Below are 144,179 nucleotides of genomic sequence, written 5' to 3'. Positions count from 1 at the left end.
ATGTTGAGCACTTTCTTAAGTGTCTCTCTTGGCCATTTTAGTCTCCTCTGTAGAGAATTCTCTATTTAGTTCTATACCCCACCTTTGAATTGGATCCTTTGGTGTTTTGGAGACTTGCTTCTTGAGTTCTTTGTAAATTTTGGAGATTAGCCCTCTGTCAGATGTGGGATTAGTGAATATCTTTTTCCATTCTGTGGACTAGCTTTTTGTCTTGTTGATTGTGTCCTTTGCCATACAGAAGCTTCTCAGCTTCAGGAGGTCCCATTTGTTAGTTGAAGATCTCAGTGTCTGTACCACTGGTGTTATATTCAGGAAGTGGTCTCCTGTACCAACTCGTTGAAGAGTATCTCCCACTTTCTCTTTAAATGGGAATCAATCTACCACAAGACCCAGAAATTCCACTCTTAGGCATATATCCAAAAGATGCAAATTCATACAAGGACATCTGCTCCACTATGTTCATAGCAGCATTATTTGTAATAGTCAGAACCTGGAAGCAACCTAGATGCCCCTCAACCGAAGAGTGGATAGAGAAAATGTGGTACATTTACACAATGGAGTATTACTCAGCAGAAAAAACAATGGAATCTTGAAATTCGCAGGTAAATGGATGGCACTAGAAATAACCATCCTGAGTGAGGTAACCCAGACACAAAAAGACAAACATGGTATGTACTTACTCATATATGGATTTTAGACATGGCTCAGGATAGTGCCAGTCTGGACTTCCACTGACAGAGTGTCTGGGAACAGGAAAGATCCTAAGAGAGATATGCATGGTACCCCCAGAGAAGAGGAATGAGACAAGATCTTCTGAACAGATTGGGAACACGGTGAGGGGTGGTGGAGGGAGTGGGAGCTGGGAAGAAGAGAGGGGGAGAAAAGGAAGTAAGAGTATGCCATGGGGGAGCAGGAAGATTGAGTGGGGGATAGAATAGGGGAAACACAGAATCATAGGTTAGAAGACAGATCTGGCACCAGTGAGACCTCTAGTGATCTAAAGGGATTACACCAACTGGCAAGCCTAGCAATATTGGAGAGACCACCTTGAATGCCCATTAATGATAATGAACTTGATGTCTTTAACCATCCTGGAGCCTTCATCGAGTAACTGATGGAAGCAGAGGCAAACACCCACAGTTAAACATTGAACTGAACCCATGGAACCCAGTGACAGGGAGAGAGGAGCGATGAGCAAATTGGCAAAGAATGGGCTGGTAAAACCAGCAGAGACAGCTGAGTGAACAGGGAAGAGCTCTTGGATTCCAGACCTACACCTGTGAGGCCAGCATGGGAGTGATCCAGAACACCTGAGTGTGAGAGTCAGTGAGGAGGCCTGGGCAACCTATGGGGCCAGGAACAGTTGATCAGTGTTTAATCCCTGGCATACAAATGGACTTCATGTGTCTATAACTCAAAAAGGGATGCTCTCTCAGCCTGGACTCTTAGCGGAGTGCCTGGAACCCACCCTGAGTGCAATGACAGCCTCTACATATCCCCTATGTGGAAGGAAGTGGTGATAGGGTGGGAGGATGGGGGAGAAGGTGGGGAGTGCGGGAGGAGGGGCGGGAGAGGGAACTGGGATTGACATGTGAAGCAAGCTATTTAAAATTAAAATAATAAAATAAAATAAAGAAACATTACTAAAATTCAAATCACATATAAAAGCTCACAAACTTATAGTGGGACACTTCAACACACCACTCTCACCGCTAGACAGAAATAGCAGACAGAAACTAAACTAAGAAACAAAGGAACTTTTCCATATAAAGTTGATTAATGTTCTTTCCAGGTCCTTGAAGAATTGTGATGGAATTTTGATAGGGATTGCATTGAATCTGTAGACTGCTATTGGCAAGATTGCCATTTTTATTATGTTGATCCTACCAATCCAAGAGAAGGGGAGATCTTTCAATTTTCTGGTATCTTCTTTGATTTCTTTCTTTAAAGACAAAAAGTTCTTGATATACAGGTCTTTAATTTCCTTGGTTAACATTATCCCCAGATATTTGATGCTGATTTTGGGTATTGTAAAGGGTGATGTTTCTCTGATTTCTTTCTCAGTCACTTCATCATCTGTATATAATAGGGCCACTGATTTTTTTGAGTTTACCTTGTATCCTGCCACATTGCTGAAGGTGTTTATCAGCTCTAGAAGTAACCTTGCGGAGTTTTTTGGGTCACTTACGTAAACTATCATATCATCTGCAAATAGTGAAAGTTTGACTTCTTTTCCTATTTGTATCCCCTTTATCTCCTTTTGTTATCTTATTGCTGTAGCTAGAACTTCAAGTACAATATTGAAGAGATATGGAGAGAGTGGAACTTCAGGAGGCATCACCATACCTGACTTCAAGCTCTATTATAGAGCTATAGTCCTGAAAACAGCTTGGTATTGGCACAAAAATAGGCAGGTAGACCAATGGAACTGAATTGAAAGCTCTAATTTTAACCCACACACCTATGAACACTTGATTTTTGACAAAGAAGCTACAACTGTACAATGGAAAAAAGAAAGCATCTTCAACAAATGGTGCTGGCATAACTGGGTACTGGTATGCAGAAGACTGCAGATAGATCCATGTTTATTGCCTTGTACAAAACTTAAGTCCAAATGGATCAAAGATCTCAACATAAATCCAGCCACACTGAAACTTTTAGGAGAGAAAGTGGGAGATACTCTTCAACGAGTTGGTACAGGAGACCACTTCCTAAACATAACACCAGTGGCACAGGCACTGAGATCGACAATTAACAAATGGGACCTTCTGAAACTAAAAAGCTTCTGTAAGGCAAAGGACACAGTCAAAAAGACAAAAAGGCAGGCCACAGAATGGGAAAAGATATTCACTAACCCTACATCTGACAGAGGGCTAATCTCCAAAATTTACAAAGAACTCAAGAAGCAAGTCTCCAAAACACCAAAGGATCCAATTAAAAGGTGGGGTACAGAGCTAAATAGAGAATTCTCAGTAGAGGAGACTAAAATGGCCAAGAGACACTTAAGAAAGTGCTCAACATCCTTAGCCATCAGGGAAATGCAAATCAAAACAACTCTGAGATACCATCTTACTCCTGTCAGAATGGCTAAAATAAAAAACACCGAAGACAATTTATGCTGGAGAGGATGTGGAGAGAGAGGAACACTCCTCCACTGCTGGTGGGAGTGCCAACTCATAAAGCCTCTTTGGAAATCAGTATGGAGATTCCTCAGGAAAATGGGAATTAATCTACCACTAGACCCAGCAATTCCACTCTTAGGCATATATCCAAATGAGGCAAGTTCATACAACAAGGGCATCTGCTCCACTATGTTCATAGCAGCATTATTTGTAATAGCCAGAACCTGGAAGCAACCTAGATGCCCCTCAACTGAAGAGTGGATAGAGAAAATGTGGTACATTTACACAATGGAGTATTACTCAGCAGAAAAAAACAATGGAATCTTGAAATTCACAGGGAAATGGATAGCACTGGAAGAATCCATCCTGAGTCAGGTAACCCAGTCGCAAAAAGACAAACTCACTCATCTATGGATTTTAGACATGGCTCAGGATAGTGCCAGTCTGCACTTCCACTGATAGAGAGTCTGGGAAACAGGAAAGAACCTAAAAGATATGCATATATGCATAGTACCCAAGAGAAGAGGATGTAGACAAGATCCCCTGATTGGATGGGGAACACGGCGAGGGGTGGGGGGAGTGGGACCTGGGAAGAAGAGAGGGGGTGAAGGTTGGTCATGGGGGAACAGGAAGTTGAGGGGGTGGGGGTAGAATAGGGGTAAGAGGGAATCATAGGATCGAATACAGATCAGGCACCAGAGTGACCTCGAGTGATCTAAAGGGATAACACCAATTGGCAAGCTAAGCAATAGTGGAGAGACCACCTCGAATGCCCATTCCTGATAATGAACTTGATGTCTATAACTATCCGGGAGCCTTCATCCTGTGACTGATGGAAGCAGAGACAAACACACAATTAATCACTGAACTGAACCCAAGGAACCCAGTGACAGAGAGAGAGGAGTGATGAGCAAATTGGCAAAGAATGGGCTGGCAAAACCAGCAGAGACAGCTGATCTGAACAGGGGAGAGCTCTTAGACCCCAGACTGACAGTGGAGAGGACAGCATGGGACTGATCTGGACCCCCCAAATGTGAGTGTCAGAGAGAAGGCCTGGGCAACCTATGGGGCCCTGAGCTGTGGATCAGTGTCTATCCCTGGTATACAAACTGTCTTTGTGTGCCTATAGCACAAAGAGGGATGCTCTCTCAGCCTGGACTCTTAGCGGAGTGCCTGGACCCTACTCAGAGTAAAATGACAGACTCTAGATATCCCCTATGTGGAAGGATTTGGCAATAGGGTGGGAAGGTGGGGGGGAAGGGGAGTGCGGGAGGAGGGGAGGGAGAGGGAACTGGGATTGACATGTAAAACAAGCTATTTAAAATTAAAATAAAAAATGATAAAAAAATCAAAGGAACTAACAGAAGTTGACCAAATTGGGTTTAACCGGCATCTATAGAACATTCTGTCCAAACAAAAGAATATACATTCTTCTCAGCACAACATGGAACCATCTCTAAACTCATCTAAATACTCAGCAACATAACAAAACTCAACCGATACAAAAACATTGGAATAGCATCTTGTATCTTATCAGAATTCAACAACAAAAATTGCAGAAACCTTACAAACTCATGGGAATTGCACAATGCACAATGGCAACATACATGAGTCAAGGAAGAAATAAAAGAAATTAAAAATTTGCTACAATTCAATGAGAATGATTATACAACATACTGAAATTTATGGGACACTTGGAAGCAGTGCTAAAAAGAAAGTTCATAGCACTAAGTGCTCACATGAAGAAAATAGGGAAGAGTCATGCTAGATTATTAACAGCACAAATTAAAGCTCTAGAACCAAAACAGGCAAAATCACCATGGTGGAGTAGATGCCAGGAAATAATCACATTGAGGGCTGAAATCAACAAAGTAGAAATAAGAAAACATCCCAAAAAAATCAATGTAACAAGATTAGGTTCTTCAAGAAAATCAACAAGATTGACAAACCTTAACCAAGCTAACCAAAAGGCTGAGAGAATGCATGCTAATTAACAAAATCAGAAGTGAAAAGGGGGACTTAACAAAGGACACTGAGGAAATCTAGAGAATCTTCAGGTAGTACTCCACAAAATTTGAAAATTTAAAGAAAATGGTCAATTCTGGATAAATATCATTTATCAAAATTAAATAAAGAACAGATTAGAAATGTAAGCAGACCTACAAGCCCTAATTAAATAGAAGCAGTCATCAAAAGTCTCCCAACCAAAAAAAGTCCAGGACCAGATGGTTTCACTGCAGAATTCTGACATAAATTCAAAGAACAGCTGATACCAATACTCCTCTAAGTGTTCCACACGATCGAAGCATAAGGGTCATTGTCAAACTCTTTTTATGAGGCTTCAATAACCTTGGTACCCAAGCCACACAAACACACAAATAAGAAAGGAAACTACAAAACAATATCCCTCATGAGCATTAATGCAAATATACTCAATAAAATACTCACAAAGTGAACCCAAGAACACATCAGAAAAATCATCCAGGGATAAGGGATGGATACAATTATCCATCAATGTAATCTACTGTATAAACAAACTGAAAAAGAAAAAGCACATAATCATTTCGATAGATGCTGAAAAAGTCTGTGACAAAATGCAACAACCCTTCATGATAAAGGTCTTGGAGAGATCAGGGGTAACAGGAACATAACTAAACATAATATAAACAATATACAACAAACAAACAGCCAATGTCAAACTAAATGTAGATAAACTCAACCTGATTTCCCTGAAATAAGGAGCATAACATGGTTGCCCACTGTCTCCATTTCTCTTCAATCTTGTACATGAAGTTCTAGCTAAAGCAATAAAACAACAGAAGGAAATCAACAGGATACAATTTAGAAAAGTAGTAAAAATTTCACTATTTGCAGATGATATAATAGTTTACATAAGTGACCTGAAAAATTCTACTAGGGAACTTATGCAGTCGATAAACACCTTCAGCAAAGTGGCAGGAAACAAGATTAACTTAAAAATTTCTTGCACTAATATGGTCAGGAGAAAAACTAACTGAGAAATAAACCCGAGATATATCACTGTTTTACAATAGCTATGAACAACATTAAATATCTTGGAGTAATGTTAACCAAACAAGTAAAAGACATATATAGAAAGAACTTTGAGTCTTTAAAGAAAGAAATTAAAGAGGATACCAGAAAATCAAAAGATCTCTTATATTCTTGGATAGGTAGGATTAACATAGCCAAAATGGCAATCTTGCCAAAAGCAATCTACAGATTCAATGAAATCACCATCAAAAAACAACATAATTATTCACAGACATTAAAAGAAAACACTGAACTTTATATGGAAAAACAGAAGACCCAGGATAACAAAAAAATTCTGATTTCAAGTTCCACTATACAGCTATAGTAATGAAAGCAGCTTTGTACTGGCATAAAAACAGAAAGTTAGACCAAAGGAACACAATTGAAAACCCTGATGTTAATGTTCACACCTGTGAGCACCTAATTTTTGATAAGGAAGCTAAAAGTATACAAAGGAAAAAAGAAAGCATCTTCAACAAATGGTGCTGTTATAACTGGATGCTAGCATGTAGAAGACTGCAGATAGATCCATATCTATTATCATGCGCAAAACTTAAGACCAAATGGACCTAAGACCTCAACTTAAATCTAGCCACACTGAACCTCTTAGAAGAGAAAGTGGGTGGTACCCTTGAACGAATTGGTACACGAGACATCTTCCTGAACATAACACCAGTAGCACAGACATTGAGATCAACAATTAATAAATGAGACCTCCTGAAACTGAGAAGCTTCTGTAAGGCAAAGGGCACAGTCAGCAAGACAAAAAGGCAGCCCACAGAATGGGAAATGATATTCACTAACCCCATATCTGACAGAGGGCTGATCTCCAAAATTTACAAAACTCAAGAAGCACGTCTCCAAAACACCAAAGGCTCCAGTTAAAAAGTGAGCTACATAACTAAATAGAGAATTCTCATTAGAGTAGTCTAAAATGGCTGAGCAGCACTTGAGAAAGTGCTCACATCCTTAGCCATCCGGGAAGTGCAAATCAAAACAACTCTGAGATACCATCTCACTCCTGTCAGAATGGCTAAAATCAAAAACACCAATGACAATTTATGCTGGAGAGGTTGTGGAGAAAGGGGAACACTCCTCCACTGCTGGTTGCAGTGTCAACTTGTACAGCCACTTTGGAAATCAGTGTGGAGATTCTTCAGAAAAATGGGAATAAACCTACCACAAGACCCATCAACTCCACTCTTAGACATATATCCAAAAGATGTCCATTCATACAAAAAGTATGTCTGTTCCACTATATTCATAGCAGCATTATTTTAATAACAAGAACTTGGAAGCAACCTAGATGCCCTTCATCTGAGGAGTGGATAGAGAAAATATGTTACATTTACACAATGGAGTACTATTTAGCAGATAAAAACAATGGAATTCTGAAATTTGCAGGCAAATGGATGACACTAGAAGAAACCATCCTGAGCAAGGTAATCCAGTCACAAAAAGAGAAACATGGCATGTACTCTCTCATATATGGATTTTAGACATAGATCTGGGGAGAGCCAGCCTACAATCTCATGGCCAGAGAGTCTGGGAAACAGAACCTTCATTCTGTGGCTAATGGAAGCAAAGGCAGACTCCCATGGCTAAGCACTGACTTGAACTCAAGTAATCCAGTGACAGAGAGGGACGACTGATGACCAAAGGGGATAAGACTGAGCTGGTTTAACCCCCAGAAAGAGCTGACCTGACTGATGCCTGGGAATCTATCATGGGACTTATCAAGACCCCCTGAGTGCAGGTGTCAGTGAGAAGGCCTAGGCCATCTATTGAGCCTTGGGTATTAGATCAGTATTTATCCTGGGTATACAAATGGACTTTCGACTCCCATCCAACAATGAGAGATGCACTCTCACCCTGAACTCTTGGGGGAGGGTCTAGGCCATGCCCTGGATGAAATGACAGACTATGGACACCCCCATGGAGGGTCTTACCCTCCATGGGGAAATGAGGAGATATTGGAGGGTTTGGTGGGATAGTGTGGGAGGAGGGGAGGGAAAGGGAGAGGGACCTGGAATTGACATGTGAAGCAACCGTGTTTCTAATTTAAATTTAAAAATAAAAAAATGAAATATAAAATAAAAAACATCAAAACAGCAACAACAACAACAAAAAAATGAGCCTGACACCATCATTGGTAGTTGATGGTTTCATGGTGTTATGTGACACTGGAGACTACCATACATGGGTAATGTGAAGATGCACATGTTAGCACAGACTTACCCCAAATGGATTTATTTTGGCCTAGTCCCTGTTCATCTTTCTGCTTCTTAGATTCTATGACATTAGTAGCTATCCTATCCCATGTTTTCCTGTGTCGATATTGCCATGTGCCGTAGGTGTAAAAGCAATGGTTCCAGACAATTATGAAATGAGTGAAATCTCTAAAATCATGGGCAAAAACAACCCTTCTCTTCAGTTGCTTATCTCGGGTATTTTGTCACAGTACGAAAAAATGATTAACATAAATTCTTCCCCCAGTATCCTCAGATTATTAAACTCCTTCTCTAGGAATTATGGGTCATTTTTGGAGAGTATTAAGGTTTGATACTTAATCTCTAGGATCCTATAGCAGAATATTTTTCTATCATGGAAGCCTGCTAAGTGGTATGATGGCTTCAATGTCTGTTTTAAGTTATTATTATAAAAGGAATTACCTTTTCTCTTTTTATAAAAAGAGAAAAATTATGATGATAAATTTGTTATAATATATGATTAGAAAAGATGAACTTGCCGGGCAGTGGTGGCACACGCCTTTAATCCCAGCACTCGGGAGGCAGAGGCAGGTGGATCTCTGTGAGTTCGAGGCTAGGCTGGACCAACAACCTCCAAAACAATACAGAGAAACCCTGTCTCATAAAAACCAAAAAAAAAAAAAAGAAAAGGAAAACTTATTTATATTAAATTATTATGGAAAAAGTTTGAAATTTTAATGAATTCGATCCACTGTATTTGTCATCCTGGATAAATGAAGGACAGTGATGGATTCTGTGGTCTGAAGGGGTACCCATTGGAATTCTAGCCAACATTGCAGTCTTTGTTGTATTCTCACAGTATGAATTCCAATTTCAGAAATAAATTATGCCTTTTAGGAAAAATATAAAACTATAAATGATAAACTAAGTCTAACTAAACAATGATTTTACAAGAAATCAAAGAGTTTAGTAGTTTAAAAATACAGAGAAAGACACAGACAACACCAGCACTGATTGGAAGAAGAGGCAAGTGACTGGTCTCTCAGCTAGACAGTCCAGTCTCTAGGACCTAGGCCACAATAACACATCCCATGCCCCTAACACCTATCAAAACCCCACTGGCTGGTCTGCAGGCAAGATTCTTGAGAGCAGGCCACTCACTCGCCATCCCCAATGAACTCTGTAATCTACAGCCCCACGCTGCCCCACAAACACAACCATCCACCAAGGCATCAAACATCCCCAGAGGCGCAGGTGCCACCTACGCCAACTGCATGAAGAGTACCCCATACAAAAGGCACAGACACCAACTGAACCAATTAGAGGAAGTGATGAGGAAAGAAACATCTTGGTGTTGGCATAAAATCAGACACAAGGACAAATGAAATTTAATTGAAAACTCTGACATCAATACACATACCTATGAACTTATGAAGAAGCCAAAACTGTAAAATGTGAAAATGAAAGCATCTTCAACTAATGGTGCTGGCATAACTGTATATTGACATGTAGAAGAATGAAAATAGAGTAACTGTTACCATGCACAAAACTCAAGACCAAGTGAATTAAAGACCTTGGCATAAATTCAAGTACACTGAAACTGATAGAAGAGTATGTGGGGAGTAGCACAGATATTGAGAGCAAAAACCAATTAACAGTACCTCCTGAAACTTAAAAGCTCCTGTAAGGCAAAGGATATGGTTAAAAAGACAAAAGAGCAACCCACCCAATGGAAAAATATCGTCACTAACCCCACATCTGACAGAGGGCGATCCCTAAAATATATAAAGAACTCAAGAAATTAGACATCAAAAAACCAAGTAATCAAGCTAAAACTGGGATGCAGATATAAACACAAAACTCTCAAAAAAAGAATCTCAAATGTCCAAAGGACACTTAAAGAATTACTCAACATCCTTAGCATCAGGGGAATGCAAATCAAAGAATTCTGAGAAACCAAGACTTCTCAGAATGGCTAAGATCAAAAACACTAATGACAGTATAAGCTGAAGAGGATGTGGAGTAAGGAGAACGCTCCTCCACTTCTCATGGTGAGCAATCTTGTAAAACCACTTTGGATGTCAGTATGGTGGTTCTCAGAAAATTGGGAATCAGTCTATCTCAAGACACAGCAATTTCACTCTTGGGCATATACCCAAAAGATGCTCAATCATACTATAAGGACACTTGTTCAATGATGTTCACAGCAGCATTATTCTTAATAGCCAGAACCTGGAAACAACCTACATGCTCTACAACCAAAAAATCGATAAAGGGAACGTGTTATATTAACACAATGTAGTATTACTCAGTTGTAAAAAAACAAAAATCAAGAACACCATGAAATTTACAGGCAAATGGATGAAACTATAAAAATCATACTGAGTAAGGCTAACCCAGACTCAGAAAGACAAACATGGTATGTACTCACTCATAAGTGGTTACTAGATAACCAGACCACAATCCACAGCTCCAGAGAACCTAGGTAATAAGGAAAACCCTAAGAGGGATACAGGGATCATCCTGGGAAGGGGAAATACATACAATCTCCTGGGTAAACTGTGGGGGGAGGGAATAAGGGATGAGAACATGAGAGAATAGGATTGTCCAGTTGAAGGAAGGGCAGAAAGAGAGAGGGATGAAAGAGACATTTTGATAGAGGGAGACATTATGAGTTGAGGGAGAAACCTGGTGCTAGGGAAATTCCCAATAATCCACTAGGATGACCCAGATAATACTCCTAGCAAGAGTGGAGTGTAGCTGCCAGCTCCTGTAATCAGATTGGTGACTGCACTAACTGTCATTATAGAGCCTTCATCCAGTAAATGATGGAAGCAGATACAGAGGTCTACAACCAAACACCAGGGAAAGCTCTGGGTTCCCAGTCCAAGAAAGGGTGGAGGGATTACTTGAGGAATGGTTGGTCAAGATCATGATGGAAAAACCCAAAGAGACAGTTGACCAAAACTTACAGAAGATCACTGACTCTAGACCTACAGCTGAGGAGCCTTAATGAGACCTAATTAGGCCCTCTGCATGTGGGAAACAGTAGTATATCCTGATCAATTTATGGGACACCCTAGCAGTAGGACTAGGATCTACCCCTTGTGCATGAGCTGGCTTTTCAGAGCCCATTCCATATGGTGGGATGCCTTGCTCAGCCTTGATGCAATGGAGAGGGTCTTGGTCCTACCTCAACTAAATGTGCCAGGCCTTGTTGACTCCCCATGGAAGGCCTTCCCCTTTCTGAGGAGTGAATAGAGGGTGGGTTGGGGGGAGGAGGGGAGAGAGGGAGAAAAGGAGGTAGGGAAATGCAAACAAAAGTAAAGAAAAAAACTCGTTAAAGATTTCTGCAGTGCCCAAGTTTACATGCTTTTTAATTAATGGTCTTTCCTAAGAATTGGTGTCATAATGGAACCTATAAAGATAGAGCTGTATTGTGACTTACATTCCATTGTTTAAGCCTTTCTTATTAGGTGTGTAATTTTAAATATTGGACTCAAAACAAAGTGAGCTACAGCCTAATGATTTATTTTTGACTAAAAATGTGCCACATATCATTTTTTCAGGAATTGTTTCATCCTGGAGTTTTGAAAGACTATTTTAGTCCTCTATCAAAGTGAAGTCTTCTCATTCAGTTCATAGACCTATGCCCTTGCACATGTGTACCTGTCTGTTATCTCTCTGTGCCTCTGGATCTCTGTCTATGTCTCTCTTACACATACATATCAATCACTTGGTTCATGGTTGGGCTTCGAAGTAAGGAGTCAAAGACATTTATCTGATTATGATTGCCTTTTCCCTACTGTGTAGTCACTTTATAGTCACATCTATTCTTGCATATTTTGAGAGGTTCCATGTGTGCATTCATGTGTGTGTGTGTGTGTGCCTGTGAATGCTTGTGCAAGTATTATTCTGTGTGTGTGTCATCTACAGTGTGATCTCACCTAACACATGAGTGCCTGTGTACAGTCTAAAAACAAAATATTTACTTGATTTTTTCTTAATTTCCTAGCAATATATACACATGTGTATTTTAATTTTCTTTTAATTTTTAATAATTTCATACACAAATAATAGACAAATTTTTTCTATCCCTCCCTTTCCCCACTCCATGTCCTTCTACATCACATCCACTCCCTCTAGCATTCATGGCATCTTCTTTAGTTATTATAGTCACATACATATTTATTGAAAGACCTCGGCATCAAAGCGCCGGGCACTGAACCGAACCCTCTGCCCAAGAACTGGGGCCAGACCACTGGCTGCAAATGCAAGAGGTGATTTATTGAGTACACAGGCGACTGCGGATGCTACTGCAACTCGGGTGCAGAGCATACCGGGCTTTCAGGGAGTACAATATTTATAGAGTTTTAATGGTTACATAAGTAACAGGCATTTCATTGGCTCATCTTGGGGACAAGGGTAGTTCCCACGGACTAAGTTTCCTGGTATTACTTTATGAAAGACCCCGGCACGCTTCAGTAATTATTATCCGGGTCCCATGACTACTATGGTGATCATAGACACAACTGGGGGCAGGGGTAGTTGCCAAGGACTAGGTGTTCTGGTATTGCCACATAAAAGACCCTGGCACGCTTCAGCAATTATTATCCGGGTCCCACGACTGCTCTGGTGACCACAGATCCTGTATGACATCCTGCCAGCTGGGTGAGGCACCTGGTCTGGGTTTCTTTCATTAGGCAACGGCCTGGCCTTGCTTTTCTTTTTCTAGGGGTCCTGGGTAGGGGTCTTTCATTATATACATGTGTATGTACATATGTATAACCCTACTGAGTCTGCTTAGTCTTGCTCACAAGTACTTGTGTTCAGCAGTGAGCACTTTGAAATGAATAAGCTATCAGAAGGCGCATACCTGACAGAAACTAAAGCTGACTAGATAGGGTCTCCTCCAAGCCGCTCACAACCAAAGATCCTGAACAATATACAGCAAAGCTCTGCAGTTGGAAGTGCAAGAAGGGAAGGAGACCTCTCTGTAGAATACACTCACAGGATGATAAGCACTTTACAGAAGGAAACAAACACTGCAAAGTTCTCAGCATTTATCTCCTATCCACCCACGTCCTTGCTATAGTAATTTGGAACCAGCTCAACTCTAGATCAGGATGATTTTTAAATTCTCCTTAAACATCTGCTAAGAGTAACTTTTATTTGGGTGTGCAGTAATTAATGTAACTGTGGATTCATGGGCTTGATTTCACATTTAAATGAGCACCTCTGTAATCATATTACTGTCTTAGATACCAACTGAGTTTATGATATTTTTTATTCCTGTTACTGCTTGTGTCTGTTACTTTCCTCATTGCCCTGACAAAATAAATATTTAAAAAGTCAGTCTAAGAGAGGAAAAGATTATTAGTTCAAGAGGTGCAGTCCTGAGATACTGAAGACATTGTAGCAGGAGCATGAGACAGCTGGACACATTGGTTCTGTCATCAGGATGCAATGATAGTTGTGATATCTCACTATCTTTCTCTTTTTCATTCAATCAAGGACTGCAGCTAATTTTCAGGGTGCGTCTTCCCATCTCAGCTCAAACCCACAAGCATGCTCTGGGGTTTGTCTCCTAGGATAGTCTAGATCCCAACAAGGTGACAATGTGAATTATCACTTCCATTAAGGACTTGTTCAGTTGGTAGTACCATAGTCAGGTCTCTTCCAATTCTTTCCCATTCCCAAATTTTATAAAAGTATCAGTTTATAAAAGTCACACTGATAGTAAGATTTTATGAAAATAGCAGTTCAAATACTGTAAAAGGCCATCTGAGAAGCTCATTCTTTCATTTCTCTGAACTTCTTATTAATATTCTCACAGCACCATTACTAACCCCCAAATATACTATATAATACAAGATTCATGTAAATACATCAATCTGACTAAAAAAATTTCTTAGATGGCTCTTTGGAGTTTGTGTTTGTGTGTGTGTGAATGTGTGAGTGTATATGTATTATTTTTGGCTAATCTTGACTAATAGAAGGTATAGCATCACAATGTAGAACAGGTTCTTTTCATGACTTGTATTTTTTTATCACTCTTGAAATGGAGGCTAAGTGATAAGTGTCATCTAGATGATTTAGTAAGATGTCCCAAGTGTCCTAAAGGTCTACCCCAGAATAGGAGATCATCACCAGGTCAGGAGTTAATATATATTATACTTCTACCCCTGGCTTAAAACAACATGGAGAAACTTCCTCACAGAGGAGCTTTGCAGCTGCTTAATGAGTCTTGATGCCATCTATTAGAAGTCAGGCTTTCTGTTTCAGCTTGTTATCTCTGAAAGGTTTTAGGGATTAACATTGTGATGAGGACTATCTCCTAACAGTATGTATTAATTTTTATTATTATTTAAACAAATAATACTTAATGCTACTTTCAACCTGAATCACAGATTTTAAGTAAATTTCTAATATATATTGTATGTATTATATACACATTACACAAATACTATGTATTTTGTGAATATATAGTAAATGATGTGTTACAAGAGCTAATATACACCAAATGATATAGTAAATAATAACATATATGTGATACATACATATGTATAAAGTATTGATACTTTTCTTACTTTCCATATGTATTTGAGCTTCCAGAGATACTATTTCCAAGGCCTATTCCAGAAATAAAATAATAATGACTAACATAATTAACTCTACCATTGTGATACATATGAGAATACATCTCTATAACATGAAAATTTTTAAATGTGATAAAATTTTAATTTTTTCAAATCACCAATGACAGTTATTTGCTTTCTATATTCTGTTTTTAAACTAAAATGCTAACATATATATACAAATAGGCAATGCATATGAATTAACATGTACACAAGTATTGTTTTGGGGTTTTGTTTTGTTTTTTGTCTTTCGAGACAGGGGCTCTCTGTGTATCTCTAGATGTACTTAAACTTTGTATGTAGACCAGACTGGCCTTGAACTCAAGAGATTGGCCTGCTTTTGCCTCTGGGGTGCTGGGATTAAAGGGGTGCGCCACCACCACCCAGATATCCAAGCATGTCTTTAATTTAAATGATAGAAGTGAAATTATGTATCAAAAGATATATCAATCTGCTTTTCTTAAATAACGTCAGAATTACATCCATTGGGACTTTTCCCCTTTAAACTCTTGCCATATGCAGAGTCACTATGCCTGTGAGTCTCCCCAACAAAAGATTAATTAAAGTTTAAGTACTTTTTCTGATCTGATCTGGGTTGTGTAATTCTATTTCCAATTTATATTTTAGGTGAAATTGAGCTTATTGTCATACACCTTGGGGTGTCATTTGAAAGTTCAGATATCTTACATAGTGATTGTGTTATAGGCTATGTGGACATAATTCCAAATCTATACACTAATAACACATGCTTCATTTAGAAGTTCACTTATCACCAGGTGTTGGTGGCACACTCCTTTGATCCCAGCACTCGGGAGGCAGGGGCAGGCGGATCTCTGTGAGTTCAAGGCCAGCCTGGTCTACAGAGCAAGTTCCAGGACAGGCTCCAAAACAATACAGAGAAAACCTGTCTCGGAAAAAAAAGAAGTCCACTTTAAAACAAATCCTATTATAATATTAAGAAGTCCAAATCTAATGAAAAGAATTAAATTCACTTCTCTCATAATTCTGCAACATTAGGATGCATGTTTGTAAATAATTTTAGGCTTTCCTTAAACGAATCCATAACAGTCAGTGTAGAGTGGTTGTTAGGTTTACCTGCTGCAGCGGCATTGGTTTGCCTTAAAGAAGGGGATGGCTGGCTTGATCTTAGTCATTGAATAGCCTAAGCTTCATTCAACAACATCAGAAATATGAAGAACCTATGTGAGGGTGAGGTTGGCTTCAGTTCAGAAGCCTGAGGTCTCTGGGAATACATGTATTTTTTGTGCTATTTCTTTTTTTGTTTGTATCCTTGTCTATCTTTTATTTGCTGTGTGTTTGTTTGTTTGCTTAGAGAGAGGAAGAGAGAGAGAGAGAGAGAGAGAGAGAGAGAGAGAGAGAGAGAGAGAGAGAGAGAGAGAGAGAGGAGGAATGTAACTGAAAGCATAGTGAGGTGTAGAGGATCTGGGAGGAGCTAAAGAAAGGAACACAATGAAAAGTGGAGATATCTTGATGCACCAAATCAAGGAGACTTGATAAGCCTAAGAAGTAAATGTACCTGCTTTTCCCTTCGCCAGAAGGAAATGGGGAAGCCCCCACTACTCTTCATTTTAACAAGGACTCCCATATTAAAAGGTGTACCGTGCTTCACAGTTAACTAAGGTGACCGAATATTAACTTGGGGGAATAAATGTCAAATCAGATTCTGGAATTTCAGGGAGAATGGAGAGAGGATGAAGTGCTGACCTCTGGTACAGCATCAACGTAACACATTTTCCCTCTCAGTTTTAAAATCAGTTCAAATCATTACAGGGAAAAAACACAAAAGTATGGTTACCATAGCAACTAAGATACCACATGACATTAATATTTTTCTCTTGAGAAAAAAAGAAATCTCATTTTTAAAAACAACTGTCACAAGCCAAAATGTATCTTATTATGAACTTACTCAAGTTTTAAACTGTGTCCTTAGGAAGAAAATAGTAGATTTTAAACACATACACATGATTTTAAATGATGAGGCACCAAAACCAAATTGCAGATATTTTGTGTTATAACATCTAAAATCATCACAGAGTGTCTAAGTGTCAGAGCCCTCATTATTGGCCACTAATGGCATGCAATAATTTCCTGTATGCTATTAAAATTTGTGTCTGAGAAAGGTAGGAAAATGATGGTCTCATAATAAAGCAGTAAGATCCTGGTCCATATAAGTCATCAGACACCTGAGAGATTTGCTTAAAAATCTTTAAATTCCATGACATTTAATCATGCGTTGAATTCTTACTTACATTCTGGATGTCTCCCTGCCAGCAAACTATTGGGTGTCTCATTATTATTAAACAAGTGTCTCATCTATCAAAAATTAAATCAAGAAAATATAGCCACTTTTCACATTTAAGCACTTGAGAAGATTAGTCATCTGAAATTGTGGGCATCTCATCTCACCCCAGCAAAGCCACACATGTACTTTCATGTTGACTTCCATTGCTCTGAGAATCTTCATCAAAACAGCATAGGATCATGCGGAAATACCAAGAGAAATGATTAGTAACAAGAAGAAGTATGGACTGGAGTCCTTCAATATGGAAAATGTCAAAGAGAGCATCTAGCAGCAGAGGAGAAAAAGAAAGGATAACCAGTGATAATATAGAAAAACAAAGGCAAAATTAGTGTTCAAGAATTTAAGTAAGTATAGTTTATAAAAAAAAGTGATCAAGCGTTCTCAACACAGGACTAAGTACCACCTATTGACTTTGACATGAATGTATCATCTCTCCGGAGAAGTCAAGATGACAAAAGTCCCACCATGGTAGTTCGAGAGAAAGAAAGAAAATGAAATAGTCAGAGTTTATACAGACAGTTTCAAGCTTTTCAGAAAATGGGATAAAAACGATGTGTCAGAGCTGATGGATTCAAGAGAGGGACTTTTCTTTTTCAGATGGGACACATAAAAGTATGTATTTATGTTATGGGGAATATTGGAGGGCTGGATTCTAGCTACAGATAGAGTGATTGGCTTCAGAGGTGTGATGGAAAACCCATTTACAATCAAATACTAAAAGGCAGAGGAAATGAGTGCTAGGAGCAGTTGTATATGGTGATGGAAATCTGTGGTGATTTTTCTTCATTTGTTGTGACTCCTTTTTCTCCTTGAAACAGAAAATTTTATTATCATCTAATGAGACCATTGAAAGAAAGGATTTGCAGTTTTGAATAGAAGAGGAGGGTAATAGGTTAGGGAAATGTAACATGATTTCTAGGCAGCCGCAAAAATGCAGCTGAGGAAACAGTAAAAAGAAAAAGAACGCAGCTGAGGTTTGAATCATTTGTCGGTAATCTAAACATGCACAACATGTATGACTGTGGGTATTCTCAGCTGTGTTTAGCTAACTGAGGGCAGACTGAACCTGAAAAGTTGTGTATAACAAAGGCCTTGAATTTTCTGTGTTGATAGAGGGAAGCCAGGGAAGGGAAAGGAAGTAAATGAGAATAGGGCAATGTTTATAACGATGAACTGTGGGGTGTAAGTTGATTGAAAATATGTGAAAAGGCACTAAGAGAGCAAAGGCCATTGAAAAGTCTGAATGTTCCTTGGAATGAAAGTCCTGGTGGATAAACTGTTTCGATTTTGGAGTTGCAAACAATCAACAGAAAAAGGAAGAAAAAAGAAGTGTGCTGATGACAAAGGGAAGATATAGGACAGTGCCATTGAAAGGTACTGTGGCAGGAAAGAGGTAAAGAAACCTACAGCACACAGGAGGCAGAACAGGGAGCCTACCATCATCAAGCCAACCTGCTTCATTCGCACAACACTATCTGAAAAGGGCTTGAGGCAAAACAAGGAAGGACAAAGCTGCTCCTCCATATTGAGGGTAGAGAGCGAGGAAAAGTATTAAGCGGAAGGAAAGACAACTGTGCATGGTGCAGAACCTATCTGCTCTCCCTCACATGGGCACAGGTGCAGGGCCTGTGCCTCTGTTGTCCCTCAAGTGGGCATGGGGACAGACGTAACTCTAGTGGGCCACCCTCGTCGATGTATCACACAGATATCCACCTGAAAACTTATAACTCACATTTCTTTCTCTGTGGAAGAGTAACCTGGAGGCTTCATCTCAGAGCACAACCCTGTCATACTCATTCTGGTTCACCAGAGTAAACTGTGCTTGTCTCCAAGCCACTTTGCCATTCTGTTGATTCTTTCCACTCTGCTGCTGCCTCAGCTAAGGGTCTTCCTTCTTTCCTTCCTTCCTTCCTTCCTTCCTTCCTCCCTTCCTTCCTTCCTTCCTTCCTTCCTTCTTTCCTTCCTTCCTTCTTGCCCTCCTTCTTTCCTATCTCCCTCCCTCCCTTCCCTTCTTTTTCTCTTTCTGTCTGCCTATCTCTCCTTTTGTTTATTATGAATTGAAAATAGATTTTTTAAAATACAATGTATTCTGACGACGGTTTACCCTTCCAAAATCCTTTTGTCCTTCCTATTCCCCCCATCCACCCAAATCCACACCCTTTCTTTCTCACTCTTATTAGAATACAAAGAGATAATAATAATGGTAATAGTAGTAGTAGTAGTAGTAATAGTAATAATAATAACAAACATATACAATAATAATTTAGGTAAAATAAAAACAAAATAGAATAGGACAAAACAATCAAACAGAGAGTAAATAAAACCACAAGAAACACATATGGGCATATATACACTCTTGCACAAACACAGAAATCATTATACATATGCAAAGGACCTATAAAGTGAAAAAAAGTCTTAAAAAAGCATAATGAGACACAGAACATTTATCTGTTTCTGGGCATGGGACCTGCTCCTGAGAGTGATTTGTATAACTAAGAAGACTCTTGGAGATAGCATCTAGGTTAAGGATGAGGGCTTGTGTCCACTTCTCTTATCAGTGTTGAGACCTCATCATGCCTTGACCTCTGCAGGCCCTTTATATCCTGCCATAATGCCTGAGTTCATATGTGTATCTGTCCTCATAAGGACACTTTCTAAATTGCCTGCATGCCACTATGTGAGTGCTGAGAAGGCAAGGTTTTCTATGCCCTATCCACACTCTATCTCTCAGCTAATAGAGCTGCTTTGAATTACTGGGCATTCCCTTCTGATCCATCTCTCCTCTCTGCTATTGGTGCAGAATTTCCCGTCTTCTCTGTGTGAGACTTGGTTCTCATTCTTCAGGTGGACTCCGAGCAAAGGAGACAAGCTTGCCTCTATTTTGCTTAATCTGTTCTTGGTGGCCTCAGTATCCTTCTTGTGTCCTCTTTTACAATATTTGTTTATTACTAAAACTAGCATCTCTCCACCGTCAACTATCACAGAGGAGAGACTTCTCAAACTGATACTGGTTTACTTTCTGCTGAGTCCACTAATTTATGTTCACTTGTCATCTGCTATGATAAGAAAGCCTATTTAATTGAATAAAAATTAGAATGATGCTATAGTAAGTAAATAGAGCAAGCACAAAGAACTTTTGTGTCATTGATATATGATTTAATTGAAGTAAAATTCATTGTTCATTATTTAATACCTTCTAGTTTCTAGTTATCTTCCTCTACATTCCCTTCCCTCCTTTCCTCTCCCCTCCCCCTCCAGTTCTCTTTCCTTAACCCTCTCCTTTGCTCCATTTTCATCTCTCTTTTCCTCTCTTCATTTTCCCTCCCCTCATTCCCGCTTACTCTTTCTTTTAATTTACCTTCATGCCCATCTAACATGTGATTCTCTATATTGGTTATTTTCATGAAAGCTACTTTGTGTTGCTTTCCTTCATGGAACCCTTATTGATGCACAATGTCTGTCTCTTTATTCCTGTGTATAACGAAGGAAAGACAAGATCTTTAAAATGACTTAAACACTGAGAAACTTGTAAATCCATAAATATAACACATAATGTGTATGAAAATACACTCTTCGCCAGGGGTGGTGGCACACGCCTTTAATCCCAGCACTTGGGAGGCAGAGGCAGGCTGATCTCTGTGAGTTCAAGACCAGTCTGGCCTACAAGAGCTAGTTCCAGGACAGTCTCCAAAGCCACAGAGAAACTCTTTCTCTAAAAGCAAACAAACAAACAAACATCACAAGGAAAGCAAGTAAGCAAGAAAGAAACAAAGGAAGAAAGAAACAAAAGAGGGAAGGAAGGAAGGAAGGCAGGAAGGAAGATAGGAAGGAAGAAGATACTCTCTTCTTATCTGCTCTTTTTTGAATATGCCATGTTTTCCCTGCCCCCACGGAGGCTCATTACTACTGAAACATTTTGGGGGTAGCATCAGGCCTTTGAAGATCATGACTGAGCTCCTGGTTACTACAGCTATCTTTTTTTCCAGGTCATCTGTGATGTACAGAGCTGGGGCGTCTTACTACCAACACCACTGCACACTCCCTGCCAAGTGGAGCAAAACTTCTGAAATTGTGTACAACTTAAGCTCTGCCCTCTTCTGTTGTTCTGTCCCATGTGTTGACAGAGGTGCAAATGTAAAGATGAAAATACCAAGAGTCTATTTTATTTGTTTCTTAAGGTGGTTTTTTGACTACAATTATTTTGCTTCTGATCCTCATTGTTGATAGTATAGGGGTTCACTGGCAATGGTGCGTGACATCCTATCAAATCACTCAGTTAGGTATCCTTACCCAGTTGCCTTCATTTTCCTGTGTTTAAAGCACTTTTACAAAAGCAAAACTTACAATAACATAAACACAGTGAAGATCTCCCCTGTTCTTCAAGGCAGTCTCACCATGGCTGTTAAATGTAATAATGTGAATTATAACTGGCACTGTTAATGTCTATAATCATAAGCAATACAATACACTGTTTTCAATATGTTCATCTTTAATTTCAGTGTCTCACTTCACAGCATTATAGTTTTATTACCACTGGAGTTTTTATTTGTGTTTTGTTTAAAGGAAATTTATGTAATTCAATTATTTCTTCAAGAGAACATTCTTCAGGCAATTATTTGCAGTCAAATCCTTGGTATTATTTTAATTCACATATAAGGAGTGAGAATTAAAACTCATGCATAAATATGAGAATGTCTAGATTTCTCATCTATAAGCCAATCAGAGAAAATAAAACATCATTCCTTTACTTTCACGAAGGTTTTTAAAAGTTGACCCTTTATGCATTATGCTCCCATTATTTTGTGGCAGAATTCATTAAAACTGTTGTGTCTAATACTCCTGAAATTGTACTGTATATTGATTACACTATTAATATGTATTAAATAATGACAGCATTGACAATGATCTCTGCATTCATTCTAAGAAGAGGGCTGGAGGGTCTCCCCTCCCCAACTGCTACCCCTCTCTACTCCCAGTGCTCTCCAGTGCTCTGCTGCTTTCCTCCACAGCACCGAGGCTGAGCACATCAATGACAGTTTCAGGAAGCAGCCTGTGTCTGGAGGTGTCAGCCTTATTAACAGTGGTTTGGAAAGGAGGACATTTATACTGAGTTTGATTCAAAATGCAGGGGATCCAAGGATTGAATTTAGCACAGTTGTTCTTTGGGACAGTCTGAGGGATGAGTTATCAGCTATGTAATGTTTCAGTTCAACAAAACATACCTTCAAAGACACCTTATAATCAAGGCCAAATGAGATTTTACAACCTAAAGGTATCATCCCAAAATTCAGTCAGAAGTAATTTTTCAACTCTTAAGTTTGGCAGGCTGGAGACACTGGGATACCACATAAATACAGAAATAAAAGACAGTGCCATTCATTTAAATCTTCAATAAGCCTGCTACAATGTATACAACCACAGAGGTTAGTTATAGAGTAAGGGACTATGGTGGTGGTGGGAGGAGCTCCTAAGGAAGGGAAAATAGGCATGATTGGAGCAGAAGGATTAAATGAGATACAAGTGGAAGAGAGGGTTAAGGGAAGTAATATGGGGAAGGACAGCTAACACTAAGCGCCATTTGTTGTGTCATATGGAAATGTACTGTGTAAGCTTCTTGAAATATTTACATATGTGAAAGAAATCTAAATGGATTCACCCAATAACGGGAGAGATAATACCCCAACTAGACATCATTTGCCATCAAGGGAAACCTCCAGAACCAGCAATGGACATTTTTTTAAGTAGTTGGCCAAAGGGGCATGGAAACCGCCAGACATTTCAGGGTATTGGCAATGTTATTTGTTGTAATTCACAAACTAATGTAAAAATCTATTGATGAAGACACAGTTACATATTTCATTGAACATGGAAAGGTTAAACGGGTATCTAACTAGAGTCTTCAAACTTACTGATTAATATTCACAGTTTTGTAAGGTAATATGCATACTACCAAAGGAGAAAGGAAACATCGACCTACACACAAACTCTGTGATATAAAATGGTGACCTGCCTACAAGATACCCTAGTGCAATAGGGGCACAAACATTGTGAAAGTAATGAAGCACTCTCTGATTGGACCTATGGCCCACTCCATGATAAGGAACTCATGCTTGAAACTGCTTGAGTTGTAAGAACCCAAGACTAGATAGGGCATAGGCCAAGATGAAAACCAAATACTTCTAAAAACAACAATAAAATGACTTCTAAGAACATTCTGTTATATCCATAGATCAATGCCTCCCTTAGCCATTTTCAGAGAAGCTTCCTATTGTCACAGATGAGCAATAACCACAGTTGGAAAATATTCAAAGAGAGGGGAAGAGGTAAGTTCTTGGAACACTCAATTTGAAATTCTATGTCTTAATCAACCCCCTTCTTTTAGTGTTCAGGAAACTATATAAGAGAGGAAGTAGAAAAATTGAAAGCCAGAGGAGATGGACACCAATAAGACGTATTCCATATACAAGAAGACTGATGCACATGTGAACTCAAGAGTGTGTGGGGGCTGTACATATTTAAGCAACACACAATCCCAGAGATTAGATGGGAATGTGGACACAGACTCCCACCCATAATTAAGAAGCTATCTGAAATTGGCACTCATATGTAAAGAAAAAAATAGTTTTCTCTAATGGAATTTCACTGAGTATACTAACAAAACTTGAGGCTAGGCCCAATGCCTAGCAGTAGAAGGCCAATGCACAAGGAACTCCTGATGGGGGAATGTCCTTCTATATATATGTTTCTCTTAATAGTTGATGAATAAAACACTGTTTGGTCAATGAGACAGGAAGATAGGTGGGACTAGGATGAGGAGAATTCTGGGAAAGGTAGGCAAAGGAAGTCTACCAGAGGAGCCACCATGTAAACTAGTCAAAGGAGAAACAGGTTCAGGCATTCTCTGGTAAGCCAAGACCATGTGGAAATACATAGATTAATAGCAATGGGTTAATAATTTAGACAAAGCTAGCCAGTAAAAAGCCCTAGCTATTGGCCAACACTTTAATAATTAATACAGTGTCAGAGTGTTTATTTGGGGCTGACAAGGGTGGCAGGATCAGGCGAGGAAAAGAAACCTCTGCAACAAACCCCGTGTTATCTTTGTAGATTTTTGTCTCATATTGCTTTGTTCAAGTATTTTTGTTTTTATCTTACTGGTCTTTGGTTTGCATATTATAGTTTCTGATTTTGTGTTTTCATGGTCTGTGTGTGTGTATGTGTGTGTCTTGTGTTTTTTCTATTATTGAATTTGATTATCTGTATTTGTTTTCTACGGAAATAAAGAAAGAAAGGATTTGGAGTTGTGGGGAAGATCTGGAGGAATTGGGGAAGGAAAAACCTTGTACAGAATATACTGTGTAAAAGTTATTTTTTTTCAAAATTAAATAAGAAAGGTAGAGAGAAATTCACCAAAAATCATACTGGTTTAAAGGAGACTAATGAAATAGTATGAAAAAGTTCACTGAAGTTATGAAAGGCTGCCTATATGAGACATACTCATAGCTTTGTAAAGGAGGTTTAATATTCAAAACTTAACAATACACAAATAAATTATTTCTGATTTCAAGGAAAAGGTCCTGAAAAAATTAGTGAAAACACATTATTTAAATATCCTATACTACAAATATTAGGAGAAGTTTAAGTGTTAATGATGTGGTTCCTTGATGGGCTTCTCAGAACTGGTATCCTTCTGAATCTGAATTCATGTGTAGATCTATCACAGAGTCATGGTGAAATCTATGTCTCAGTAGCTATACTTCCCTAGGCTGAATGTCGTGCATATATGTACTTTTGATGGATTAAGTCATCCAGAGATAGCATAAGCAATTCATAAAAGACATACATAGTCATTGCCTTATTGACAAATCAATTCTTTCAAGAAGAATTTAGATGAAGGAGTGAGCATTGATTTTTAGTATGCATTTCAAATAGTTAGGACAGCTTGAAAATATGCGCATATGTCACACAGAGCCAGTGGGGAGAGGGAAGATAGACATGATAAAGAGACAGGGATGTGCTGACCCCAAATCCCATTTGAAGTCTATGGAACATAAATAGCAAGGCTGCCCTACACGCTCTGCAATAGGGAGCTATAATGTTGAATTCATTATTCAATGTGTCTTCAGTTCTCCCAGCAACATTATCTGTAATTACAAAGAGAAAGAATGGCCCACATTATGAAAATCTAGTCTCTGGCAAATGGGCCCCTTGTATGATCCAACCTGGTCCATTCTGAGAGAGGATCTGTGCCAGAGCAGGGAGGGATTGTGTGGTTTCAATCACTGCTTTGTTCTCTTGTCTGTTATGTAATGGAGAATGCTGTGCCTAATTACAAATTCATCAATAAAACTCAAGAATTAGTACGAATGTAACATTTATGCTGGATAATATTGCTCTAGGTGTGGGCAAAAATTGATTTCAAAAAACCCTCATGGAGATTCTTGTTGCTTTAGATTTATTCATGTCTATTCTTTATTGTATCAGGAGACAAACTTTTCCCAATTCCAGCTGTTATTAACAAAGAGACAATTTGCTACTTTTTTAACAGAGAGATCTGCTTCTCAAAGTGCTTATAGAATTAAAATAGTTCAAAAGGCTATATAAGCCAGCAGAGGCACAAACCACAATCAGTTTTCTATTACCCTTTTTGAGTTTGAATTAGCACACACACACACACACACGCATCACAAAATTGAAGTTATATAACTGACCATCAGCAGAACTGTGACATTATTATGCCTACTGCTGTTTCCCACGTTAAATTTTGCTACTGATTTTCTCTCTTAGTTGATTCTCCAATGTTATATATACACCATAATTTAAATATGGGCCTGTTTACATGTTTAGTTATAGACAAATATTTGAGTCTAAAATGATTCAAAAGAAAAGACAATAACTTGTTAAAATTTGTTGCTTGTTGTATTAGATTGTACCTTGCCTTGTGTTAGATATATAGTTCACTTAATCTTCCTGTTCCAATGGGAAATGTAGGAAATAAGGGAATAGGGAGGGAATACAGCTAAAACTAATGATCATTGAGGGGTAGTATGAAAACTTAATACAGTAGAAACTACCTAAAATGCTTGCATGTATGAGGGCAATCCAAGTTAAATATCCAAATAACAGGAACGATAGAGACCCAACTGGAAATTTCTTGCTACCAAAGTGAAGCTTCTAGAACAGGCAATGGGATACATTTAATTGAGTTGTTGACCAAAGAAGTTTCATAGAACCCTCAAATAACCCAGGATGTCATCAAGACTATAGGCTGCTATCCAGAAACTGCAGGCAAGTACCCATTGTGGAAGACAATAACTATAATACAAACTAAATGTTCAGAAGTTGAATTGGTGCCTACCTAGAGTCTTCACCCCTAAATGTTAGTGTCTTTGGTATAGTAAAGTGCTCTGCATGCTACTAAAGAAGAAGACTTAACATCAAAGCAGCTACAAATCCCTTGAACTACAGTGGTGCCCTGCCTCATGATATGCTAGTATATGGGTGGGAGTAACCAACCAAAATCTGATTTTATTTAAGGCATACTTCATGAGATGGATGCTTGAATGACCAATGACAGCACATGAACCTAGGGTAAAACCAAAATTCTAAAAAGCAATGAGTCTTAATGACATTCTGCTATACCCGTAAATCAGTGCCTTACTTAGCCATCATCAGGGAAGCTTCCTCCTACAGCAGATGGGAACAAATACAGTGACCCACAGCAAGATAACAAGCAGAGTGACAGACCTTAGAACATTCGTCCCTAAATGACATTTCTCCATCAAATCTCTCCTTTCAGGGTTCAGGATACCCTTGCTAAATATGGGGGAGAAAGAGTGTAAGAAATGTAGGGAATGGACACCAAGGAAACAAGGCCCTCTAAATAGTTCACATATATGAACTATTAGAGACTAACACAGCCTGCAAGGGACTGCAAAAGTCTGCACCAGATGGACTAAAGAGATGAAGGACAAATAGACACATGCCTCATCCCTAACCCAAAAAATACCTCCAGATGTCCAATTGATAACCACTTGCAAATGAAAATTTGCATCTATCTGCAGTAGATGGATAATAGAAAGTGAATTAAAACTTATGCCTTCTTTGTCTTACAATGGCATGTCAGATCTTTTTATATTTTTTCCTTATTAACTATAGTTTTTATTTCATTTTATTTATGTGTATTTTTCTATTTTCTTTTCTACCACAAGTCCTTTATTTATATACTATGACTTTCAGATTAGTGTTTTATGATAGCCTGAACATGCAAACCAGTGGGTCTCTGTTTCTTATGTCTTCTCTTGGACTCCTTTCCTTCTTTTTGTCTGTTTTGTTCCATTCTGATGTGTAAGTTTATATTATGTTATATTATATTATGTTGTAATCCCATAGATATTTATTTGTTTTCAAATGAAAGACAGAAAGGGAGAGATTCCAGAATGGGAGGGGGACTGAAGTGGACCTGGGAGGAGTAGATGGATGGATGGGAGAACATCAGCTGAATATATTATGGGAGTGAAAAAAATCTATTTCTATTAAAAGGAATGAAGGGACATCAATTGAAAATAAAATTTAAAGAAATTATTGGTGGATTGAATGAACCAGTGGAAAAAGGATGGGATGTAATAGGGGCAATACACAGAAAATCAAGAGAGATTTTCTTGACAGTCAGTAGTTGGGCACATCTTTAATTCCAGCACTTGGGAGGCAGATGTCTGAACTCAAGGCCAGCCTGGTCTATTGGTCTATACAACAAGTTCCAGGACTACACAGAGAAACCTTGTCTCAAAAATTAGAGACAGGGAGACACACACACGCACACACACACACACACACACACACACACACACACAGACTGATTTTCTCAAGTGTGAGATGTAAATGGCTGAAAGAATGAAGAAAATAGGTATTTCTACCTACTACATTGAGATGAAAATCAGCGGATATATAACAGTAATTCATCTGGAATGAACTGTTCTGTAGTCATCCTACTCAGGAGGTGTAGCTACTGACATTCCACCCTCAATCCTTGCTTATATTCTACTTTATAAAATAGTACTCTTGTATTCACATTCTAATCTCAAATATGCTTTTGCCATCAGTCCTCTTAAATAAACCCAGTTTGCTTGTATTTGTTTTGCTACTGAAAGAAATTGCTGCCTGCATTTTGACTTTGCTCTCTCTTTGGATTTTGAATTCTCTTCTTGGCTGTGGTGTTTTCCTGAAAATTCCATGTAAAAACAGAAAATGCAATGCAAAATAAGGACTAAAAGAGATTTTGTGATATTGTCTTAGATATCAGTCTACAATCCAGAAAACTGACTAGAATGCCTTTCTTTAATATGGACTGCAACCATTTAATTGACTGAGGAGTAAGTAGATTGGAAAGAAAAGTGGAATATGGGAAAAATGCATTCTCTTTGTCTTTCCATTTTAACAAAGCGAGTTTCTTCCAGTGTAGCCCTTAATGTTGAAGTGAAGGTTTTCCAGAGTCGGAGATGTGCGCATTTATCATCTACTAAGTATCAGCATTTGACTGGAGAATGGCCTGTCTGCACCATTGATTCAGAGGTTCTGGATTCCATGACTAAACAAAGCTGTCATGCTTAGTTTGCTCTACAGCATGCACAGAAGGTATTAAGGAACTTTTTATTTATTTATTTATTAAATTTAGAAACAATCATATTTTACATAACAATCTCTTTCGATCTCTCTCCCATCCATCCACTATCCCTGTCTACCTCCCATCTCATCCCCCATCCACTCCTCAGGGAGGGTAAAGCCTTCCATGGAGGATCATCAAAGACTGTCACATCATTTGGGGGAGGGCCTAGTCCCCTCCTCCATGTTTCTGGGATGAGAGAGTATCCCTCTACAGGGAATGGGCTCCCAAAATTCATTTGTGCACTAGGGATAAATACTGGTTCCTCTGTCAGAGGTTCCATAGACTGCCCAGGCCTCCTAATTGACACCCACATTTAGAGGGCTTAGTTAGATCCAATGCTGTTTTCCCAGTAGTCAGACTGCTGTCCCTGTGCTCTCACTTGGTCAGGTCAGCCGCTTCTGTGGGTTTCTCCAGCATGGTCTTGACCCCTTTGCTGATCCCTCCTTCCTCTCTAAAACTGGATTTCAGGAATAAGGCTCGGAACTTAGCTGTGGGTGTCTGCTTCTGTTTCTATAAGCTAATCGATGAAGGCTATAGGATGACATTTAAGGTAGTCATCAATTTCATTGTAGGGGAACGAGATTTAAGGTAGCTTCTCCACTACTGCTTATATTTTTAGTTGGGGCCATCCTTTTGGATCTTTGGACATTTCCCTAGTGCCAGATTGCTCTTTGACACTACAACGGCTCTCATTTTTTTCTTCATTTTTTTATTTAACTTTTTACACATGTCACTCTCAGTTCCCTCTCCATCCCCTTCTTCCCACCTCCCAATCCTCCCAACCCCACACCCCCACTCCATCCCCCCTCACTCCCCAGGGAGGGCAAGGGCTTCCATGAGGGATTTTCAGAGTCTGTCCTATCATCCCAGGAAGGGCCTAGGTTCTTCCCCATGTGTTCAGGCTGAGACAGCATCCCTCCACGTGGTATAGGTTCCCAGAGTCCATCTATATGCCAGGAATAAATACTGCTCTACTCTCCAAGGTCCCACAGCTTGCCAAGGCCTCTTCTCTGTCACCCAGGTTCGGTGGAAGGAATGTTTGGATCAGTCCCATGCTGACCCCTCAGTTACCAGTCTGGAGTCCATGTGTTCCCCCTTGTTTAGGTCAGCTGCCTCTGTGGGTTTCACCAGCCTGATCTTTTTTTTTATCATTTTTTATTTTAATTTTAAATAGCTTGTTTTACATGTCAATCCCAGTTCCCTCTCCCTCCCCTCTTCCCGCACTCCCCTTCCCCCCTCCCTCTCCACCCTATTGCCAAATCCTTCCACATAGGGGATATCTAGAGTCTGTCATTTTACTCTTGGTAGGGTCAAGGCACTCCCCTATGAGTCCAGGCTGAGAGAGCATCTCTCTTTGTGCTATAGGCACATGAAGACAGTTTGTATACCAGGGATAGACACTGATCCACAGCTCAGGGCCCCATAGGTTGCCCAGGCCTTCTCACTGACACACACATTTGGGGGGTCCAGATCAGTCCCATGCTGGCCTCCCCACTGTCGGTCTGGGGTCCAAGAGCACTCCCCTGTTCAGATCAGCTGTCTCTGCTGGTTTTGCCAGCCCATTCTTTGCCAATTTGCTCATCACTCCTCTCTCTCTGTCACTGGGTTCCTTGGGTTCAGTTCAGTGATTAGTTGTGTGTTTGCCTCTGCTTCCATCAGTCACAGGATGAAGGCTCCCGGATGGTTATAGACATCAAGTTCATTATCAGGAATGGGCATTCGAGGTGGTCCCTCCACTATTGCTTAGCTTGCCAATTGATGTTATACCTTTAGATCACTCGAGGTCACTCTGGTGCCTGATCTGTCTTCGATCCTATGATTCCCTCTTCCCCCATTCTACCCCCACCCCCTCAACTTCCTGTTCACCCACCAACTCCCTTCCTCTTTACCCCCTCTATTCTTCCCAGGTCCCACTCCCCCCCACCCCTCGCCGTGTTCCCCATCCATTCAGAGGATCTTGTCTCCATCCTCTTCTCTTGGGTACTATGCATATATGCATATCTTTTAGGTTCTTTCCTGTTTCCCAGACTCTCTATCTGTGGAAGTGCAGACTGGCACTATCCTGATCCATATCTAAAATCCATATATGAGTGAGTACATACCATGTTAGTCTTTTTGCGACTGGGTTACCTCACTCAGGATGGTTTCTTCCAGTGCTATCCATTTCCCTGCGAATTTCAAGATTCCATTGTTTTTTTCTGCTGAGTAATACTTCATTGTGTAAATGTACCACATTTTCTCTATCCACTCTTCAGTTGAGGGGCATCTAGGTTGCCTCCAGGTTCTGGCTATTACAAACAATGCTGCTATGAACATAGTGGAGCAGATGCCCTTGTTGTATGACCCTGTCTCATTTGGATAAATGCCTAAGAGTGGAATTGCTGGGTCTAGTGGTAGATTAATTCCCATTTTCCTGAGGAATCTCCATACTGATTTCCAAAGAGGCTGTATGAGTCGGCATTCCCACCAGCAGTGGAGGAGTGTTCCTCTCTCTCCACATCCTCTCCAGCATAAATTGTCTTCGGTGTTTTTGATTCTAGCCATTCTGACAGGAGTAAGATGGTATCTCAGAGTTGTTTTGATTTGCATTTCCCTGATGGCTAAGGATGTTGAGCACTTTCTTAAGTGTCTCTTGGCCAATTTAGTCTCCTCTACTGAGAATTCTCTATTTAGCTCTATACCCCACCTTTCAAGTGGATCCTTTGGTGTTTTGGAGACTTGTTTCTTGAGTTCTTTGTAAATTTTGGAGATTAGCCCTCTGTCAGATGTAGGGTTAGTGAATATCTTTTCCTATTCTGTGGCCTGCCTTTTTGTCTTTTTGACTGTGTCCTTTGCCTTACAGAAGCTTTTTAGTTTCAGAAGGCCCCATTTGTTAATTGTCGATCTCAGTGCCTGTGCCACTGGTGTTATGTTTAGGAAGTGGTCTCCTGTACCAACTCGTTGAAGAGTCTCCCACTTTCTCTTCTAAAAGTTTCAGTGTAGCTGGATGTATGTTGAGATCTTTGATCCATTTGGACTTAAGTTTTGTACAAGGCAATAAACATGGATCTATCTGCAGTCTTCTGCATACCAGTACCCAGTTATGCCAGCACCATTTGTTGACAATGCTTTCTTTTTTCCACTGTGCAGTTTTAGATTCTTTGTCAAAAATCAGGTGTTCATAGGTGTGTGGGTTAAAATTAGGGCTTTCGATTCGGTTCCATTGGTCTACCTGCCTATTTTTGTGCCAATACCAAGCTGTTTTCAGGACTATAGCTCTATAATAGAGCTTGAAGTCAGGTATGGTGATGCCTCCTGAAGTTCCTTTATTGTATAGGGATGTTTTGGCTATCCTGGGCCTTTTGTTTTTCCATATAAAGTTGATTAATGTTCTTTCCAGGTCCTTGAAGAATTGGGATGGAATTTTGATAGGGATTGCATTGAATCTATAGACTGCTTTTGGCAAGATTGCCATTTTTATTATGTTGATCCTACCAATCCAAGAGCATGGGAGATCTTTCCATTTTCTGGTATCTTCTTTGATTTCTTTCTTCAAAGACACAAAGTTCTTGATATACAGGTCTTTCACTTCCTTGGTTAACATTATCCCCAGATATTTGATGCTGTTTTTGGCTATTGTAAAAGGTGATGTTTCTCTGATTTCTTTCTCAGTCACTTCATCATCTGTATATAATAGGGCCACTGATTTTTTTGCGTTTACCTTGTATCCTGCCACATTGCTGAAGGTGTTTATCAGCTCTAGGAGTAACTTTGCGGAGTTTTTTGGGTCACTTATGTAAACTATCATATCATCTGCAAATAGTGAAAGTTTGACTTCTTCTTTTCCTATTTGTATCCCCTTTATCTCCTTTTGTTGTCTTATTGCTGTAGCTAGAACTTCAAGTACAATATTGAAGAGATATGGAGAGAGTGGACAGCCTTGTCTTGTTCCTGATTTTAGAGGAATTGCTTTGAATTTCTCTCCATTTAGTTTGATGTTAGCTGTTGGTTTACTGTATATTGCTTTTATTATATTCAGGTACGTTCCTGTTATCCCTGATCTCTCTAGGACCTTTATCATGAAGGGGTGTTGGATTTTGTCAAAGGCTTTTTCAGCATCTAGTGAGATGATCATGTGGTTTTTCTTTCGCAGATTGTTAATATGGTGGATTACATTGATAGATTTTCTAATGTTGAACCATCCCTGCATTCCTGGAATGAAGCCTACTTGATCATGGTGGATGATTTTTCTGATGTGTTCTTGAATCCGGTTTGCAAGTATTTTATTGAGTATTTTTGCATCAATGTTCATGAGGGAAATTGGTCTATAGTTCTCTTTCTTAGTTGTGTCTTTGTGTGGCTTGGGTATTAAGGTAATTGTAGCCTCGTAGAAAGAGTTTGGCAGTGAGCCTCCTGCTTCTATTGTGTGGAATACTTTGACGAGTATTGGAATGAGCTCTTCTTTGAATTTCTGGTAGAATTCTGCACTGAAGCCATCTGGGCCTGGGCTTTTTTTGTTTGGGAGATTTTTGATGACTGCTTCTATTTCATTAGGCGTTATAGGTCTGTTTAGATTATTTATCTGTTCTTGATTTAGTTTTGGCAAGTGATATCTATCCAGGAAATTGTCCATTTCCTTTAAATTTTCAAATTTTGTGGAGTACAGATTTTCAAAGTATGCCCTGATGATTCTCTTGATTTCCTCAGAGTCCGTTGTTATGTCCCCTTTTTCATCCCTGATTTTGTTAATTAGCATGTTCTCTCTGTGTCTTTTGGTTAGTTTGGACAGAGGTTTGTCTATTTTGTTGATTTTCTCAAAGAACCAACTCTTTGTTTCATTGATTCTTCTCAGTGTTTTCCTGGTTTCTACTTGATTGATTTCAGCCCTCAATTTGATTATTTCCTGGCGTCTGCTCCTCCTGGGGAGTTTGCTTCTTTTTGTTTGAGAACATTCAGCTGTGCTATTAATTCTCTAGTATGACTGTTCTCCAGTTTTTTCATGTGGGCACTTAGTGCTATAAACTTTCCTCTCAGCACTGCTTTCAAAGTGTCCCATAAGTTTGTGTATGTTGTGTCTTCATTCTCATTGAAATCGAGGAAGTCTTTAATTTCTTTTTTTATTTGTTCCTTTACCCAGGGATGGTGCAATTGTGCATTGTTCAATCTCCATGAGTTTGTAGGGTTTCTGCGATTTGTGTTATTGTTGAATTCTAATGTTAATGCATGGTGGTCTGATAAGATGCAGGGGGTTATTCCAATTTTTTTGTATCTGTGGAGATATGCTATGTTTCCTATTATGTGGTCAATTTTAGAGAAGGTTCCATGTGGTGCCGAGAAGAAGGTATATCCTTTTGTATTTGTGTGGAGTGTTCTATAGATGTCTGTTAAACCCAGTTGGGTCATAACTTCTATTAATACTTTTGTTTCTTTGTTAAGTTTCTGTCTGGAGGTCCTGTCTAGCGGTGACAGCGGAGTGTTGAAGTCTCCTACTATTAGTGTGTGAGATTTTATGTGCATTTTGAGCTTTAGTAATGTTTCTTTCACAAATGTAGGTGCCTTTGTATTTGGGGCGTAGATGTTTAAAATCGAAACTTCGTCTTGATGTATTTTTCCTTTGATGAATATGAAGTGCCCTTCTTCATCTCTTTTGATTGATTTTAATTTGAAGTCTAATTTGTTAGATATTAGGATTGCTACACCCGCTTGTTTCTTGGGGCCGTTTGATTGGAAGATCTTTTCCCAGCCCTTTACTCTGAGATAAAGTCTGTCTTTGATGTTGAGATGTGTTTCTTGTATGCAGCAGAAGGAAGGGTTCTGTCTTCGTATCCATTCTGCTAGTCTGTGTCTTTTTATAGGCAAGTTGAGGCCGTTGACATTGAGGGATATTAATGACCATTGATTGGTGATCCTTGTTTGCGCTTGATTTATTGTTAGTGCAGTTATTTTGTGTAGTTTCTCCTCCCTTTTTCTTTTGGTGTTTTGTAAAGTATGATTATATATTGCCTGTGTCTTTGTGAATGTAGTTATCTTCCTTGGCTCTAGGTTTTCCTTCTAGCATTTTCTGTAGAGCTGGATTCATGGATACGTATTGTTTAAATCTGGCTTTCCATGGAATATTTTGTTTTCTCCATCTATGGTAATTGAGAGCTTTGCTGGATATAGTAGTCTGGACTGGCATCCTTGTTCCCTTAGCGTTTGTAGGACATCTGACCAGGATCTTCTGGCTTTCATCGTTTCCATTGAGAAGTCAGGTGTAATTCGGATAGGTCTGCCTTTGTATGTTACTTGGCCTTTTTCTTTAGCTGCTCTTAATATTTTCTCTTTACTCTGTAGGTTTGATATTTTGATTATTATATGGCGAGGTGACTTCTTTTTCTGGTCAAGCCTATTTGGTGTTCTGTAAGATTCTTGTACTTTCATAGGCATATCTTTCTTTAGGTTAGGGAAGTTTTCTTCTATGATTTTGTTGAATATGTTTTCTGTACCTTTAAGTTGAAGTTCTTCACCTTCTTCTATACCTATTATTCTCAGGTTTGGCTTCTTCACGGTGTCCCATATTTCCTGGATATTTTGTGTTAAGGATTTGTTGGTTTTGAGATTTTCTTTGGTTGACGACTCTATATCCTCTAATGAGTCTTCAACACCTGAGATTCTCTCTTCTATCTCTTGTATTCTATTGGTGATACTTGCATCTGTAGTTCCAGACCGTTTACCGAGCTTTTCTATTTCCAGCATCCCTTCATTTTGTGTTTTCTTTATCGTTTCTATTTCAGCTTTCAATCCTTCAAATGTTTGAGCTGTTTCCTTAATTTGCTTGGTTGTTTCTTCTTGGTGCTCTTTAGATTCTTTGAGAGATTTGTTTATTTCTTGAATTTTTCCCCCATTTCATGGATTTTTGTTTATTTTTTCTTCTATTTCTTTAAGGGATTTCCTCGTTTCTTCTTTGAGGGTCTCCATCATCTTCATGAAATAATTTTTAAGGTCTGTCTCCTCTTCTTCATCTATGTAGTGCCTTTCAGGTCTTGCTGGTGTTGGATCCCTGGATTCTGGTGGGGTCATGTTGGTGTTTCTATTGCTGAGTGATCTCTTATTCTGTCTTCTTCCCATCTCTTCTTCCAGTGGATGCTGGTGGGGTCTTTCCGTCTCCACTGGTCTCCTTCCTTACTGCACCTGAAGCTGGGGATGCTGAAGCTGGACTCGCTGCGGTTGGGGTCTTGGAGGGGCTGATCTCTTTCCTGAAGCTGAACTCACTGTGGTTGGGGTCTTTGAGGGGCTGATGTCTTTCCTGTGTGGGCGGCTCTTCTGGAAGCCAGGAGTGGCCCGAAGATGGAGGGGGATGGGTGATGGGCGGGCGGTCCCTGCTGGAGACCCGATCTCACCTGAAGCTGGGCTCGCTGGGTTGGGGTCTTGGAGGGGCTGATGTCTTTCCTGTGTGGGCGGCTCTTCTGGAAGCCGGGAGCAGCCCAGAAGATCGTGGGGGGATGGGTGATGGGCGGGCGGTCCCCGCTGGAGACCCAATCTCACCTGAAGCTGGACTCCCTGGGGCTGGGGTCTTGGAGGGGCTCCACCAGCCTGATCTTGATTCCTTTGATCATCACTCCTCTTTGCAACTTGTTTCCAGGAGTTCAATTCAGTTCACAGCTGTGGGTGTCTGCCTCATTATTAAGGTATCTCTTTACTTGCTCTCCTCTATTATTCTCACGACTCAGTCTTCTTGAACCCTTATATTCTGCTCCCTTTTCCTCTTGTCCCCTTCTTTTTTTCCTACCTCCTTCCCCCATCCCCTGTACTCCCCTTTCTGTAACTGGGTTACTCACTCAGTGCCATCCATTTACCAGTGAATTTCAAGATTTCATTATTTTTTATTTCCACTGAGTAATACTCCATTGTGTAAAATACCACATTTTCTCCATCCATTCTTTGGTTGAGGGACATCTAGGTTGCTTCTGGGTTCTGGTTATTACAAACAAAACTACTATAAGCATAGTTGAACAGATGTGATTGTTGACAAGAAACATAAAAATGATGATGCCAGATTCCATTGAGGAGGTAAGTTCTTAGAGAGGTTTGCTGTTCTATGTAATCTAAAACCAGAGTTTAGTGGCTTTTTGTGAAAAGAGGACAAAGGGCAATCTCATGTCTTTGTAAGGGGTGATTTTGAAAGTAATAATGCACAAAAGGCTATTGAAGAAAAATAACATGTTGCAAGTGTGATGAAATAAAGAAAAAATTAAAAATCATCCAATTAGCTAATGTGATGACATTGTACCATACTCCACTTAGCTGTATACCATAGATTCCAGGAGTATGTGGAGACCCTATTGTCAGTGTCTATGAATTATGAGCAAAATCTATTGTGAGATGTAATTCTCTGTCACATGAATGGGCCAGGAATACTTAAACATGCAAATATATTTTACTTTGTCACTAATATGTAACCCTCATAAAAATGACACAAACATTCCAAATTGTTTATACAGATATTCTAACTTCCATAATATTTAAATGAAAGTAGTATGTGGTGGAATATTCTTTTAACTATGTAAAATGTGTTATATTTATGATGTAGAATACAACTTTATTATGTAAAGATGTGGTAAGTTTGTGTATGGTGCATTAATGACATAAAAATGTCACCTGATTGGTCTAATAAAAAGCAGAATGTCCAATCGGTAGGTAGAGAAGGAATAGGTGGGGCTGTCAGGAAGAGAGAATAAGTACTAGGAGAAATCTAGGCCCAGAAAGTAAGGGAAGAAAACAAGGAAGAAAGAGAGGGAGACATCAGGGGCCACACAGCCAATCAGCAACCATGGAGTAAGATATACAAAATGAAAAGAAGGTTAAAAAAAGGCCTGAGGCATAATGTAGATAAAAAAATACAGGTTAATTTATGTTTTAAGAGATACTAGGGAAAGTATAAGATAAGCTGAGAATTCATAACTAATAATAAATCTCTATGTCTTTATTTGGGAGTTGGTTGGTGGCCAAAAGAAAGTCTACTACACTGATATCTTGTTATGTTCAAATACAACACTTAAACTTAAAGAAAATGTGTACATTTACCATTGTGTAAGAATAGAAAAGGAAGAGTAAAGTAGACACCCTACCCAGTGTGTTTTATACAACACAAGCACACACACACACGCACACACACACACACACAGAGCAAGTTAGACAATGTCAATAACTATAATTTAAAAGAAATAAAATTTTATAGCTAATATATAAACAAGGAACAAATGATTAAAGAAAAAATTAAAGTTGTAAATAACTAACATTCCAAAAAATAATCATTTAATCCTTAGTTATTAATTATTCAAAATTTTAATCATAAGTAAATTCATCTGGGTAAGTTACCCAAAATACATCTTATGACATTAAATAAATATCAATGCTTTTAAAACAAGACTCATGAGAAGAGATAAAGTATGTTAAGTTTCAAACCAAAGCTTTAAAGTAATGACAAAAATAAAAAATGAATTGCTAAATCTCGTCTTATGTGTGGAGATTCTAACACAAATGTTGGAACTGTTGACAAATATTAATCCACATAGGAATTATCTGGGAAAAATAAGTAAAAATGAATGGCATAGGCATATACTACACTTGAAATCTATGTCTATCCATTTTTAATTGGATTATTTGGTATTTTGTTGTCTAGTTTTTTGAGTTCTTTATATAGTTTGGAAATCAGCCCTAGGTCAGATGTGGGGTTGGTGGTTCCCATTCTGTTGGCTGCCACTTTGTCTTGTTGACTGTGTCTTTGCCTTGCAGAAGCTTGTCAGTTTCAGGAGGTCTCAGTGGCTAGTGTTATATTTAGGAAGTTATCTCCAGTGACAATGCATTCAAGAGTACTTTGTCCTTTCTCTTCTATGAGGTTGGATTTATGTTGAGACCTTTAATCCACTTGGACATTAGTTTTGTGCATGGCAATAGACACTGATGTATTTGCATGTCTTCTACATGTCGACCTCCAGCTTTGCCAGCACCATTTGTTGATGATGCTTTCTTTTTTCCATTATATGATTTTAGCTTCATTGTCAAAAATCAGGTGATAATAGGTATGTGTACTAAGATAAGGGTCATTGATTCTATTCCATTGTTCCATGTTGTTGAGAGAATTATCTATCCATCCCTTTCCCTTTGGCCTTCAGTCCCAAATAAATACACAGATGAAACTGTTTGGCTTATGGCTCATATTTCTTTTGTTTGTTTGTTTGTTTTTTGTTTTGTTTTTCGAGGCAGGGTTTCTCTGTATTGTTTTGGAGCCTATCCTGGAACTCACTCAGTAGACCAGGCTGGTCTTGAACTCACAGAGATTCACCTGCCTGTGCTGGGATTAAAGGCATGCACCACCAATGCCTGGTTATAGATCAGTCTTCTAGTGTAGACACCTGGTCACACTGTTTAGACCCAAATAAACACACAGATACTTATATCAATTATAAACTATTTGGGTGATAGCTTAGCTTATTACTGGCTAGTTCTCTCTTAATTATTAACCCATGAGTATTAATCTATCTATTGTCGCATGGCCTTGTCTTACAGGAGAATTTTGGCATCCTATCTTCGCAGTAGCTGCATGCCAAAGGCAACTCCTCTCTACCTTCCTCTCCCCAGAATTCTCCTAGTCTGGTATTCCCACGTGTACTTCCTGCCTGGGTACTTGCCAATCAGCATTTATTCATCAACCAATAAGATAAACATATATTCTTTGTATATAGGAAAACCCTATCAGGCTAGCACTCTCTTAATTGTTAATCCATTTCTATTGATCTATGTATCTTCACATGGTCTTGACTTACCATTGACGCCCACACCTCTTTCTTTCTTGGCAGCTACGCTATATGGATGCTCTCTGGTGACTTACTCTCTCTTCCTGGACTTCTCCTAGTCTGGTAACCCCTCCTATACTTCCTGTCTGGCTATATTCAGCCTTCCTATTGGCTGAAACACCTTTATTCATTAGCCAATCAGAGAAACATATGTTTGCAGCATAGAGAAGGAAGTCTTCTACCACCTTGTGTCCATTTTTAGCCAATACCACACTGTTTTCATTATTGTAGCTCTATAATAATTCTTGAAGTCAGGGATGGTGATGCCTCCAGAAGTACTTTTCAACAGAAGAAACCCAAATGGCTGAAAGACACTTAAAGAATTGCTTAAAATTCTTAATAATCAGGCAAATGTAAATCAAAACAACTCTGAGATACCATCTTATACATTTCAGAATAGTTAAGAATAAAAATACTGATGACAGCCTATGCGGGAAAGAATGTGGAGTAAGGAGAAAACTCCTCCATTGCTGGTGGGGGTATAAAAGGGTACACCAATTTTGGAAATCAGTATAGTGATTCCTCAGAAAATTATGAATACATCTGCCTCAAGACCCATGTATCCAAAAGATGTACACTCATACCACAAGGACAATTGCTCAGTTATGTTCACAGCAGCATTATTCTTAATAGCCAGAACCTGGAAACAACCTAGATACCTGTCACCTAAAGAGTGAATAAAGATAATGTGATAAATTTACACAATGGAGTACTACTTAATAGTAAAAAAACAATGACATATTGAAATTTGTAACTACAAATGGATGGAGCTAGAATAAACCATCCTGAGTGAAGTAACACAGACACAGAAAGACTAATATGGTATGTACTCACTAATAAATGACATAAAGCATATGTTAGCCAGACTACAGTCCACAAACTCTGAGAAACAAGGTAACAAAGAGGACCCTAAGAGAGACATACTTGGATTCACCTAGAAGGGAGAACTAAACAAAAGATCTTGAGCATATTGGGAGCATCTAAGTGAGGGTGGTGCATGGGGAGAGAAGAGAGCAGAAGCAGAGTAGGAAGCAGGTCATTAAGGGACAGGAAAGTCAAATTGGGGAAAGGACAGAAAGGGAGAGCAAGGAAAGAAAAAAATGATAGAAGAGCCATTATGGATTTGCTAGAAACCTGACACTAGGGAAATTCCCAGGAATATACAAGGATGACCCCAGATAAAATTCTAAGCAACAATGGAGAGGGTGCCTGAACTGGCATTCCCCTATAAACAAATTATCATCATGGAACATTCATCCAGTAACTGATGGAAACATATACAGAGATCAACAACTAACCACTGGACAAAGCTCCCAGAGCTAGTCAAAGAGAGGGAGGAACTATAATATTAACAAAGACCATGATGGTGAAACCCATGAAAACAGCTGACCAGAGCTAGTGGGAGCTCAATGACTCTAGAGTGACAGCAGAGGAACTTGTATAAGTCTAAACTAGGCCACCCTAAATGCAGGTGACAGTGTATGGCTTGAGCAATTTGTGGGTCCACCAGCAGTAGGACCAGGATCTATCCCTAGTACATGAACTGGCTTTTTGGGAGCCCATTTTCTATGTAGAAATACCATCCTCAGTCTAGACACAGTGGTGATGGGACAGACTTGATTGACTTCCCAGAGACTTACCCTCTCTGAGGAACAGATAGGGTGTGGGGTGGAGGAAAGAGTGGAACAGGAGGGGGGAAGGAGGGGAGACCTGGGGATGGTAATAATCAAAAAATAATAAATCTATCATTCAGCATAATATATATTATATGTATCCTAGACATAAGCATTAAGTATATCCCCCCAAATAATCAATCCCTAATAACACTAAAAATTAGCAGTCATCAAATATATTTGAAAAAGTTATGTTCAAGGCAGAATAAAGACACTCACAGATTACAAAAACATAACTATTCTTTCTCAAAGTTTCTGAGAGAAAATAACACTCCACCATTTTATTCCAGGACCTGTGCCTCTAAGTAGACAATTTTAACATTGCTGTCCCAGAAGTATAAAATGGACTCAGGCAATACAGGAGATACCATTATCTCTAAAAACTTATGTAATGATGGATAAGTGTTGGATAAAGAGCATCATGGAAATCTGTTTCATGAGATCTACACAAATTTATGGATTTACCCACAGGACTGACATGAGACTGTATGAAAAAAATGTGATTTCTTTAAAAGGGGGGAATATAACAAAAAGAAAAATGAGGGAGTTCACAATTTATTATGTAGGTCATATATCAGTATTAATTGGTTTCAAAGGGGTTTGTGCTAAAACACAAAGTCAATCCTTGATAGAAAATAGAGACTTGCTGTTTACATGTAAACTAGGTCAGTCAGTTCCTTCTAGTGTGGATGTAAATGAGGTAAGGAAGGCTACTCAAGAGAAGAGATTTCTTTAGCCAGGTGGAGAGAAAAGACAAGAAAAATTACTTATACAAAAGTAGACCATAAAGGATGAATTTGGTGAACAGAATCCACAACAATGTTTACATTTTTTTGCCTTTGAAACTTATCTCAGTGTGAGCATTTTTTGTCATTAAAATTTGGCTCCTTTGGCAGAAAACAAACCTGATTATGCTCACGTGATTTTGCCCCCACATTAACAACATCTACACAGGTAAATTCTTACTTTGGGTAGTTATTTAGTGGTCATCGATCAAGTCTCCATTAATAATATTCTGGCCTTCAAAAGTTAAAAGAAAGAAATAGAATTAGTAGAGTCTCCCTTTAACATAAATGCATTATAAAACTGTTAGAAAATAAGAAATCACAGTGAAGAAATGAATACAGTTCTTCACTGCAGACTTGCTGGCACTGATCTTCACAGTGATAATTATTCGGGCTATGCCAATTAGTCTTCTGTCCTTTCATTGTTCCTGTTACTTTTAGTTGTTGTGCCAACATTATGCATTATGGAGATTTAACTCAAATTATAATAGAAGGTTTCTAACAGCATGTTGTAACTATACAGCATAGTATATACATCAAGAGAAATGTCAGCTGTGGATTCACTGGAGCTAGAAAGTTAGTGAAGAAATTCAGTTCATCTGTAGATGTTCCCCTGCATAAGATTTCACATTATGGCAATGATTAAGTTAAGGAAGCATCCATGGTTCCATCCTAACACCTAAACTAGAGCAAAGTATTTGTACATAGAGGTCAGATTGAACCTGATAAATATAACCAATTACTGAACACATAGGAAAGAAAAACTACAAAGCTACTGAAAATGGCCCAAGTACAAACCCTTTGTTAGCCAAATAAGATGGGACTAGTATTAAGATAAAATAAACATCAGGTAAGAACTGATGCCATGTTAAGAACTTTGGAAGTCTTAAAAATACCCAAAGTTTGAGTACACTTGGAATGAAAATGAAAGTTTCAACTCAGGAGCATTAATGCTGCTTTCCACTTATGAACAGAGACCCCATAGGTTTTCACATGCAGCTGAATCTGGGTGACAAAGGCAAATAAAGGACATAGTAAATAACAATCATTTGAAACACAGTATAATTATATGAAGACTTCCCCAGCAGATTCTTGGAATCAGCATCTTTAAATTATCTGGCCAAAGATGTGATTATAGGAAATAAAATCAGTACAACTTCATTTTTGGTATGAATTTAAAGGCAGAAGAAGATACCAAGGGAGTTGACTTTTTAAACCAAATATTGTAGTCTAAAGTAAAAGTAGAGACAAAGGAAGTGAGACAGCTAAAATCTAATTTGGTATATGATAGGTGATCTCCTTCTCTATATATGTTTCCCTTATTGGTTGATGAATAAAACACAGATTGTCCAGTAGCCAGGTAGGCAGTATAAGCAGTCCTACCAAACAAGGAAAATTCTGGGAAAAAGAAGGCTGAGTGGAACTAGCAGAGGTGCCATGTAGCTGCTAAGAAGATAGGATAGCCAGACATTCTCCAGCAAGATATGGCCATATAGAAATATTTATATATTAGTAGTTATGGGTTAACAATTAAGAGAGATCTAGCCAGTAAGAAGCCTAAGCCATTGGCTAACCAGTTTACAATTATTATAAGTCTCTGTCTGTTTATTTGGGGCAAAATGGCTATGAGAACAGGTGTGACAAAACTCTATCTACAGGTATATGCTATGTTAATATGCTTCAAAATGCAAGAAAACATTCTTTGCATCATAAAAATCTAGCATTGCATTTTTTCTACTCTGATAAATAGGTCCTGCTTTAGACTGACATCTATATACTATCCTCATTGTGGAAACCTAAGCCTTTTAATTTATTTCGAACCTACTAGGAAGTTATAAGAAGAACATGGGAAGAGAAGTAACAAATTCTGATGATTCTAAAATCATCCCAGCTTATCCAGCTCCTTGTGGAATGTTGCCATCATGACCCAAATAGAATAAGCTGATGTGAAACAACTTTAGGCATAAAAAAAGGTGTTGCACATCAAGAAAAGAGAGACTCATCGAGGATCCTGAGTATTAAAATGTATATATAATATAGACTATCTATCAAAGATTGGTGTGATGTGTTAAAATTGAGTCAACTAACACAAGTCCATTCTTTCATAGGCTAAAAAATAAATAAATATACAAACTACATGTAGGTGTCCTCTAAACTTTGAACTTGAAAAACATTCCATCTGTTAGTCCTCCCAAAATTTCGTGGAGTAAGATGGTGATTCTTTGTGAACATTAAATAATGGAGAAACTGTGATAAGGCCCAGAATTTATGGTGCATCAATCTTATGCACAATCTCACATTTAAATATTCTGCTGTTCTCACTAATGTTTTGGCAAATTGATAACAAACCAGAGTACTTCGGGAAGAGACACTTTCGGTTGAGAAAATGTCCCACAGATCAGACTGTGGGAAACCTTAGGGAATTTTCTTGACAGCTGATGGATTTGGGAGGGTGCACTGCACTGTGGGCACTGCCACCACTGGGCGCTATAATAAAGCTGACTGAGCAAGTCATGAGGAGCCAACTATCGTGCAGCACTTCTTCATGCCTCTACATCAGTTTCTGCCTTCAGGTTTCTGGCTTGAGTTCCTACCCTGACTTCCCTCAGTGACGGGCTATTTAGTTAGAAGATGAAACAAACCCCTTTCTCTCCAAGTTGTTTTTGGTCATGGTGTTTTATGACAGCAATGGAAGCCTAACTGGCATTTGTTTAAATGATGAGGTAACTAGAAGCACCTACATATTTCAGTTTTCCAATAATTTTCACTTTGGATGATTCTAAAATTAGGTACCATGTTTTTCATGGGTTGGAGTATAACCTCTTACTTTCTTACCACTTCTTCTTTCATCCCTATGCACTGAATTTCTCAATAACAAATGGACTCCTCTGGTTTTTAGTCATATTATTTGTTTCCAGAATCTATGCAAAGCTACATGATGAAAGTATGATGATATTTTCATGTATTATGTACAGCATCCATGTTTATGCAAAGCACAATAATTGTCATGATATTTAATATATTATCCACCTCTCAACTTATGCCTCTGTTGGTTTAGGCACCGAAGACACATGGTAAACAAAGTGTCTAGGAAGAGAAAAAGTAAGCAGATAAATTTATAAGACTGTAACAGTAGTAATTTCACTAAGAATATAGAATGTGAAAATATGATGAAAGAAATATGGAATTGCTTTCATTTAGTGCTTTTTAAAATTGATCCAATACTTTAAAAGAATGCTTAAAATGCCAGTTACAAGAAAGGTGAAGGAAAGTTTAGTATTCATGATTTAATGCTTGAACCCATGAAGAAATCAAAGTACAAAATTATCTTAAGATATTTTTTAAACATCTCTCAAAATATATGTGCTCATAGCTTTTCTATTTATAAATGTGCATATTAATCTTTATGCACTTCTCTGAAGACTCAGTATCCCCATAAGAGTTGGCAGAAAGACCAAATGGAAGTCTGCTTGCAGGTGTCTGAATATTCAATTACTTCAGTCTTTAACAGAAATGTCAAATCTCTGATGTGAAAGGTGGGATTTTCAATTTTTCCTATATGGGTTGCAATTTTGAGATGTGCTTTTTGTATGAATTAAAAACAAGAGAAATCCAATTTCCTATGAGGGGGAGGCTATAAAGTCAGAATAAACTCCAAATCAATAGGTGGAACATTATACTACCTTCTCCTCTCTGACCATCTGTGTTTCACCCTTAAGAGTATGTAGGAGAGCCCAGCTTTGATGGCACATAGCTTTAATACCAGCACTTGGGAGGCAGAGGCAGGTGGATCTCTGTGAGTCTGAGACCAGCCTAGTCTTCAGAGCAAGTTCCAGGATAGACTCCAAAGCAATACAGAGAAACTGTGTCTCAGAATAAAAAGAGTATGTAGGAAAATGATTCCCACTTGTGGCATCCTTGATAGTTTCATTTTTAAGACTGTACATATCGGTTGGTTCATCTAAAGTGTATGTGGTATCATTATTTGTTTCCCTACTCTGCTTGCTTGTTACTTCTTCAGGATCACTCCCATTTGCTTTCCAATAAATGACTAACCTGTGTCCAAAGATTTCTTCAAGTTTCTGAGTGTTGGTTGTTTGTTTCTTGGTATGTCCAAATGTGGCAGGAGAAACTTCATTTTTCTTTCTTGCTACATGTGATAGAAGTTGATGCCTGATAAAATCATGTTTTAATTACTTTTCTTGTTGCTATGAACAAAACAACACAAGGAAGCAAGGGTTTATTTTGGGTCACAGTTTGTGGGTAAGGTACATCATAGTGGAGAGTCTGGGTCAAAGGTGTTTCAGGTAGCTAGTTATTCACAGTGCATCCACATGACCCAGAGAGAAATGATTGCTGATACTCATTAGTTTCTCCCCTTTGTGCAGTCCAGAATCAAAGTCCAGGGAATGGTACCACTCACTTTTATGATAGGACTTCCCACATCAATTAACCTAATCAAGATAATCCCCCCAGGAATGGCCAGAGGTTACACTAACCTAGGTAAGGTCTGCAAGGCATTCTGGAGTCTTAAATCTTAGGCAAAACTTCATTTTATCAAGTAGAGAATCAATATTAATCTTCACGGCTACTACCCTGAAGCTCAAATCTCAGTGTAATAGGCAATTGCCTAAATTCTCATTCAGAATTTATCTTCTCAGCAGACTTGTGTGCTACTGACCTCAACATTCTTCTTAAAAAGTTTGTTACTTTATCTTTAGAGCTGTGAATATTTTTACCTTTTCTTCTCATTTTTTCATTTTCAAAGTTTTTGGCACATATGAGTCACTTCGATGTGAGCATTTTTTTTCTTTAACATTCAGTCCTTGTGTATCCCAATAGTTGCTACTCTTAATTATTCATCCAATGCATTGACATATCCAACATCATCTCCATTCAAATGGGACCAAAACCTGCATCATTAACTTGTATAACTTCTAAAAGCAAATAAACTATGCAGTGGTTTATACTTTCTGAACATTAAATATTTTTATCATTTTTTATTTTAATTTTAAATAGCTTGTTTTACATGTCAATCCCAGTTCCCTCTCCCTCCCCTCTTCCCGCACTCCCCTTCCCCCCTCCCTTCCACCCTATTGCCAAATCCTTCCACATAGGGGATATCTAGAGTCTGTCATTTTACTCTTGGTAGGGTCAAGGCACTCCCCTAAGAGTCCAGGCTGAGAGAGCATCTCTCTTTGTGCTATAGGCACATGAAGACAGTTTGTACCCTTTCATATACAGCAAAAGTAGTATCAAATATTTTATTATCCATAAATAATTTTTAGATCAGACTTTTTTTGCCCATAGATCTGATAACTTATATGTAAGGTCTTACTATATCAATCACTCTTTCTATCTTAGTCAACTTTAACCATCAACTTGTCATAGCCTAGGGTCAACTAAGAAGTAAATCTTTTTTTGTTTGTTTGTTTGTTTTGGTTTTTTGAGACAGGTTTTCTTTGTAACTTTGAGTCTATCCTGGAACTCATTCTGTAGACCAGGCTGGCCTTGAACTCACTAAGACTGGCCTGTTTCTGCCTTCCAGTTTCTGGGATTAAAGTCCTACACTATCAATGCCTGCTTATAGTAAATCTTAAACGAGGAATTGCCTAAGCCAGATTAGACTGTGAGTTATCTGTGGAGGATTATTTTGAAACAATACTAATTAAAATAGCCAAATCAATTATTATTGTGTATTCATTTCCTTTAAATGGAAAAAAAAGGTGCGGAACTCATAAGGTTCAAGAAACTCATTCAACTTGTCAGGTTCAGGAAGCTCCTGAAACTTAGAAAACTCACAATCTCTCTTTTCAAGTTTAAATAAGGAGTAACAGTTGATGGAGCTAAGAGACACTACCACATTCTAAACTAAGTATTCAGCTTTCATGAGTTTTTAACTGTGTAGGAATGGACTTTTCAGTAATGTAGCCACATTTAAGTAACTTGAACTCCTGAAAATAAGATCTCATTAACATTTTTGGCATATTTTTTTGGTTTTATGTAAGACCAATAAGATTATTGGTTCTGTGAACTACACTTGGATTGAATCATTTACTTGGCCTGTCTTGGCATTCTAGCTGAAGGGAACAGGTATTTGTTTATGTCTTCCAAGTAGAAAACCATACAATATAATTTCTTCCCAAATAAATATCAACAAAACCAAGGACAAGTTAAAGAGGAAACAGATGTATGTGTCATATGATAAACAATGAGACATACAACTGAAACTGATTTATCTGAGTGTCTATGAGTGTAATCATAATATCATAATATGTCTACCTTTCTTATGAGGCAAGAAATGATATACCTCCTTGTTGGAGTAAGAGTTACATGTTCTCTGAGATGGATGATAAGACATATGACTAACGCTAAGATATGTGATAGTGGAGCAACAGGGTAAACTCACAGAGGACAGCTTTTTATGTATGATATGAGGTAATGTATCCATGTGAATAATAGTGTTACCCTCAAGTGCCTGTTAGACTACAGAATACATTTCAATTTCTAAGTGTGAGACAGGTATGTAAGCAGGTAGTAATGACTGTAAAGTGTTCTTTGCTATGAATAACTGAGGCTGAGCTGTTTGCCCAGAATGAACCTGCCCATGTAAATGAGCGATACAATGGGAAAAGACTGATTTAGAATGAAAAAAATGTTATGATGCCAAGGACATGTTGGTTGATAGTACCTTGAAACTGGCAAGATACAAAGGAAAGCAAATGAAAATTAGACCTGTGCTAAAATTCACTTAGTGGGTTCTAAAGACTTGGAATGCATGGAGAAAATTGCAAAGGGGGGCAGAAAGGAATGCAAGGTGATGGAGTATACCTTTCCTGTCCTACCATTAACACAGAAGAATCTCAAATGTTTGATTAACCATGAAGATAGTTGTCTTGAGAATGATCCAATTCAGAAAGATATGATATAACTAGGTACTACTCAGAAGCTGAACTTTTGTATTTGGAAAGTCTCTTAAAATGGAATATGATACTCTTTACAGCCTGGTTTATTAAGTAATTGACCATGGAGGTGGATAGGATATATATGCAATGAAATAATGAAGCTAAGTCATAAAGTTGCTAATTCTTTTAGACAAAGGCTTCAGAATTCGAGGGAATAAATGAAAATCAGGCCATGACATGCTGAATCAATTAAGCCGTTTCAGACAATTATTAGTAACTGAGGGGACCATTATCAGAGACTAGTAGACAATAGAGAGAAAATGTACACTGAGGTAAATGTAGTGTTTGGTTCTCTTTTTATTAGACCCCATGAGACTGTATTCATCAGGAGCTTCCAAAAAGATAAAAATTAGTTCAGGAGGTACTTTCATGTAATATAGGTCTTTATTGGATTTGTTGAACCCCATGGTAAAACATCATCTTTAGGATCTTAAAGAGGCTCTTTTGTATCTAAATGATATAGACTAGTATATAGTTGACTTACAAAATCCAAAATTATAAAGAGAAGATATTCACATTAATTTTCTATGAGCCATCTAGCCCCCTCATCCTGTAGTGCTAACATTGCAATAGGACTGGATTGTATCTTTGATGGCTGCTATGTAGAGCTAAATGGGGTCTCTCTTACATGTCAATATACCTAGAATTGTCCTTCTGTTGAAACAACTGATCAAGCCATGAGATCTTTCCATGTGGGTATTAATCATTTGGTTTAAGCACCTGATTAGTCATTAAGATCACCTGATGCTTACTTAGAATTGTTGCAACAGATACAAGGATTCATAAATACTCAAGAACTTGATGATGAATGAGTGTTGTGACACAGGGTTCTAAGTGGAATGCTTGGCCATAAGCAGAATGTAATAGTCAGAAATCTTTATTATCCATTCTAGGGTTGAGGAACCATACACAAAATGTGAGGCAGCAAGTAAAATAAGCAATAAATACCTATATAACCCATTCCTTTACATTGATTCTCTCCTGGAACAAGGAGAGAAACTAGTGAAAATCATAAGGTTGAGAAATCAGATTCACAAAGCCCCTTCTCAAGGTTACGTAAATAGTAGGAATTGCTACTGATAGGAGAATCTCAAATATGACAGTTATGCTACCCTTTTCTTGGCCCAGGGGACATCTGAGAATGTGGAGTGGAAGGACCGCAAGGACTGAAAGATGGATGGAATGCAATTGATATATATCTTCTCGATAGGACACAGACATTACAATGATAAGTAACAAGCAGGTGTGGAATCCTACATGGGGCCCAAGAAGACAAGGGTGAAGAGGAAAGAAGAAAGGAAAGATATGAGCAAAGCCAAGAGAGATCTATTTTAGAAGGCTAACACATCATGACTAAGATTGAATTTCTTCCAAACAAAGGGTTGGTTTAGCAGCTGACATAAATATATTTGAAATAGTAATAAACAAATGAGGAAAACTGATGGTATTATTGGAGTGGGCCTTAAGACAAACCAGACATCACTTGGTTCTTTCATTAGGTTTGTGCAACAATTTCCGTAGCATATTTTGGAAGCAAGACAGGTTGTCTATCAAAGGTTTTGTGTTTATTATGGTGTTTATGGGTCTCTTCTGAGAGCCTGCACATTACCCTTCTGTGTCATAAACACTAGAATATGGGAGTGAAGGTTCTATTCAGGCACCAACCTGATCTGTCCATTTTCACTGAGCAGTGTGGGTGCCATCCTCTGCAATGAGATTTTATTGTTCGTCTAAACTATTGTCTTGGCAATGCTTGGAGATTGCCAAGGAATCCTTTCATCAAACAACTTAATTGAATGAAACTCAGTCTCAGTACTGGAAGCTTCTTTTGGTGACAAGAGCCATCCAGGTGGGATTGTGTCTCCTTTATTATTTGGAGACTTCATTAGGACCATCTTCATATATTATACAACATTTACACTGCACTAGGTTTCCATACAGCCCCTCAAATGCCCTATAATTCTAGCTGTTTCTCCCTCATTCCCTGCCTCAATCCCATCTTCCCCCTCCCTTCCTACCTGATCCTAACATCATCATCCTCTAGTCCACCTACAAAATATATTTTCCTTTCCCTGGGAGATCCGTGTGTCCCCCTTAGTCCCTTCTATGCCTATTTTCTCTGGATCTATAGATTCTAGATTGGTTATTATTTATTTAATGTCTAATATCAGATATCTGCACAGATAGAAAGGTTTTAATTACTCTTATGTTAGGCAGAAGAATATCTGTGCTTAATTCCAGAAGTTATTTAGTTTCTTTTTCTGCAGTCCAGCTCATTTTTTCTGACCTATTTGAAATTTTAACTAGTCTACAATATAAATTACTTTTGTAATCCAGGCATGGTAATATATTCCTGTAATTCCAGAATTCTGGAGGCCCTAACAGGAGTCATATGAGTTTGATAATATGATATCAGGTGCCCATTATTTTTAACCTTAATCAGTATTCTTTTTATTGTTTATTTATAAAGAATCTAGATTTACTAAATGGATATTTTGAGTAATGTTCTGATTTAAGTAAAAATTGGACAGCACCATATAATATATTTTCAAATTTAACAACATATATTTCAGACTCGTATAGTCTTTGTGTTTGAAGCACTCTAAACAGGTATGGAACTAACATGAATCGGCCCTCAGCTGTGTGGGTCTACAGTTGTGTACCTCAGGTTAAGCATTACGTTTTAATTGCTTTTGCAGCAGTTCTTATCCAACTATGTTTTGCTTGCAAAATATTTCTGATTCATGATTATTTCAAAGAACATTCACAAATAGTTATTTCCAGTGTTGTACTTTAATACTACATTGTTCTTTAGGAGAATCAAATGTGTTATTTTTATCTCCTAATAAACTGGCTTGATTACTCAGGGATTTGGGGTCATCAACCTTATAAAAGGTTTGTGTTATCTTTACAAATATCCTCACCATCATCAAGGGAACAAACTGCTCTGTCTTAAATGAGTAAAAATTACTGAATTTGTTTAGAGTACTAAAATGATAAAATAATTATTTCTTCCTCTCTTGTGGCATTTCTTATACTTCACAATAGATATTACTAAGTCTTGGAGAACTCTAGAATCATTTGTAGGGATGATTCCCTTTCCAGTTGATAAGAGTATGGTCAAAGCAAATACATTTATTACAATGATCACATTTTCATAAGAAATTTTCTAGTCAATGTTCACATATATTCTAAGTATAGAAAAAGCACTGAACAAAACACAAAACATAAAGGATACTTTCTTTAAAAAATAATGGTAAGGTTTAGCAGTGGAGTGGATTCCCATCATTCCAGTACATGGGACACTGAGGCTAGTGGATTCTTAATGCTAGACCAGTCCTACATCATTTAGTAGGTATTTTTGACAGTAATATACTTTTCTCAAGAGATTATCTGTTTAAGTTCCTTACCTACATTTTAAAGTGAGCTCTTCTTTTCTTAGTTTTATTAATTCATGTTATATTTTGGGTACATATTATATGAGATAGGTCATTTCCAAGAATTTTCTTGTCTAGTCTGTAATTTGTTGCCTTATCTCTTGGCATTTCCTTGTTAGAGCATACATTTTTAAATGAAATAATTTTATTTCAAATATATTTGCATCTCTTGTATATAAAAATAAAGCAGTTGCTATGCACATGTCATCAAGATTTTCTCCTATGCTCTATTCTGGGATATTCATAGTTTAGAATCCTACATTTAGATCTATAATCCCTGTTGAGCTACTTTTGGAGAAATGTATAATGCTTGCTTCTGAAATAATTTTTGTATATATATGAATTTTTGTCTCAGCACACTTTGTTTTAAAGACAGCATTTAAGCAACTGTAACTTTATTATGATTAAGTTCTTGGGAGAATGGTACTTCTGTAAATGTTTTGGTGATTGCCTATCTTTTCAACTTTCTAATATTTTGTTCCCATATACCTGTCAGTAGTTTTCATAAGCCTCCATCATACTCTTCATATATATTAATAAGCATCCACCAAAATAAATAGAGTTTGGATAAATTACAAAAGACAAACTTCTTCACGATTGTTTTCATGGACAAATTAGATAAATTTTATCTCAAAGAAATTAAATGCATTAAAACCCTTTCCTATTAATCTCATTTAAATATGACTAGGTGCTGTTCTTGGGGCTCTGTTTGGAAGGCTGAGGAAATCTTGAAGTGTGGGAATAATCTGGAAAAGAGAATCACTGAAATGTGTATCTGAGACATGTAATTCAGTCCCAGGTATAGTATGTGCTCTCTACCTCTTGTTGGCCTCCTGTAACAAGCCTCACTATAAGATCCTGCAGACAGGGGCAGCCCACTGCAGAAACTATGCTGTCTCTGCGATAACAGATAATATGGCCTGAATACTCAATCGAAATCTTTTTCTCCTTCTTTAATTGTTTCAGGTATTTGGCCTTATTTGGCCATTATGGCAAAGGAAATACCTGGAAAATCTATGTGATGTAAGCCACATCAAAAAAATCATTCAGATAAGAGAAGAGTCTTGCTGTTTTGAATGATCAACTTAGTTTAGCAAATTAGCTGCATTGGTCCAAAATAGTCACCTGGAAGATACTACATGAAAACAGTTCCTGATGAAGAGGAATATCAATGTAAAACCTTATATGAAAAGGGGAGATTGGGTACTTTATTAGATATGCAGAATCTTCAAATTTGTGTTTATGCATAGATTTGATGTCTCAGACTAACAGTAGTTTTTCTCCTACACCTAAAGTTGGAATGCATCTTTTGACTAATAATATTTTTGTGCTTATCTTATTTAACAAAGAGTACTTTCAAAAATTGTAAGAAATGTTTTATAGGCCTTGTATACTCTTAAATTATTGTCTTCTGTGGTAATTGTGATTGTTAAGGGAATTCCAATGAGAAATTGCCTAGATACATACCTGAGAGCATGTTTGTTCCTTGTAGCGATTACATTAATTGAAGTGAGAAGACACTCATACTGTGAGTGCTACCAATTCCTCAGCAAGGGATTCTAGGTTGTATAAGATTGGAGAAAGTAAACTGTGTATTGGCATGCATGCATCCATCTATTGCTCTCTGCTTTTCACTGGGGGTGTTACATGACTAAACAGTTTATACTCTTGCTGCCCCTACTTTCCCTGTAACAAAACCTGCAATCACCAGGCAAATAACCTCCTTCCTTCAGTTTTTTGTTGGGGTATTTTTTTATCACAGCAATATGAAACAAAATTAAGATTTGAACGTCTTAGGAACTGTGATGTTAACAGATCTGAATGACAATCCCCGTGGCACCAACATAGTAAAATCTACATATATCCTTCACGTTTTGCTAGGATTATGCTCACCTGTGACAATGGTATTGTATGTGCATATAGTTCCTTGTAATCATATTCCAAGAAAATCAGTGTATACACATCCATAATAAAAATATAGAATTCATTGCTATAAGGTATCCTATGATAATCTTTTACAAATATACTTCTCATAAGGGTACAGACTTAGAAATGCAGCCTTGACATATCAGTACATGATTTAGAGCATCTGATATGGGTGTATTTGGAGAACTATTCATGTTGCCCATCCAGAATAACTATGACAAAACACTTGAAATGATTTTCTTGAAAAACAACAAACAACAAACAAAAACCTGGCACATTGTGTTACAGTAATAATATGATGTCCCATTGCTTTTAGGCTTCTGGGAAGTTCCTGGGAAGCAAAGACAGGAAGAACATGCTAGAAAAACATGTTCTAATCATGGACAGAAGACAACAATAAAAGTAAGAGACCTTTAGAAACACACTCCTAGTGTCCAAAGTTTCAGGTTTTTTTTTAATAAGTAGGGGGCATGAAGAAAAGTTTTGGTGCATTAACAAGACTGACATGACCAAGCTCTCTCTTTACAAGGAGCAAGGAATTCATCCCAGAATGACTCTTGCTAAGAAAGAAACAGGAAAAAGCTTCTTCCACAGAGCGAATAATAGATTCAGCAAGTGTTTCCATGCTGCAATAGGTCTTTTCTCTGTAACATCCTTACTACATAATCAGATCCTTAGTTTTCAGAGCAGGAAGGTTTTACTATCACCACTGTGTAGGTGTGTGTATGATGTGCACGTGTTTGTATGTGTGTATGTGTCTGTGTATATCTCTTCCTGTGTGTACGATGTATATGAGTGTAAGTGTTCGCACATGTAGCCATATGTGTGTGAGTGGGTGGGTATGCACATATATGTATGTGAGTGTTAAGGTCAGAGTTTGGTATTGGGGAACTTCCTCAACATCTCCGCCTGATTATGAAGACAGTTTCTTGCTAAATCTGAAGTTCACAATTTGGCTAGCCTGACCACTTACGAGCACCAAATATTCATCTATATTTGACTTCCAGCTTTTGAGGTGCTCACTGCCACACCTCACTTTTAGGTGGGTCTTGGGATTGAACTCAGGTTCTTATACTTGCATGGTAGGAACTATATGAAGTCTTTTCCCCAAACCCTACAACTTGCTTTTCTGTTAGAGATTTCAGTTTCCTATAGAAGTAACTTTCATTCTAGAGTTCAGATTCTATTCTTGCCTGGCCAAGCAACAAGAAGACTGGGTACAGCAATCTGGGTCACAAGCACTATTAGCATCCTGTTCAAATCAGCACCATAGGGCATATCTCCAGTGAATATGTGAGTTCAGGATTTGGGTAATGTCTGCAAAGGAAGTTGAGTGCACTAAGTACCTTGATGAACAATCTTCCAGTACAAAACAACAGGTACAGAAATGCTGCACAATGCATCTAGGCAAGTTGTAGTAACTCGTCAAAGACTGATTGGACATCCTGAAGCATTCTTCTACCCCCTGCTGTATTTAGACCACAGGAAGTGGATCTAGCATTTCTACAGGAGAGATCATGTGAGGAATGAAGTGTTTCTGACTTCCCCTTTCAAAGAGCCATTAAAAAGAAGTCTATGTAATGAGTCAGGCAGAGCTAAGAGCTAACGAATCCCTAACTCTTTTCAGATAACGTAATTTTCTTAACTGACATTACATGCAGTCAGGTAACCAGGACATATTAATATACGTGGGGAGGGTGGAAGGAAGTTGCAAATGGAAAGTTGAGATGGTGAATCATGATATGGTTAATTAATGCAGGTTATATTATGTAATTCTTCCTCTTTAGATGGACAGTAATTGCAGAAGAACCATCTACCACTTTGACACAATCATTTTTAAATCTAAAATGAAAAACAGTCATCCTAAGATCTTAATAATAACTGGAGTGTGTGATGGCTGAGTCTTTGGCAAGAAATGGAAGAAGATCTCTATAATATTCATGAATGTACGGGACATCTGTGCTTTCCACAGATTTAAATTATACAGCCAGACTTGGCTTCAAATTACAGCTCTAACACTGAGTATAATGTGGTCTCAGAAAGTTAGGAAACTATTCTACCTTCATGTTTCCCATCAGTAAAGTGATAATGCTAATGTGTCCCTCTCAGTGCTGTGTGAGAAAGTGTACTGATTTGCCAGCAATAGTCTGGTTGCTGATACATAGACAATCAACAACTTTCCTGTCATGACATGTTATATTCAATGTGAGAAGAGTACATAATCCTTTTATCTGCAAAATGGCTTCATCCTGAGAACACACGAGACATTTGAATATGTATTGCTTCATGAAGTGCATGAAAACTAGTACACTTTAGATACTCTATTAGACCTGGACCTTGAACCTTGACTCCTTGAATTGTCTACTAGCTTCATTGCCTCAGAGAAATCTCTATAATTTTTTTCTTTTTTCTTTTCCTTATGCATTCTCACTACCTTGACTGTTTATGTTGGAACTGCCCAGAATCTAGAAATTCTAATTTTTTGCTTTGTAAGCTAACAATAAAATAGTCCTATACATGTGTCGGGGAACCAATAATACCTGTACTGCTACTTAATGTTAAATCAGGTGAGCATTTTAAGCATGGCATTTTGATTTATTTATTTGTTGTTCTTGTTTGTCCTGTTCTGAATGTATGAGATTCATCTATGGTAGACCATGGCCACTGCGGAAAATTCTGAAAAAAAAGTACCAAGTTCCTGGATACTCTAATTACCCAAACAAAGGTAAATGGGAAAATTTGATTCACTAAGCAGAATATCATATACAATAAAAGTAATGTTGATCTAACATTATTTGTCAATATTTGTTTTTTTAAGACAGAGTTTTTCTGTATTGTTTTGGAGGCTGTCCGGGAACTCACTCTAAAGATATATATTCTGACTCTTCCTTTCAAGAAAACATGGGTGTGCTTTATTCCATCCTTTCTGACATCCTGGTTCTCTCAGTGTTTTTACTAAGGTCAGCATTAAAAAGTAACCATTCACACTGAAGTTTATCTGATGCTCAATAATTAATACCATTTAATTTTCAAGCCACTAATTCCTGCTATGAAATTCTAAAATAATTATTCTTTTATCTTTTTTAATATTTCTTTTTATACAGGGCCTTCAAACTTTAATCAAGGCCTGCTTAGAACTCATGGCCATCAAACTGTCTCAGTCTCTCCACTACTTGTGTATTTAACATTGGATATCTCCCAGTTTTATGATGAATATTGCTGTGAATACTGCTTTGTTAGATGTTCCATAACCATGCAACCTCAACTTTAACTATATCACTCATGGTAGAACATATGTTATTGCCCTAATTGTATGCAAGAACCCTGAGTGCATACAAGAAAAACAGAATGAGTAAGATACTGTGAGAGAGATAAAATAATCAAGTTTTTATGCCCATCAACTCTACACTAATTTTAATAAAATACACTAACAAGCGAATGATTCAGAGTTTCATATATATATATATATATTTGAATAACTTAAGCAATTGGACATAGAAAGATGGAATATAAGAATTATCTTATATTTAATGAAACAACTAGGAAGAAGATATTCCTTACATTAGAATTTTCACAACATTAGATTTTTGCTTCTTTTCATGATTTATAAGTTACTACTATACACTGGCTACTGATCCATTCTGTGAGTGTTACAGATATAAGGGGAAAAATAATGTGTTACTTCAGTGTCACATGTTAGTGTTTTAGAGAGACCAAGAGATTTTACTGCAAACAGTATAGCAGGGCACACACAGGTGTTTGCATTCATGTTGATTATCATTGATTGCAATATTTCTTTCCTGCCAGGTGAATTATTTGGGCTTTCATTTCTCTCTGTTTCTTTATTTTCCACTGCACTTATCTTAAGTGTGATATCTTAAAATTAAATCTTCATTGATCTACTGAAGGGAAAATATAGAGACTTTCCTTTACTAAGTCCCAATTCAGTGCATCATGTAGGACTTTCATAATGTCAGTCATAAACACTAAAAAGGACATGTGCCAACACTAACTTTTGGAAAACACATCCTGCTCAATTTCTGTTAACACACTTTCCATGTCAAAACTTGCACTATTAATTGCATTAACATCTAAGGGCAGTGTTTATGTAATGTAGCTACAAGAATTACAGTTCTCAAGAGAAAGTTATTTAATGTTATTGCAATAACAAGTGTGGTTACAGCTGTAAAAGTATATGTATTAGAGAAACTATTACCTGAAATTTATTTATTTTTAAATCTTTTGTTGTTAAAATAAAGAAGCACCTAGCATATTATATTCTGGTTGATTAGTGTGAGATTACACATTGTTTTTATGTTAATATAATCATTCAATAGACCTACAGAAAGCTCTATTATAGATAGCCATGATTCCATTTTAAAATATGACAACATATACTCTTTTAAATATCGTGTTAAAGCCTTATTTCCAGGATAATGATGAATCAAGCGTGAAAAATTATACCATCTTGTGTGATTCTGCACAAACTCACTTCAAGGACCATGCCATCCTAGATCCTGTGACTGAGGCTCCTATTCTTCTTAAAAATACACTGAAGAGTACACAGAATAACTTCATGTATCTTATCAGACCATCATGCTTTACAGTTAGAATTCAACAACACAAATTGCAGAAACTATACAAACTCATGGAAATTGAATAATGTGAAATTGAACCATTCCTGGGTCAAAGAAGAAATACAAAATGAAACTAAAGACTTCCTAGAATTCAGTGAGAATGAAGACACAACATACCCAAACTTACAGGACACTTTGAAAGCAGAACTAAGAGAAAGTTCATAGTATTAAGTGCCCACATGAAGAAACTGGAGAATAGTCACACTAGAGAATTCATAGCACAACTTAAAGCTATACAACAAAAAGAAGCAAACTCACCCAGGAGCAGAAGATGCCAGGAAATAATCAAATTGAGGGCTGAATCATAAAGTAGAAACTAGGAAAACAATACAAAGAATCAATGAAACGAAAAGTTGGTTCTTTGAGAAAATCAACTTGATAGATAAACCATTATCCAAACTTACCAAATAGCAGAGTGAACATAATAATTAACATGACCAGAAATGAAAAGGGGGACATAACAACCGACACTGAGAATCATCAAGTCATACTTTCGTACTCCACAAAGTTTGAAAATTTAAAGAAAATGGACAATTTTCTGGATAGATATCACTTTCCAAAATCAAATCAAGAAAAGATAAGCAATTCAAGTAGACCTATAACACCTAAGGAAATAGGATCAATCATCAAAAGTCTCCCAAACAAAAAAAAAGCCCAGGTCCAGATGGCCTTAGTACAGAAGTCTACCAGAAATTTAAAAAAACAGCTTATACCAATTCATCTCAAAGTATTCCACACAATAGAAGCAGAAAGGTCTTTGTAAAATTCTTTTTATGAGGCTTCAATAACCTTAATAGACTAGTCACACAAAGACACAACTAAGAAAGAGAACTTCAGACCAATATCCATCATGAACATTGATGCAAAAATACTCAATAAAATACTGGATAATCAGATCCAAGAACACATCAGAAAAATCATCTACCATGATCAAGTCAGTTAAATCTTGTGGATACAGGGATGGTTCAACATATGAAAATCCATCAATGTAATCCACCATGTAAACAAGATGAGAAACAAAAATCACATGATCCATGATCATCTCACTAGATGCTGAAAAAGCCTTTGAAAAACCAACACCCCTTCATGATATAGGTTTTGGAGAGATCCAGGATAACAGGAACATTCCTAAACATAATAATAGCTATATACAGCAAACCAACAGCAAACTTCAACCTAAATGGAGAAAAACTCAAGACAATTCCTCTCAAGTCAGGAATAAGTCAAGGCTGTCCACTCTCTCAATACCTCTTAAATATTGTACTTGAAGCTCTAGCTAGAGCATTTAGACAACAAAAGGAGATCAAGGGGATACAAATTGGAAAGAAAGAGGTCAAACATTCACTATTTGCAGATGATATGATAGTTTACATAAGTGGCACAAACACTCTAACAGGGAACTCCTACAGATGATAAATACCTTAATCGAAGTGTCAGAATACAAGATCAACTCACGAAAATCAGTAGCCCTACTAAATACTGAGAAAGACATCAGAGTGAGAAACATAAACCTTTGCAATTGCCACAAACAACAGAAAATACCTTGGGGTAATGCTAACCAAACAAGTGAAAAAACTGTATTGCAAGAACTTTGAGTCTTTAAAGTAAGAAATTAAGGAAGACACCAGAAAATGTAAAGATCTCCCATGCTCTAGGATAGGTAGGATCAACGTAATAAAAATGGCAATCTTGTCAAAAGCAATCCACAATGCAATGCAATACTCATTATCATCCCAAAACAATTCTTCACAGACCTTGAAATAACAATTTTCAACTTTATATGGAATAACAATAGATGAAGGATAGCCAAAACAAACCTGTTCAACAAGCAACGTCTGAAGGCAACACAGTCCCTGACTTCAAGCACTATTATAGAGCTATAGTCATGAAAACAACTTGGTATTGGCACAAAAATAGACATGTATACCAATGGAATCCCATTGAACATCCCAGTATTATCCCACCCAAATATGAACACCTGATCTTTGACAAAGAAGCTAAGATTATACAATGGAAAAAAGAAGGCATCTTCAACAAATGATGCTGGCATAACTGGATGCTGACCTGTAGAAGACTCCAGATAGATCCATGTCTATTGCCATCCACAAAACTTAAGTCCAAATAGATCAAAGACCTCAACATAATTCTAGTCACACTGAATCTGTTAGAAGAGAAAGTGGAAGGTACCCTTGAATGAGTTGGTGCAGGAGACCACTTTCTGTACATCAGTAGCAGAGCTACTCATATCCATAATTAATAAATAGGATCACCTGAAAGTGAGAAGCTTCTGTAAGGCAAAGGACACATCAACAAGACACAAAGGTAGCCCACAGAATGGGAAAAGATCTTCACCAACCCCACATCTAACAGAGGGTTGATCTCCAAAATTTACAAAGAACTCAAGAAGCAAGTCTCCAAAACACCAAAGGATCCAACTATAATGTGGGGTATGGAAATAAATAGAGAATTCTTAATAGAGGAGTCTAAAATGACAAAGACACTTAAGAAAGTGCTCAACATACCTAGCCATCAGAGAAATGGAAATCAAAACAACTGTGAAATACCACCTTACTCCTGTCAGAATGGCTAAAATCAAAAACACCAATGATAGTGTTTTTCTGGAGAGCATATGGCAAAAGGGGAACACCCTTCCACTGCTGGTGGGAGTGCCAACTTGAACAGCCACGTTGAAAATCCATATGGAAATCCTCAGGAAAATGGGACTCTACCACAAGACCCACCGATTCCACTCTTAGGCATATACCCAAAAGATGTACATTCATAGAATAAGGACATATATGAAACTATGTTCATAGCAGCATTATTATTTTTTATTTATTTTTCAGTTTAAATTTACTTAAGAAACAAGGTTGCTTCACAAGTCAGTTCCAGGGTTCTCTCCCTTTCCCTCCCCTCCTCCTGTGCCCTCCCTCCAACCCCCCCCATTATTCCCTCATTTCCCCAGGGAGGGTGAGGCCCTCCATGGGGGTGTCCATAGTCTGTCATTTCATATAGGGCAGGGCCTAGACCCTTCCCCAAGAGTTCAGGGTGAGAGTGCACCTCACATTGTTGGATGGGAGTCCAAAGTCCGTGTGTATACTTGGGATGGGTACTGATCTGCTGCCCAAGGCTCAATAGATTACCTAGGCCTCCTCACTGACACTCACATTCAGGGGGTCTTGATCAGTCCAATGCTGGATGCCCAGGCATCAGCCTGGGATTCAAGAGCTAACCCGTGTCAGGTCAAGCAGCATTATTTTTAATAGCTAGAACTTGGAAGCAACATAGATGTCCCTCCGCTGAAGAGTGGATAGAGAAAATGTGGTACAATTACACAATGGTGTACTACTCACCAGAAAAGTCAATGGAATCTTGAAATTTGTAGGCAGATGGACAAAACTAGAAGAAACCACCCTGATTGAGAGAACCCAGTCACAAAACGACAAAGGTGATATGTACTCACTGATATATGGATTTTAAACATGGATCAGGGGAGTGCCTGCCTACAATCCCACTGCCAGAGAGTCTGAGAAACATGAAGGACCATAAGAGAGATATGCTTTGCACTCCAGAGGAAGGGCAAGATTTCATGAGCATATTTGGAGCAATCTGGGGGAAGGCATAGGGAGGTGGAAAAGGGGAGGGGGAAAAGAGGAGGAGAGATGAGGACATGGGGGAGCAGGTAGGTTGAATTGGAGGAAGAATAGAGGAGAGCAGGATGAAAGATACCATAATAGAGGGAGTCATTATAGATTTGAGGAGAAAATTGGCACTAGTGAGATTTCCAGAGATCTATAAAGATCTCACCAACTTCCAACGTAAGTAACAGTGGAGAGACATCCTTAAGTGCTCCTCCCTGATAATGAGTTTGATGACTACCTTATATGCCATCTTAGAACCTTCATTCAGTGTCTGATGGAAGCAGAGGCAGACACCCACAGCTAAACACTTAACTGAACTCCTGGGAACCAGTGACAGAGAGGGATGAGTGATGAGCAAAGGGTTCAAGACTAGGCTGGTGAAACCCACAGAAACAACTGACCTGTACAAGGGAGACATCTTGAACCTCAGACTGCTGGCTGGAGGCCAGCAAGGGATAGATCCAGATTCCCTGAATGTGGGTGCCCATGAGGAGGCCTAGGGAATCTATGGGGTCTTAGGTAGTAGATCAGTATTTAGCCCTAGCAGACAAGTGGAATTTGGGTACCCATCACACAAAGAGGGATGCTCTCTCGTCCTGGACTCGTGGGGAATGTCCTAGGCCATTCCCTGAATGAAATGACAGACTCTGGAGATGTCTCATGGAGGGCCTCACCCTCCCTGGGGTACGGAGTGGGGATTGAGTGGGGGACTTGGGAGGCTTGTGGGGGCCAATGGATGAGGGGATGGAGAGGTATCTGGGATTGACATGTGAAGCAAGCTTGTTTCTAATTTAAATAAAAAATAAAAATTAAAGATTACTAGAAAGAAAAGCTACATACTTCTTAAAAGTTAATTATCCTGTGTTCAGTGAAACTTCAGCTTTTAGTTACTATGGAATTTGACAATCCCAGCAAGACAAAGCTGAATCTCACTCTAGTTTTAAATAAATAAAAAGTAAACATAAGATTGCAAATATTTAACCTGGTAAAAATGAGAATGTGTTCCAATCAAGAGCACACTATCTAAAAACAGGATTGTTATCTGGTCATCAGTTTCTTATTACACTTCCAAATTCTTAACTCTATAGACTAAGTGTAACATTCACATAATACTACAGTCCATGAAAAGACTATATTCTTTTATTTATTTTTTTGTTCATACATCATTTCAACTTTCAATAATAAAACTCAATAAATTTGATACCTTAATCATAAAAAAGAATACTTCCTTCCTTAGCCAGTACTGGCCAAAAGCATAGGAATTTTTTTCTTAAAAGTCAATAACTTGTACATATGAAAGTACATATTTCCCCCAGAGATTAATGTATTTGATATAAAGATCATGTATGGAATCTGTTGTCATATGGCTATGTAAAAGAAAATTTTTACAAAAGAACTAAAATTTTAAGAATTATCACATATTTCACAATCTAATACTGAGAAAAATTTAACTAAAATGGGAAGGACTGTATCAAGCAGAATTCAAAACATCCCTAGTTCTTTTTTATTAGTTTTAAACAAATCATAATAAAAGTAAGTTTTTCTTATTGTATTTTCATGCACACAAGACAAGACTTCCTATCCCTATGTGTAGGTTCTTTTTTTCCCTTAAACCCATCCAGCTATTTTGTTTTCTTATTAATTACCTTTGCTAAATTTGTTACAGTTGAATTCAGGTCACTTTTGCACTAATAATCTTTAAAATAACCATCTAAGGAACAGTAGATCTTGTGATGAACTACAGTAATATTATTCCTTCAGTATCCTCAGACCCAATACCATGAATTAGTGGTCCTCAAAAACATTACAGAAACATGCATGTGAGTTTATAAGTGTTGTAATGTTAAAACATGTCAGTAGGCATGTAGGTAAATTAACCATATTATTTGTCTGTCAGAAAAATAAGGTCGGTTCCTGGAGGTCAGAGGTTAGTAGACTGTATACTTTTAGCTTCTTTGTCGAAAATCAGCTGCTCATAGGTTTGTGGATTAATCTCTGGGTTTTCAATTAGATTCCATTGGTCTACCTGTCTATTTTTGTGCCAATACCAAGCTGTTTTCAGGACTATAGCTCTATAATAGAGCTTGAAGTCAGGGATGGTGATGCCTCCAGACATTGCTTTGTTGAGCAGTGTTGTCTAGGCTAACCCGGGTTACTTGTTTTCCTACATAAAGTTGAGAATTGTTCTTTCAAGGTCTGTGAAGAATTATGCTGGGATTTTGATGGGGATGGCATTGAGTCTGTAGAATGCTCTTGGCAGAATTGCCATTTTTACTATGTTGATCCTACCTATCCAAGAGCATGGGAAATCTTTTCATTTCCTAGTGTCTTCTATAATTTTTGTCTCTAAAGACTCAAAATTTTTGTGATACAGGTCTTTCACTTGTTTAGTTAGCATTACCCCCAGGAATTTTATGTTGTTTGTGGCAACTATAAAGAGTGATGTTTCTCTGATTTCTTTCTCAGCCCTTTTATCGTCTATATATACTAGGTCGACTGATGTTCTTGAGTTGATCTTGTATCCTGCCACATTGCTGACGGTGTTTATCAGGTGCAAGAGTTCCCTGGTAGAGTTTTTTGGGGTCATTTATGTAACCTATCATATCATCTGCAAATAGTGAAACTTTAACCTCTTTCTTTCCAATTTGTATCCCCTTGATCTCCATTTGTTGTCTTATTGCTCTAGCTAGAACTTCCTATACAATATTGAATAGATATGGGTAATGGGGACAGCCTTGCCTTGTTCCTGATTTTAGAGGACTTGCCTTGAGTTTCACTCAATTTAGGTTGAGGTTGGTTGTTGGTTTGCTGTATATAGCTTTTATGATGTTTAAGTATGTACCTGTTATCGCGGATCTCACCAAACCTTTATCGGGAAGGGGTGATGGATTTTAACAAAGGCTTTTTCAGCATCTAGTGAGATGTGATTTTTTAAATATATTTCTATTTTTAAATTTAAATTTAAATTTAAATTAGAAACATGGTTGCTTCACATGTCAATTCCATGTCCCTCTCCATTTCCCTCCCCTCCTCCCAAGACCTCCCACCAACCCACCTAATATCCCCTCATATCCCCAAGGAGGGTGAGGCTCCCCATGGGGGTGTCCATAGTCTGTCATTTCATAGAGGGCAGGGCCTAGACCCTCGCCCAAGAGTTCAGGGTGAGAGTGCATCTCTCAATGTTGGATAGGAGTCCAAAGTCCATTTGTATACCCAGGATAAATTCTGATCTACTACCCAAGGCTCAATAGATTGCCTAGGCCTCCTCACTGACACCCAAATTCAGGGGGTCAGTCCCAAGTTGGACTCCCAGGCCTCAGTCTGGGATTCAAGAGCTAACCCTTGTCAGGTCAGCTGTTTCTGGGGGTTAAACCAGCCCAGTCTTAACCCCTTTGGTCGTCAGTCCTCCCTCTCTGTCAATGGATTTCTTGTGTTCAGCTCAGTGCTTAGCCATGGGAGACTGCCTCTGCTTCCATCAGCCACCGAATGAAGGTTCTGTTTCCCAGACTCTCCGGCCATGGGATTGTAGGCTGCCACTCCCCAGATCTATGTCTAAAAACCATATATGAAAAAGTACATGCCATGTTTGTCTGTTTGAGCCTGGGTTACCACACTCAGGATGGTTTCTTCTAGTGCCATCCATTTGCCTGGAAATTTCAGGATTACAATTTTTTTTTCTGCTGAATAGTACTCCACTGTGTAAATGTACCAAATTTTCTCTATGCAGTCTTCGGTTGAGGCGCATCTAGGTTGCTTCCAAGTTCTAGCTATTACAAATAATGCTGCTATGAACATAGTGGAACAGACATTCTTGTTATATGAATGGGCATCATTTGGATATATGCCTACAAGTGGAGTTGCTGGGTCTTATGGTAGATTTATTCCCATTTTTCTGAGGAATCTCCACACTGATTTCCAAAGTGGCTGTACAAGTTGGCACTCCCACCAGCAGTGGAGGAGTGTTCCCCTTTCACAACATCCTTTCCAGCATAAATTGTCATTGGTGTCTTTGATTTTAGCCATTCTGACAGGAGTGAGATGGTATCTCAGAGTTGTTTTGATTTGCATTTTCCGGATGACTAAGGATGTTGAGCACTTTTTCAAATGTATTCTCATCCATTTTAGACTCCTCTATTGAAAATTCTCTATTTAGTTCTGTAGCCCACTTTTTAATTGGTTCCTTTGGTGTTTTGGAGACTTGCTTCTTGAGTTCTTTGTAAATTTTGGAGATCAGCCTTCTGTCAAATGTGGGTTTAGTAAATATTTCTCCCATTCTATGGGCTGCCTTTTTGTCTTGCTGACTGTGTCCGTTGCCTTACCGAAGCTTCTCAGTTTCAGGAGGTCTCATTTATTAATTGTTGATCTCACTTTCTGTGCTACTGGTGTCATGTTCAGGAAGCTGTCTCCTGTACCAATTCCTTCAAGGGTACCCACTGTCTCTTCTAAGAGGTTTAGTGTGGCGGGATTTATGTTGAGGTCTTTGATCCATTTGGACTTAGTTTTGTGCATGGTGCTAGACATTGATTCATCTGCATTCTTCTACATGCCAGCATCCAGTTACGCCAGCACCATTTGTTGAAGGTGCTTTCTTTTTTCCATTGTATATTTTTAGCTTCTTTGTCAAAGATCAGGTCTTCATATATGTGTGGGTTAATATCAGGATTTTCAATTCGATTCCATTGGTCTACCTGTCTATTTTTGTGCCAATACCAAGCTGTTTTCAGGACTATAGCTCTGTAATAGAGCTTGAGGTCAGGGATGGTGATGCCTCCGGACGTTGCCTTGTTGAACAGGGTTGTTTTGGCTATCCTGGGTCTTTTGTTTTTCCATACAAAATTTATTATTGTTCTCTTATGATCTGTGAGGAATTGTGCTGATATTTTAATGGGGATTGCTTTGAATCTGTAGATTGCTTTTGGCAGGATTGCTATTTTTACTACATTTATCCTACTTATCCAAGAGCATGGGAAATCCTTCCATTTCTGAGTCCTTCTTTAATTTCTTTCTTTAAAGACTAAACGTTCTTGTGATACAGGTCTTTCACTTATTTGTTTAGTATTACCCTAAGGTGTTTTATGTTGTTTGTGTCAATTGTAAAGGGTGATGTTTCCCTGATTTCTTTCTCAGCCCTTTTATTCTGTATATAGTAGGGATACTGATTATCTTGAGTTGATCCTGTAGCCTGCCCCTTTGCTGAAGGTTTTTATCAGGTGTAAGAGTTCCTTGGTAGAGTTCTTTGGGTCATTTATGTAAACTATCATATCATCTGCAAATAGTGAAAGTTTGACCTCTTCCTTACCAATTTGTATCTCCTTGATCTCCTTTTGTTGTAGTATGTCTCTGGCCAGAACTTCAAGTACAATATTGAAAAATTATGGAGAGTGTGGACAGCCTTGTCTTGTTAATGATTTTAGGGGAATTGTGTTGAGTTTCTGTCCATTTAGTTTAATGTTGGCTGTTGGTTTGCTGTATATAGCTTTTATTATGTTTAAGTATGTTCCTGTTATCCCAGATCTCTCCAAGTCCATTATCATGAAGGGGTATTGGATTTTGTCAAAGGCTTTTTCTGCATCTAGTGAGATGATCATGTGATTTTTTTCAGCTTGTTTACATGGTGGATTACATTGATGGATTTTCGTATTTTGAAAAATCCTGCATCGCTGGGGTGAAACCTACTTGATCGTGGTGAATGATTGTTTTGATGTGTTCTTGGATCTAATCTGCCAGAATTTTTTTTTGGTTTTTATGGGACAGGGTTTCTCCGTATTGTTTTGGATGCTGTGGGTCCAGCTCAGCCTCGAAATCACAGAGATCTGCCTGCCTCTACCTCCTGAGTGCTGGGATTAAAGGCGTGCGCCACCACCGCCCAGCCCAATTTGCCAGTATTTTATTGAGTATGTTTCATCAATGTTCATGAGGGATATTGGTCTGAAGTTCTCTTTCTTAGTTGTGTCTTTGTGTGGCTTGGAGATCAAGGTTATTGAAGCCTTGTAGGAAGAGTTTGGTAAAGACCCTTCTGCTTCTATTTCATGGAATACTTTGAGAAGACTTGGTATAAGCTGTTCTTTGAATTTCTGGTAGAATTCTGCACTGAGGCCATCTGCACCATGGCTTTTTTTGATTGGGAGACTTTTGATGACTGCTTCTATGTCCATAGGGGTTATAGGTCTATTTAAATTGCTTATCTGTTCTTGATTTAATTTTGACAAGTGATAACTATCCAGGAAGTCATCCATTTCCTTTAAAATTTTCAAATTTTGTGGAGTACAGGTTTTCAAAGTATGACCTGTTGCTTCTCTGAATTTCCTCAGAGTCTGTAGCTATGTCTCCTTCTCATTTCTGATTTTGTTAATTTGCATGTTCACACTCTGCTGTTGGTTAAGTTTGGACGAAGGTTTGTCTATCTTATTGATTTTCTCAAAGACCCAACTCTTTGTTGCATTGATTCTTTGTATTGTTTTCCTAGTTTCTACTTTATTCTTTTCAGCCCTCAATTTGATTATTTCCTGGTGTCTACTCCTCCTGGGGGAGTTTGCTTCTTTGTGTTCTAGAGCTTTCAGATGTGCTGTTAATTCTCTAGTATAACTATTTTCCAGTTTCTTCATGTGGGCACTTAGTGCTATGAACTTCCCCTGTAGCACTGCTTTCAAAGTGTCCCTTAGGTTTGGATATGTTCTGTCTTCATTCTCATTGAATTCTAGGAAGTCTTTAATTTATTTTTTATTTCTTCTTTGACCCAGGAATGATGCTGTTGTGCATCATTCAATTTCCATGAGTTTGTAGGGTTTCTGCAATTTGTGTTGCTGTTGAATTCTAATTTTAAAGCATGGTGGTCTGATAAAATGCATGGCGTTATTCCAATTTTTTTGTAGCTGCTGAGGTTTGATATGTTGCCAAGCATGTGGTCAATTTTTGAGAAGGTTCATGTGGTGGTGAGAAGAAGGTATATTCTTTTTTATGTGGATGGAATGTTCTATGGATGTCTATTATTCCCTATAGGGTCATTACTTCTATTAGACCCTTTGCTTCTTTGTTGAGTTTCTGTCTGGTATTCCTGTCTAGTGGTGAGAGTGGTGTGTTGAAGTCTCCCAATATAAGTGTGTGGTGCTTTATAAGTGATTTGAGATTTAGTAAATTTTCTTTTACGAATGTGGATGCCTTTGTATTTGGGACATAGATGTTCAGAATTGAAACTTCATCTTGGTAGATTTCACCTGTGATGAGTGTGTAATGACTTCCTTCATCTCTTTTGATTGAGTGTATTTTAAAGTCTAATTTGTTAGATATTAGTATTGCTACCCCTGCTTGTTTCTTGTGTCCTTTTGATTGGAAAATCTTTTCCCAACCTTTAACTCTCAGGTAATGCCTGTCTTTGAGGATGAGGTGTGTTTCTTTTATGCAGCAGAAGGATGGGTTCTGTCTTCGAATCCATTCTGTTAGCCTGTGTCTTTCCATGGTTGAGTTAAGGCCACTAATATTTAGGAATATCAATGACCATTGATTGCTCATTCTTCTTTGATTTGTAATGTTTGTTGTTGGTGGAATTTTGTGTGGAATTCAACACCTTTGATCTTTTGGCTGTTGGTAAAGTGGGATTATCTAATGCCTATGTTTTTTTGGTTGTAGTTAACTTCCTTGGGTTGTAGTTTTCATTCCAGATATTTTAGTAGGGCTGGGTTAGTGGATAAGTATTGCTTGAATCTCTTTTTTTTCGTGAAATATCTTGCTTTCTCCATCTATAGTGACTGAGAGCTTTGCTGGGGATAGTAGTCTGTGCTGGTATCCATGGTCTCTTAGTGTTGGTAGAATATCTATCCAGGACCTTCTGGCTTTCAGAGTTTCCATGGAAGTCAGGTGTAATTCTGATAGGTTTGCCTTTATATGTAACTTGGCCTTTTTCCTTAGCTGCTCTTAATATTCTTTCTTTATTTTGTATATTTGAGGTCTTGATTATTATGTGGCGAGGGGATTTTATTTGTGATTCACTCTATTTGGTGTTCTTTATGCTTCTTGTACCTTCTATACCTATTACTCTTAGGTTTGGTCTTTTCATGGTGTCCCATATATCCTTGATGTTTTGTGTTAAGAATTTTTTGGACTTAAGATATTCTTTGGTTGATAAATCCATTTCTCCTAGTGTATCTTCAACACTTGATATTCTCTCCTCTATCTCTTTTATTCCGTTGGTAATGTTTAATATCTGTAGTACCTGACCATTTGTCCAGCTTTTCTTCAGATTGTGTTTTTTTAATTGTCTCTATTTCAGTTTTCAACCCTTTCACTGTTTGAATTGTTTCTTGCAATTTTCAGTTTATCTTTTCATCCATTTGTTGCATTTTATGAATTTTTTGGTTTGTTCTTTCTTCTATTTCTTGCATTTTATGATTTGTATTTTCTTCCATTTCCTGCCTTTTTTGGTTTGTTTTTCTTCTATTTCCTGCCTTTTTTGGTTTGTTTTTTCATCCATTTCTTTGAGGGATTTTCCTATATTCTCTTTTAGGGCCTCTATCATTTTCAGGATATTGTTTTTAAGGTCATTCTCTTCTGCTTCATTTGCATTGGAATGTTGGAGTCTTGCTGGTGTGGAGTCTCTAGAATCTGGAGGTGTCATATTTGTTTTTCTGTTGCTGAGTGTTTTTTTGTATTGTCTCTGTCCCAACTCTTCTAGTGGGTGCAGAAATAACCCCTTATGGCTCTGGTGGTTAGAGGACTAGAGTTCCATTTTGGTGGGTGCTAGAAAGTCCAATACTCTGGTAGTTCTTCTGTTTCTCGTCCTAGTTCTAGCCCTGTGGGCGGAGATGAAGAACAGGAATCTGGAGTGCTTAGCCCCCCACCTGGACCCCTGGTCCCTTTGCTGGAAGAGAAGACTTTGGATCAGGGTGCTCCTGCCAGGATGGGAAGCTCTGTCATTGTCCCCTGTCACTGGAAGGCAAGCCCGGGATGTGGGGCCTTCTTTATCTGGATCTGCTGGTTTCCTGGTCTTGTTGGTGGAAGAGAAGACCTGGAATCTGGTGTGCTTGGCTCCTGACAGGATAGGAAGCTCTGTGCAGTTCCCAGGCAATCCCCAAGCACTGGAATGCAGGCCCTGATGCAGTGCCTGTTTTACCTGGTCCTGCTGGACCAGCTGGTCCCCTGGTCTTGTTGGTAGAAGAAAGACCTTGGATCTGGGGTGCTTCTCTTCTTCTGGGATGGGAAGCTCTGTGGAAGTTCCTAAGCAATCCCCAGGCACTGGAATGCAGGCCAGGGTGCAGGGCCTGTTTTTCCTGGTCCCGCTAGACCAGCTGGTCCCCTGGTCTCATTGGTGGAAAAGAAGACCTGGGATCTTGGGTGCTTGGCTACCACCTGGATGGGAATCTATGTCGAAGTTCTCTTTTTCATCTGTTGCATCTTGTTGGTTATGTTTGCATCTGCAGTTCTTGTTTTTTACCCAGATTTATATTTCTAGAATTCCCTTGGTTTGTGTTTACTTTATTGCATCTATTTCAATTTTCAAGTCTTGTTGTTTCATTCACCTGTTTGATTATTTATTTCTTGACTTTCTTTAACAGATTTATTGATATCTCCCAATTTTTCATTTCCTCTTTAAGGGTCTCTATCATCTTAATTGTTTTAATGTCATTTTCTTCTGCCACTTCTGCATTGTAATGTTTAAGTTTTGCTGTTATAGAATCCTAGGGTTTTCTCTCCTTACTGATCTTTATGTTGGTGAATGTATTCATTTTGGGGGGCTTTTCCAGACAGGGTTTCTCTATGGCTTTGGAAGCTGTCCTGGAACTACCTCTTGTAGACCAGGCTGGTATCCAACTCACAGAGATCAGCCTGCCTCTGCCTTCTGAGTATTCTCTTCTTACATTGCTGTCTACACATCTCTTTCTCTAATTGTTGCAGGTAGTTCCTCTGCCTCTGGAAGGCACTTCTTACCACCTTCTGTGTTTCTTCCTCCCATAGGTGCAGTTTATGTGTATGTTTCCAGGATAGGCCGACACCTTAGGGGATTGTTGGGTGGGGATGGATTCTCTGGGTTTGGGGGACAGAGTGGTACTTGTAGGTTTCATAGTACAGTGGGTAGCAGGAGTGGTGGAGAGGATTCTCTAAAGGAATCTTACCTGGTGACTTGCTGCTGGGGCTGTGATTTGAGGGTCATGGGTCTAGGATGTTCTGCAGGGCCTGGGGCTTGGTGAGCAGAGTTGTACAGGCAGGAGACCAGTCATTCACCACTTCTTCCAATGGGGATAGATTGCACCTTTGTTTCTGGGGGCTGCTGATGCTGCAGGTGATAATTGTAGTATGGGAGGGACTTGTAGGATGCAAAGTCAAATGGGTTGCAGGGGTGGTGGAGTGAGTGCTCTATCTGCAGGAGCTGCTGGGGCATTATTTGCTTTTACATATATCCTTTTCTGGAAATGAATGTAATCAAGATACATGATGTAAAAGACACACAAATAAATAAATAAATGGATAAATGTACAAATAAATAAAAAAAGGGCTCAACCAGGATCCAGATTGTATTACATTGCTATGTATCCAGAAATATTATGATTTTTCTTATACAGTCACTTCAGAATTTTTATGACGTTACAGTTTTCAGTAATAATAATCAATAACATGTTCTGACAGTTTCTGATGCTTTTTTTCATAACCATAGTGTGATTCTGAGATTAGGGGGAAGAACATAATAGTTGATGGTGATTTTTATGGTATGATGATAGATACTGTCTCTAAACACAATGTGTTTCATATTGAACTGGGCCTTAACTTTTTGACTGAGAAATTTATTATTAGTATTATTATTATGTTTTTGTTGCAACACACACACACACACACAGACATTCACACACACACACAGACTGACTTTAGATCCTAACTAAGTACAGTTCAAACTAAAAGAGTGAGTGCTTTTTTGCTGCTTCCCTAAGCAGAACACCTACATGCTTGGGGGTTCTGTTTTCTGTTTTCATTCACCTTCTTATATTTATGACGGCATGTATTTGTGAATACTCATATTGTAAATTGGGTTAATACTCATGCTACTCTTGTACTTGTTTTCTCTTTTAGTTATTCTGTATGCAGGTTGTTGGGGAGCATGCACCTGCTGTGATTTTCCTGTGGAAGTCAGAGGACAATTAATAGGAGTTGATTCTCCCTTCTATAATACAGGATTGGGCATCAAACTCACTCAGTCAGGTTGGAATCAAGTGACTTTATTAGTGAGTCATCTCATCAACTCTATGATTATATACTGCATTTGTTGTTCAAATTGTTTCAGCTTTAGCCATCTGGAATTTCTGGATTGGTCCCTATATCTTTCTTGCATAGACTCATTGATATTGGTTTCTTTTGTTTGCTGTTTTATGTACGGCTAACTATTTTCTTCATTCTACGAGGTTCTAGCCTCATCTTGTGCATTCCATGCCCAAGCTATAGGATCAAACACACATTTTCAATTTCATGAAATAATGTTTACCATTTGTGGTAAGTCTGTCTATAGATTGTGACAATCACAGAGTCACCTTTCAACAATTACTGGATTACTCAGAAGTTTCCTTTTCTAAAACGCATTTCCTGTGATTTACCAACTTACTCACCCCATCTCCGTAGAATCATAGAACTGATGAAATTTCTATTTTCAGTATAATTTTGGACATTTCAGAATTTCATATAAAAACCTTATAGTATGTAGAATTTACCATGGTCAATACTATGAGCAATTTTCATGTAGGTTTCACATATGTCTTTTATGGATTGAAAATTAATTATCCATTCATCACTAAATAATAGTCCTTTGTATGAATATGTCTATAGTCCATCTACACATGATTAATATCTATAATGATATCTTGGTGTTTTCTAGATACAGTTGTTCTGAATAAACATAATATAAATAAAATATAAAATCTTGTGCAGCTTTTTACATAACTCACTTTAGTAAATGCCTAGGTATGCATTAGGAAAATTTTATAGTAAGGACATTTTTCTTTATCAACTTTCAAAATGCATAATAGTTTTATTCCAATGAGCAGTAAGTAGCATTTTCTACTTCTCTGTAATTCTGTGTATTTGTTTTTCTTTGCAGTTTGGACCTTAGTTGTCTTAATATGTGGGTAGTGATAGCTTCTATTGATTCATAAATAACACATAATATTGAGCATCCTTTCATATAGTTATTATCCTTCTGTAGGTCTTTTATGTTGGAATATCTGTTTATAGCTCTCACTCAGTGTTCAACTAGATTGTTTGTTTTGTTGTTAAGATCTTCAAATTCTATATTAATAGCAATTATTAACAGATATGAGTTTTGCAAATATTTTCTCCCATTTGAGTCATTTGCAATTCTTTTAGCAGCATCCTTCACACATCCTTCTTTCTTGATTTTCTGGAAATTAATTAAATCCTAATTTTCAAAAGAGCACTGTCTCTAAAATCTCAGGAAATTAACATATTTTTAAATAAATAAAAATAATAATCTCATTGTCTAGTCAGTTTATAATAAATACTAGTGTTTATTCTCTTCCATATATAATTTAGAAAGTAGTGACTTATAGCCACTATATTATGGATTTAAATTAAGATATTATTAGGAAATGAACTTGTACATTAAAGACAGAGTACCTTTTTTTTCAGGGAAAAATGTTCTAAGGCTTTTAGTTAGAAAACTGTGTATGCTTCAGACATAGAAACAGTAAAAACATCATGACAAACACATTTGCCAGAAAGTCTCTATAAATAACAGATTAATTAACATTTCTGAGAGATGTTACAAGGTATCTTAATAAAATTTTCAGATACAGACATTTGAGAAATCTGTAGATGTCCTTTGAGGAGAAAATTAAGGAATCACATAAATTGGGAAAGTAATTTAAGATGACAATAATTATTAACTTAATGAACCACATCTTATTATCTTGCAGTGACAGTGAGAGAAGAATTTAGGAAAATCTTAGTTTATAGGTCATTTATGAAAAACATACTTTGAATTACAATGAACAAAACTAGTATGCACCAAAAAATATAAGTAGAGTGTGGTTCATGTGTACAGATGTGTTATAAAATATGGAAAGGAGAGCAATGGTATTTGGGTTGTCTTCCAGATGTGAAAACAATAGGTATTGAGCATAAAAGAGAATTAAATTCAAATTTTTCATCTATTTTCTTAAATAGAGAAATTTTACATGAACCAAATATCTTGTATATTTAAATACCAAGGTGACTTTTATAATCTAAATTTTTTATTATTATTTATTTGTTTCTTATTCTTTGTTCTTACCCAGTTCCCAAATAAATCACATTAGTTATAAAGACCCAGCCTTAGCTTGGCTTATTTATGTTTGTTTGTTTACTTTTTGATTTGATTTTTTATTTTATTATTTTAATTTTAAATAGCTTGCTTCGCATGTCAATCCCAGTTCCCTCTACTTCCCCTCCTCCCGCACCTCCCCAACATCCCCTCCCAGCCTCCCACCCTATTGCTACTTCCTTCCACATAGGGGATATCTAGAGTCTGTCATTTCACTCAGGGCAGGGTCCAGGCACTTCCCTAAGAGTCCAGGCTGAGAGAGCATCCCTCTTCGTGTTATGGACACAAGAAGTCCGTGTGTATGCCAGGGATAAACACTGATCCACTGTCTAGGCCTCCATAGGTTGCCCAGGCCACCTCACTGACTCTCACACTCAGGGGGTGTGGTTCAGTCCCATGCTGGCCTCCCACTATTATGATACTATATGAAATACACAGAAATATTTAATTACTCTAGCAATTCAAATTATTGTTACTATTATTATTGAATAAAATTGTTATTTGTAAAGATTTCTCTCTCTGTCTCTCTCTGTCTCTATCTGCTCTCTCTCTCTCTCTTTCTCTCTCGTCTCTCTCTCTCTCTCTCTCTCTCTGTGTGCGTGTGTGTATGTGTGTCTGATTGGCACACAGAGACCAGAAGTGTATCTTATCCAATATGTTGGAGTTACAGGTGGTTGTAAGCCCTATCTTGAGGATGCTGGGACCCTAACTTGGATCTTCTTGCAAGAGCAACACATCCTCTTAACCTCTGAGGAAATGACAAATTATAATATGTGATTATTCTTCTATAAGCCCATGGCACAATGCCAATAGGATTGGCAGATAAAATAAGATTCCTAAGAGCAAACCTAAGTACTATTTTTCCACACATAATTTCATACTACTTCTTTAGGTACTTTTCTCATTGTAGTGAGCAAATACTGAACAAGAGGAGTTTATTTTGGCTCTCAAGTTGAGAAAAGATAGGATACCATGACAGGGAAGGCATGCAGGAGAAACAAGACAACTATTTGCCTCAGTTCATGAAAACAAGAACCAAAAGGAAGTTGATCCATCTATCATGCCAACTTGTTTTTTCTTGCCATTTTTCACCTACAGTACTTTCAATGACTTTCCAAAACACATGGAACTCTGTTCAAGAAAGAATCTATAGCATCTTTTTATACTATAACCTACAGCTAAGTTCCCTGTTGGAGTTATTTTAAAGATAAAACCAAGCTAAATTAAGGATACTGCACCTATTGTTCTTTACACAACACATTATTGATGTTATGGAGGTTTAACTAAAATAATAGGGTCCAAGATACTTAAAAATATTGAGTTCACCAAATATTGACACATAATAGCTATTGACATAGTCACAAAAGGTACACTACAGATGGTTTAAAGTATTCATTTAAGTTTTTTTTACAGACATAACCAAATATTATCTTTTTCACTTAGTTCAGCATACTTTCCCATGTTCAGTAAGAAAGGATAAGATAATATTATTGGTTAATAGAAGCAACATCACAACTGAGTAGGCTATGGTGGCTGTCATCATTCATCTGTATTATCATAAGATACAGTGACGCTATATTCTTCCTACCTTGTTTCCATACTTCAAATAAACTACATTCTAAAGGATTATGTTTTGTACCAATCTAGAGGTCATTTTATTTGACATTTTTGGAAACAACATAATAGGAAAATAAAATCACTAGATTGGTAGGTGATAGCAATCACATAATATCCCTGATAATAAAAAGGAAGGATAGAATGTCAGCTATAGGAAGAGATTTTCAAAACTATATGTCTTATCTTCTTAACCATGAGAGGCTCTCAATCTTCTCAAAATACAGATGGTCAGTATATAATTCTACAAGTGGAATAGTGTCATTACTCCTTTTCTCTATTGAATACCACATATAATTTACTATTTATACAATTATTATCAGTACAGTGAACTAAGAATTTTTAGTGGCTCCTGTAACACCACAGAATTATACTTCTCATTCAAACAAAGAAAAATATAAGAAGCACTCTTCTATGATATATTTTCATCAGCATGCCAGCACTAGTACCTATCCCCCATGGGTATATCATCATCAAATCCCAGAAAGGCTCTGAGGAAAAAGAGTGCACATATGAAACGTGATAGAAGCTATTAATGAACTTGCCATTGCATTATTGATGTGATGTATTTATCAGACTAGAGTGGATCTTGGGAGAATATAATACTGTTTTGAAAACAATAAGAATCCATTGTATAATTAAATGAGTCACTAATTTTTTCAATAGAATCTTATATTTAAATTAAGTCACATTGTTCTGCCTTGCCTAGTACAGTGGGTAAGATAATTAAGTACAAAGCCCTCAGTGCAGAAGTCAATGTTAGGGAGACATGAATCTCCTTAACCCCAGAGAATCTCATTGTCTTCAGGAATTTGATGGAGAAATGCATTCATTTACAAGTAATGACAATGAATCTATTCTCATCTCTAAGGACATGCATCTAAACCTGCAAGTGAAAATTTCCCTTGTCACCCATATGCATGAGACCATTTTTATTTAGTGTTCTTGAGTTTGAGGCCTCCATGAAATGAAGAGTTCTGTAGTAGTGAACTTTTTGTATTTACTTTCCATTGACTTTGGGATGTTGGACTCCTGTACCAGGCTGTTAATGGCTGCTCTGTTTGGAGAATTTCTCCTCAACTGGCAGAGAATGTACTCATCTTTAAGGAATAGTTTGCATTAATCTTTTTTTCTTACAATCTTTTTTTAATTTAAGTTAGAAACAAGCTTCTTTTACATGTCAGTTCCAGCCCCCTCTCCCTTCCCTCCTCCCCTACCGCCACTGACATCCTATCCCATCACCTTTCTGCTGCTCAGAGAGGGTGATCTTCATGGGGGATCTTCAAAGTCTGTCATATCATTTGGAGCAGGGTGTAGACACTCCCTCGTGTGTCTAGGCTGAGAGAATATTCCTCTATGTAGATTGGGGTCCTAAATTCCATTTGTGTGCTACAGATGAATACTGATTCACTAACAGAGGTTCCATAGATTAACCAGAACTCCAAACTGACATCCTCATTCAGGGGGTCTGTAAAACTCCTATGCTGGTTTCCCAGATATCAGTGTGGGGTTCAGGAGCAACCCTTTGTTCAGGTGTGCTGTTTCTGTGGGTTTCTACAGCCTGGTTTTGACACCTTGCTCATCATACCTCCGTCTCTGCAACTGGATTCCAGAGTTCAGCTCAGTGTTTAGCTGTGGATGTCTGCTTCTACTTCCATCAGCTACTAGATGAAGGCTCTAGGATTGCATATAAGGTAGTCATCAATCTCATTATCAGAGAATGTCTTTTAAGGTAACCTCTCTGACTATTGCTTAGATTGTTAGTTGGTGTCATAATTATAGATCTGTGGACATTTCCCTAGTGCCAGATTTTTCGTAAACCTATAAGGACTCCTGCTATTGTGGTATCTGATTTCTTGCTCTCCTCTATTCTTCCCCTGACTTGATCTTCCTGTTCTCTCCTGACCTCCTCTCTTCTCCTCTTCTCCCTTTCTCTTTCTTCTAACTCCCTCTCCCCTCCCCTCATACTCCTAATTAGATCCAGAGAACTTGTCCCTTTCCCCTTCTCTAGAGGAAAATGTATGTCTCTTTTAGGGTCCTCCTTGTTTCCTAGCTTCTCTGGCTGTGTGGATTATAAGGTGATACTCCTTTGGTAGAGGTCTAAAATCCATATATGAGTGAGTACATACCATTTTTGTCTTTTTGTGACTGGGTTGCCTTACTCAGGATGGTTTCTCCTTGTTCTATCTATTTGCCTGCAAATTTCAAGATTTCATTGTTTATTTTTTCTGCTGAGTAATACTACATTGTGTTTTCTCCATCCATTCTCCAGTTGAGGGGCATCTAGGCAGCTTCAAGCTTCTGAATATTACAAATAATTCTGCTATGAACATGTTTGAACAGATGTCTTGTGGTATGAATGTGCATTATTTGGGTATATGACTAAGAGTGGAATTTCTGGATCTTGTGGTACACTGATTCCCATTTTCCTGATTAACCAAAAATACTGATTTCCAAAGTGGCTGTACTAGTTTGCAATCCCAACAGCAGTGGAGGAGTGTTCCTCATTCTTCACATCCTCTCCACCTTTAACTGTCATTGGTGATTTTTTTAGCCATTCTGAGAGAAGTAAGATGGGTATCTCTGAGTTGTTTTGATTTGCATTTCTCTGATGCCTAGGGATGTTGAGCACTTTGTTATGCATCTTTCAGCCATTTTAGATTCCTCTATTGAGAATTTTCTGTTTAGTTCTATACCCCACTTTTTAACTGTATCCTTTGGTGTTTTGGTGAATAGCTTCTTGAGTTCTTTGTATACTTTGAAAATCAGTTCTCTTTCAGATGTGGGGTTGGTGAATACCTTTTCCCATTCTGTGGGTTGCCATTTTGTCTTGTTTACGGTGTCCGTTGCCTTACAGAAGCTTCTCAATTTCAGGAGGTCCCATTTATTAATTGTCAATATCAGTGACTGGGCAACTGGTGTTATGTTCAGGAAGCGGTATCCTGTACCAATTCATTCACAGATACCACGTACCTTCTCTTCTAAGAGGATCAGTGTGGCTGGCTTTATTTTGAGGTCATTGATCCATTTGGACTTAAGTTTTGTGTATGGCAATAGATATGGATGTGTCTGCAGTCTTCTAGACGACAGCATCCAGTTATGCCAGCACCATTTGTTGAAGATGCTTTCTTCTGTCCATTATATAATTTTAGCTTCTTAGGTATGTGGGTTAATATCAGAGTTTTCAACTCAATTCCATTGGTCCACCCGTCTATTTTTGTGTCAATACCAAGTCAATCTCAGGAGTATAGCTCTACAGTGGAACTTGAAGTCACAGAAATGTGATGCCTCCAGACTTTCCTTTATTGTATAGGGTTGTTTTTGTCTATTCTGGGTTTTTGTTTTTCCCTATAAAGTTGAGTGTTGTTTTTTTAGGTTCTGTGAAGACTTGTGCTGGGGTTTTCATGAGATTGCATTGAATCTGTAAATAGCTTTTGGTAAGATTGTCATTTTTACTATGTTGAACCTACCTACCCAAGAGCATGGAAAATCTTTCCATTTTCTGGTGTCTTCTTTAATTTCTTTCTTTAAAGTCTCAAAGTTCTTGTGATACAGGTCTTTCACTTGTTTGGTTAGTGTTACCCCAAGGTATTTCATGTTGTTTGTGGCAATTGTAAAGGTTGATGCTTCCCTGATTTCTTCCTAGTCCCTGTATATAGTAGGGCTACTGATTTTTTTTAAATTGTGAAAATGTTTATTTTACTTCACAGTTTTGGGTTTCAGTCTATGAGTAGTTATTTGCCGCATTGCTTTAGACCTGTGATGGCACAGTATATCACAGAGAGTCTAGTATAGGCTCATTTAATGGTATCAAAAAGCAAGTGAGGACAGGACTTGGTCCCAATATCCTCTCCATAGACACGCTCCTAATGATTGTACTTTCTTTTTTACTAGGCCCCATTTACTTCTTTTTTTATATATTTTATTTTCCAGTTTAAATTTAGATAAGAAACAAGGTTGCTTCAAAAGTCAGTTCCAGGTCCCTCTCCCATTCCCTCCCCTCCTCCCGTGCCCTCCCCCCAACCCCCCCTCCGTTAACCCCTCATTCCCCCAGGGAGGGTGAGGCCCTCCATGGGGGTGTCCATAGTCTGTCATTTCATATAGGGCAGGGCCTAGACCCTTCCCCAAGAGTTCAGGGAGAGAGTGCACCTCACATTGTTGGATGGGAGTCCAAAGTCCGTGTGTATACTTGGGATGGGTACTGATCTGCTGCCCAAGGCTCAATAGATTCCCTAGGCCTCCTCACTGACACCCAGATTCAGGAGGTCTTGATCAGTCCCATGCTGGAATCCCAGGCTAATGCCTGGGATTCAAGAGTTAAACTTTGTCTGGTCAGCTGTTTCTGGGAGTTAAACCAGCCCAGTCTTAATCCCTTTGATCATCAGTCCTCCCTCTCTGTTACTGGCTGTCTTGAGTTCAGCTTAGTACTTAACCAAGGGAGTCTGCCTGTTCTTTGATCAGCCACTAAATGAAGTTTCTGTTTCCCAGACTCTCTGGCCATAGGATTGTAGGCTGGCACTCCCCAGATCTATGTCTAAAATCCATATATGAGAGAGTACATGCCATGTTTCTCTTTTTGTGACTGGGTTACCTCACTCAGGATGGTTTCTTCTAGTGTCATCCATTTGCCTGCGAATCTCATGATTCCATTATTTTTTTCTGCTGAATAGTACTCCATTGTGTAGATGTACCACATTTTCTCTATCCACTCTTCGGGTGAGGGACATCTAGGTTGCTTCCAAGTTCTGGCTATTACAAATAAAGCTGCTATGAACATAGTGGAACAGACATCTTTGTTGTATGAATGGGCATCTTTTGGATATATGCCTACAAGTGGAGTTGCTGGGTCTTGTGGTAGGTTTATTCCCATTTTTCTGAGGAATCTCCATACTGATTTCCAAAGTGGCTGAACCAGTTGGCACTCCCACCAGCAATGGAGGAGTGTCCCCCTTTCACCACATCCTCTCCAGCATAAATTGTCATTGGTGTTTTTGATTTTAGCCATTCTGACATGAGTGAGATGGTATCTCAGAGTTGTTTTGATTTGCATTTCCCGGATGGCTAAGGATGTTGAGCACTTTCTCAAGTGTCTCTCAGCCATTTTACACTCCTCTATTGAAAACTCTCTATTTAGTTCTGCAGCCCACTTTTTAATAGGGTCCTTTGGTGTTTTGGAGACTTGCTTCTTGAGTTCTTTGTAAATTTTGGAGATCAGCCCTCTGTCAGATGGGGATTAGTGAATATTTTTTCCTATTCTGTGGGCTGCCTTTTTGCCTTGCTGACTGTGTCCTTTGCCTTAGAGAAGCGTCTCAGTTTCAGTAGGTCCCATTTATTAATTGTTGACCTCACTGTCTGTGCTACTGGTGTTATGTTCAGGAAGCTGTCTCCTGTACCAATTCGTTCAAGGGTACCACCCACTTTCTCTTCTAAGAGGTTCAGTGTGGCTGGATTTATGTTGAGGTCTTTGATCCATTTGGACTTAAGTTTTGTGCATGACGATAAACATGGATCGATCCGCATTCTTCTACATGCCAGTCTCCAATTATGCCAGCACCATTTGTTGAAGATGCTTTCTTTATTCCATTGTATTTTTTTAGCTTCTTTGTCAAAGATCAGATGTTCGTACGTGTGTGGGTTAATACCCGGGTTTTCAATTCGATTCCATTGGTCTACCTGTCTATTTTTGTGCCAATACCAAGCTGTTTTCAGGACTATAGCTCTGTAATAGAGCTTGAAGTCAGGGATGGTGATGCCTCCGGACGTTGCCTTGTTGAACAGGGTTGTTTTGGCTATCATGGGTCTTTTGTTTTTCCATACAAAATTGATTATTGTTCTTTCAAGGTCTGTGAAGAATTGTGCTGGGATTTTAATGGGGATTGCATTGAATCTGTAGATTGCTTTTGGCAGGATTGCCATTTTTACTACATTGATCCTACCTATCCAAGAGCATGGGTGATCTTTCCATTTTCTGAGGGCTTCTTTAATTTCTTTCTTTAAAGATTCAAAGTTCTTACGATACAGGTCTTTCACTTGTTTGGTTAGCGTTACCCCAAGGTATTTTATGCTGTTTGTGGCAATTGTAAAGGGTGATATTTCTCTGATTTCTCTTTCAGCCCTTTTATCATCTGTATATAGTAGGGCTACTGATTTTCTTGAGTTGATCTTGTAGCCTGCCACTTTGCTGAAGGTGTTAATCAGCTGTAAGAGTTCCCTGGTAGAGTTCTTTGGGTCATTGATGTAAACTATCATATCGTCTGCAAACAGTGAAAGTTTGACCTCTTCCTTCCCAATTTGTATCCCCTTGATCCCCCTTTGTTGTCGTATGGCAATAGCTAGAACTTCAAGTACCATGTTGAAAAGGTATGGAGAGAGTGGACAGCCTTGTCTTGGTCCTGATTTTAGAGGAATTGCGTTGAGTTTCTGTCCATTTAGTTTGATGTTGGCTGTTGGTTTACTGTATATAGCTTTTATTATGTTTAAGTATGTCCCTCTTATCCCAGATCTCTCCAAGACCTTTATCATGAAGGGGTGTTGGATTTTGTCAAAGGCTTTTTCAGCATCTAGTGAGATGATCATGTGATTTTTGTTTTTCAGCTTGTTTATATGGTGGATTACGTTGATGTATGTTTCATACATCATATGTTGAACCATCCCTGCATCCCTGGGATGAAACCTACTTGATCGTGGTGAATGATTGTTTTGATGTGTTCTTGGATCCGATTTGCCAGTATTTTATTGAGTATTTTTGCATCAATGTTCATGAGGGATATTGGTCTGAAGTTCTCTTTCTTAGTTGTATCTTTGTGTGGCTTGGGGATCAAGGTTATTGAAGCCTCATAGAAAGAGTTTGGCAAAGACCCTTCTGCTTCTATTGTGTGGAACACTTTGAGAAGAATTGGTATAAGCTGTTCTTTGAATTTCTGGTAGAATTCTGCACTGAGGCCATCTGGACCTGGACTTTTTTTGGTTGGGAGAGTTTTGATGACAGCTTCTATTTCCATAGAGGCTATAGATCTATTTAAATTGCTTATCTGTTCTTGATTTAGTTTTGGCAAATGATAGCTGTCCAGGAAGTCATCCATTTCTTTTAAATTTTCGAATTTTGTGGAGTACATGTTTTCAAAGTATGACCTAATGATTCTCTGGATTTCCTCAGGGTCTGTTGTTATGTCCCCCTTTTCATTTCTGATTTTGTTAATTTGCGTGTTCACTCTCTGCTGTTTGGTAAGTTTGGACAAAGGTTTGTCTATCTTGTTGATTTTCTCAAAGAACCAACTCTTCGTTGCATTGATTCTTTGTATTGTTTTCCTGGTTTCTACTTTATTGATTTCAGCCCTCAATTTGATTATTTCCTGGCGTCTACTCCTCCTGGGGGAGTTTGCTTCTTTGTGTTCTAGAGCTTTCAGCTGTGATGTTAATTCTCTGGTATAACTGTTCTCCTGTTTCTTCATGTGAGCACTTAGTGCTATGAACTTCCCCGTAGCACTGCTTTCAAAGTGTCCCATAGGTTTGGGTATGTTGTGTCTTCATTCTCATTGAATTCGAGGAAGTCTTTAATTTCTTTTTTATTTCCTCTTTGACCCAGGGATGGTGCAGTTGAGCATTATTCAATTTCCATGAGTTTGTAGGTTTTCTGCAATTTGTGTTGTTGTTGAATTCTAATTTTAAAGCATGGTGGTCTGATAAGATACATGGAGTTATTCCAATTTTTTTGTAGCTGCTGAGGTTTGATATGTTGCCAAGTATGTGGTCGATTTTTGAGAAGGTTCCATGTGGTGGTGAGAAGAAGGTATATTCTTTTGTATGTGGATGAAATGTTCTATAGATATCTGTTAATCCCAGTTGGATCATTACTTCTATTAGACCCTTTGCTTCTTTGTTGAGTTTCTGTCTGGTATTCCTGTCTAGTGGTGAGAGTGGTGTGTTGAAATCTCCCACTATAACTGTGTGGGGCTTTAGATGAGATTTAAGTTCTAATAATGTTTCTTTAATGAATGTGGATGCCTTTGTATTTGGGGCATAGATGTTCAGGATAGACACTTCATCTTGGTGGGTTTCACCTGTGATGAGTATGTAATGACCTCCTTCATCTCTTTTGATTGATTTTATTTTAAAGTCTAGTTTGTTAGATATTAGGATTGCTACCCCTGCTTGTTTCTTTGGTCCATTTAATTGAAAATTTTTTCCCAACCTTTAACTCTCAGGTAATGTCTGTCTTTGAGGGTGAGGTGTGTTTCTTGTATGCAGCAGAAAGAAGGGTTCTGTCTTCGGGTCCATTCTCCTAGTCTGTGTCTTTTTATGGGTGAGTTAAGGCCATTAATATTGAGGGATATTAATGACCATTGATTGCTCATCCTTCTTCGATTTGTGATGGTTGTTGTTGGTGGAATTATGTGTGGAATTTCATCCCTTTGTTCTTTTGGCTGTTGGTAGAGAGGGATTCTCTAATGCTTATGTTTTTCTGGTTGTAGTTAGCTTCCTTGGGTTGGAGTTTTCTGTTAAGAGAAGCTTTCCTTGAGAGGAGGGTTCCCGCCAGCCTGGTTCCAGTGCCGCTTCAATCCCAAATAAACACACAAGAGGCTATATTCATTATGAAGCTGTTGGCCTTGCTTGTCTCTTACTGGCTAGCTCTGCTTTAAGTAATTACCCCATAATTGTTAATCTAAGTATGTCTCTTACCGGAGAATAGTTCTGGGCTCCTACCCCCATGGCGGTTACATGTTGACTCTCTTGTGTTTCCCCTTCCCAGAATCCTCCTCGACTCCTAGTCCCTCCTATCTAGGTTTTCTATTGGCCAGACAGTACTTTATTGACAAATGCACAGGCAAATAACAGGACTTCCCCAACAGTTTTCCTTCCAAAATTTTCTGTAGGGCTGGATTAGTGGTCACATATTGCTTGAATCTAGTTTTGTCATGGTATATCTTGTTTTCTCCGTCCATAGTGATTGAGAGCTTTGCCGGGTATAGTAGTCTGGGCTGGCATCCATGGTCTCTTAGTGTTAGTAGAATGTCTATACAGTACCTTCTGGCTTAAGTTTCCATGGAGAAGCCAGGTGTAATTCTAGTATGTTTGGTTTATGTGTTATTTGACCTTTTTCCTTAGCTTCTCTTTATATTCTTTCTTTATTCTGTATGTTTGAGGTTTTGATTATTATGTGGCAAGCTAACTTTTTTGTGGTCCACACTATTTAGTGTTCTGTAAGCTTCTTGTACTTTCATTGCCATGTCTTTCCTTAAGTTGGGAAGGAAAGTTTTCTTCTATGATTTTGTTGAATATGCATTCTGTACCTTTGAGCTGGGTTTCTTCACCTTTTTCTACACCTGTTATTCTCAGGTTTTGTCTTTTTATTGTGTCCCATGTTTCCTGGATAATTTGTGTTAGGGATTTATTGAACTTAAGATTTTCTTTGGTCAATGAATCTATTTCTACTAGTGTATCTTCAATTGAGATACTCTGGTCCATCTTTGATATCCTGTTGCTTATGCTTACATCTGTAGTTCCTGATCATTTACCCAGCTTTTCTTTTTCTATCATTCCCTCAGTTTGTGCTTTCTTTATTGTCTCTATTTCAGTTTTCAGGTCTTGAACTGTTTCAATTGTTTCCTTAATATGTTTGATTGTTTTTGCTTGACTTTCTTTAAGAGATTTGTGGATTTCTTGTATTTTTTCCATTTCTTAAGTGATTTTCTCATATCCTTTTGAAGGGCTTCTATCATTTAATGAAGTTGTTTTATGGTCATTTTCTTCTGCTTCATCTGTGTTGGGATGTTCAGGTCTTCTTGGTGTAGAGTTCCAAGACTCTGGTATTGTCATATTGGTTTTTCTGTTGTTGAATATGTTTTTATGTTGTATTATTCCCATTGCTGCATTCAGTGGCTACAGGAGGAGTCTCTTCCTTTCCTGGTACATACAGGACCAAGGTTCCCTTCTGGTGGGTTCAAGCAGGTCCAATACTCTGATAGCTCTCCTCTCCCTGTGGATGGAGGCAGGACTGGTACCAGGGTCTTGGAAGTCTCTGGGTGGACTGGACTCCTCGGATGGGTTCCCCAGTGCAGAATCCCCAGGCTTCAGATGGCTCTGAGCAGGGCACAGGAATGCAGGCCTGAAACAGGCCCATGCTTATCTCATTCTGTGTGCTGAGAAAGGACTAGGATTCTGGCAGTGTCTGGGTCGGGTGGACCTTGCTGTGATGGGATCAGCAGAGCCCTGTCATTTGTATTATTCTTAAGTAAAGTTCAATTGTATTTCTCTCACCTCAGTTTTCTTTTTAAAATTTCTTTAGATATGCTGAAAAGTTCTCTGTGTCATATACAGTAGACATATGGTAGCTCTTCTTTTTTAAAGTAAGTTAGGGAACAGACATTATGGACACATTTGTAAACCAAACAGAGAATACTAATTATGGACACATTTGTAAATCAAACAGAGAATACTATCTGCTACATTAGAATATTTACCATACAGTGATACTCAAGGTATCATAAGAAAAATGTCTATTTCATACTGAAATCTAGGCAGGCACTGTGAATTTGCAGTGAGTTTCCAACTAATTGGGGGGATGGAGTATCAAATAAGCTAGACTCACATAGAGCTCACCATGCAGCTAAGGATATCATTAACTCCTGATCCTCTTGCCTTTATCTGGCCACTGCTAGGAATTTAATGTGCCCTGGTTTCTTTTCTTCAATACTGGAGATTGCATCCTCACACAAGCCCTTTCAGGTCTCTACCTCTGTACTTTGTCTCTATCATGAATTGTAGTAAACAAAATAAAGAAAAATGCCATCGGTTATATGGTTTACTTTCTCCAATAGAGAAAAGTGTGTAAACAGCTACAAGGAATTAATCACTTCCTAAAATTGGGAGGTGAGGTATTCTCTTAAACAAATGCCATGTGCTATGACTAATATCTTCAAAGAAACTTTAGAGTAGCAAGTTACTTAGTCATTTGGAGTTACTTAATATCATAAACCTGAATTACCAGTAAGTGTAAATAAATGAATATTGAGGACACTAAAGAATCAATTCTTTAAATACATATCAATTTTTCACATGTAATCAAATGTTCTATTTATTAAGCCCAATTTTATCCATGGATGAAATGTAACATACCCAATGAAGCAGATTCCCCATCAATAGATTTCTCTGAACATTAGTGAAATGCTGCTGTATTAGACATATTAAGTGGTAGTCAGTGTCACCAATCAGAAGAGTACACATCTGACATTACCACCAGTCTTATTAGGAGCACATGATTGAGCAACCCTCCCATTCATGGAAGAGATGCCAAAGCAATAAGGGTGAGCAGGTCTGAAACTTTCAAGGAAAAGTTCATCCTAACAAAATAACAAATCAGTCACTGAGTGTAAAGACTTTTCCTTTCTTGAAATGAGGTTGAAATAATGTTACTTGAAAAAAAATTAGAAGTGCTACTAACTTCCTCTTTTGATTGAGACAGTGAGAGCATGTATAACTTTTGATAATGCACTGGTCAGGTTCAATCCTTTAAACGGGTTACCAAAGGTACTTCCAGGTAATTGAATAGATTGATTTGTTCTATGCAGCTGTTAGCTCTGCACTGAAGGACACTTATCCAAATAATTTTGACCTTGGAATACTTCATTTTGGATCATTATTTCTAACAGTAATTATATAGAAGTGCCTGTTTCCTCTAAAAGATACCCCTAATTTCTTATAATAAAACCATGTCATTAAACCACAAATGAATGCTTAAACTGTGACTGTTTTCTAAAGGGACAGCAAAGAACACTTAACTCATTTGAAAGTGGAATCAAATCATCTGGGTTCAGAAAAATAAGTCAGGTCAGGAGCACATATCTCCTCATTACAAGTGGAGATTATGATCAAATGCATTAGGAGATCAACCCTACTGACCTTGATTTTCAAGGTATCATTAAGGTAATATCTCCCCAGTATCAAAAGTCAGAAAGTCAACATGAACTCACAGTAGATTTTTCAACCAAAATCACACATAGAATTAAGGAAGAAACCTAGCATTTATTGTGTTATTGCTAAATAGCAGACACTGCATTAATCATATAAGGAAGTTCTCTTTCTCAATAATGCCAGGAAGTAAGTAATCTTGGCTCATGTGGTGCAAAACGATCCTGAAGCACCAGGAACATTTTATTTGGGTCAAACTTGCTCTGCTTTTCTGTTCTCATGACTTCCACTACAAGTTTCAGAAATGGGAGACCCCTTGCAGCCCAGTATCTAGCTGGCCTTCAAATTTTTGTATATATATATATATTGTTTTGGCTTTAGGCTATATGTTAGAATTATTTTTAATTCTCATAGATTGTTGCTCTTTGAAATCATGTTTGTGATTCCTCAGAAATTTATACATCAACATCAACAAAATACATTTGTCCTAAGATAGGATACAGAGAGGCGCGCAGCCGGGAGACTCTGCAGGATCTGAGCCCCGGAGCATCTGAGCGGTGAACTCTTCAAGTCTTCGATTTTAAAAAAATGGCCTCCAATAAAACTACATTGCAAAAAATGGGAAAGAAACAGAATGGAAAGAGTAAAAAAGTTGAAGAGGCTGAGCCTGAAGAATTTGTGGTAGAAAAAGTACTGGACCGGCGTGTAGTGAATGGGAAGGTGGAGTATTTCCTCAAGTGGAAGGGGTTCACAGATGCTGATAATACTTGGGAACCAGAAGAAAATTTAGATTGTCCAGAATTAATTGAAGCATTTCTTAATTCTCAAAAAGCTGGTAAAGAAAAAGATGGTACAAAAAGGAAATCTTTATCTGACAGTGAATCTGATGATAGCAAATCGAAGAAGAAGAGAGATGCTGCTGACAAACCAAGGGGTTTTGCCAGAGGTCTTGATCCTGAACGAATAATTGATGCCACAGACAGCAGCGGAGAATTAATGTTTCTCATGAAATGGAAGGACTCAGATGAGGCAGACTTGGTTCTGGCAAAGGAGGCAAATATGAAGTCATTGCCTTTTATGAGGAGAGGCTGACTTGGCATTCTTGTCCCGAAGATGAGGCCCAATAATTGTTTGCATTTATATATATATATATATATATATATATATATATATATATAATCTGGATCTTGGGTTTTGAATTACTAGTGTAGAAAAAAATAGCGTTCTAATGAAAATCGAGTTTGATATGCTGGTTTTGAAAGTATTGATAGTAGCTGGGATATTTTTGGTTTTTGTTCTGCCTCAAAAGGCACTGATTCCTTTGGGCAAATAAAAGCTTTCTGTAGTTGCTTCCTTTCACAATAGAATATTTGATACCATGTTGTATTTCCTTGGCTTTGAAGAACGGCTTTTCTTAAACGCTGAGGAGATCTTACAGTCGTTAGTGAACCAGAACTTATTTTTAACTAAGACACAGATGGACCATTCTGGGACATTCTGGGTTTTTTGTTTGTATTCGTGTGTTGCATAAGACACGTAACTTTCATTTTGTCTTGTTTTTTAATACTAAAAAACCGTAGATGAAAACGTATTGACAAGGTTCCATCATTGTGAACATCTTCCTGAAACCATAACCTTTCAGATTATAAGTAGGTGATTCTGTAATTTATTGGATAGTTTTACAGCAAGCATATCAGAATTTATGTATTATCACATACAGTAGTTTATTTACAAAATTTTGTCATTACTAACTCCTCCTTCAGAAAATGGAATTAGACAAAGTTGTAGTATGATTTAATAACAAGACTTAAGCTGGGTGTGGTTGTGCCTGCCTTTAATCTCAACACTCTGAAGGCAGACGGATCTCTGATTTAGAATCCCTGTGTCAAAAAAACCAAACAAAAATACCTAAGTGGGCATGTAAAGGTTCCTCTAGTGAACCATTCCTTTGTAGAAAAGTTGAAAATCTACTAACAGGTTATGATTCATGGAATATCTGTTTGCTGGGATATGGAATACAGTTAGAGATGACGTTGGCAATCTCAGACCGGCCAACATAAATGAACAAAATCTGGTAATGTAAATTAGTGACTTGCATGCTTTTCCTTTATCTGACTCATTCGTGACTGGTAGGATCAATCTTTTCAGTATTTGGGTTCTGGTTCAATGAGCCAGAAAAGTAACTTTGTAGTATCAGAATGTCATCCAACTGTATATTTACTTTATTGTAAATAATGGTGAACAGTGGTCAATAAATAGTTTTATATTCCTTTTAAAAAAAGATAGGATACAGATCGTATTGATATGCATGCTCATGTCGGTCAGGACCAACTGTGTACTGTAGTGTCCCAAAGCAAGCCTAACTTACTGACACCCTACTCTCAGGTGACTGGAAGTAGCTGACTCTATCACTCTTAAATAAAACAGCATTATTTTCCATTTTTGAAATAAATTACTAGGTTTGATGTTAAAAGGATGTGACATGCTGCTCATCAGTCACACCCATGGCATTAACTGGACTCCTGAGATCCTCCACTTCTACAGCCTCTTCTTACAACACACGGTTAAAGAAGTTAAACTGTACAAAGAGACAGACCACTCCTTACCAGTGAGCACTGTTAGCACAGTACCCCTAAATTAGCAACATTTTCTGCTAATCAGAAGAATCCCAAAAAGACATTTTGTATGCTTAGTCAATGTTGCCTACAGGTGTGTGCTTGTTATGTTAATCAACTTGATAAATCAATGTTATTAATGACAACTTAGTTCACATTTTACAGTGATTATATTTCCTACTTGATCAATAACATTTGAATATACCTCACAGAATTTGGGTTCATCCTGTTCACATAAACTTCATAATTTATTATTTTATGTTTGAATTTATTACACTTTTGTTTGAAAAAGTTCAAAAGGAATTTTGTCTTCCTGAAAAAGCAAACTATATGTTAACAGAAATTTACACTTTAATTTTTCCTTGTACCTCACTTGCGGGCAGTCATGTGTACATTGCAGAAGTGCAACTTTTCAATGATTTTGAAAGTCACTGGACTTCTAAAGTGTATCATGAAAAATATATCGAGTGGTGCCTCACAGATACCCAAATATTATACAAAAAATCTCATTTAAAAATATTTTACATATTATTTCATACATGCAAACAGTCATTTCTTAAAGTGATCATAATTTAGATATGTATGTAAATTATATGATACAAACACCATTGTATTTTTACAGATGAAGAAAATAAAGTTCAGAGAAATTAAACAGCTTTACTGGAGACAAGAATCTAACATATTTTAGACCATAAAACATCCTTTGACCAATTTAACATAAAAACATTGAGATATATTAGGACATAATGTTAAAAAATTTCAAAATAATCTCTATACACAGAGTTGTAGCAAGACTAAGAAAAACATTTAATATTTTATTCACAATAAAATAATACTAATTTGTTGTAAATATTTATTTTACTGTAAGGTAAGAAGCAATTTTGCACATGGAGAATGAAGCATCCAGAAAAAGCATTTTTCAATGTTCTATTTATTGACATCACAGAACAGTAAAAATTATGTTTTCCATGGGTTAATTTCAAGAATTAATTTGTGGGATATTTCAGTTTTCATTGCCCCTCTAGTATGGTTCATATAAGCTAGTGTTCTTTAAAATAGTTTCTTTTTAAGCATAGTAATAAACTCCAATTAATTACATATGATGAAAAATGTATAAGTGACAATCCCCTCAAGGCAACAACTCCAATCCTACAGAAAAATGACTAATGTCTTTGTTGGGCACACCTGGGCCCGTTACTCTCTCTGTTTCTGTGCTCCTCCTCTTTATCATGTAGTCACATTCCCGTGCTGTAAGTCTTCAACAAACTCTTCCCTGTAACCCAGCAGTTAATATCATCTCTAGTTGTATTTTCCCCATGCCACAGAGGTGTAGGGCAATAGCAATCACTAAAATTTAGTGTCTTAAAAAATATATATCCCCAGAAAGATGACATATAGGGATACACATGTGGAACACAGACACGGTAAGTCTCAGTAGCAATTGCAGAAGAAGGTGAGATTCCTGGGGCTCATTCTCATGGAGCATGTGAGAGCCATATCTCATTTTCTCTCTGGTTGCTAAACAGGACATGTGAGTAAAAGGCATGCATACACACACACACACACACACACACACACACACACACACACACTTTTTTTTTTACAGAGAAGATTCTCTGAAACAAAGAATGCTCAAATCCCACAGAGGGCAAATTTTGTTTTCTAACTGCTCAGCATTTTACTCTGCTCCAAGACAGTCTGTCTCTAATAGGACATGATACTACACAATGAAGTTATGTATCTTTCCTCTCTATTCTGTCCCTGCAACTTTTATAATTGGGCCACTTGGGTACCCAGGAGAAGAATGATTTCCTTACTAAGTCATATATTTTCTGTTAATAGAAGTACTGCTTGTATATTCAGATACAACAGCATAGAATTACTCCAATCCTACTCAAATAACAATATCATTAAAAATATTTGTTAGAAGGAAGGAAAGGTTGAAATTATCAGAAGGAAGAAGCCTCTAAACTAGGAGTGCATTTGTAGTCAGGTATGGAAAGATGAATGAGGGGATATGGAGGCATGTTCAGTGTTCAAGACTGGGTTCTGCTCTTCCAGAGGACCTGAGTTTGATTCCTAGCACCACCATCAGACAGCTGAACAACCATCTGTGTCTTTAACTCTAGTGGACCTGGCATTCTTTCTGTGCCATTGAGGTTACCCAAACACACATGAAGGCACACATGCACACTCAAACACATAAATCAAAACCAAAATTTTTTGTTGTTTTTTGAGGCAGGGTTTATCTGTGGCATTGGAGGCTGTCCTGGAACTAGCTCTTGTATATCAGGCTGGTCTCAAACTCACAGAGTTCCACCTGTCTCTGCCTCCTGAATGCTGGGATTAAAGGCATGCGCCACCACACCTGTTTTACTATTTTTTCTATGTAAATTTAATTTCATTGGCTATACAGATCAAACTAATAATGGTCACATGCTGTGGAATAAGATGGTGGGCTTTTAAAATACGTTGAGTTGAATGAGAGAGAGCTGATAAGTCTACACTTAAAGTCTGAAGGGTGCCAGTAAGTCCATTTAAAAGTAAGTACATATTTCCAGGATAGTGATCATAGTCGTGGACTTGTACACACATATATATGAGTGCGGTGTGGACTGTGGTAACAATGAGAGTATGTAGGTAAATGAATTACAAACCTTCAAGTAGCAGGTGGGTAGTCATTTCCCATAAACTGACAGAAATGCTGGATAAGGGAGTCTCTTCAGGAACAAGGAAAGTAAAGTCAGTGTGATTCATATGGTCTTTCTTTTATCCCACTGTAACATATTTACTGTAGGCTGTTCTTACCAGGTAAGCTCACCTTTACCAGCAGTCCATCAGTGACCCTCTGAGTTTGGTGAATTCTAAACTCAGGTGCTAGGCCAATCTTGCTATCGTAACATTCTTCCTAGCATTCTTATTAGGCATGGAAACTTTTGGTTTCTTACCATTGCCCCTTTGTCTACTTTTTGGCTGGCTTGTGCAGAACTTGTCTGCTGGATGTCAGATGTTAGGACCTGAAAGAATGGGGCAGACTACAGTTTAAAGCTGTAGAAATCTTAATTTAGTTTCAGTGTACATTTGTACATGAATTTGCCAAAGAAAGTAGTGGTTCAAGGAAGGTTGAGTTCAGAAAAAAAACATGTAAATAAACATGAAGAAGCACATACTAAATACTAACAGAGCAGCCTTTTCTCAGAACTTTCTTAGGACAGACCAATTTAAACACAGTTACCTGGCATTTATTATATATAGATTATATCTGGGAAAGCATGGAAGAAAGGCAGAAGACAATATCCAGATTCTGTATACACTGACTAGATTGGGTTCTGTAGCTATGTTCTGACATCCAAGAAGAATAGCTGTCTCTTATAAATTGGATATAAATGTTTGTTACAGGAGTCATGAAATTATTTCCAAGAACAATCCAGGTAATAAAATGCCCCTGAGGTAAAAAGGCCTGCTTTTTTTTTCCTCCTGGAACTTCCCTCACAGTTCCTGATAGGTATTGTTTACCATGCCTCAATTTTTTGACTGTGTCCCAACACCCTTCAACAGTGGTCTAGTTTTTACCCTTTCAAATTAAAACTGTCATAGAGAGAGATACAAGAGACAGATTTAAAGAACATAATACAACGTTGGAGCACTGGTCCCAAATTAAGTTTGTGTGTTTAATACTGTGTTAGTCCTTTTCTCCGGTACTCTCCCCACATCCCTGCAGGCAAGGGAATGAGGTATCATTAGTTAGCTATTACCCACAAGTTTAGTGAAAGCATTTTAACAGTTAGATAACACCCATCCTAAAGAGAAAGCATATGGATTTATATTTTCTCTGGGGTTGAAAGTGTCATCTGGAGCATGATTACTGTTTCTATGTATTCCCTGTACCTGATGAAATGGACTTATTCCCTTTATTGTGAGTTTTAGTAAGAAACCATGTTAAAGAGCACACAAATTAGGCAAAGCAGACAAGAGTACAAGGGAAATTGACTATCCTATGAATTATTGAAATTAATCTACAGAAAACATGCTGTAATACGTTCTTCTGCTGCTGGAAAATCTGGGGTGTATGCTCTTTTCAGTCTTATTATAATCTTACTCCTCCACAAGGTGAATTTAACATCCACCCCCATCTAATTGAAGCATATATATTGTGAAGCTAATATATATCATAAAATATTTTCCTATGTTCTTTATTCTCCAGTTATAAATTTCCTAGTTTTCTTATGGATAACCCTTGTAAACATTTATATCAAATCAATGTTGTTAGTATGTCATTGTGAATAAAATGGTGGGTATATTTTCTTAATGCTTGATATAGTTGTATGTATGCATTATTTTGTAGTCCATTATGATATAACTTATAATCAGCATAAGAAATGAATGTCATATCTATAAGAGAAAATGTGTAATATATCTACAGATGAGTTTTTTAATATAATTTATAGGCCCCTGTGAGTCAACACTTGAAGCATGTTTCACAATGCACATTGGAAACTCAAGCCTAACCCTCAGGGTCTTCATCGTGGAAGGAGAGAATTTACTCCCACAGGTTATCCTCTGAAATTCACTTTTGGGTAGTAGCACTAAGCCTCTGAAACTAACTAAATAAAAGTAATTTTAAAAAGACATTAATAAACTTCCATAAAGATAAATGTATCTTTGGGACAGAATAATGAATTATGAACAAGATATGTACTTTAGGGCCCCTTGATTTTTGCTAGTTATTTTGATTTTAAATATTTAGTTAAAAGAAGGAAAAATATTTGTCCTTGCACAGTAGTGCAGCAAGTGTTCATAGTGGTTTTATTTGTAATGTGTAACTAATGCTAACTACACTGACAGAAAGATCATGAATTTCCTATGTAGTTAGAGTGCTACCATCTGTTTTTGCTTTAGTATCGAGACTCTCAATACCATTTCCTAAATCGTTACCCTCTGAAGATTCACAGTCAATCCAACTCAGCAAAATTCCTAGTCACAGGTAAAAGATATCTACTTATGTATAACATAATCCTACTTTTAATTATGAAGGCACAATGTCTTCTTAAATCTGGGAGCAACCCTAGGAATGTCTTGGACATCAACTGGAGTCTCTAATGTTAATATATGTCAAGGTATTTTTTTAATTATTTTTTATTTAGGTTAGAAACAATCTTGTTTCACATGTCAATCCTAGCTCCGTCTCCCTCCTCTCCTCCCCTACCCTCCCCACCAGGTCCCCCAGGCCCCCACTCAATCTCCACTCCAATCCCCAGGGAGGGTGAGGCCCTCCATGTTGGATCTCCAGTGACTGTCATTTCATCCAGGGCAGGGCCTAGGCCCTCCCCCAGAGTCCTGACTGAGAGAGCCTCCCATATTGTGGCATGAGCACTCAAAATCTATTTGTACACCAAGGATAAATACTACCCAAGACCCCATAGATTACCTAGGCCTCCTCACTGACACCCACATTCAGGGCGTCTGGGTCAGTCCCATGTCCAAGTGTATAGGGACAGTTTTACTTTGGTTGCACCCATACCACTTAGCCAAGTGTCTAGGATTGTTCAGTGTTGAGAAAGTTTTGCTTGCTCTCAATAAGTACAAATGTTCCAAGAATGCTTAAGTGTTGAGTTCCATGGAACTTTTTCCCCCAAATAATTGTGAATCTGCATAAAAAAGGGGGAAAGATTTGTTTGAAAGATCTAGTGAAGAGCTTTAATTTAAAATCTGTAGAAATCTATGGAAATGTATTAAGATACAATAGAACAATGTGAGGTGCACTCTCACCCTGAACTCTTGGGAAAGGGTCTAGGCCCTGCCCTATATGAAATGACACACTATGGACACCCCCATGGAGGGCCTCACCCTCCCTGGAGAAATGAGGGGATAACGGGGGCCGGGGGGGAGGGCACGGGAGGAAGGGAGGGAATGGGAGAGGGACCTGGAACTGACTTGTGAAGCAACCTTGATTCTTATCTAAATTTAAACTGGAAAATAAAATTTAAAAAAAAAAGAAGTCTTTTACAGCTTATTGGAAGGAAGATTGACAGGTAAGATTAAGTGACTGGATTTGCTGGCTATTGTAATCTTGTTGGCTGTATACAAATACTCAGGTTACAGAATGTTCAAGAATTGCTTGTTCAAACACATTGTTAAGTGAGGCTTATTGTTGGTGTTAGTACTGAAATGCATTAACTATTCAAAACTGAAATGTAATTTGTCTTTATTAAAAATGATGAAGTGCCCTTGAAGATAGCTTCATCAGATACATAATATTTATGAAAAAATTATCCTCAGCATTATCTGATTAACTACACTTGACTGGAATCTTTCCCTCACTTGGCATTTTGAGTACTTAAAACCAAAGCTAATTTGTGCTTGCTTGTGTATTGCTTGGTAGAGGGTCTTTAAAACCATGTGTTCATGTGTGCTCACAACCAAAAACTAATTATGAGTTCCTACAGTTTTATTTTTTTACTTTCATTTAATTTTTCCATTCTACAAAATACTCACTTAGATTCAGTTTACTGTTTTATGTGTCGTGCTCTCTTCCATGTTATTAACAAATTTTATCTAAGTTATCTTAAGAAGCATGGTAACTTAGAAGTAGACAAGTGAGAAAACAGTATGATGGACCAGTGGGTTAAGGCATTTTCCATTTAAGCCTGGATACAAGAGTATAATCTTTAGAACTGATACAAAGGTGCTGTGCTGGCTGGTTTAATGTCAACTTGACAAAAATTTGAGTCACCAGAAAGGAGGGACTCTCAATATACATCTTCCATTACTTCCATTTGTAAGCATTTTCTTAATTAGTGATCAATGAGGGAGGGCCCAGCCCACTGTGGTGGTACCATATCTTGACTCATGGTTCTGGGTCCTATAAGAAAGCAGGTTAAGCAAGCCATGGCGAACAATCTACTAAGTAGTACCCTGCCATGGCCTCTGCATCAGCTCTGGCCTACAGGTTACTGCCTTGTATGAGTTCCTGCACTCACTGCTTTTTAATGAGACTTAGGGAGACATCATGATTAATCCTCATGGTCAAATTGATGAGATTTAGAGTCATCATGAAAACACACACATGTGTCTTTTTGTGTCAGTATGCTTGCCAGCACAAAGGAAGTATTAGAAATCTTATGTAAATCCACTAGCTTTTAATTCAACTTAAAAATACAACATTTTAAAAGGGGATTTTGAAAAACTTACCCTGTATGGATGAGCGACTCAGCTCCCAAACTACATGGATTATTAAATGAGAATCTTGGTAACAATCCTCAACTCAATAATCAGATAATTTCTTCTATAATAAGCCATAACTTTAAGATTGTCAGTGTCCTATAACCTTCTGAACTGTACATTTTGTGTTTCTTGCTGTCCCATCTGCTTTTTCATTGTAGACCTACATAAGAGTGGCTAGTAATAACGATGCCACACAGTCAGTATCAGAATGTCTTACAATATCTTTAGGCAAAGAAATTAGTCCTTTACTTTAAAATTAGTCTCCATAAAGCTCTGAGAACACAGTCACAAAGCAGACACATTTCTTTTGGCAAAGTATCACAGGCACTGTCTCTAACCCATGTGCTAAGATTGTTCCTCTCTAAAATCTCTTGAGTTGAGTGGGCTTCCATAGTCCCAATAGCTTCCAGTACTAATATTTGCAAAGCTTCTACTAGGAAGGCTCATGATAATCAATTTTCTAGTCCAATTTTCAAAAGAACTCCACATCCCTCAAAAAATGACCATGTTCAGGATTGTTACAGTGATAGCCGACTCCCTTTGTCCCCATTTCTATTTCTGTGAGAAAAACTATGTCCAGGGCCATTTATAGAAGGGAGGGTTGGTTGTGGTTTAAAGTTTTAGACAATTAAGAGTCCTGAGGCTGGAACAGGAAGCTGAGGGCTCCTATATTTAAACCACAAAGCAAAGAGTTACCTGGGAATGGAATGCTGTGAGATTTTTAAGAGTCATATCTCATTCCCTGTGACATAGTTACTCCAGAATATCCTCAATTCCCAAGCCTCCCCAGACATCATTACCAACTGGGAACCAATATCAAATGCAGCCTAGGGGGACATTCCTATTCAAACCACCACAAACAAAAACAAAGAGAAATATTCAAACCACCACAAATAAAATAAAGAGAACATGAAAACCTCGAGAGAAATGAGATGGAGATTACTGAGGAAGATGGACTGAGGTGGTGGTGAATGGTTATAAGAAGCATATATTTTATAAATATGACAAAAATATAAAAGCTTCAAAGAATAGCTTAAAACATTTAACATATATCAACATAGTTTGCATTCTTGACTTGTGCTTGCCCACTCTGGAATCTCCTACCTGGGCACTTCAGGAAGGTTGACTCACTGCCAGTGAAGAAAGCAAGCACAAGTCCTCTGACATTGCTGTGCTGCTCCTGCTACCATCCACTGGGAGAGGGAGTATCTCAGACTCATCGCACCCACCATGATGCCCATCAGAATATTGTGCATGCATATACCCACCTGAAGAGAATCTTGGAACTGTACCCACCAGGAGAGGAAGAGACCCCCCTGCACCCAATGGAAGAAGGGGTGGGAAGATGGCAATATAAGAATACATTCAACAACAGGAAAATGAATATGACACCATCAGGGTCTAGGTACTCTATACCAGCAAGATCTGAACATCCCAACTCAGGTGAAGCAGAAGGGAGCAACCTCAAAGACAACTTCAAGAAGATGATAGAGATCCTAAAAGAGGAAATGAGAAAATCCTTTAAAAAAAGGAAGAAAGGACAAACCAAAGATTTCAGGAAGCCATTCAAACAGTGAAAGTTTTCAAAGATGAAATAGAGACAAAAAACACAATCTGAGGAAATGATTGAATTAGAAAATATGGGTAAAAATCAGGAACTACAGATGCAAGCATAACCAACACAATACAAGAGATGGAAGACAGAATCTCAGGCATTGAAGATAAATTAGGAGAAATATATTCATTGATAAGAAAAATCTTAAGTCCAAAAAATCCCTAACACAACATATCCAGGAAATATGGGACACCATGAAAAGTTCAAACATAAGTATAATAGGTATAGAAGAAGGTGAAGAAATCCAATTCAAAGGTGCAGAAAACAAAAATCACCAAAAACTTTCCCAACCTAAAGAAAGACATGGCAATAAAAGTACAAGAAACCTACAGAACACCAAATAGAGGGAACCAAAATGAAGATTTCTCATTACATAATAATCAAAATACCAAACAGACAGAATAAAGAACGAATATTAAAAGCAGAAAAAGTCCACATAACATATAAAGGCAAACCTATCAGAATTACACCTGACTTCTCCATAGAAACACTGAAAGCCAGAAGGTCCTGGATAAATAGTATACAAACACAAAGAAATCAAGGATGCCATCTCAGACTACTATATCCAGCAAAGATTTCAAACACTATACATGAAAAAAATAAGATATTCCATGATAAAATCAGATTTAAAAAATACATATTCACTAATCCAGCCATACAGAAAATATTGAAAGGAAAACTCCAACGTAAGGAAGTTAGCTATACCCACAAAAACATAGGCAATAGATAATTCCACTTTACCAAAAGCCAAAAGAAAAAAAGGGGTAAATCCACACATAATACATAACCACCAGCAATCCAAAACAAACAAGAATTAACACTCAATGATCCTTAATTTTCTTCAATATTAATGGTCTTCACTTGCCTATAAAAAGACACAGGCTAGGACCCCAACCCCAGCGAGTCCAGCTTCAGGAAAGACATCAGCCCTTCCAAGACCCCAACCCCAGCGAGTCCAGCTTCAGGTGAGATTGGGTCTCAAGCGGAGACCGTCCATCCAACACCCATCCCCTTGATCTTCCGGGCCGCTCCTGGCATCCAGAAGACCTGCCCACACAGGAAAGACATCAGCCCTTCCAGGCCCCAAACTCCATGTCAGCATCCCCAGCTTCAGCTGCAGGAAGGAAGGAGACCAGTGGAGACGGAAAGACCCCACCAGCACCCACTGGAAGAAGAGATGGGAAGAAGACAGAATAAGAGCTCACTCAGCAATAGAAACACCAACATGACCCCACCAGAATCTAGGGATCCAACACCAGCAAGACCTGAAAAGCACTACATAGACGAAGAAGAGGAGACAGACCTTAAAAATTATTTCATGAAGATGATGGAGACCCTCAAAGAAGAAACGAGGAAATCCCTTAAAGAAATGGAAGAAAAAAAAAAACAAAAACATCCATGAAATGGGGGAAAATTCAAGAAATAAACAAATCTCTCAAAGAATCTAAAGAGCACCAAGAAAAAACAACCAAAAAATTAAAGAAACAACTCAAACAGTTGAAGGATTGAAAGCTGAAATAGAAACGATAAAGAAAACACAGAATGAAGGGATGCTGGAAATAGAAAAGCTGCGTAAACGATTAGGAACTACAGATGCAAGTATCACCAAGAATACAAGAGATAGGAGGGAGAATCTCAGGTGTTGAAGACTCATTAGAGGATATAAAGTCATCAACCAAAGAAAATCTCAAAACCAACAAATCCTTAACACAAAATATCCAGGAAATATTGGGACACTGTGAAGAAGCCAAACCTGAGAATAATAGGTATAGAAGAAGGTGAAGAAATACAACTCAAAGGTACAGAAAACATATTCAACAAAATCATAGAAGAAAACTTCCCTAACCTAAAGAAAGATATGCCTATGAAAATACAAGAATCTTACAGAACACCAAATAGGCTCGACCAGAAAAAGAAGTCACCTCACCATATAATAATCAACATCAAACCTACAGAGTAAAGAGAAAATATTAAGAACAGCTAAAGAAAAAGGCCATGTAACATACAAAGGCAGACCTATCCGAATTACACCTGACTTCTCAATGGAAACGATGAAAGCCAGAAGATCCTGGACAGATGTCCTACAAACGCTAAGGGAACAAGGATGCCAACCCAGACTACTATATCCAGCAAAGCTCTCAATTACCATAGATGGAGAAAACAAAATATTCCATGACAAGCCAGATTTAAACAATATGTATCCATGAATCCAGCTCTACAGAAAATGCTAGAAGGAAAACCTAGATCCAAGGAAGATAACTACATTCACAAAGACACAGGCAATATATAATCCCACTTTACAAAACACCAAAAGAAAAAGGGAGGAGAAACTCCACAAAATAACTTCACTAACATTAATCAAGCACAAACAAGGATCATCAATCAATGGTCATTAATATCCCTCAATGTCAACGGCCTCAACTTGCCTATAAAAAGACACAGACTAGCAGAATGGATACGAAGACAGAACCCTTCCTTCTGCTGCATACAAGAAACACATCTCAACATCAAAGACAGATGTTATCTCAGAGTAAAGGGTTGGGAAAAGATCTTTCAATCAAACGGTCCCAAGAAACAAGCGGGTGTAGCAATCCTAATATCTAACAAATTAGACTTCAATTTAAAATCAATCAAAAGAGATGAAGAAGGACACTTCATATTCATCAAAGGAAAAATACATCAAGACGAAGTCTCGATTTTAAACATCTATGCCCCAAATACAAAGGCACCTACATTCATGAAATAAACATTACTAAAGCTCAAAATGCACATAAAATCTCACACACTAAGAGTAGGAGACTTCAACACTCTGCTCTCACCACTAGACAGGACCTCCAGACAGAAACTTAACAAAGAAACAAAAGAACTAATAGAAGTTATGACCCAACTGTGTTTAACAGACATCTATAGAACATTCCACCCAAATACAAAGGGATATACCTTCTTCTAGGCACCACATGGAACCTTCTCTAAAATCGACCACATACTTGGCAACATATCAAACCTCAGCAGCTACAAAAAAATTAGAATAACTCCATGCATCTTATCTGACCACCATGCTTTAAAATTAGAATTCAACAACAACACAAATTGCAGAAAACCTACAAACTCATGGAAATTGAATAATGCTCAACTGCACCATCCCTGGGTCAAAGAAGAATTAAAAAAAGAAATTAAAGACTTCCTCGATTTCAATGAGAATGAAGACACAACATGCCCAAACCTATGGGACACTTTGAAAGCAGTGCTACGGAGGAAGTTCATAGCACTAAGTGCCCACATGAAAAAACTGGAGAACAGCCATACTAGAGAATTAATAGCACAGCTGAATGTTCTAGAACAAAAAGAAGCAAACTCCCCCAGGAGGATCAGACGCCAGGAAATAATCAAATTGAGGGCTGAAATCAATCAAGTAGAAACCAGGAAAACACTGAGAAGAATCAATGAAACAAAGAGTTGGTTCTTTGAGAAAATCAACAAAATAGATAAACCTCTGTCCAAACTAACCAAAAGACAGAGAGAGAGCATGCTAATTAACAAAATCAGGGATGAAAAAGGGGACATAACAATGGACTCTGAGGAAATCCAGAGAATCATCAGGGCATACTTTGAAAATCTGTACTCCACAAAATATGAAAATTTAAAGGAAATGGACAATTTCCTGGATAGATATCACTTGCCAAAACTAAATCAAGAACAGATAAACAATCTAAACAGACCTATAACCCCTAATGAAATAGAAGCAGTCATCAAAAGTCTCCCAAACAAAAAAAAAAGCCCAGGCCCAGATGGCTTCAGTGCAGAATTCTACCAGAAATTCAAAGCAGAGCTAATTCCAATACTCCTCAAAGTATTCCACACAATAGAAGCAGGAGGCTCACTGCCAAACTCTTTCTACGAGGCTACAATTACCTTGATACCCAAGCCACACAAAGACACAACTAAGAAAGACAACTATAGACCAATTTCCCTCATGAGCATCGATGCAAAAATACTCAATAAAATACTCGCAAACCGGATTCAAGAACACATCAGAAAAATCATACACCATGATCAAGTAGGCGTCATCCCAGGAATGCAGGGATGGTTCAACATTAGAAAATCTATCAATGTAATCCACCATATTAACAATCTGCGAAAGAAAAAACACATGATCATCTCACTAGATGCTCAAAAAGCCTTTGACAAAATCCAGCACCCCTTCATGATAAAGGTCCTAGAGAGATCAGGGATACCAGGAACGTACCTGAATATAATAAAAGCAATATACAGTAAACCAACAGCTAACATCAAACTAAATGGAGAGAAATTCAAAGCAATTCCTCTAAAATCAGGAACAAGACAAGGCTGTCCACTCTCTCCATATCTCTTCAATATTGTACTTGAAGTTCTAGCTACAGCAATAAGACAACAAAAGGATATAAAGGGGATACAAATAGGAAAAGAAGAAGTCAAACTTTCACTATTTGCAGATGATATGATATTTTACATAAGTGACCCAAAAACTCCGCAAGGATACTCCTAGAGCTGATAAACACCGTCAGCAATGTGGCAGGATACAAGGTAAACTCAAAAAAATCAGTGGCCCTATTATATACAGATGATGAAGTGACTGAGAAAGAAATCAGAGAAACATCATCCTTTACAATAGCCAAAAACAGCATCAAATATCTGGGGATAATGTTGACCAAGGAAGTGAAAGACCTGTATATCAAGAACTTTGTGTCCTTAAAGAAAGAAATCAAAGAAGATACCAGAAAATGGAAAGATCTCCCATGTTCTTGGATTGGTAGGATCAACATAATAAAAATGGCAATCTTGCCAAAAGCAGTCTACAGATTCAATGCAACCCCTATCAAAATTCCATCCCAATTCTTCAAGGACCTGGAAAGAACATTAATCAACTTTATATGGAAAAACAAAAGGCCCAGGATAGCCAAAACAACCCTATACAATAAAGGATCTTCAGGAGGCATCACCATACCTGACTTCAAGCTCTATTATAGAGCTATAGTCCTGAAAACAACTTGGTATTGGCACAAAAATAGGCAGGTAGACCAATGGAACCGAATCGAAAGCCCTAATTTTAATCCACACACCTATGAACACTTGATTTTTGACAAAGAAGCTAAAACTGTACAATGGAAAAAGAAAGCATCTTCAACAAATGGTGCTGGCATAACTGGGTACTGGTATGCAGAAGACTGCAGATAGATCCATGTTTATTGCCTTGTACAAAACTTAAGTCCAAATGGATCAAAGATCTCAACATAAATCCAGCCACACTGAAAGTTTTAGGAGAGAAAGTGGGAGATACTCTTCAACGAGTTGGTACAGGAGACCACTTCCTAAACATAACACCAGTGGCACAGGCACTGAGATCGACAATTAACAAATGGGACCTTCTGAAACTAAAAAGGTTCTGTAAGGCAAAGGACACAGTCAAAAAGACAAAAAGGCAGGCCACAGAATGGGAAATGATATTCACTAACCATATATCTGACAGAGGGCTAATCTCCAAAATTTACAAAGAACTCAAGAAACAAGTCTCCAAAACACCAAAGGATCCAAATAAAAGGTGGGGTACAGAACTAAATAGAGAATTCTCAGTAGAGGAGGCTAAAATGGCCAAGAGACACTTATGAAAGTGCTCAACATCCTTAGCCATCAGGGAAATGCAAATCAAAACAACTCTGAGATACCATCTTACTCCTGTCAGAATGGCTAAAATCAAAAACACCGAAGACAATTTATGCTGGAGAGGATGTGGAGAGAGGGGAACACTCCTCCACTGCTGGTGGGAGTGCTGACTCATAGAGCCTCTTTGGAAATCAGTATGGAGATTCCTCAGGAAAATGGGAATTAATCTACCACTAGACCCAGCAAGTCCACTCTTAGGCATATATCCAAACGTGGCAAATTCATACAACAAGGGCACCTGCTCGACTATGTTCATAGCAGCATTATTTGTAATAGCCAGAACCTGGAAGCAACCTAGATGCCCCTCAACTGAAGAGTGGATAGAGAAAATGTGGTACATTTACACAATGAAGTATTACTCAGCAGAAAAAAACAATGGAATCTTGAAATCCTCAGGTAAATGGATAGCACTGGAAGAAACCATCCTGAGTGAGGTAACCCAGTCGCAAAAAGACAAACATGGTATGTACTCACTAATATATGGATTTTAGACATGGATCAGGATAGTGCCAGTCTGCACTTCCACTGATAGAGAGTCTGGGAAACAGGAAAGAACCTAAAAGATATGCATATATGCATAGTACCCAAGAGAAGAGGATTGATACAAGATCCTCTGAATGGATGGGGAACACGGCGAGGGGTGGGGGGAGTGGAAGCTGGGAAGAAGAGAGGGGGTGAAGAGGAAGAGAGTTGGTCATGGGGGAACAGGAAGTTGAGTGAGTGGGGGTAGAATAGGGGGAAGAGGGAATCATAGGATAGAAGACAGATCAGGCACCAGAGTGACCTCTAGTGATCTAAAGGGATAACACCAATTGGCAAGCTAAGCAATAGTGGAGAGTCCACCTTGAATGCCCACTTCTGATAATGAACTTGATGTCTATAACCATCCAGGAACCTTCATCCTGTGACTGATGGAAGCAGAGGCAAACACACAATTAATCACTGAACTGAACCCAAGGAACCCAGTGACAGAGAGAGAGGAGTGATGAGCATATTGGCAAAGATTGGGCTGGCAAAACCAGCAGAGACAGCTGATCTGAACAGGGGAGAGCTCTTGGACCCCAGACCGACAGTGGGGAGGCCAGCATGGGACTGATCTGGACCCCCCAAATGTGAGTGTCAGCGAGAAGGCCTGGGCAACCTATGGGGCCCTGAGCTGTGGATCAGTGTCTATCCCTGGAATACAAACAGTCATCGTGTGCCTATAGCACAAAGGGGGATGCTCTCTCAGCCTGGACTCTTAGGGGAGTGCCTGGACCCTACCCAGAGTGAAATGGCAGACTCTAGATATCCCCTATGTGGAAGGATTTGGCAATAGGGTGAGAGGGAGGGGGGAAGGGGAGTGCGGGAAGAGGGGAGGGAGAGGGAACTGGGATTGACATGTAAAACAAGCTATTTAAAATTAAAATAAAAAATGATAAAAAAAGAAATTTTTAAAAAGTAAAAAAAAAAAAAAGACACAGGCTAGTAGAATGGATACAAATACAGAATCCATCATTCTGCTTCATACAAGAAACACATCTCAACTTCAAAACAGACATTACCTTAGAGTAAGGGCTGGGATAAGATTTTGCAATCTATTGCACCCAAGAAACAATCTGGTGTAGCTATCTAACAAATTAGACTTCAACCTAAAATCAGTCAAAAGAGATGAAGAAGGCCATTTCATATTCATCACAAGAAAAATCTGTCAGGATGAAGTCTCAATTCTGAACATCTATGCACCAAATACAAACGCATCCACGTTCATGAAAGAAACATTACTAAAACTGAAATCACACATAAGAACTCAAACAGTTACAGTGTGAGACTTCAGCACCAAAATATCACCACTATACAAGACCACCAGGCAGAACCTTAACAAAGAAACAAATGAGCTAATTGAAGTTATGCACAATTGGGTTTAACAGACATCTATAGAATATTCCATCCAAACATAAAAGAATATAACTTCTTCTTAGCGCCAAAAGGAACCTTTTCAAAAATCAACCACACACTTGGCAACATGGCAAGCCTCAACAAAAGAATTGGAATAATCTCCTGAATCTTATCAGACCACCATACTTTAAAGTAACAATTCAACAACACAAACTGCAGTAACACCACAAATTCATGGAAACTGAACAATGTGCAATTGCTCTATAACTGGGTCAAGGAAGAAATAAAGAAAATAAAGACTTCCTAAAATTTAATAAAATAAAGATACAACACACCCAAACTTATGGGACACTGAAAGCAGTACTAAGAGGAAAGTTCATAACGCTAAGTATCCACATGAAGAAACTGGAGAATAGTCACACTAAGGAATAAAGGAAAGAACAAAAATAAGCAAACTCACCCTCGAGGAGTTGAAGTCTAGAAATAATCAAACTGAGGGCTAAAATCAATAAAACAATACAAATAATCAATGTAACAAAGAGGTGGTTCTTCAAGAAATTCAACAAGATAGACAAATCTTTATCCAAACTAACCAAAAGACAGAGAAAGAACATGCAAACTAACAAAATCAGAAATGAAAAGGGGGACATAACAATGGACACTAAGGAAATCCAGAGAACCTTCAGGTCATACTTTAAAAAGTATACAAAAAAAACTATACTCCACAAAGTTTGAAAATTTAAAGTAATTGGACAATTTTCTGCATAGATATCACTTACCAAAATGAAATCAAGAAGAAATAAACAATTTACACAGACATGTAACTCCTAATGAAATAGAAGCAGTCATCAAACCTCTTCCATTCAAAAAAAAGCCCAGGAACAGAAGACATCAGTGCAGAATTCTACCAGAATTTCAAAGGAGAGGTAATTCCAGTACTCCTAAAATTGTTCCACACAATAGAAGCAAAATATTCATTGCAAAACTGTTTTTCCAAGGCTACAATCACCTTGGTACCCAAGCCACACAAAGACACAACTACAAAACAATATCCCTCATGAATATAGATGAAAAATACTCAATAAATAGTGTCTACTATATTCCAAGAACACATCAGAAAAATCATCCACCATGGAAAAGTACACTCCATCACAGGGATGCAGGGATGGTTCAACACAGGAAAACTCATCAATATAATCCACTAAAGAAACAAACTGAAAAAGCACATGACCATCTCACTAGATGCTGAAAATAACTTTGAAAAAAATCCAACATCCCTTTATGATAAAGAGATCAGGAATAACAGGAACAAACCTGAACATAATAAAAGCAACAGTAAACCAACAGCCAACATCAAACAAAATGGAGAGAAACAATTCTATTTCTCTAAAATCAGGAAAAGGAAAAGGCTGTCCACTCTCTCCTTATCTCTTCAATGTTGTACTTGAAGTCCTACCTAGAGCAATAAGACAATAAAAGGATATCAAGGGGATACAAATTGGCAAAGAGGAAGTCAAACTTTGATTATTAGTAGATGGCATGATAGTTTACATAAGTGACACAAAAAACTCTATGCCAGAATTGCTACAGCTGATATACAACATTAACAATGTGGCAGGATACAAGATTCACTAAAAAAAAAATCAGTAGCCCTACAATATATAGACGATAAAAAGGGCTGAGAAAGAAATCAGAGAAACATCAGCCTTTACAATAGACACAGGCAATATAAAATATTTTTGGGGTAACACTAACCAAACCAGTGAAAGACCTGTATCACAAGAACTTTGAGTCTTTAAATAAAGAAATTAAAGAAAATACCAGAAAATGGAAAGATTGCCCATGCTCTTGGATGGTAGGATCGGCATCTTAAAAATGGCAATCTTGCCAAAATCAATCTAGAGACTCCATGAAATCCCCATCTAAATATCAAAATACTGGCACAACTCTTCACAGATCTGGAAAGAACAATAATCAGCTTTATATAGAAAAATAAAAGACCCAGGATAGCCAAAACAATCCTGTACAATAAAGGAACTTCTGGAGGCATTGCCATTCCTGACTTGAAGCTCTATTATAGAGCTGTATTCCTGAAAAATACTTGGTATTGGCACAAAAATGAATAGGTAGGCCAATGGAACACAATTGAAAAATCTGGTATTAGCCCACACAACTACAAATATCTATTATTTGGCAAAGAAGATAAAATTATACAATGAAAAAAAGAAAACATCTTCAACAAATGGTGTAGGTATAACTGGATGCTGGCATGTATAAGACTGCAGATAGATCCATATACAACGACATGCACAAAACTGAAGTCCAAGTGAATCAAAGATCCCAACATAATGCAGCCACACTGAACCTATTAGAAGAGAAAGTGGGAGGTACCCTTGAATGAATTAGTACAGGAGACTGCTTCCTGAACATAACATCAGTAGTAGAGACACTGATATCAACAGTGAATAAATGGGAATTCCTGAAATGAGAAGCTTCTGTAAGGCAAATGACACAGTCAAGAAGACAAAATGGCAGCCCACAGAAAAGGCAAAGATATTCACCAATCTCACATTTGACAGAAGTCTGATCTCCAAAATTAACAAAGAACTCAAGAAACTAGTCTCTAAAACACCAAATGATCCAATTAAAAAGTAGGGCACAGAAATAGAGAATTCTCAATATAGGAGTCTAAAGTTGCCGAAAGACACTTAAGAGAGTGTTCAACATGCTCAGCCATCAGGGAAATGCAAATCAAATCAACTCTGAAATACCAAGTTACTCCTCTTAGAATGGCTAAAATCAAAAACACCAATGACGGTTTATGCTGGAGACGATGCAGAAAAAGGGCAACACTCCTACACTGCTGGTGGGGGTGCCACCTTGTACAGCCATTTTGGAAATCAGCATGAAGATTCCTCATGAAACTGGGAATCAGTCTACCACAAGATCTAGTAACTCCACTCTTAGGCATATATCCAAATGATGCACATTCTTACAACAAGGACATCTGTTCCACTGTGTTCATAGCAGCATTATTTGTAATAGCTAGAACCTGGAAGCAACCTAGATGCTCCTCAACTGAAGAGTGAATAGAGCAAATGTGGAACATTTACACTATGGAGTACTACTCAGCAGAAAAAAATGTAATCTTGAAATACAGGCAATGAATATAACTAGAAGAAACCATCCTGAGTGAGGTAACCCAGTCATAAAAAAGACAAATATGAACTCACTCATATATGGATTTTAGACATAGAGCAAAGGAAAAGCTAGGAAACAAGGAGGAGCCTAAGAGATACATACATGGTCCCCCCTCCCCTGAGATGGAGTAAGGGACAAGATATCCTGAGCAATTTGGGAGCATGGAGGGAGGAGAGAGGGAACCTGGAGAAAGAGAAGGGGAGAAGAGGACATGGTGGAGCAGGAATGGTGTGTCGGGGAAGAATAGAGGAGAGCAAAAGAAGAGATAACATAATAGAGGGAGCCATTATAGTTTTAAAGAGAAACCTCTCACTATTGAAGTGTATGTCCAGAGATCTACACAGATGACACCAACTAGCAATCTAAACAATAGTGGAGAGGCTACCTTAACTGCCCTCCCCCAATAATGAGATTTATTACTACCTTATATACAATCCTAGATCATTCATCCAGTACCTGATGAAAGCAGAAGCAGATACCCACAGATAAACCCTGAACTCTACTCTTGGAATCCAGTTGCAGAAAGGGAGGAGTGATGAATAAAGGATCAAGACCAGGCTGATGAAACCCACAGAAATAGCTGACCTGAACAAAGGGGAGCTCATAGCTCATAGACTCCAGACTGATAGCTGGGAATCCAGCAGAGAACTGACCCAGACGTTCTGAATGTGGGTGTCATTTAGGAGGCCTGGGCAAACTATGGAGCCTCTAGAAGTAGAGAAGTAATTATCCCTAGTATATGAATAAACATTGGGAGCCCTTTCACATAGAGTGATACTCTCTTAGCCTAGACACACGGAAAAGGGCCTAGGCCCTTCTCCAAATATTATGACAGATTTTGAAAATTTCCCACATGGAAGGCCTTCCCCTTTCCTGGGAATCAGATAGGGGATGGGATACAGTGTTGGTGGGGGGCAGGGGAGTAGGGGAGGGAGAGGGAACTGGGATTGATATGTAAAACAAGCTTCTTTCTAATTAAGATAAAAAATAAAAAATAAATAAAACTAATATATAAATAAATACATAGTTGGTGTTGTCAAAACACCAATCATATGTGCTCCTGGAGTGCATACAAAGAATGATGACCACCATTCATCTCTCTCTGTCCTGACCTTAAACACCCTGTAACCAGGTAATCTGGTAACCAGATGTCCCATAACATGAAATGCATAAAACTATGAGTCAAAATATCATTAAAATTAGTTCTGTTGGATATTTTGACACAGCAACAAGGAAAGTAACTCATACAAATGGCAAGTAGGACCGATGTGGTTATCAATACAGTCTTGTATTTGAATTCAGTGGGTTTTATGAGAAAACGGAATGAGAATGGTCCCTGGTTTCCTGTGTGGTGGCATATGATTTCCTACCAATTTAGGTCTCTGCTAGTTAAAATAGTAAGACTAAAAATAAAAACATCAAAAAAAGCCTGTAACAGGAATGAATTCTTAAACTACCAGCATCGTTAACAAAATATATCTCTTTTCTTAATCAAGTTCCACAACTTATGGCATCTCATTATGATAACCGAGATTGGACTAGCATAGAGACAACATCAGTGATTTTTAAATGATGCTTAAAGGTTCCTTACACAGAACTGACATTTGAATGAATATCTTATTTGAGACACCAGGCATATCTGTCAACGTGGATAGCCTAGCCTCAAATGTGTAATAACAGGGATTCTTATTTACTACCACAAACAATTCAGTGATACTTCACCAGTTGAAGCAACTTCTAATTTCCAGTCTCTTACTAAGCAAGCCATTTGTAAACTATATGGCACTGAGTGTTTTAATCTGAAAAACAAGTTCTGATTTTAAAGTCAGGCATACAGTAATAGCCAATGAGTACCAGCATCATCAAGAACCATTAGCATGTGCTTTTAATTAACATATACTTCCACCTGCGTACATGGATAGAGGCAGTTCTATTGCATCTTATCTCATTGTGACAAAAGCTTCAGAACTTCCTGGAATAATGTCATGATAGATGATGCAGTCCTACATATTAAGACAGACAAGTACATCAAAGTTGTCTTGTAAACTGAAGAAGATCTTGGTGTACTTTGTATTAAGTCTCAAACAATTTGCAAATGGATTTCATTTTTTTATATTGTCTTAGCCAAATCTCCTCAAAAATCCTATTGTATAAATTTGTGCCAGAATAGGATTTGAGATGCTGCTCAGGGGTTTCAATGAATTAAGACTTACTTTGAGCTAGGATAGGAAGGAATGTCATGCACTGATATTTTGAAGATCCCTCTCATTGACATCAAGAGCTACCAGGGTTAATTTTTTAACTGACAAGTTAAGGTATCTATGTTAATCAGGTTGGGAGCACTGTTTCTGAAATAATTAAACCTTAAGAGCCCTGCTACAATTCTTCCCTTTGATCCTCCCTCAAGAGGTAAGCATTTGTCTGTATTTTTCTTTCTCCTCACCTGCTTCTCAAGAGATAGCAGGTTTTCTCATCACAATTGTATTTCACAGAAAGGGTGTGAAGATAAGTGAGTTTCCATTTGTAAAACCCTTTGAAGTCAGAGGTGCTATACTTGATGACAGTGAGAAAGAAGGAAAATAGGTGACAACTTGCTGAAAATTTCTGTCATTGTCCACTTGTGAATAGCTTTAGGTTGTCTCATAGTAAAATCTTTACCCAAAAGTATGGAAATCTATGTACAGACAGCAGTAGGCTGAGTGTTGCATAAAGCATGCTAAATACATATTATCTCACCCTTTCATAATAGCAACAGTTATACAGAGAAAGTCAAAGAATGCACATGATGTTACAGCAGATCTAAAAACATCATGCTAGTAAAAGAATATCTGGGACAAAGATATTTCAAGACCCCAGAAAAGGGAAGTAGGGATGGAGGGACACACATATACACACATGCATGAACAGGTACAGACACACACACACACACACACACACACACACACACACACACACAAACACGCAGAGAGATAGGGGAGAAAAAAGAAAGGGAGAAAGAGAGAGAAAGAAAGAAATATACACTTCATAGTTTATTAGATGTACTGTGAGTCCAATGCATCTCAATGTTGCTTTTGGATCACCTCTAAGGTTAGTATCTTGGATGGTAGCTATATGTTCATTCTCAACACATACTGGAGAAAATGACACTGTGTGTTAAGACATTTACTGCTAAGCTTGACAACCTAAGCTCTATCACCAGTACTCACATTGTAAAATGAGAGAACTGATGCCTATATGACCTCCAAATATGAACATCTACATAGGTGAGCACATGCATATGTTTACCCACCCACATACACTAAAAGTAACTTCAAAAATGAATAGAAAACTTAACCATGATTTCTAACTATTGCTTTCATACATCATTCACTATTTTAAATGTTTCCCTCTAAGTCTTCATAAGAGACATATGTTGGGGTCTTCTATAATATGTTACCTGTATTATTATAATTAATTTAACTGAGATGTCTTTCTTTACTTTTGTCTGCCCCTTAGAGTAGTCATGTTGTTCCAGAGAAATAGAAATAAAAGAATATGGATACATGAACAAGAAATTTTACATAAGAACTTTGCTTCATAATTGTATTCTGACAGAAGATATTAAATGAGCAGGAGAGAAGGCTCAATGGAAAAGAACACTTGCTGCTCTTGCAGAGGACCTGTCTTTGGCTTTTAGTATCCACACGTTGCTCACAAACACGTGAAACTCCACAGCCAGAAGGTCTAGCACCACCCTCATCTGCTCTTCCTTGCACTGGGTATGCACATGAGGCATATGCATAAATGCAGGTAAAGTGCTCACATTTGTGTCATCAAAATAAAATTCAAAATTTCTATGAACTGTGAACCAGAGCCAGGAGAGATCTGGCAGAATTATTCCATTTGACTATAGCTTAGCTAGAACCACAGGACTTCTTGAAGTGAATGGCAATCTGAGAGTCAGAGAGGAGATGACATATACTAGATCAAATAATGTGGCAGCAGAGAGAGCAAATGCTCCATTATTCTTCTGAAAAACAATCTTAATTGTGTTTTGGAGGAGAGGGGATACATAATAAACACATTTGCTAACAGAGTTCCGAAAACAGCATGGCATCCCCTGCAGCTGGAGTTACAGGCATTCCTGAGTTGCCCAGTGAGGGCTCTGGGAATCAAAACTGGGTCCTCCTAGACAATAGTGCTTGCTTCAAACCACTGAGCCACCTCTCCATCCTCCAGCCATGATTCTTTCTATATGCCCTCAAAGTATCAGGTAATAACCAACCACACCTGCCAACCACACCAATTCCAATGGTAATTTACTTCAGAAGCATCCTCACAGGCACTCTTACAGGCTTGATTAACATACATATGTTAGTACCAACTCAAGTATTACTACTCAACTATTACTTGCAGCCCACTCAAGTATTATAACATTGATGATCACACACCTTCAACTTTATAACTCTTTTAATAACTGTTATTATAATTCATTGGCCCACACCAATGTGTCTTATTCATACACATATAACCACCATGATGCTGGCGTTAGCATGACAGTGACTGAGGATTCCTTCCAATATCACTGAACCTAGAAAAGTTAGCATGATTACATCATAGACTTCCTCTTATTTATTGGTCTTAGATGTTTGTTCTGTTACCTCTTGCCCAGGTTGGACTAAGCATTGATGGCAATAACACTTACATTTATGAAATATGTCTTGCTTTACTGACACCATCCTGTTCCCACTGGCTCTGTTTCTTTCTCTAATGTTATATTCATTGTCATGGTAAACACAGGTACCTTCCCACCTTACTTAGTTTAGAACATTGCTTCTCCTGTACAACTTTTCAGGATCAAGGTAAATTTCTCTATTTTGTTTTTCTTAATCATTCTGTTTCTACACCTACTGCAAGTTCACAAACATATATATGTCATATTGTACTTACATGTTTATCTCTATTTATTGCCCATTGTGATCATTAATTTGGATTAGTACACTTAATTGGAGTAATTGCACTTAATGCTATTAAGAATTCCCTAGAGAATTGATGAGACACACCTTTGGGGTATGCTCATGAGAGCATTTCTGGAGATGAATAGCCAAGGAGAATAGCACCACCTTTTCGGCTGACAGCCAGAGTGGATACCAGCAGCAAACTGATAAATCAGTTACACACTGACTTTCCCCATTTTTCTGCTCCATTGTAGGTATACAGATTAGTCCTCTTCCACAACAACGTAAATCCTGGGAGCATATTGTGTGCATTTTATGTATGAAGACATGTAACACTGTCTTCATGAAAAGAAAGCTGTAGGATAATACACATGACTCCAATATCTAGATTTACAAATAAATTGAATGTAAGGTTGGTGCGATGCTATAAGGAGCTTTGACAGACTTGGTTAGGTCATTAATACAAAAAAATGTTAGATTTTGTTCTCCAGAGACCACATTCCTGCTGACTGGAACATGTAAACATTAGCTGTTATGAGAATTGCAAATAAATTATGCCTAACAAGATAAAATGAGAAACCAATTATTTAGACCTATATTTAGAATTTACAACCCTCAGGTTCTATGGATTCATAAGGTAGAATATACTTCTGAATAACAGAGTATATAAAACATACCTATGTGAAGTCTCATATATAAGTACATATATTTTCCACATAAAACACACATTATATCTGATAAATTTAGTTGTTGTGATCATTGATGACATTGATGGCCTTCTAGTAATTTTAACTTAAACTGTATGGAATATGAAATTAAGTCATCTTAATTTTGATAAATATTACTTGTTTTGAATGTGATTTTTTATTAGTAATGTGTCCTTTATGTCTTCCAAATATCTTATTTTAAACAATAATTCATATTTAAAATTTCTAATTCTTTCAAAAGCAATATTATGGCAATACACACATTTAGGAAACTCCATGAAGCTCTCTCAGATACTAGCAAAATTAATTTTGTCTTATAATGGGATGTGATATCATAAAAAGACCTTGTCCTTTTCTGGTTCCACCAATGAAACCAGGGAACCAGCAGATGCAGGTAAACAAGGCCCCGCATCTAGGCATGCCTTCCAGTGCCTGGGGACTGCCACAGAGCTTCCCATCTAAGCGGGAGCCAAGGACCCCAGATCCCAGTTTTTCTCTTCCACCAAGGAGACCAGGGGACCAGCTTGTCTGGCGAGACCAGGGACCAGTGGACTAGGTGGGAGACTACAAACCCCAGATTCCTGGTCTTCTTCTACACCCAGGGGACCAGAACTAGGACGAGGAATAAAAGAACTACCAGAGTATTGGACTTGCTTGCACCCACTGAAAGGGAACTCTGGTCCCCTAACCACCAGACCAGTAAGGGGCTCTTTCTGCACCCACTAGAAGAAGAGATGAGAAACATACAATACAAAAAAACCACTCATCAACAGAAAAACAAATATAACATCACCAGATTCTAGAGACTCCACACCAGCAAGACTCCAACATTCCAATGCAAATGAAGCAGAGGAGAATGACCTTAAAAACAACTTCCTGAAAATGATAGAAGCTCCTAAAAGAGGATATAGGAAAAATCCCTCAAAGAAATGGAAGAAAAAACAAATCAAAAAATGCAAGAAATGGAAGAAGAAACAAACAAAAACTGCAAGAAATGGAAGAAAAAACAAACCAAAAAATGCAAGAAATGGAAGAAGAAACAAACAAAAACTGCAAGAAATGGAAGAAAAAACAAACCAAAAATGCAAGAAATGGAAGAAAAAAACAAACCAAAAATGCAAGAAATGGAAGAAGAAACAAACCAAAAATTTCAAAAAATGCAACAAATGGACAAACAGATATACTGAAAATTGCAAGAAACAATTCAAACAGTGCAAGGGTTGAAAACTGAAATAGAGACAAAAAAACACAATCTGAAGAAAGGCTGGAAATAGAAAAGCTGGGCAAGTGGTCAGGTACTGCAGATATAAACATTACCAACAGAATACAAGAGATGGAAGAAAGAATCGCAGATGTTGTAGGAGAAATGGATTCATCAACCAAAGAAAGTCTTAAGTCCACCAAATCCCTAACACAAAACATCCAGGAAATATGGGACACCATGAAAAGACCATACCAATTAGTAATAGGTATAGAAGAAGGTGAAGAAAACCACCTCAAAGGGGCAGAAAACATATTCAACAAAATCATAGAAGAAAACTTTGCCAACCTAAAGAAAGACATGCAAATGAAAGTACAAGAAACTTACAGAACAAGAAATAGAGTGGACCAAAGCAAAGTCCCCTTGCCACATAATAATCAAGACCCCAAATACACAGAATAAAGAAAAATATTAAGAGCAGCAAAACAACCTTACTCAACAAAGCAAACATCTGGATGCATCACAATTCCCGAGCTCAAACTCTATTATAGAACTGTAGATCTATTGTGTATTGGCACAAAAATAGGCAGGTAGACCAATGGAATCGAATTGAACACCTTGATAATAACCCATACATGTATGAACATCTGATCTTCGACAAAGAAGCTAAAACTATACAATGGAAAAAAGAAAGCATCTTTAACAAATGGTGCTGGCATAACTGAACGCTGGCATGTAGATGAATGCGGATCGATCCTTGTCTATCACCATGCACAAAACTTAAGTCCAAATGGATCAAAGACCTCAACATAAATCCAGCCACACTGAACCTCTTAGAAGAGAAAGTGGGTGGTAACCTTGAATGAGTTGGTACAGAAGACAGCTTCCTGAACATAACACCAGTAGCACAGACAGTGAGGTCAACAATTAATAAATGGGACCTCCTGAAACTGAGAAGCTTCTGTAAGGCAAAGGACACAGTCAGCAAGACAAAAAGGCAGCCCACAGAATGTGAAAAATATTTACTAACCCCACATCTGACACAGGGCTGATCTCCAAAATTTACAAAGAACTCAAGAAGCAAGTCTCCAAAACACCAAAGGATCCAATTAAAAAGTGGGCTACAGAACTAAATAGAGAATTCTCAATAGAGGATTCTAAAATGGCTAAAAGGCACGTGAGAAAGTGCTCAAAATCCTTTGCCACCCTGGAAATGCAAATCAAAACAACTCTGAGATACCATCTTAATCCTATCAGAATGGCTAAAATGCAAAACAGCAATGACAATTTATGCTGGAGAGGTTGTGGTGAAAGGGAAACATTCCTCAGCTGCTGGTGGGTGTGCCAACTTGTACAGCCACTTTGGAAATCAGTGTGGAGATTCCTCAGAAAAATGGGAATAAACCTACCACAAGACCGAACAACTCCACTCTTAGGCATATATCCAAAAGATGCCCATTCATACAACAAGGATGTCAGTTCCACTACCTAAATGCCCCTCAACTAAAGTGTGGATAGAGAAAATGTGGTACATTTACACAATGGAGTACTATTCAGCAGAAAAAAAAACAATGGAATACTGAAATTTGCAGGCAAATGGATGGCAGTAGAAGAAACCATCCTGAGCGAGGTAACCCAGTCACAAAAAGAGAAACATGGCATGTACTCTCTCATATTGATTTTAGACATAGATCTAGGGAGTGCCACCCTACAAACCCATGGCCACAGAGTCTGAGGAACAGAACCTTCATACAGTGGCTGATGGAAGCAGAGGCAGACTCCCACGGCTAAGCACTGAGCTGAACTCAAGAAATCCAGTGACAGAGAGGGAGGACTGATGACCAAAGGGGTTAAGACTGGGCTCTTTTAACCCCCAGAAACAGCTGACCTGACAAGGGTTAGCTCTTGAATCCCAGACTGATGCCTGGGAATCCAGCATGGGACTGATCAAGACCCCCTGAATGTGGGTGTCAGTGAGGAGGCCTAGGCAATCTATTGAGCCTTGGGTAGTAGATCAGTATTTATCCCGGGTATACAAATGGACTTTGGACTCCCATCCAACAATGAGAGATGCACTCTCAAAACTGAACTCTTGGGGGAGGGTCTAGGCCATGCCCTGGATGAAATGACAGACTATGGACACCCCCATGGAGAGTCTCACCCTCCCTGGAGAAATGAGGGGATATTGGGGGGATTGGTGGGAGGGCACAGGAGGAGAGGAGGGAAAGGGAGATGGACCTGGAATTGACATGTTAAGCAACCTTGTTTCTAATTTAAATTAAAAAAAATATATATATATAATCCTTTTCTGATGTAAGTGCTCAGAACACTTCAAAGTTAGATCTCTGCTGTGACTTAGTGGCTAGGTAGCCTGCAAAAACAATCTACACTGTTGTGTGAAATGGTGGCATGTCTCATGATTATAAAAGCCATGAAGTTCCATAATTTGCTGTAGAGAGAACCCTTTTCCTTGCCAGTGGCTTAGTTTTCCCCCTGCCAGTCGCCTGGGCTCTGCTGGGTTGTAGTCCCCAAATAACACACAAGAGGCTATATTAATTATGAAGCTGTTGGTTTTGCTTGTTTCTTACTGGCTAGCTCTGGCTTAAGTATTTACCCCATAATTGTTAATCTAAGTATTTCTCATACTGGAGAAGTTTCCGGGCTTCTTATCCCTATGTTGGTTACATCTTGACTCTCTGTGTTTCTCCTTCCCAGAGTTTTCGTGTACTCCTAGTCCCACATATCTTGCTTCCCTATTGGCCAACGGTGCTTTATTGACATATACACAGGACTTCCCCAATCAATTTGCTGACGGCAAATTAGAGACACAGAAAATATGATGACCTCTGGAAAGCAATGAAGTTCATAGTGACAGTGTCAGTTGGAGAAGGTCAATATACCACCCTGTTTGGCCTAAGAAAGGCTTGGATGCAAGGCCCAGTTAAGCTCCTGAGCCTGACTTGAGTTTTGGGCTCGGATGTGAGGCCCAGTGTAACCTCTTGAGCCTGGCTAGAGTTTAGCGACCTGTTTCTAACCTGTAACCTCCATATGGGGGTGACTCAGCCAGATCTGATGCAAGATTGCCCCCTGCCTAGCTACCTGCCTGCTTGGTGGAATACTATTGGCCCTTAACTCCTCATGTCACCTTACCCTATCCCAAGATTACCATCCCCTACCTCAGCCCTATATAAGTTCCTGTGTGTTGGAATAAGTTGAGATCCTGCATCGACAGACTCCCGACTAAGTGTGGTTTTTTTCTCCCTGGTAACTAATGGGGGGAGGGTCTGAGTCATCAACACTCACCATCCCGCTCAGCCCCCAGGAAGAGGCTGGCTGGACACGCGCTTCCCCCCCCCGCTCCCCCCTCCCCCCGCTCTACCTGCAGGGAGGACCCTGCACCACCCAACACTTAATCATAAAATAAATACTCTCCTTTCCTGCCTCTTCATCACTTCAGTGATGTATGTCATAGATTGTCAACTTTGATTGCAAGATGCCTGTTGTCATTGAAAGGGGAGAATCATCTGCTGTACAGAGTCCACAAACTCAAATATAAATCTCATCTAGAAACACCCTTCCAGATGGAACATTTAGCCAAAGGTCTCTGAAATAAAAGATACGGTCAAGTTGACACACAAATGTTAATCTCATACCTGTGAAGGCGTGGCATAAAGTCATTATTCTTGGTTTTTCACAATTGTTATAAAAATTGCCTGAAAATGGAAATTATATATAAAATATGTTTATCAATTCCAGTGAAATTAAAAGGAAAGTGATCTTAAGAAATTGGTAACTTCCATCAGATATATGCCATCCTAGAGACTTTATCCAGTAGCTGACAGAAGCAGAAGCGGATACCCACGGCTAAACACTGAGCTGAACTCCTGGAATCCAGTTGCAGAGAGGGAGATGTGATGAGCATAGGGCTCAAGACCAGGATGGAGAAACCCAGAGAAACAACTCTCCTGAACAAAGGCGAGCTCGTAGACCCCAGACTGATAGCTGGGAAATCAGCATGGGACTGACCCTGAATGTGGGTGCCAATTACGAGGCTTAGGCAATCTATGGGGCCTCTAGTAGTGGATCAGTATTTTTCCCTAGTATATGAATGGACTTTGCGAGTCCATTACACATAGAGGGATATTCTCTTAACCTAGACACATGGGGGAGGGCCTAGGCCCTGCTCCAAATGATATGACTGACTTTGAATAACCCCCACGGAAGGTCTCACCCTCCCTGGGGAGCAGAAAGGGAATGGGATAGGGGTTGGTGGGAGGCAGGGGAGGTGGGGAAGGAGAGGGAACTGGGATGTAAAACAAGCTTGTTTCTTATTTAAATAAAAAAATGAAAAATAGAAATTAGCAGCAACTGTTATAGTGAATCATTAAGGAAATTAGATGATTATCATTGGATTCAGGGGCACCCTACTTTTTGAATTATGATCTCACCATCAATAATTATATCAGCAATCCCCCTCCTAGTTCTAAACAAATTCATACCTTACTGTTGGGAGATTTTTTCCCATCTATTCTCAGCCCTGTTGGACTGGTTTGTCTCCATACAATCAGGTACCTACAGCTGCTATAAAATAACCTTTCAGAAACATAGTATATTTGACTAGTCAATGGCTTAGGCTTCTTACTGGCTAGCTCTTTCTTTATTATTAACCATAGCTGTTAATCTGTACATCTCTACATGGCCTTATCTTACCAAAGAATGCCCAGGTGTCCTTTCTTCTCTATAGCTACATGGATTCTGTCCTTTGTCTTTCTTTTCCCTGACTCTTTGTTTGGAATTCTCACCTAGCTAAATCCTGCTTGTACATTGACAGAAACAGCTTTTTTCATCAACCAATAAAAGCCACACATATTTGCAGCAAACAGAAGGACCTCCCACATCACCCTACAATGCTTTCATTTCTAGGGTTTTAATATAACACTTTGGGAAGACATAATGCAATTAATTACAGGACTATACACTTTCCAGCTAGCCCCATCTGTTATCACAAAACATACAAAAGGAAGGGAGGAATTGGTGGGGAATTAGAAGAAAAAGTTTCATGTGTTGTAACTGAACCCTACTTTCAAACTTTATACATATAATAGGATAAGAACCTCAGTGAAAGGACATAGATCAGTCACAGACTTCAGTTCTGTCCTCTCAACTCTAGTGGTTACAGTACCCTTCCTTTCATTATTGAATTTCTATTGACTGCAAAATTAAGTCTCTGTATTAGTCACTGCTACTGTAGTTTGAACAACTACCTGCCAAAAAGCAAATTAAGTGAGAAAAGGCTAATCATGGATAATGAATTTATAAGTTCCTTATGGCAGGGAAGATGTGGGATGAAGCCAGCTCATTTGTGACAACAGGAATTTGGGATTCCTTACTCAGATCTCAGTGACCAAGAAATAGAATGACTAGGAATCAAGGTCAGACTCTAAACTTCAATACTCACCCTTTAGACATGTATCTCCTCCATTTCTGTCTTCTTCCTATAACCACGAAGAACTGAAGAGCAAGGGTATATGTGCCTACCAGGTGACATATTATATGCATACTATAATAATCTAAAGGAGCCATTAGTGTTAAATCTGATTCCCAAAGACCAAGGCTGTCACCAGTTATTTAAAGTGAGCTTGCTGTTTCTGCCTTCTTTGACTTTCCAATTTTTTTCTTTCTACAATTAACAGGCACTAACATTCCATGATAATCCAGTAGCATAAAGGTTCTGACAAAACAGTACAATGTGATATATCTAATCTTAATCGAATCTCAATGATTTTTTTAACCAAAGCTGCAGCTTGGGAATAGGAAATGTCTCTGGAGTCACAGAACTGATGCAAGGGATCGTTAAGGTCACATGCAATGTCTTAAAACAGCTTTTGCCTTTTTAATTTTTTTCCTCTCCTAGGTTTCTAGACTATTGTTCTGAATGTCACATCAGATAAGATAAATTTTCATTGCCTCCTGGACATAGTCTAATAAAAGTGGATGGTATCATTTTCAGGAGACAATCAATACACTGACATTTACAAGAATGATGTCTCACAAAACTTTAAGACCTACGTAAATAAGCAAGTGCTAGATTCTAACAGCTAGAATATAGTACCATTCCTATAATTTAAAATGCCTTTTCCTAAACATTCACCAAAGAGTTAATCTTAATCTGTAACATATATGAAACTTAAGCACCTTAGAAGACCTTCTCAAGACTTTAGTAGAAGAAATTCACTGGCATATTTTCTTAGTCCTTAGAGACAGACAGCTAACTTGTACTTAAGGAAGAAAGAAAGAAAGAGAGAGAGAGAGGGGAGGGGAGAAAATGCTAACCTAATGGAGAATTTAAAACACAGATGTATTTGTTATATTAATAGTAACTTGCATGCAGACAATTTTTATTCTTTGTGCATGCAGAGGTTTTTTCTGTCTTTTTTTGAGAGACTCACTTCAGACACTCCATGAAGTATAATTTCCAATTGTATCTCAATATTGCAATAAATCTTTGCCATCCTATCCATGAAAGCAAGTATAGTAGCATATGGGACTTGTCTTTCTGGTCTTCAAATTTAGCATACACGATGAGGGCAGAGTTTGTTTTGTTATCTAATTCTGGAGAATAAGGGGAATACCATCAAGAAGCAAGAAGCTGAATACGATTAGCTTCCTTAGAGCCTGCTGCTTCTCTCAAAGAACCTCTTTTTAAATGGAATGTAGAAGGTGGGAGAGCAGCAACATCCAGCAGTCAATCCTAGAGCCATTAAATTTCTTATTTTTAACACTATTCCCAACACTTCTAACATGTTTTCTATTTTACCCCACAAAAAACAAGGTATGAGATCAGCCAAACAAAAGCTAATGAAACTAAAGACTGTTTCCACTGCTGTCCTCGTCTGCTTGCTCTATGTCTATATCACAGCTTATGAAGTCAGGTTCGTAAGAACAGTGACAGTTCTTGTCAATGTATTGCATGACTTTCTGGGCTTCTGTTTCACATTTACAAATTTCTTCAGGGGTGTGAATCCCATGGGGTGTCAGAGGAATTGACATTTCTGTCTGAAGAATCTGTTAGCTCTTAAATAGTTTCACCTGATGCCTAGGAAAACAAAAGTTCTTCTGGAAGCCTTCTGCATCAATTTAGAGAAGCTTGTCATGATCATAAGGTAGAGATGCTGTTATGAAGAAAAGAAAAAGAGCAGGGGACAAATGCTTATTCCAATCAAATGTTCTTATGTGAAATAAACTAAGCAGTATTTAGGGAAATCTGTTATATCAAAGGCTTGCCTAAATTGCTAAGCTGTAACCAGGTATTAATAAAATTGTGGTAAAGGACATTGAAAGAGCAACATTTCTGGTAGAAAATACACTTCTTTCATCTCGCTTCACTAAGTTTTTGACTATAATCACATAATCAAATTTAGCTTTCCAAACCATGAAAATCTTATTTCTTCATCAAACCAACTACTGTGGAAAATCAAGAATGCAGAGTGAAAAGGATCTGCATTATACCATGAATACTCTGTGTGGACTGAGTTCATATGATTTAGCATCCTAATTGCATGCAGGAAAGGAGTCCTGAATATGACTTGGGATCCCTGTGTAACTTAGACTCTAGTAAACATTAATTCAAAAAGAAGAGGGAATGGGAAAAAGTAGAAGAGAAAGAGAAAATGATATCTGAATGAAGCTGTCATGTGTATTGCTGAAGTGACTTCAAGGTCATCCTGAAGCTATCAAGTGTGGAAATAGTTTCATAAAAGAAGCAGGTTGTGAAATCAGCACCCAGGTAGTAGATGAAGAAAACAAATTGTTTTATTTTTATCATATTCCACTAGTGACCATTACTGAGCAACTGAAGTGATATTTGAGATTGACTAGAACCTGGGGAGGCTATGTTGCTGACCCTTTGTGGTGCTTTTATTTAGATAGCTGAGAGTTCAAAGCAGGGACACAGGACCCATGGAAAACATGGAATATTTTTCATCACTATCACCAAATATGCTCAGGAGACCAAAGATCTCATGGCTGAGTAGGGGTTGTTTGCATTGGCCAAGCTAGACTGTGTTGCTGAGAAAGAGAGAATAAATATCTTGCCCTTCACATTTCTTGGTCAGTGGAGATAATCCTCCAAGGATCTTAAGCAAAGTTTTATGGACCCTGAGTTCACACAGCAGGATAGTGAGAGAAGGTCTATTATCCACATTTTACAAACTTTCTAGGGATTTCCAAGAATAAGTCAGTAGACTGCTTTTCTTTGGACAAGCAAGTAGATATATTAATAAAAATAAATGAGCTCACAAGACCCGTAGAATATAGAAAAGAAAGGGAGATAATGGGTGTAATACCTCTAGGAAGGTGAATGAGTGTGTGTGGAGGGGTGCACATAACTGTCTTCTGGACACCATATGGTCATTGCATTCATAAACTCAAAGCAGTGGTGGTTATCTTCACAAGACCTGAACAATACCAATCAAATATCTAACATGGATATAGGAGGAGCTCTTCTGTCCCCATTTCTGGAGAAGGGACCATTGGCATTTGTTGAGAACTAGTGAAAGACGAGTTATTATTTTAGATGGTATGGCCACTGGTAGGTTGTCCATGCTCCTGTGAATGGATCCATATCTATACACATTAAATGGACCCAGTGAATTAGTTAAAAAGAAGATGGCTATAAGTGGGTGGTTCTAGGAAGAAGGATATTGGGATGGATGCAATTAAAATCAGTGAAAAATATTTTAACATAAATTTCCAAAATGATAATTGACTGGTATGAGGAGGCTAGTCATATATACAAAAGGCATTACATAATACTCTAATAAAATTGTTTTGTTCTAACCAACATAGCCATAAAGCTATCTTTAATATTTATGCTTATTTATTCTATTTATCCTACTGTTATAATGTACTTTTCATACACTTTGCCTTTTAAGCATATCATTGCCATACCTAATTGCTGTTCTGAGCTTTGAAAGTTAGTTATAAAATAAAAGATAGCATACATTAAGCAAGACATCACAAGCTTTTCTCCAAGTAGAGATATAAAATATCAAATCTGTTAATTATTTGTTTGTTTGCTTTATTATCTTATAGAGCAGTGAAGAAGTACATCTTCCTTTGGGTACAGTTGGTTCATAATATTTGAAAGCAGTCATCAAGCTTAGAAGGAGAATGGTGATTTATCTTCTCCAACAACTCCATGAGATTTGAAGTCATTATGGAAGCACCCCTACAAGTATCATTTAGTGTTTAAAGAAGAGCTTAACAGTGTGGAAGATTCACCGTGAATTTGGGTAGTACCACTCCAGACCAAATAAAATGAAGATGGAAAGGGCACCATCATGCACTCTTTCTGCCTCATGACTGTATGTGGCCAGCTGCCCCTCATATCTGCTTCCTTGCCTTGAAATATGTGTCTTTGGTCTAGGAACTAAAATAAGCCCTTCCTCTAATAACATTTGTTAAGTTGCTTCAGTTGAGGTATTTAGTCCCAGTAATTAAAAAAAATAAGTAACTAATCAAAGGCAACCTGGCTTTCTACCCCAGGAATATAGAATGTAAACTCTTACTATCACTAAGATCAAGTACATTTTCCCCATGGACTCCTGCAGACTCTGAGTTTTGAGATGGTCTTTTCATGATATAAGGCAGAAACATCCCTGGGTAGTAAGCAGGACAGACAGTAGCAGATTTTTAAGTTCAGAAAGGCCTCTTTGTCTTACGCTTTTCCTACTAAGTGGCATCTTGAGCAGTGTATGCTTTATCCCACTATTATTTAACAGTGTTGGCCACTGCCATTTTTATCTAATCATTCACTGGACATTTTCTAAGTCTTGGGTCACTATTAGGAGCTGTCAAAGGTGCTTGAGTATGAAGGTCAGACTTTCAATTCTGTTTAGAAGTGCTTCAGAGTCTAGAAGAAGGAGATAACAGGTAACTTCAGAATGGTACTTAACAAGGATCAGACTGATGTAAGTACAGGGTACTTAACAGAGAAACATGCAGCCCATACAAGTAAGTGATACTGACACAGCTACATCTTGGAATGTGAATAGAAGTAACTGTGAAAAGAAGAGCACAAAAACACTTCCATGAAAGGGATCAGTTGGTAAATGATGCAGAAACACATGGATAATTTTAGTTTTGAGACAAAATACTATGTTTCTATGCCTAAAGAGGAGGAATGGGCAGAATGGTAAATAGACCTGTCTAGACAGGCAAAGGGCATATGATAGAGGCCCATGAGTTCAAGAGCAACAAACTTAGGATTTTAAAATTATAGGACAGAAAAACTGTTGCTTGTATTTCTTATTTCACCAGGTCCCGCCACTTGAGCCCCAAATGAACACACAGCAATGCTATAGTAATTATTAAATTGTTGGCCAATGGCTAGGATTTCTTATTGGATAGCTCTGTCTTAATTATTAACCCATTTATATTAAACAATATGTTTCCACGTGATCTTACCTTACCAGAAAAGGGCTGGACCTGGTATTCCTTCCTCAGCTGCATGGTGTCTCTTTCTGGTCTCTCTCTTTCTTCGTACCTGTCCCAGAATTCTTCTTGTCTCCTAGCCCCACCTATCTTCCTGCCCCTATTGGCCAAACAGTCTTTTCTTCACCAACTGATATGAGAAATGTCTATACATAAGGGCATCCCCATCAGAAAATTTTAAATCTTATGATATCACACCCTTCTTTGCTGAGTATGTACTGCCATTTAGTCTACATTTGTTTATGTATGGGAGTAGAGAGCATGTATGTGGAGGTCAGAGCAAAACATGTAGGAATAATTTCCTTCCCACCAAGAGATTTCTGAGACAGAAAGTCAGCATTGTCAGGTACCTTTAACCTTTGTGTCTCTTTGCTGGTCCTGATTTGTTAATATTAGTAGCAATGACACCTCCATTGACTGGGAAAGACAACATCAAATGAAAAATATTGCCCTAAAGAAGGAACACACCTCCAAGTCCTTTCACACAGGCAGATATTGTGCTGCTTTAAGGGAAATTCTTTCCAGAACCTTCTTTTTCTCCAATCGCAAGTATGTGCTGGTATCTGACACAAGGTTTGAGAAGAAAAACAGGGCTACTTATGAAGTAATCAGACAGTGTAAAACTAAACACATGTTGAAAAGAAGCTGCAGTCCTTAGATCTTATTGAAATATATCCTTCCTGTTTCATCTTTATTTTAAAATTCTGAGTTAGGCCTTTTAATTTTGAAGAATATTAACCATAAAAAAGACCCATGTTTGCAGACACATGAATCAGGTTACCATCTGAACACCAATGTAGATGACTGGGAATGAACAGAGTTTGTACATGTAGCAGGTGGTTTGTGGTCATGAATGTGTTTTCCAGGTTGTCATGTGTTGCTGATGCACTGGAATGATTGTTAGTAGCAATCATTGTTCAGAGTCAATAACTGGTAGCAATGTAGTAAGTTGATAGTAATTGGTGACTCTAATTTCTAATTTCTGTGCATAATAGTTTTTCTTCTCTTTATTTCATACTTTTTGTTAATATTTTAACTTATCATAGAGAGTTATGGGTCTTACATGGCATTTGAATACACATATGACATTATATTTTGATCTTGTCTAGTGCCCCCACTGTCCTCTCACAGGCCATCTACTTTCTGTTTTCCTTATCTCTATTCTGTATCCCCACCCCAAATTCTGTTTTCATGTCACATGTTTTGCCTCTTTCTGCTGAATGCAGCTACACAGCTGTAATCACAGATTGATGGACACTTCTTTATGCAGGACAGTATGGCAACAGTTTTCCTATAATTCTTCACAGCACAATTTACTAATTGGCCAAGGCAAAGCTTTTATAAATTGCATGGCTAGACGAGCCAGAGCATCCTTCTCAAAAGTAAAGATGGAAATGCCTATTTCTTTCCTCTTCCCAGAGGGAAAAAAAACTGGCCTCCAGGCAGTTTCCTTAAAAATAGCTTCTGTCTGCCTTATGCCATTCTTATCACAGATTCAATTCCCATCTTGACTGTCCAGAACTGAAATCAGTCTTCTGAATTCAAGAGCAGCTCATCCATGCACGAGTTGCTTTTATGTACATCACGGTGCTGTATGTCAGCCTGAGTTGTCTGTGTTTTCATAAAGTGTTTACTTTGGGACCCTATTACATAACACAAAATAAACATATAATAAAAGTATCTCTGTGCCAGGCTATCTCCATGCTACAAAGAAGCTAGCACCCTGGTGCTTGGCCAGTCAAAATAAAATCAAGCAGGAGGGTTATTTTGTTCATTCATGAAATGCAAATATCATGCAGGGTCTCTGTGCATCACTTGTTGTTGTGTTTGAAATGAACCATTGGTTAGCCAAGAAAAATAAATCAGAAACTGAAACAGGGTCCTTCTTACCAAAAAATGAAAAAATAGTTCATTTGGAAGTAGCCATGTATAAAAAAGAGGCCCCCACAATGGTCCAAGAAAGTATAATGTGAACATAAAAGATATGTGATTAGATTTTCAATACAGCCTTGTTTCTGTGAATTTTCCCCCTAAGAAGTATGACTTCAGAGTAAAATAGGAAGCAAAGTATAAGGATGTAGTAAAGCACATTGGTTTTCTATCAGGCTCACTTCATCAAGACCACAATGGCTATTGGTCACACAAATAAACTGGAATTACTATTTTAAAATTGGGCTAAGGGTTTTGTTTGTTGTTTTTTGTTTTGTTTTGTATTTAGACAAACTCTGAAAGACCTTCAATGATTCTGAAAGTTCAAATTTCACATTACTGTTCTGATTTGGGATTCATAAACAACTCTAGTTATAGGGACTTGGAATTCTTCCTAGGAGGATATTTTTACTCAGCCATGCTGCTGGTGCCCTCACCAGGAGGAGACTTACCAATAACATTAAGGAAAGTAAATGATGTCAACAAATGTCTGAAGTTGTGTTTTAGAGGCTCAGAGTGCTGTAGATATTGACAGCATTATTACTTCACTTAAAACTCCTTTTTTTTAGATTGAGAAGCTTTTGGGGAAATGATGGGAACACTGACTGCCATTGTTCATTGATTTGCTCTCTCATGATGCTATCTTTTTATTGGGTGTCTAAAAGACATGCCCAGGCTATAAGAAAGTAAAGTAAAGGACATTGTGGAAGGATAAAAATAAATAAATAAATAAATAGATAGATAGATAAATAATACCAGAATACAGAAGACAACAGATGACTAGGCTGCATTTTTCAAGTTGTGGCCTGGAAAGAGAAAACCTTTGTATTTGTCCATATTATAGGCTGTATTTTCAAGTAAAACAGCCAGAATTATAGATATTTTTTCTATTGTTTCAGTCTGTTGTGCGATAACCTTGTTGTACACTGTGAAGATATCCCACTCAGATTGTTTTAGTATGCTGAACAGATAGGCAGGATTTTCAGGACAGAGAGAACACTGGGAAGACCAAGTTGTCAAGCAGAAGCAGAGGAGGCCTGTAAATTAATATAAATGGGTTAATTTAAATTATAAGAAATAATGTAGAAGCAATCCTAAGCTATAGGCTGAGCTTTCGTAATTAGTAAAAAGCCTCTGTGTCATTATTTGGGAGCTGGCTGGCAGGCCAGAGAAAGGCTCAGTTTTTCTTGGACTTTAACATTCATTTATTGAGTTTATATTATTCATTATTTATTGTTGTATTCTGAGTTTGACCTCTCCCTGTCTTTATCACTAATTAGTATCTCAAGTGTCTTTCTGCTTTTACTTTGAGTCAGATGATACTCAGCTCATTGAGTTTTTTCTTCGTTTGTTTGTTTGTTTGGTCTGGGAGCAAATCTAAATACCATCCTCCTGCTCAATCTGAAGTAGAAGTAGAAGTCACCTCTCATACTCTGTCTGAAGTTATCATCAACATATCCAAAAAGCTTTGATAAGAATCTGATACAAAATCTGGTACTAGGAAATGTCCAGAGATCTACAAGGATGGCCCCAACTAACAATCTAAGCACTAGTGGAGAGGTTACCTTAAATGCCCTTTCCTGATAAAGAGATTGATGACTACCTTATATGCCATCCTAGAGTCTTCATCCAGTAACTGATGGAAGCAGAAACAGACCACCCACAGGTAAACACTGAGCTGAACTCCTGGAATCCAGTTGCAGAGAGGGAGGAGTCATGAACAGATGGGTCAAGACCAGGCTGGAGAAACCCACAGAAACAGCTGATCTGAACAAGGAGAGCTAATGGTCCCCAGACTGATTGCTGGGAAACCTGCATAAGATCGACCTAGCCCTCTGATCTCGTGAGTGTGAGTGTCAGTTAAGATGTCTGGGAAATCTATGGGGTCTCTGATATGGATCAGTATTTATCCCTAGTATATGAATGGACTTTGGGAACCCATTCCATATAGAGGGATACTCTTTCAGCCTAGACACATAGGGTAGGGCCTAGGCCCTACTCCAAATGATATGACAGACTTTGAGTATTCCCCATGGAAGCTTCCAAGCTCCCTCAGAAGCATAACAGAGATGGCTTGGGGTTTGATTGGGGGAAGGGGAGAAGGGGAAGGAGAGGGAACTGGGATTGACAAGTAAAATAAGCTTGTTTCTAATTTAAATGAAAACAAAGAATATAAAATAATCTTGCCTCTGGTATATTCACTGGCACAAACCTATCACAATTTCATTTAAAGGTTTTTAATAAAGTTTACAAAACCCATTAATTCATGAGCTTCATGAAATAAAAGCTTAAGAAAACTGAAAAAGGAAAAAAATAAAAAGGTTTGGTTCCTTTCACATGGCTCCAAGCCTAATGCTTGGAGTATGTCATAATGAATATATCTGGATAACCTATGATTTTGGTTAAGTATGCTTCAAGCATATCTAAAACATTTGCTCACAAATTTATGACAGTCTGTCCCCAAAGTGATACTTGTATAGTTTTGAACATACTGATGTCCTCATTCCTTCATTCAAACAATATGGAATCTTATCATCAATGACAGGAAAGGCATACATGGACATGTTGATTGTATATTTCATGAAGCATTACAAGTTTCACATGTTATTCAGGTACTCTTGAGAGCTAGTCAATCCTATCAGTTCCTTTAGAGACTCTGTATCCCCTAATATCCTTTCCCCTTTAAAATGCCTTCATTTCATTTAAGTTTTACTTTACATGGAGTTCAACTGAGCATGCATAATTCAGTCCAGTTACACAACTGATAAGTTCTAGGAGTAAGTATAGATTTAGGTACCAATTTGGGGGCTTTGGAAAGGGAGATACACTTTAAAGAGATTTGATTGGAACAAGAGAAATGGTCTAGCATACTTGTTATGTGATGTGACATTTTGAAAGTTTTTCAACTATTTTTTAATTTATTTACTTACTTATTTTAGTAGTGACAAAGAACACAAAAAATGGAACAAACATTTTAAACTCAAAAGAACACCTTTGTTGGTAAAGATGTCATTCTTCAAACCTTATGTCATATGTAAAAATATAATTTTTGCAGACATCTAAATGGAAGTTAAATACAAGCAAACAGTATTGTTTTCATTTTGTTTCCAAATTTAAAATTGTGCAACCGCATATATGTGGCTAAACATTAAATAAAACACAACAGAGTGACTGAAAAGGCTAAAATATGTGGTCAATGAAAAACAGAAGTAGGTGACTGGCCTAAAAAGCTTGTTTGTGAAGTATGGTGTTTTTAGATAGCTTTTCAATGGAAGATTACTGCCATCAGTCTGGTGACAGGAAATGCATGTGTTGTTCTCCCTATCTATTATCTGTACAGATTCCTAGAATGTCAGCTTTAGTTTCTAAATATAAACTATTCTTGACAAATCCATCCCATCTCACTTAGTGAAGCACAGTAGGCATCAACTAAAACAATGCTTTCCTTTATATATTATATAATATAATTAGAAATAAAATTATCAACTGTGATATCTGAGAACTTCAGGATAAAAATGATGGGAAATATAAGTCCCTTCATAACAGAGCTCACCAGTCTTTTTAGCAAACAAGGAATATGCAGTATTAAAACTCATGAATAAAGTGTATGCCACATGAAAGAAAGCACTTAATGTGGAAGACTGGCAGAAAGAAGATAAAGGTTTTATTCAAATTTCTGGAAAGTCTGGAAGTTCCAGAACGGAGAGCATACAGACCTTGGGAGGATTAAGAAAAAGCCTGGGACTTGAGTTTATATAAGTCATTAGAGAGTGAAGATTGGGCTTATTGGAATACATTAGGGTGAAGGGGATTTTCTTATTATCATATTTTCTTTTGCTTTATTAATATGAATGTGGCTATACTTCATAGAAGTGTGATGTGAGTCTAGAAAGATGATCAGTGTGGCCAGAACAATGGAGATTCTTACAAAAGAAACTCCCCCACTCACACTTTACTTGTAATAACAATTCACAGCTAAATTATGTTGAGAAATCCTACATTAGAAGTCTACTGTCTCAAGAAATTCTGTGTAAAAATCTCAAAACTAGCATTTTTATCTTGCGGCTGCAGTATGATCACAGTAATGGCTGCAGTTCAAAACAACGTTGCATTGCTGAGTTGGTAGACAGGAATTATCACTTCTAAGTGGCATACATTTATTTGTGTCTCTAGGTATAATTTGTCTGAAGGAAAAGTTAGACAAGATAACATGAAATTTAATGAATAATTTTTCATGAAATCATAATAAAAACCTAGATTTTTCATTCTCCTTAATTCATATAAAATATTATGAGTTTTAAAATGGCATTGAGAACTGGGCAACAGTAGCAAGAGCCTTATCTTTAATAAGCGTCATCATAGTTGTGAAGTGGAAGTATGTGGCGTGGCAGCAGACATCCATCTTTTAAATAGTAATGTGTATTCTGTACATTACAAAATTTCAAACAATACAAAATATGGCTGTCAGTACCTAAAATAAGTCTGTAAGTCAACAGAAATCTTGATGTATATCTCAGATGCATCAACACTGGAAACTGGAAATAAGACTAAGAGTTTCTTCCATGTTTCTCTCAAAAATAGAAATAACTGAGGTCCATATTGTCATGTACCATAAAACAGTATACAACAACTGATATCGCTCTCAAAAACCCCTGTAACTACTGACTTCTCTGTAGTCCACTGCTGTCTTTAGCCAGTGATAATTTCTTTTTCAAAATGTGCTTCAATTTGCGCAATTCAATATTCCTGCAAAGCTTAGCCATTGTCACACATTAACGCTTGATCTATTTTCTTCAGTATACCAATAGACTTGCTTTTGCAAGACCAGAACATCCCTACAGTGTATAATAACTGAGAGCAGGTCATTCATGTGTGGAATTGAAGGAGATTGACGATGGCAAATACAATTGGATTTAAAATGAAAATGTTCACATGGTGCCTTTTAAGATCTAATTGCTGCTAAGATGATGCTATCCATTGTATTTTAGGGACTATTCTCTAGCACAGGCCAAGATATATAGGTTTTAATATCAGCAATACACTGAAGTGAAGAAATCACCACCATCTCCTTTGTCCTCACCCTCAGCGTTTGTGGGATTTGAAAGCACAATTTTACACTTAGCCCCTGATTGACCCTGCAAGTGAAGGACCTGTGAACATCTAGACGCTGACCATAGAGCAGAGGAAATGTTGGTAAAAAAGAGCATCTATTATTTTTCTTTACCTTCAGAAGCTCCAAGAATAACATTTAGCTCAACACAGGCTGTTGATAACAACTGCAAACTCCGGCTGCAACCCAAGTGTACTCAATGGTTGAATCTAATTAGAAATACCTCCTTCTGCCAATGAGTTAAGTTCAGGCTTCGGGGCTCACACATGCTTAGGACACAATGAAGGCTGTGGAGAAATGTTTCAGCTGGCCCCCATCTCCAGGAAGAATGTAATTTATTACATTACATATAATGTGGAGGTGGCATCCATCAACTACATCCTGGTTTTATGTTATGCTTCAGTTACACTAAATGAGTAGCAAGGGGAATATATTTCACAAGCATTTGGAATTGCGCAATTCCATGTAACAGAATGTAATGACTTTGAGAAACAGAAAAACAGGTGAACTATTTCTTCTCAAAGAAAGAAGGATGCTTCTAGATAAGAAATTGCTATGCATTTGGCCCAAGCATCCCCTTTGCTCCTTTTTTCATCTATCTGGCTGTGACATTTGTTTTTTAAGTCAAATAAGCTTTCACTTAGGACAGCTCAGTCATCTTGAAGATACAAATTGCCATCAGCATTTTGCTAATGCAGTTTAAAGGGGAAGAGACTTAGCAAAGAAGACCCATGTACTGGGTTGCTGACCTTTGCAGCCAAATGTGAGTGTCAACAAATCTAAGGACAAAGACCAATATAAATGAGTCTACACTCCAAAATAAGACAACTTTCAACAGTCTCTGAGGAAGATATTCAAATTCAAGTATTCTGCTCAAATGGGAAGGAAAGTATAAGCAGAGGAGTGGAGAATGGAGAAAAGGAGGAAAAGCAACAAATAAGGTAGTAACTATCCCTGGTGGCAAAAATTCAGTCTTGAAGGAAAAATATCTGAAAGCAATGTGTAAGATGTAGTGCTCTGAGCAAGTGCATTAGTTACAATTATGATTCCATAACCAAAATTCCTGAGAGAACAACTTAAAAAGGAAAACTTTATTTCAACTTATGATTTGAAAGGGTTCAGTCCACAGTCCATTGAATCTGTATAAATGGAAGAAGAGATGGGATCATGTGACAGAGAGATTTCTTCACATCAGACAAAAAAAGGAGAAGGAGGAGGAAGAAGAAGAGAAGGAGCCGGAATAAATGAGGAGGACACAGTAAGGGATCAGGACAAGATAAAACTCCCAAGACATGGTACAGGTACAATGACAAATTTCTTCCTGCAACCATGACCCATTTCATACCTTACACCACCTCCAAGTAATGTTGAAATATTATTCATACATCAAGAAACTCATCCATTCATTAGGTAAGATTCCTTAGATAAAAATGTCCCTAAATAATTACCATAAAGTGACATAGGAATGGGCTTCTCTAAATGTTTTTCAGGCCAGTCAGGGTGAAAGTTAATATTAAGCATTCCCAAAGGCAAAGGGTCTGGTTAAGGCTGCCCGAACCTCTGCTAGTCTTTGATGGAGGCTGTTCCTGTGAGAGTGAAGACCCTGGAAAGTTTCTATAGTCCACTGCTTGCATTGCTTCAATTCTCTAAAGCCCTCTAATTCATTTCATGCCCCCATTGATTTTTCAAAGTGGGAGTTGGGCATAATTTCTTTTCAAAATCAGAAGGACTGGCAGTCATAGAATCAGGAATATTATTAGATAGGCTACAGCAATAAATAATCATTTTCTCTCTACTGCAAGCATATTCTGTACTGAATTCTTCACCTAGTATTTCTAATAGCCTAGACTTCTTGTTCAAAAGGCTGTGATCTCTGAAATTTGATTTATCAGCAGGCATCTAGATACCTTAATGGGCCTCATAAGCTATATGCATCATCTTCATTGAACACATAACCTGGCCGTAACCATACCTTCTTACGATCATCAGATCACTGGAGGTGGACCTGAAGAATTTGTTGCCTGTTCCCATTTCTTGTCTGTTCTTTGCTTCTCATCTACAGATAAATGTGCCTAGCCTTATGTCTTGCAGCTGTCTTTCAGACCATAATCGACTGTATCTCTTCTGCAATTGTGAGTCAAAATAAGCTCTTGGTTTAAAAAAAATGAAAAATTTTAACTGAAAAAGATGTATCCAGAGTAGCTTGGTAAAAAGCTATATTGTAATTCTCTAGATCTTTTCTTCATTTCCCTGGGACTTTATATCAGGACCAGAATTGGGGTAGGTGATTCTTTAAGATTCACCATACCCAGCAAAAGTCATTATTGTAGATTCTACTTGTTGCTGTGAAAAGAAAGAACAATCAAAAGCAAAAGCTTGCAAATAGATGGAAGAAATCATTTGGTTTATAATTTCAGGTCACAGTCCATCAATCCATTACTAAGGGAAATCAGGGCAAGAACTCAAAACAGGAGCCAGAAGACAGGAACCACAGAGCCACCATACTTACTGGTTGCCTCTCTGTCTCATTCACTGACTCACATTTGCCTTATCTCATTTTCTTATACTCCTGAAAATAATGTGCCAGATGATGGTACCATCCATTATGGGTTGGCACCTCTTACTTTAGTGAATAATAAACGTGTTTCCCAACAGAAATGCCTAAAGGTCAATCTGATCTAAATAATGCCTCAAGTGAGGTTCTACTCTCAGATGACTCCAGGCTGTGCTAAATTTACAGTTGAAGATGATTGTTACTTGTTCCACTTATAATCACTGTTCATTAAAACTTTCCTCCTCATCCAAGGCCAGTGAACTCACTAGTCTATTGATATGAGTTCCAATCTTTAGAATGTATGTCGACAGGCAAATCACAACCAGTCAACAAAACAATTGAAGCTGTTTTACCCACTGACAACTGTGACCTCTGCTTCCACGGAATTTTTCTTTGGCATACAATAGCAGATCTTATTCTCTCTGAGGAGTGGGATTTAAGTATAATAATGTTGCCAGGATCTCACTCTGTCCTCTAATTTACCTAATCTCTGTGATCTCCATAGAATATATTTAGATAAAATAAATGTAGGGTAGTGTAAAAGACAGATAGAATATACAATGAAGTAGAAAATATTTAAGGGGTAAGACTGACCAATGTCCAATTGGATACTTATGTGCAATACACTCTCAAGGGATGAGAGCAAATAGCTAGAGAGACCATTATTCTGGTCTAAATACTTATGAAGACTATGTTTAATGTTTCCAGAACAGACACATTTCCTCAAGCACGATTGGCAATCTATTTCAATTAAATATAAAAGGAGGAGACAATAGTATGTCTTAGTTATTTAGCAAAACCTATGTCTCCAAGCAAGGCCTGAAATACAACACAGAGCCAAGTCTTTGAACAAATCTTCAAATCCCTTCTGTCTTCAACATCCTTTTTATGTACAGTATTTTTTCTTCATTTCATTTGGTATTTCCAATTTTACAAAGGACCAATTTTGAAACTTCTACTTTCTTAAAAATTACTGGGTTACTAGGGATACAGGAAATGGTTCATAAAGCTGATTGTGAGGAGGGACCCATCCTCAAACCCATGGATTTCTAGTTAGCTACTTAACAATAACAGTCATGCCAAGATAGCACCAGTGCACACATCTCCTCTGACTTTAGGTGGTCACAGCCAAATAGAACTGTTAGTAACAAAGTCCTCCATCAATGTACATAGAATTTTTGGGGATTGTGAGATACATATGGCAAAGAAGGACTGTTCATCTCAGTCTCAACTTGATTATTGTGTGTGTGTGTGTGTGTGTGTGTGTGTGTGTGTGTGTGTTTTCTACGACCAGTACATATGGCATCTTCAGGAACAAAGTCTTATCATCAAGTCTGGCATGTAACTAACAGTTGTTTGGAGTTTGGGGGGCCTCAGGTGATTACCAGTTCAACAACTTGGCTCACTATTGGTACCAAGATTTTCATTCAACAATCTTGTGGATTTGTATACATGTGTTTCCATATTCTCAGGATATTATCTTTTAATTTTTTAACTACTAGTTTTAAATGTTTAATCAGTGAACTCACTAAAGCCTCCTATTAATCATGTAGTCCCTATCTAACTTTTTAATACTCATGTTAACACATACCTAGTTTTTCTGTTACACTGGATTTCAAACACTGACTTTTGTCATTCCTAGTATCCTTAGTCATCTTCCTTAATCATTTTCTAGTCTCTGATACTATAGAGATGTCAGATGATGATAAGCAAGTATCTTAGAGGGACTGATGTTATTTATATTGCCTCAAATTATGCAGTCCTTTTCTCAAGAAGGGTTGGGTAGTTACATTACTCAGTTTCTCTGCTCCCTTGGAATTTAGACCAATCCTAATCCTCTCTACCCATCACACTATCATGAACAATACCATGAGTTGTTCTATTACTTTTTACTTAAAAGTCTTTCCCAGCTCAGGTAGTTCAGAGGCAGAATACTAGCTGCTTGTCATGGTTTCCTATGCTGAACCATTATTAATGCCTCCATCTGTGTGTTGAATCATGGATTTCCCCTTCTTTCATGATAAATGATGGGTCTATGGGTTATGTTCTTTTACTTCTCTGTTATTTATTCTTGGCCTCTTCTCATCCAAACTCTCCATATCGATTCCATATTTGTGGATCCCAGAAAATGATTTTGACACACATAGAATTTGTATTTTCTGTCACTTTTGAACCAAGCTACCACCATAACCATTACCACCAACACCACCACCAAGAAAAACAAAACAGAAAGCCAGAATCTCCAGATCATTCTGCCATTTACTCAAATTACCTCAAGATGGAAGCCTAACTTCTAAGCATGTAGATGCTGACATGCACATTTTAATTATAATTCATCTTTTACATGAAAAAGTTGCCTTTCAGTTGCATGTCTTATGTAGTAGTAACTTGTTCTGCCGATAGATTTGAGGGCAGATTATGAATTCTACAAACTCCAGAATAAAAGAATAACAGACATTTATTTGGGATACTCGTACAATGGAGGTAAATAGCTGCTGTGGTCTTCTGCCTCTGGAGGTATAGGATTCTGTGATACCGGATGCTCAGACCACCACCCAAGAGAGTGAGACTTCACCTCTTCGTTATAAGGGATTATGTCCACATAACAAAGCCACACCCTAATGCTGGTACCTCATATCTATTGGTGGAAAAAGTTGCCACTACACTCTTATATCTGATAGCAGTGGCCACATTACTGGCTCAGTCTTAGTCTCATGTCATTCCTACTCATAGCAGGGCCAATACAACAGTCACTGTAGAAAGAAGGCACATTATCATATCATATACCACATGGTAAAGGAAGGTCTCATAAACACCATCTTCATAGATGTGATCTTCCATCCAAGACACATAAGATAGTTTAGCCCCAGTTTCATGTTTTGTTCTTGTTGTTGTTGTTGTTTTGAGACAGGGTTTCTCTGTGGCTTTGGAGGCTGTCCTGGAACTAGCTTTTGTAGACCAGGATGGCCTCAGACTCAGACAGATCTGCCTGCCTCTGCCTCCTGAGTGCTGAGATTAAAGGTGTGTACCACCACCACCAGGCGAGTTTCACGTTTTACTATCCATTGAAAGGGCCATTCAAACAATGAAAAAACTAATGTTCATTTGTGCCGTGTCCCATGCTGGCTGTCAAGTTTTCATTTTTGCCTGAGAAGACGTAAACAAATGTCTACCAGATAAAGTAAAATACCAATTTTACCCAAGTCTACATAGATAAACTGATAAGTTTGCTATGATTGCTTATAAAAGTATGGGTGAGAATGGGCATTGATTATTAAGAATAACTGTAACACCAAAAGTCTACTCCATCATAGGCGATTACCTCATGATAAATACACCATGGAATCTAATCTTCATCTAATTTTCAGCTTTGCATATTCTACCCTTGTTTCCTAACAACAAGAGCCCATACACCTTAGATAAATAGAACTATGATCACAATTCTAATTGAAGGTCCTGAGAAATCCTTTCCCTTCTAATAAGGGCTCTTAATAACTCTATTACCATTATTATAGACTTAATTATCACTGGTGGTCTGCTTATTTGTAATATTGATCCAAAGTCACCCCTCCTCCAAGATGGTGATTGATGGGATACCCATGCTATTTCTAGAAGAAAAGCCTGTTCTATGGCAGATGGTGGTAGAGTTAGTGCATAAGTGCATTTTCAAGGTCAGCATCTGTGCTCCACAGAGACTCTCCCTAATTTGAGATTTTAGCCATGCCTTTAAAAGGCACTTTTCTTTCTATTAAGGGCATCAATTTCCATGTTGCTGATATGAAATCAAAGGGCCTGAGAGTCCTTTTCATGATAATCGTTACATTTCCTTCACATAGACATACTGTGCCAATCACATAATTACAAGTCAAATACATTTGTCATTATTTAGATAGTATATATTCCCAGAAACTGTAGGCATAACAGATTATCTAAACTCAGAACATGACTAATATAAAGCAACAAATAAGTAAAATATGAGTTCTAAATACTTTGTCAATGACCAGTTTCTCTCCTTAAGAGATAGCATTAGAGTTTCAGTATCCGATGTGATCATCATCTTGGGTAGTCTGCACATTTAAAAGCTCAGTCAACTACAGAACAAATTCATGGTTGTTGTACCTCCATTTTTGGATTCATGGATATTCTGTTGGTCCCCCAAACATCTGGGAGAATATGTAATGGACATCAGTTGAACACGCTGATCCCTGAGATCATTCAGTGCCTCTTAAGCAGAAACTTCCCTGGATCAGATAGGACAGAAGTATTCACTTCTTCATGACACAGGTTCAGTTCTTTCCATATCCCATTGTTCTTAGATACTTTTATGCATAGTATTCTTAGATTACTGATAGATTTTGCTCTGAGAAGGTCTAAGTACTTTTGATGCCGTATGATGTATTGTTGCTCTGCTTATTCATGATAGCACTCTGGTTCCTCAGTCATTTGAAAGCTTTTCTATGGACCTTCTGTAGCACATTCAACACCTGTTTAATGAAGCTTGTGAGCTGTCTTGTGAAGAAATCACAATGTTGAATAAGAACCTTACACATATACTCTGTGTCTCTCCCGACATTTCCAAGATATTTTGTACGGCTCCTTTGTTCCCCATGTACACATGTTGGGTGGTCTTCCGTGAAAAACCTGGTTTTCTTTTTTTCATGATTCATATAGTACTGTAATAAAGTGTAATTTGCCTTACCTGCCATGTCTCAATATTTTCTAAATTATCTGGTCCTTAAAATCCTAAGTAATATAGAAAATATTTTGCCAAAAATTGACTTTGTCTTGAAACTTGTATATACAATCAGGTTATTTACAGAATCAATTATCTGGTAGTGCCAACACAGAGGTGAGTACACTGTTCTTTACAATGTCCAATTAAATTACCTTCATACTGTATCATACCATAAAGAAGGAGGAAGAAATTCCCTGAAATGTAGTTGTCCTAGAACATCAATGTAAATGAATGCTGCTACTGGTTCAAACTGAGATAACAATTGATTCTGTTGTACAGGGGGTGCCATAACTATTCTTCGAACTACTGTGGAAATATTCTCGTAGTCACATCCACAAGGATGACTCCTAGGTAACTCCACATCTACTCAAGTTTGCAACCAGGACAACCATCACAAAATATTTAGCAGACCAATCTACTGTAAGTTCTTAAACTGCACTAATCTGTTCTAACAAAGACAGGAAGAAATTCAGCACAATAGCTAAGACTAAGGCTACTTTTTTATTGATTTGTCTTTTCTCAGCCTAGATATATGGGGGAGGGTCTAGGTCCTGCCCCAAATGATGTAATGGACTTT

The 144,179-nt window shown here is 38.0% G+C and overlaps 1 protein-coding gene across 1 annotated transcript; it reads left to right on the top strand.

The window, feature by feature from the left end:
- Positions 1 to 90,212: 90,212 nt before the first annotated feature.
- LOC121143753 (chromobox protein homolog 3-like) lies at positions 90,213 to 90,816 on the top strand. Its single transcript, XM_040756207.1, has one exon. It carries the CDS (start codon positions 90,291 to 90,293, stop codon positions 90,792 to 90,794), a length of 504 nt encoding a protein of 167 aa, XP_040612141.1. The 5' UTR covers positions 90,213 to 90,290; the 3' UTR covers positions 90,795 to 90,816.
- The last annotated feature ends 53,363 nt before the right edge of the window (positions 90,817 to 144,179 follow it).

This window comes from Mesocricetus auratus, unplaced genomic scaffold (genome assembly GCF_017639785.1).
Source record: "Mesocricetus auratus isolate SY011 unplaced genomic scaffold, BCM_Maur_2.0 Super-Scaffold_100013, whole genome shotgun sequence".
In the NCBI taxonomy this organism is placed as follows: domain Eukaryota; kingdom Metazoa; phylum Chordata; class Mammalia; order Rodentia; family Cricetidae; genus Mesocricetus; species Mesocricetus auratus.
This window is presented reverse-complemented; position numbering and strand designations above follow the sequence as displayed.

Excerpts from the sequence above, each read along its gene's own strand:
- LOC121143753 (XM_040756207.1), top strand. The coding sequence starts at position 90,291 with ATGGCCTCCAATAAAACTACATTGCAAAAAATGGGAAAGAAACAGAAT.